The following is a 102,713-nucleotide window of genomic DNA, read 5'->3' on the forward strand; positions in this document are numbered from 1 at the left end:
GTGGAGGGACAGAGGTTGGTGGGTGGTGAGAGCGGGGCCTGCCTGTTCTCCTCCTGGATACCAGGAGCTGTGAGGTTCTCATAGCTGCTTTGGGGAAATCAGGAGCAGTTTGTGTAAGATTTAGTCATCGGGGGTGGTAGTCTGTCTCCTGGGACCATTACTGTACCTAGAATGACTCCTCCAGCTTTGTCACCAGCAGGAGTGGGTTCCCCATTTCCAGGCTCTGTGCTACCTCCCATCCTCAACAATCCCGTGTTCTTCAGAAATCTGTCCCAGAGTAATTCCAGGTCCCATACCAGAGCTGAAGGCACCCAAGAGCTGGTGCTAGATACCCATCCCACTGCAACCCTGCTAGCACTGCCTTCAGCATGACCAAATTTTGACCATTAAACCTCTCCAAGCACTTCTGAGGCAGTCCTGCTGTCATAGGCTGGGCTGACTGGTGCTGTGTAGTGTTAAAATTGCCCAGAAATTCCTACTTAGAAACTTTATTTGCAACTGCTTGCTTCTTTACACTGTCTGAGCTGTAGGGCTGGCAGCATATGGGACAAGTCAGCACCAGAGGCAGTTGTTGCTGAAGTCATTTTAGATGTGGCCAAATCCATCATTACCTCTGCATAATCAGAAAGGAAATATAAAATCTAAAAGAAAATATAAGATGTTATGGCATTACAGGCACTGGAACCCTGTGGAACAAGTCTGGCCTGACCTGGGGCATCCTCCCACTTGCCCAAGGCCTCATCCCACTGGTCCCCAGGGTTCACGCAGGAAGCTGAAGCAAAGGGAATATGCAGCCATAGGGAAGCTGTCTTCCCTGCCTCCATAGCTGTGGTTTCACTGGAGCATTTTGGAGGAGAACATGGCAGCTCCATGAGCTTTCCCAATGGGAAAATCCTCCCAGTGCTGTTGGTCTCATGTTTGTGGTGGCTCCCTCTGCTAAATGCCTGATTACGGAGTGAGTTAGTATTTTTGATATTTTTAGATGCCACTCAGCCCAGCGTTGAGACTTTGTAATTAAAGGAACTGTTTTGGCAGTTGGATGTTGCCAAGCTGGAGCTCTTGGTTTGAAACCGCCTTCCCTCAGAATTGTGCGCAATGCCAGCATCCCATCCCAGTGAGGGCATGGCCATGCTGGACAGGATCCCTGTGGGTACCTGCCCACCATGTCAGGAGGGATAGAGGGGTCAGGGGGCACAGAAAAGGTGGGTTCTGGTTTTTTAAGACCTGAGTTTCTGGAGCCAAGGGCTCCCTGTGCTGCTGCTCCCTCAATGAAGGTGGCAGGCAGGGTGGCACGATGGGGACCAGTTTGTCTCTTCTATTGCATCCTCTGTGCCCTCAATGCATTTTGAAGTGTGTCCCTCCTCCAACCCCACCATGGGAGTCACTCATCCCAGAGCCTGGTCGTGCCTTGACAGGTTGGGCAGTGACTGTCTGAGCCAGCAAAGCCTATTTCCCTTCACGGGCTGAGAGATAAACCTAAAAATAGCCTAGTTATCTTCCACTTGATCCAAATCAACCTCAGCCCCTGCTACAAATAGCCATAGGTATGTGTAGGTGGGTTGCAGGGGATGGGGCATGGTGTGGTCACTGTCCCCTGCAGGTCTGGCCCTGCTGCAAGGGGATTTCTACAGCAGGCTGTAAAGCTGCTGCTTTGCCCCCACCATAAGGCCAAGGTGCTTGTTGTGCTGGGAGCGGCTGTGCCCCAAAGATAACTGCATGCCAGTGGGTGAGCAGACACTGTCCTGTTCCAAAAATAGTCTGGGATGAGTGCTGGAGAAACACCACCCCATGCACCCTTTCTGACATGGGACCTTGCCCAAGATGTTACCCAAAAATCCCCCAGCACTGATATGGCTGCAGGACCCTGCCCTGAGGGGCCACTGCAGGGATCTTACCCAGCCTCATGCTGCCCATGGTGTCACCCACATGGACATGCTGTGCTGTGCCACCCAGGACTTGCTGCACTCCTGTGGTGCCCCACAATGACCAAGGGCAGGCTTCCAGCACCCTCTAATTTAATGCCTACACCCCAGATTTGGCTGCTCCACTGTGCCAATCTTCCCAGTCCCTAATGGAGTTGTGCCTCCCCTCAGCTGCAAATGCAGAGGAGCTTTGGGATGGAGACAGTGAAAGAAACTATTTGTCTGATGGGAGAGGGGTCAGGCTGGGTGGGTCAGTGAGGAGGGTGAACAACTGGCAGGGAATTGCACTGGATAATCTCTTGGCTCAGCCACTTGGAACTGCCAAACTGGGACAAATCCCTGCTTTTGCAACTTCATGTACCTGCTGGGAATGGGCTGCTGTCCCCTCCCAGCATGACCACCTGTCCTCATCCCCATTACTGGGCAGTGATGTCAAGATGGCACATTTCACACCAGCTCCAAGTGTGGGTTCCTCTGGCCTGGCTGGATGATGCCCAGTGGCACTGCCAGCCACATGTCCACCCACCTGTCTCTCTCTCTCCAGCTGTTCCAGACTGGGAAACCCCTGCAGTGGCATGCTGGGTGAGGGAAATGATGGAGTCATCTGCAGCATGCCAGTGGGGAGCCTGGCACTTGTCCTGGCACCAGCAGGCACATGCAGCAACAGGGCAGGAGGGACAGAGCACTCTGGCACCACACTAGCTGCCATGCAGGTTTGGAAACCGGAGTTCCAGGTGCTGCTGTTGGGGTGAGTCTACAGACTGGGGCTGTTCTGGGGCTTGGGGTCACAAGTGGTCCTTTGCAGCAGGGCTGGGGCTTTGCTGGCTTTGCAGCAGTGACAGGGCAGGGAGCCCATGGTGTCCCCGGTGCCTTGTGCTGGGCCCCAGCCAGTGCCCTTGTGCTTGCTTCTCTGAGCACTGAAATTAGCTACCAATATCAAAGAGGAGTGAGGTAAAAAAAAAGGGAGGTGAGGTTTTGTTTACTTGAATCAAAAATAATTTGTGGCAACGCATCTTCTTCCAAGGCAAACAGTGCAGGGGCCCTGTCCATGCTAATTTGGGAAGCTGAAAGGGAGTTAAATAAAAACATGAACCTCTGACAGGGAAACAACCAGTCTCGTGTGCTAAAATAGAGCCGGGGACGCCGGTCAGCTGGAGCTGGAGGAGCTGGGAAGGGCCAGCAGGGAGGGGTGAAGTCCAGGGCGGCAGGAGGGAGGTAACCCACTGCACTCCAGCATTGTGCAATAAAGGATAACCTCACTCCGTGCTGAGCCCTGCGCCAGCAGCCGGAGCCAGCAGGCATCTTGGGTGGGCAGGACTGGGGTGCTTGCATGGAGGGAATCTGTTTGTGTTCTATACACAGGTTTATATGTGTGCCTGCCCAGTGTGGGACTGAAGCTGAGGATCCAAGTGAGTCATGGGGGGAGGCATACAAATCCCCAGGAACTGATGTGTGGCCAGGATTGGAGGAGGGGAAATGTCCCCTCCCACCATTCTCTCATGATATCCTAAATGGCTGTTCTGGTCCCCATCATGGATGCACTGGTAATGTGTCACCATCCTTGGTAGTGGTAACTCGGGGATCAGCACACCCTGGGAACCCCCTTGCAAAGACTTCAGGAAGGTGTGGGGTGGTTGCACCCCTGGCCTGGCAGTGGACATGCTGTGGGGAGGGGTCCAGGTGCTGCTGCTGCAGGGTATCGCCTTCAGTTGTGTTTCTGCTGCAGCTCCTCTGCATGTCCCCTGAGCTGGGAGGTGCCGCTGCTTGCGGAGCAGGCGGCCGAGCTGCTGTGGAGGTGCCTCCAGCTCCCTGTGCCGTCAGGTGAGGTGGCAGAAAGTGCAACCTCCCATTGATGCTGAGCTACTGAAAGGCCTCAGGTGCGTCACCACCGCCGAGCTGCCTGCGGAGGTGTGACCGCAGGGAGCTTGATGTGAAAACCAGCTGCTTTACTGAGCGTGGCAACGCGTTTGTTTGGGCAGAGGGGAGGAGTGTGTGAGACATCTGTACCTGCTGAGGGAACAGCACGGGCTGTCCTGGGCTGCAACCTGTTCCAGTGGGTTTCCATATGTTCCAACGGGCATCTGGGAAACACCCCCAGTGTCAACCACACCAGGAGCTGAGGGACTCGCCAGTGCTGCAAAACAGGAAGCCCCGCTCAGTGTGTTGAAGAGGATGGGACCCCATCTTGTCTGCTGGGGCAGGGCAGGAATGGGGGACCAACCAGCAGGTTTTCTGGGGCTGCTTCTCTGTAGCTGCTGGAACATTCTCCACTGGGGATGGCACTCAGTCTCGCTCAGCTTCAGCCCCACTGCAGCTTTCCTGTGGCTAAAGGCAACTAAAAAGTTGCCTGTAGGAACATCACTTAATGACAGGACTATTGGCAGGATGAAATAACCTTCTGTGGTGGGACACCAGGGTAACAGTGCCAAGGACCACAGAAACCTCGTGTCACCAGCACTAGAAATTGTTTTCCTCCCACATTTGGTGAGGTAAGGGTAGAACTGAGCCTTGGCTGGGCAAGGACAGGGATCCAGCTGGTGGAAGGGTTTTGAGCTGCTGAAGACATGTTTCTGGGAAGCAATGAACTTCAGCTCTGTGTTTACCAGCAGAAAATTGCTGCCTCAACAGTCACCTCACTTGCTTGGGATTTTGTATGTTGGCATGGCTTGGCCTCACCTCCTCACCTGCTCTTTGCAGAGGGGGGAATGTCCCACCTTGCAGAAATGGATTAATTGCTTGTCAGTATTTTTAGCCAGCATAGTCTGAAATTATCTGTAACTGGAGCAAAGGGGAATATGGCACCAGAGAGGTCAGAATCTCAGGGGTAGCTGTTTGAGCTGTGCCTTGGTCAGTGCCCAGCTGGAGCTGCAGGAGCAGATACCATGGAATACAGAAGCATGTGCAAAACCCAAAGCAAACAGAGCCACCCACAGTCCCCAGATCTGCAGCGCTGCTAATTACAGGTCTGGCTGGCTCCTGGGGTGGCCAGCACAAGTCAGTACTCCAAAGAAAGTCCATGTACATCTGTCCATGCCAACTTCTAAAAATAACCAGATAGCAAGTCTGTTTAGTGCAAGGAGAGTAAAACAAAGGCAGCTTGAAGGGGAGGGCTCTACTAGAGCTGTGCAGGCATCCCAGTCAAGCTGCAGCATCACCTTACCCATCTCACCATAGACTGACATTTTACAAGGTTGAGCCACATACACTGCTCCAAAGCTGCCCATACCCATGTCGGCCCAGCTTACTCCTCTGGGGTGAACATAGGCTGGTATCATTGTTAATGACATGACACATGGGGATCTTCCCCCTAAGGGTATTTCTTAAAAAATTGGACTGAGGGGAGACCTTCCACCAAGTACAGTTAATTGCTAACAAAAAGAGGGAGTTGAGGGGTGCCAGTCCTGATGTATGGAGGGAGGGAGAGAGGGAGAAAGCCAAGGTAATTCAGTGTTCCTTTCCTATCTAGGTAAATTCACAACACTTTTCAAAAATAAGTTGCTCAGCCCTGCCTGGCTGCCCAGGACAGAGAACCCTGGAGCAAGTGAGTTCCTTGGAGAAGCTTTGGCTGACTCCAGCATCAGATGGCTGTGGATGGGGGAGCATCAGTGCAAGACTTTTTCCTGGAAAATCATTAAGTGTTTGACTCAAGTCATCTCAAGAGAAGCAAGTACAGCCTGATCCCCGCAGAGCTGCACCACAGGGAGGTGATGGCACATCCGTCAGGGTCACGCCCCTGTGTGGGACACTGCTGCCTCCCACTGCATCAGCACAGTGGGACTTCTCATAAACCACAATTAAATGGTCCCTGAAACCTACTTAGCTTGGGGTGTGCAGGACCCCATGCCAGGAGGAGTCGTGAGCGTGCTGGGACAGAGGTTTTGGGTTTTGCTCTGTGCGTCACCAGCCTGGGGGGTGACTTCTCTGTGGCTTCTCCCCAGAACATTGGCAAGTGACAGCCAATTTTGTCTGTCCCCCTCCTTGCTCTGCCCCAGGTGCTGTGAGGGTGGTGGTGTCTACCCTGGGAGCCCACAGAGTGGGCCTTGCTCCTCTAGGGATTTCTGCCTGTGTAGTTTCTGCAGAAGGCTGAAGGTTTTGAACTAGCACACGAGTCCAGAACTTGCTCCTGCCCAGTTATATGCACAGGAGAATACTGGGGGAAGGGGAGGTGGGTAGAGGCCACGGGCAGTTGCCACCTCCCCTCTACAAGAGCCCTTGCCACTGGGCTGGAAAAGGTTTATTTCCTCAGGCATATTATAACCCATTAATTAGGTAATGGACACTGTGGGTTGAGGTTTGGGTTTCATCCACAGTGGTGTCAAACAGAGGTCAGGCTCTTGGCTTGTCCCCTGCCCTCATTTAAGGGCTATGCTCCCCACAGCCATCGTAGGGGCAGCAAGAGCATCTCTGCTGCCTACCCTGCACTTGGCACAAGGCAAGTGTTGGGGCTCGGCAGGGGCATGTGTGGTATGGCTCTTTGTGGTGCAGTAACTGCTCCCTGGAGTCTGGTGAATGGTGAAGGAGCACCTCCAGGACATGCCCCAGCATTCCAGTTCAAAGCTGTTCCCATTTTTTGCCAGGTGAGGGAGGTGGCACATGCTGTCAGCTGGCAGGGCAGCAGGATGGCAGTGCTGGCCACAACCCATCTCTGATTCCACCATGCCCTCAGCTACTTTTACAGCCCAGAAACATTGACATGGGATAGCAAAGATGTTGGCATTAAGTAGAGCAGCTTCCTCATGACCTGGGAAGGTGCAAGGAGCCAAGGGGTGGTGCTCATTAGTTGTTGAGGACCCAGAGTAGGGGTGGTGTGCAGCCAGACTTTCCCTGGGATGCAGCTGGGTGAAATCCAGGCATGGCCACCACAGCCTGGATGGAGGAGATCCATCTGCCCTGTAAGGGCTTGCTGCTTTGCTGGAGTGTGTCTGCTTGCCCTGCAGCTGTCCTCTCTGATTTTAATTTTCTTTTCTCATTTGCTGCATTGTTATTTTGGTCTGAAAGAGCTTTAGGAGGTTGCTTTGCATCCATCCCGCTGGGAAGAAGCAGAGCCACCCCTCTGCTCTCCCTGCTCCCTGGCATAAGGAGGCCTTTATTTTCCCCCTTTATTTTAGCACTTTGATGTCCTCATAATTTATTTTTGCAGCAGGGTTGTTTTCATGATAAAATGGAAATGTTTCCCATGGGTGGCTTTAAAATGAAAGGCTGAGTGAGGAGGCTAAAAATAGCATTGTGTGAGCTGCTAGCTGCATGAACGACTGGGCTGGGCAGGCACTGCATGCTGAGCTGGGGAGGGGACCTGGTGTTCCTTAGGACTGAGGGGGCCCTTGCTTCTGGTTAATCCTTGATGCTTAATGTGGCTGGTTCATGGGCCAAGCTTAGGGTTGCTTTTCTCAGGAACTGAGGTTGGTTATGTCCCAGTTGGGGCAGAAGTCCCCTCTCCTGGTGTGAGCTCTTGATGGCTGGACTGGACACAGAGAATCCCCACACATGCAAATGGGATGGGTCCACAGGGCAGCCAAGTCTGTGACAGTGAGGGGGTATTGAAGCCCCCAGCTTCTCCCCACCTCCAGGAAGCAAGAAGCCAGGTGCTGCCGAGCAGGATGAAGGCCATTAACTCAGTAGCTGGGCCTGCCCAGCCCCTGCCTCTTTCCTCAGGGGTGCACTGAGGTCTGCCACTGCCGGAGCTGGATGTGTCCTGAGTCGGATGTAGCTGTCAGCCTTTATCCACTGGAAGTGATGCTGCTGGTGAGAGCTCTCCTGGTAATGTCTCTCATTCCATTGAACTGGCTGCCCCTCTAGCAGGAAAGTTCAGCCCTGTTTACCCTGTTGACTCATATTCCCTTTCATCTTCTCTCTCTGATGTAGCTTGTTATATGGTGCTATAAATAGGGTTTGCTTCTGATTACTTGTGCCCAGCTCTTACCGTTTCTTGCCCAGGCGTGACGTGAGCAGAGAGCCTTCCGGCACGGTTGTGTAACATTTTGTTATGGCCGTGGGAATGGGAGTGGGTAGGCTTGTCTGGGATTGTCTCCTCCTTTTATTTTTGATGGCAGTAGCTCTGAGGGTGCCTCTGACCAAATCTCATTGCAGCATCCCTTTCTGCTGCTCATCCACATCTCTTCTGTCCTCCAAGTGCTGATCCCAAAATCCTGCTGCCATGTGCCAGGGCCCCACTGCCCAACTCCCACTGTGCTGGGACTGTGGAGCTGAACCGTCCAGGCTATGACCTTGCTCCACAGCAGCTGTGAGCAGCTGGGCAGCATAGCAGATCCCTGTCCCTGGAAACAAGAACAGTGCAGCCACTTGGCATCCCATACTTCAGTTGCATGTCAGCAGAGTCCAACATAATTCCTGAATGTGGCTTCAGAGACCTGTAAGTGTTCCAGAGATGGCAGGAATACCATTATAGGAGCTTTTCTTTGCTGCGTAGGTGCATAGAGTTACCCTGCAGCCATCTCTGACGAGAAGGTGCCAGGCAGACTGGCCTGGCACAGCAACACTCATGAAAGGCGTCAGCACATTGCTCAAAGGCGTTCGATATAAACAGATGGGTGGCTCAACCCAAAAGCTGTAATCATGTACGTGCCAGCATGAGACGGAAATGGGTAAACACAGGTGGCTGCTGTGTCTGCTGAATGCAGCTCAATGACACCACTGGCATCTCACAAGTGTGGCCCAGTGACATAAATATCCCAGCATGGCTGTGAGGTGGGGAGCAGGATGGAGGCCCTGACAGAGCTGGCAGCTCTGATAGGATGGCAGTCAGAATCAGCAGATCTGATAGAGCCTTCAGCCTCATTGTCCTTGATACAAATCCACACCTGGGAATTTAAGGACATTGAAAATGGTGGCAGGGATTGATCCAACCCTGACAATGAGCACTGTGGTGCCAGGGATTTTGGCTGAAGTAATGTTCTCTGTGGAGCTTGGAGGCTGGTGGTGCAGTTCCCACCTTGAGGCACAGTGAAGTCAGCTGTTTACTGGGAAATTACTCTCAGCTGCAGGCAGGCAAGGTTAAATTGCAGATGAAAGTCAAATATTTACAGCACTCAAATTAGTGCTGTGATCTTCCGGGTTGGGAAACCTTGTGCACTAATTCCTTTGTTGCATAGAAATGTTGTTGCTGGTGGCGGCTTTGCCCAGCTTTGGTCCTGCCACGAAGAACGTGGACCCAGCTGGCCTTGCTTCCAGTTTTGCTCTGGAGGGATACCAGTTCCCTGTGGGGTTTTGGTGCCAGTCACAGTGGGTGAAGGTTCTGGGATGTGCTGCCAGGTTTTTAAGGCCAGGAAGAACAATGATCTCCATTTAAGTGGGTCTGCTCCATAATAGGGACTATTGTGACTCTTGCATTCCTCAGTCACCATTTGGGTGGTTAATTACCCTTGTTCTTAAGTAAACAGATAATTGTGCCTTATTGAAGGGTGGATGTTGAAGACTCAAAAGATGGGGTATGGGCTCTGCTTCCCTCAGCTGCAGCAGCTACTCATGGCCCTGCCATGCAGGATGAGGATGGATGGCCAATACCAAGCGTGGGGCTGCATCTCCAGGCCGTGGGTCACTGCTGCAGCTGTGCCTTGAACCTCTTCCAACACATTGAGGAACCTATCTCCATTGATCCAGGGTGAGTTTTAATGAATTTGCATGACTCAGTGAATAGGGAATTGATCACTTGCCAGCAGAGCTGGCGTCACTAGCCAGCGTGAGAGAAATGTGATGGGAGCAACCAGTATTTATTAAGGAGCTGGCACTGGAAGGGAAGAACCCTGGTGAGAGCCCTGTGGAAGCGGCTGGGACTGGAAAGCCTGGGTTTCCCAGCAGATTTAGGCAGCGTGGTCTGGGCAGACTCAAGCTGGTAGAAGCAGAAAACCTTATTGCCCTGATGACTGCTGTGCAATGGTTTCTAGTTTTGCTTTGCACTGATGGCCAGAGACTTACTGGTTTTAACATCAAGGCTGAGATGCTGAAAACTGCTCCAGTGATGTCAGGGCAGGGATGTGCAAGCTCATGCTGTGATGTCACCACTTTGCCATTTCCAAAGCCCTCAGTGATGGGAAAAATGAAAGAACCACAAACCCACACTTTGAAGAACTTCTTTGTTCACCTAAAATAAAGGGGGGAAAGAACCTGAGCATGTTTCTCATCTTCTCCCAGGCAGGCCACAGCAGTGAGGCGGCCTTGAAGTTGCCCAAGTAGAGGTGCAGAATTTGGGACTCTTCAGGTGGGTAAGGAAAACTCTCCTCATTGGGTACCTACACATCACATGGGTGCTCTGCCTGCAGTGTTGATCTGATGTGGCTTTCCTGGGTGACACTGACCATGGCAGGGTGGCACAAGCTCTGCCCTGCAAGCTTGGGGTGAGGCAAGTAGCTCCTACCTTGGAGCTGCTCCGAGGGGTCTGCAGCCCTTGCTGAGCCACACAGAGTGTGTCCCTGTGGGGTGACGGCGGTAACAGATGACAACAATCCCTGCCAGTTGTCAGCAGAGATGTGCCACAGGCTTCATAAGCAAGGATGAAGCGAACCTCTTGTCAAGTTTGCGAGGACAGGAAACCCAGGGCCAGCCCCAGTCGGCTCCCTGTGTCTCCCGGCACGTGCACACACCACGGGCCCTGTGCCTCCCCACCAGCACAATGCCAGACTGCTTGCAATGAGGGAATCAAAACCCAGCAGCACAGAGGATTTTGCAGGCTCTTTCAATAACCTTGGCCCAGATACAGTTTGGTTTAATAATCCCTACATAGATTGCCCACATCAGAGCAGCATTTGCCCCATCTCTGAGGTGACAGAGAGAAAAATATCAGGAATATGTTTTTACGGAAAACTTCATCAGCTCTGTGATCCAGCTGGCAGATTGGCCTAAGAAGGGGGCAGCAGCCCTGTTCCGTGCCAGACAGAGCTCACGTTCCTCTCATCTCCGGCACAGCTGCTGTGCTCACTCAGCTGCCCTACTTTGGATCAGCCCACAACATCTTTGATTTTGAGGTCAGTGACAGCTGCTGGCAAGCCTGCACGCCCTTACGCCGTGTTTGCTTTTTAAGCAGCTCAATGTAAATACAAAACTAACAGCTTCCTTGGGCTGCTTTAACTATTTCAGTATTCCTGCTGTGGAATTGTGGACAAATTAGGATGGGGCTTACAGCCTTCATGTGGTTGTGGCTGTTTGCACCAGATGAGGCTTCAGTTCTGCTTAATCCTGGCTTTGATTATTGAGCCCTCACTAAGAACTGAAGAGGAGGCTGATGGGGTACTTCATCATGGTCTGAAGCTTCCTTACCAGGGGAAGCAGAAGGACAGGCACCAATCTCTTCTTTGTGGTGACTAGTGACAGCACTCAAGGGAACAGCACGGAACTGTATCAGAGGAGGTTTAGGTTGGATATTAGGAAAAGGTTCTTCACCCAGAGGGTGCTTCGGCACTGGAACAGGCTCCCCAAGGAAGCAGTCGTGGCACCAAGGTCGCCAGAGTTCACAGAGTGGACAATGCTCTCAGGCACATGGTGTGATTTTTCTGGAGGGGTCCTGTGTAGTGCCAGGAGTTGATCTCAGTGATCGTTGTGGGTCCATTCCAACTCAGAATATTCTGTAAGTTTATAAATCTATGATAACTGCTTCATGCTGGGCTCAATATAATCTACAATGTAACTCTTACTGCTTTTCACTTGGGGGATGGTGAGGATCTTTGCAGTTCTCTGATGACCTTCCATATCCTCTCTCCTTTGGGGGATGCAGGGCTTTTCTGGTGAGATGTTCATCCCATGCCACTGCCAGCCCTGCCAGCCCTTCCTTGGGCAGAGGCACCCAAATACACCCCCCAGTCCTTCTCCACCAGCGAAACCCTCCTGGTTGCCTCACTGGGAGAGCCTTGGCCCCATGGTGACAGGCAGCTGGAGAACAGCAGGAGGCCAGGAAGACGTCATCTCTGTGCTAGGAGAACATGCTGTTCCCTTCTGCAAATGACTTGGGAGGAAGGAATTTAACTCAGAATTTCCTCCTTAAGAGCTCCAGCCCTTGTTATAGTCAGATTCTTCTGGGAGAGGGATTTTGGCCAGCTGGGATGCAGGGGAAGGGCAGAGTGTGGCTGTGGGGACTGGGATGCCTCTGGGTAAAGATGTTCAGCCAACTTGGAGCCCCTGATTTCCTCATTCATGCTAATGGCTCTGGCACAGGTTTCTGTAGCCCCAGCTACCAGACAGGCTCAGAGATGGAGAGGTGAAGAGGAGAGAGGTTAAAACTCGTGGTGGCTCAGGCAGCCCCTGCAGTGCCCCAGAGGTGCTGACAGTGTCAGCATGCCCAGGGAGGCATGCCAAGTATTTGCAGCCTCTCCAGCATGCAGAGGGCTTGCTGGAGATCCCCTACCCCTCCTTGCTGCCCCAGGGTTTCGCTTACTCTGGGCTAGCTGCCCACAGATGTCCACCCAGGGGCTACAAGGACCCCTGTGCCCTCCTTGCAAAGAGGTGCCAGGTGAAGCTTCCTCTTTGCCACGTGGCTGCTTGTGCCACCTCACAACTTGAGCCATTCTCCCATGTGGCTAGTCAGCATGTGAATCGCTCTTGCCCAGAAGCATGAGCCACTTACCAGGCTGGAAATCACGAACTTCCCTGCAGCAGGAGCTCTCTCTGTTACTTGCTCCAGAGCCATGATGTTCATGTTTTGGCTCAGCAGTGGTCTGGGTTTTGGGAACAGCCAGCATAATTAGCACTTTTGGTGCCACTTGCTCATCATGGACATTGAAACCCTTTGCAAATTTCTCTGTAAGAAGTAGGTCAGCATAAACTCTCTCTCTGGGAAGAGGAGAAGCACAGAGGATTAATTAACTTGCTTGCTGTTGCACAGCCAGGCAATGGCAGTGCTGCTGGAAAGCATCTCCCAGTCCTGGGGAAAATGGGGGCTCTTGCAGCCGTGTGCTCCTCCTCCCTGTTGGGCACCACTGAGATGCCCTTTGTTGCTCTCCCAAACCAGGCTCCATCCGGCAGCTGGCGAATCCAGCCTGGTTGTCTGCTGGCTGAGTGATAAAGCTCCCATCCTTACAGCCCTGCAGCCTTGATGCCTGGATGTTCTCAGCTGGTGCCTGTTTCAAAGCAGCAGAAGCTGGCAGTGATGTAATCAGGTACTAAAAATAGCCCAAGGAAGAGTTTCTGAAGCAGCATAAGAGACTGCAGGGAAGGGATAGATGGGAAGACTGAATTCACAAGAGATGACATTCTCAATCAATGCTGGTTCAGGCCATCCACTTGCCATTACCTGGAGCTCTGCTGCTGCAGGGGCAATGGGTCAGGAGTGCTTGCTGCTGCCAGCTCCCTCAGGCCTGGAGACCTGATGGAGCATGTTCATCCCAGCTGGGAGACAGCACTGATCATCCCCATCCTTCCTGATTCTCATGTGGGTCTTCTGGTTTGCATTTTTATCCATGGAGAGCTCGTGGACAAAACTATAGCTGGGTGGTAGGCCAGGATGGAGAGCCTGCAGCAAGGGGCAGGAGGGTGCAAGTCACAGCCATGGACATGCATGTTACAACACTTTTTTGGGACAGATCTGCTAGTAAGTGGAACAATATGCTTGGTAAGCCCCCATGAACTAACTATGAATCTGCAGCAGCTCAGCCTGTTCCTCCATGGTGCCCATCACATGAGGCTGAGCTTCCCTGCGTGGCCATGGTGCTGAGTGGGCTCATAGCCCTGGAGCTCACAGCCACTGCCAGCCTGCCCTGCAGTACTGTGGGCTCTGCCGTGAGCACCATCAGCTCCTGGGTGGGAACAAATCCATCAAAGGGAGGGATTTTGCTCTTCCATGACTAAAGAGGATTTATTCTGAGACAAGCTGGACCTCTTTGTTTAGGCGAATCTGGCAGAATTTTTCCCTTCAAGGGGGGATGAAAATGCTTATGTGCAAAGCTGAAAGGTACGTGGGAATATGTTGTGATTTCTACAGTGCCCTCTCCTCCCTGCTGGCTGCAGTCAGGGCAGAAGGGTAGGTGGCTTCTCAGAGGAAAGCCAACAGGAAGAGCAAGCAAGGGGAAGGAATAGGAGGAGGAAACCCACATTCAAGCTACTCCACAGGAGGTAACATGATGGACCAATGAGGGGTTGCCCCCAAGGGCACACTGAGGGGTGAAAGAGGAAAGGAGGGAGGCTTTGGTTCCTACAGTGGGGCATCAGTGCCGGAGCATCTGCAGCCCAAGCCTGTGGTTAGTCGGTTGATGCAGGCTTGGTGGGCGGGGAACAGAGCTGCTGGTGGCTCTGTGCCATCACAGGCCAGAACCACACTTGATTTCTGTGAGGAGCAGGTATCACAGACAGCGCCTGGCCCATCTGCGGTGAGATGGATGATGGTGAGTGAGGCGTCACAAGCCCTTTCCTTCCTGCACAAAAGGTGCCCTGTGATGTGTGAAATACCGACAGTCCCCGCTCAATTGCTATTTTTGCCAGCATTTATTTATCTTGTTTGACTTAGTGGTGCAAAATCTTGCAAGCATTAAGTTTGTTGAATGGGGACATGAAGTTTTCTGTAACCAGTGCTCTGCCTGAGGGACTCAGTAAGGGGTGTCTGCAGCTGCCAAGCCAAAGCTTCTGACCTTCTCTTGCCTGCAGACACCTCCCAAAGGGTCTGCTGGGACTGGCCCTGATCCCACAGAATTGCAGTGGGAGCAGGATTTGTGGTCTATCTCTGGGCAAAACCAGGCTGTGCAAAGTAGCCACAGAAGCAAAAAAAGGTATTCAAAGGCTGGGGGTGGCAAGTTTAAAGCAGCTGAAGGACAAGCTAACTTATTTTGATTGGTATTCCTATCTGAACTGGCTTTTGCCTGCCCTAAATAGTCTGCACTGCTATGCTGCGCTGAGCAGTGCCCATGACATTTCAGTAGTGCCAGGTGGGTAGGTGTGGTGGGGTGTGCGACTGTGGGATACCAGCCAAAGCCCAGTATCATCCAGCTTGGAAAGTTCCTAAAATGTTCACTGGAGGAGTTTCAGCTCTGAGTCATGCTGCTGTCTATGCTGGGAAGTTGGTAGTTTTGCTGAAGGGAAAGCCATGAAATTGTGACTGCATAGAGGGCAGAGAGCAGTGCTGCAGGGTTAGGTCTGGGTGCCCCAACAAGACTGAGGGTCTCTGGGCAAAGCCTGGAGCGGAGACCACCATCCTGGACACAGGAGTCTGGCCCTAAACACCACCATGATAAACATAATTATTCCACAAATAATAACGCAAGTGGCGATAATTGTTCAGCCTGCTGGAATGGCCCTTGTGCTGTTGCCTGGCCCTGCAGGGTGGGGAAAGGAGCAGGGGGATTTATTCACCAAGGGGTGTCCAAGGGAGGCTCAGAATAAGCAGCATGAGCCGGTGAAGCTGCAGGAGGTGAGGCACTGGGGGATGGGACTGCTTCAGCTGACAAACACGAGGAAACTGAAACTGCCGGCTCTTTCTGGCTTCAGCTGCGGCTGAGATGGTCGCCCACGAAGCACAGCAGAAGCAAGGGACTGACCCAAACCTGTGGGTTTAGGTTTTGACTCTGACTGCAAAGTCTGCTGCCCCAAACACACTCCCCACCAGCCTGAGAGATTCCCAGCACACTTTCCCAGAAGTGCTGGAAGACCATGTGTGAGTGATGTCACTGTGCCAGGGAGGCCAGGCTGTACGTCCAGTGTCACTAGCACATAGCAGGAGCTGGACTCCTGCCTGTGCATTTAAAGGCTCTGCCTTGCCCACCAGAAAAACTTTGAAAAGATTGTCTGGAAAAAACCTCTAGGCTCTCCTAACCTTTGGGCACTTTCTATCTGTGTATTGTTCTTGTGTGTTTTCCGGCAAGTTGTTTTATGCTACAATAAATAGCACATGAATTCTGCTGTGGCAGCAGATCACTAGTCAAGAGAGTCCTGCTGGAGAGTTACAGCCTCGGCAGACAGCACTGGTGAAGGGAGGGCAGTCAGAGGGTGCAGCTGTGACTGGCATTTTGTTGTCAGGAGCCCAAGCCGGATGTCCATTAGCAGCCCATGGACACTGTTTCCAGGGCTCCAAATGACTGAGTGAGCAAGGCAGGCCTTGCCTTTTGGGGCTGGGGGACTCATCCGCGGACCCCCAAGAGTGGATCTGGCAATAATCCTTCATTTCTGAAAAGGCTGAAGATCTCTCAGGATGGGCCAGGGAGTGTTTTGCATGTGTCACTGGCTCAGAGGCAGCTCTTTGTCCCTGCAGTCTTTTCTGAGTGCTCTCCATCCTCCTCCCGGGGCAGCACAGCAGGCTGCAGCAGGACACAGGCACACGCAGCTAGCCCAGGGCTTCTGCAGAAACCCATCGAGCAGGCGGCTGGGCCGTGTCTCTCAGCCCCTTCCCAGCAGGAGAGCAACCTGCCCTCTGGGCACTGCTGCTGGCCCTGTTGTCAGCACACTGTGGCTCACATGTGTGCTCCCCACTCGCCTGAAGCATAGCCAACAAATCAAACCTTCAACCATAAGTTACAAATGTTTTTCTTGTGGTTCCTGGGTCTGGTCAGATGAGCTAAAAGGGGTGGAGAAAACCCTTGCCATTAATGACAGCCTTTTGCAGGAAAGCACAGATCCTTCACCTGCAATCCCTCACACCTTGGCTGGTGGAGCAGCGCTGTCAGCTCTCCATCTCTGCAGCTCTTGAGAAATCACAGAGCTGAACTTCCATTCCAGTAATCCAAGTTCGGTTTTGTTTTTCTTCTGTGACTCATCCATCAATATGTAATTGCTTAGGAGTAACAGAAAATGCCTCGTAAAGGACAGGGCTGCCCTGTGGGCAACAGAACTGCTGGGGCTGTGCTGCTGCCCTGCACAAAAGAAACCCATTCCTATCCTCCTTCTTTCAGCTCCATTCTCATAATTATTATTTTTGACCTTGGGAGGACTGAGGATAAAGCATGGAATCTATTTCCGTGCAAGACACCTTTAAAGCATGACGTTTCCCTGCTGCTTCATTAAATTAAGTGCTGTCCTCCTTTAGTGGCCTGACTTTTTGAGTCCTGAATCAGACACATCCTCTGATGAAATGTTTTGTAACTAAATAATAACTAAAACCATGTGCATTAATTTGAACTACCACAGGCACGTAAAAATGGCATAGACCACACCACACAGACCGAGCAGGGGATTAAGATTGTGGGTGAGGAATATGCAGTTAGAACATTGGATTGAGTTGGAACTGGGTTGGTAAGAAGTGCTTTAATTTTGGAGAGGGTTACATTATTTTGATTCAGGATCTCACTTTTCATATAATTGAAATTTTGCAACCCCCACATGGTAAGAATAATACTGAATTAGGGAACTTCATAACAGTTCTCTGTTCCCTGTAAAAGGTTCAATTCTTAGGTCCTTAGCAGGGGAGATGAAAAAATGAATATGCATGAACTTTATGGTCAAGGGTGTTTCCTCTGGATTGTGGAGTTGACAGTGCAAGCAGGAGAAATTTGCTCTGCTGCTTCCTATATTGTACCAGTTTTGTAAATAGCAGGCCGTGCGTGTTCTTTTATACTGTCAGTCTGGCATGTTTCACCAGCCTTTAAAAATTGTACATATGTGTAAATGTATACACAGTGTAAACAAGGCAGAGGAAGGTGTTTGTGGAATCAGGATGTTTGTTTTGTGAATGATTTTGGCAGTGGGAGAAACTGCCTGCTTGAGCAGATCCTCACTGGCCTTAAATGCTTCATCTCCTTTGTCTTGGTGAGGAGGAGGAGGGTTGAGTCGCGCTGCAGTTGCAGTGGCCCCTGCAACCAAAGTGCCTTTTGCTGACCTCACGCTGTGGCACAGAGTGAAGTGCTCTCAAGAAGTGCTGTGGGTTCACCTGGTCTGCCATGCAGCCAAAGGATTGGCCTTCCTTGCGTGTCTGGAAGCAGAGCTAGCTGGAGGTTCATCCCAGAGCCAATGGGATGGAGGGCTGGAAGTTTAGGCAGAGACTAGAAGCCGTGTGCAGGCAAGAGCAGTGCAGGAATGAAAGGCTTACCAAGCTGAGCTCAAGGCTGACATCTTATTACAGGCATGAACTGTACTAGGGAAGCTGATCGTGGAGGAGGTAGGAGATGCCGAGTGACTTGCATAGCCTGGAATTACTCCCCCACTAATTAAGAGGAACGGAAAGAAGTGCAGTAAGGGGTGAGGCTTGAGGAAACCTAATGATGCTGTGAGCATGGGGGAATATTCCCAGCCTCTGGAGTGATCATGCAGCCACCCGCTGTGGAAGGATCTCTTTGGGTCTCACCTTAGCTCCCCTCTCCCTGTGGCTTGGGAACATAAATCAGACGTGAGCCCTGGGCCAGCTCCGGGTTTCCAAATGAAGATTAAAACTAGTAGGATGTGTCAATGATCTCCAGTTGTAACTGCCAGTCAATTTTCTTCAGTAAATTACAGAACTGCTGTCTCATGACCAGCTTCAGCCTGAGGCATGGATTCGAAACAAAACTTTTACATATCCAAAGGAACTCATCAGTTTTAAATGGTGAAAGACACATGCAAACACAGACTTTTATATTAAAATAATCATGATGGCACCAGCCAGAATTGAGAAGACTCTCAACAAGCAGCCGTGCTTGGCTTAGACTGTCAGCCTGATGAACAAGAGGCATATTTTGAGCAGTGAGAACTGAGAGGTATAGTTGTTTCTTACACAAATGGCTATGCATGCTTTTACTTTGGAAGAAGGAGAAATCAGAGATCTCTCGACCTCTGAACGTGTTTGGTGAAGCAATGCTCACCTGGGCAAACCAAGGATCCATTCCAGAGCCAGAGGAACCGTGGGCCCACGCACAGGCAGTCGGGGAGTGGAGGTGGGAGGTTGAGCAAGATGCCCTGTGCAGCCCTGCCTTGGCAGCTCATGGCCAGAAAGGCTGGATCCTCCCTGGAAACAAAGGATGCCTTTTGCTGGGTGTGTTGTACAGCACAAGTGTGGTGTCTTGTGTGGCTTTTAGCTCTTTGACCTTTATTTAAATGAAATGCAGAGTAATTTGTATCTAAGTGGAGTTGTTCTGTCTCATTAGCATGATTAAATAGATGGCAGAGCGTTACTAAGTTCATTGTCAGAGAGACTGTTGCTTAGTAATTTAAACTGCAATAATCTCATTATTTTTTGTTCCAATGATGGTGGCTCTGCTGTTACCCACAATTTGTGGCCTTGCAGGCAAACCTTCCTAACTGCGATTGCATTTCAAACATCAGGCTCTGGCTGGAGAAGTCATCCGGGGTAAAGCTGAGCTGGGGGAGCTTCCCGGACCTTCAGCTGCCTTTGCCTAAGTGAGATTTTTGGTGGTGTCGAAAGAGCAGCACAGGATGAACAGTGAGCTCAGCCATACAGCCCTACGAGCCTTCAAGGGATGCTCAGATGTTCTTCCTCTGCCTCCTCACTGGATGGGTGATTGAAGTGCTCATGTCATGTCCAGACATGTCACACACCAACAGAGAAACGGTTTTCAAGCAGGCACCGAGGGGGAGTCATTGACAGCTTTGTCCATGGCTGCTGCGGCCTGAGGAGGTGGAACCCACAGGTCAGGGAGATGGAACCCAGGGGGTCGGGGAGGTGGAACTCACGGGTCAGGGAGATGGAACCCAAGGGTCGGGGAGAGGGAACCCACAGGTCAGGGACGTGTACGGTGCTGGCTGCAGCCTGCGGGTGCCTGGGTGGAAGCTCCAAGCTTGGGGACAAGGCAGGGTGCCCAGAGGGGTCGAGACGGAAGAGCCGCTTTTTCCCGTGCTCCCGGTTCGCGGCCGGTCGGTGTTGCGGTTTCCGTGGAAGTGCCGCGATGCGGGTCCGGCCGATGCTCCCGGCTCGGCTCGGCCCTGCCCCGCTCCCTGCCCCGCTCCCTGCCCCGCTCCCTGCCCCGCTCCCTGCCCCGCTCCCTGCCCCGCTCCCTGCCCCGCTCCCTGCCCCGCTCCCTGCCCCGCTCCCTGCCCCGCTCCCTGCCCCGCTCCCCTGGCAACAGCGGCGCTGGCGTTCGCCCAATCAGCGCGCGGTGCTGCGGGTTGAGCCAATGGGAGGGCGCGCGGAGGGCGGGGCCGGCCGGAGCGGGGAGGGCCGGCCACGCGCCGCGCCGCCATTTTGACGTCTGAGGAACAAAAGCGCTGAGGTCGCCGCCGGCGCCGGCCCCGCTCCAGGTAACGGGCGCCCCCCGCGCCTCGCCCCTGCCCCCCGGGCCGGCTGCGGGGCTGCCTGGGCAGGACGCGGCCGCGCCCGCTCGCGGGTCCGTGTCCGGCCCCGCGGGGATGGTCGGCGGCGGCCTCGGGGCATTGCCGGGCTCTGTGGGGAGGGATGGGCGGGAGGGCTCTGTCCTGGCGTCACCCCGGGGATGCGGGACCGTGCGGGGTGGGGGGATGGCGGTGGCAGCGCTGGCGGAGCATCCTCGGCCGCAGGCGCTTCCTGCGCCCCCCCGCGGGGCCGGGCCGGGCCGGGCTCTGCCGGGGAGGCCGCGCTGGTCCCTCCCGGCGCTGCGCTGGTGTCCCCTCCCGGCGCTGCGCTGGTGTCCCCTCCCGGCGCTGCGCTGGTGTCCCCTCCCGGCGCTGCGCTGGTGTCCCCTCTCGGCGCTGCGCTGGTCCCCTCTCGTCCCTCCCAGTTCTGGTGCCCCCCCGTTCTGCCCACCCCGGGCTGGGAGCCCCCCGTGCGGTTATTCAGCACTTTCCGAATCCCGGCATGTTGTCTCTCCGCTCTGCCCCGGTGATGGGTGTGCTGCCGCTGCTCTTGTGCCTCGGTGATAGTTGAGAATGGAAAAGGGGTGCTGCGGGATGTGTTGCATAATAAGGGGACGTGCTGCTCACGGTTACCCTTTTCCTGTGTAAAATGGAAGTACAAGGTGATGCCTTGTTAGGAACTGGTTTGAGCATCACTGTTTTACAATGCCTTGTTAACGTGTCTTGGGTCCTGCAGGCGTTTAAACAAAACCAGTTATGGCTGAGGCTTTGAAAATAGGCATCCAGCTTATGAAAATAAATGTTATCGTTGTTGATAGAATAACAACCTCTTGGTAGTTACACCCTGATATGTCCTTGACCTTAATTCCACTGAAAAGTACGTATGTTTAACACTGATATCTTTCCTGATATCTGTTGGAATTTAATCGTCCTCCACTTCTAGGCTGTCTCTTTTCTTTTTCTCTTTTGACACAGTGCATTAGGTGTCTCATATTCTCAGGTATTTCAGAAATTCACCCAGTGCTCATGTGCTTTTTTAGACTCACAGCAACACCTAAAGGGACAGCTCTGTGTCAAATACGATTATCAGAATTTTGTTTGAATGTTTCTGGAATATTAATGGTTGCTTTAACTTTTCAGTCAGGTGATGTATTATTGGTCATTACTCAACATGTAATGCTGAAGTGAGAGTAGAACAGTTCAAATTTGACACTTGAGAATAACAAAGTCAGGGTTATTTTGGCCAAGAATTGGTATCTTTGCTCATAATTTTGCTTAGAAAATCATAGAAGCATATATAAGATAAAAACTAATTTTAAAATTGTCTTTAAGTTGAAATTAATTTACATTTTTCCAGGATTTAACAATAACATTAAAAATGAAAACTAGGTTTATGTACTCGTGCATCCACACATAAATGTGTATGTTTTAAAAGGGGATTGATTGATTTGTTTACATTTGGCTGCTTTGCCATCTTTCCAGATTGTTAGAATTTATTTCTTATGTTAAAGTATATTACTGAATGAAGAAGTAATATATTAAATTATGTTAAAGTGTATTACTGAATGAGGAAGAACTGAAGGATTTCATCTTGAGGAAAGGTAGACCAGAGCTGTCCTAACCATGTGGTGCAGTAATTTGGGAAGCAGCTGGAAAACTGGATGGTGGTCAGTCATGTGAGTGCTGGGCTTTGTGCTCTCAAAAATTCTTTCCCTACCAGTTGCTTGCAAGGAAGACTTTGGATTTGTTAGGCATGTGAAAAACCAGGATGAGAAAAGATGTTAAAGAAAGATCCTCTTTGGTGCCTCTCAGTGGATGGGCTTCCATCCAGGTCACTGGTATGGTGGTACTTTAGTTGTTCTCCAGTCAGCTGGGGAGTGTGAGGCTATTTTGGGGTTGTTTTGAAGGGTAGGGGGGTGAGGGTGCAAACCTGGAGGCACTGAGAGGGTGTCAGTCTGTCAGCAGTGGTGACACAGAAATGTCTGCCCGCTGGTTTAGGTGATGGAGGCAGGAAAGTGTGTGCTGTCAGGTCGGTGGTGGAAGACCTACTTATCTATAACATTCAAGCTCCTCATGGAATTTATCAGAAGGGCTAAATTAAATAGAAGTACTTCTTTAAAAGCTCTAATTCTTTACTGTCTGAATATGTTCAGCGAGTTGAATTAGGTAAGGTCTGGGGAATTCTGGAGTAACTGGTATTAAATGTCAGTTCTTCTCAACAATTCTTCCCTGATGGTGTGGAAATTGGGAGACAACTGTTTGCTTGAGAGGTCAGGAGTGCAGGCCCGTCAGTGCCTGCCAGAGGCTGGGAGCAGGTCCTGGTCCAGAACAGACGGAGCTGGGAGCAGGTCCTGGTCCAGAACAGACGGAGCTGGGAGCAGGTCCTGGTCCAGAACAGGCCAATCAGGTGTCTCCTCTGTATCCCATCTGGTGCTGGCCTGGCTGGGGGGCTGCGCTGCAGGTGGGAAGGGCTGGGGACAAAGGCTGGGTTTTGAAGTGAAAGATTTGATGTGGTTTTTAATGCTAAAGCCAAGCTGTGGCTTCTTCTTTTTTGAAGTAGTTCCCTGGTTTCTTTACTATTTGTGCACCAGTGCTTAGACTCAGAACTTATTTAATGGGTAGAAGATATTCCAAAAGTTTAGATGCTGCATCCAAAGGTGGAAAGGGCAGAAATTGAGGTGCAACTACAAATTTTAACTTTAATGTGCTCTTTACCCCTCCAGCAGTACCCAAAGTGTGGGGGTAAGAGCAAAGCACAGTGGAGTTCGAAGCTTTATTAAGCTGACATTTTACACTCATAATAGTTCTTGTTTTTCTAGAGAGCATGGGCTAGAACCATTATCTGAAAGCTGTCAGGTTTGTACACTGATGTGTGGAAAAGACTTGCCGCCCCTCATTCAGCTCTTCCACTGCTCAGCTGTTGAGTTTGCCGATGCTCAGCCCGTCCCTGTTGGCAGGAACTGCCGTTCGTCTCCAGGCAACGCAGGTCCGGCTCAGCATCCCTGCCTTGCTTGAAGAGGTGAAAATTTTCCATTGCGGGGAGAGGATTTTTCCTCTCGCTAATTCTTTTATCTGCCTTCCTGTCTTGCCCAAGGTTACTGCATCTTTGAAATAATACAGGGATAGTTTGCAGATATTAAGAGGTTGCATTTTAAGAGTTTAAGGTACTACTGCAGATACACATTTCTATAACTTTTGTTAGAAATGTCTTATTAGAATTTTAATTTTAGTCATAACTATTTAATTTCAAAATAATTCTTCCCCCCTTTAGCAAAAAGCTGTATGACATTATATCGTGCTGTAAGGAGACAGAAATTTCTCCTTCTTCAGAGTCTGCATAATGGAAGCAAAATTGTTGGTTCAAATGAAGGTCTGACATGGCTTGTGTTTAATTGGGTGTCTGGGAGCTTGAAATCTGAAATCTTCTGCAAATTCTTGGCTTGTGTAGCACAAAGTCTTTGAAGTCCTGACTGTTCTCTGAAAGACAGGCTGTGTTTAGAATCAGGGAATGATAATCTTCATAACAGGTACAGAATGTGCCCCTCTACTGTTATCAGGTACTTACCCTGCAGCCTTTGCTCTCTGTCTGGATTGGTCGTGCATGTGGGGGATCGGCTGTTGGAGGTGGCTGGAACTTCTGAGCACCCAGGTTTGCACTGTTGGTGAGGAGAAGGAAGCCTTGCTCACTGAGAGGTTTGCTTTATGGAGGCAAACGTGGTGTGTGTGCCATGATGGATGGTGGGGTAGGAGGTGGCACAGGGGTGGGTGGTTTGGGGCTGTGCACGAGCTCATCAGCCAGTTAATACCCAAACAGAACTGGGAAGTCCTGAATTCACACATCAGCCATTCAGGTGTGCTGCCTGCCTTGGTCCCTTCCTGCCTCCCTTCTGTCCTGCTCTGTTGGCATCCAAATGGTTGGAAGGAACTGAAAAGCAAAATAAAAGTGACTTGGATGACTTGCTGCAGCTGGTTAATAGTGCCCCAGGTTGCTGAGACTTAAACAGGCTCAAGGACAGAAGATAAAGTGATTGAGGCAATTGCTCATCAGAAAATCACAGTTAGAAAAAGCAAGGCTTTGAGGAGTTCATGCCAAAGCCTGTATTAACATGAGCCCAGCAAAAATGAATTTATTTTCTTGGAGCACAGAGGGCTTTAAGCATACCCAGATAGCTGTGCAGTGCTGTGATGCAGAAATTTTGTACAGTGCCTGAAACCTTACCAGGAATTTTGGGTGCTGCTTAATTTCATGCCTGTTGCAGATGACCTCTTTTCTTTTAACATTTGCTCTTTTCCTTTTTTGTATCTTCTTCCAGAAGAACAGTAATTTACTTGTCTTATGTTTTGGATATATGGGGACAGTGTGATGACAAATTGGTATTTTTTTGTTATTATTATGACATCAAATAGATTAATGAAGTTGCTTATTAAAAAAATTATAAATGAAACTGCTGACATGGTAGACATCTTGATCTCTCTGAGGTATTGGGATTTTCAGGAGGTTGATTCAATTTAACAGGAGGTAGGAAGTTAAATTGATTAATGGGTATGTTCATACTGATTAACCATCATTGTGACTGGGAATCTGTTCAAGCTTTCTTAGGAAAATTGATTCTGGCTTAATAGAACTAGTCAGTTTCTGAAGAGAGATCTGCAAGTATAAAAGTTGAGGTCATAGTTCTAGATAGGGAGGGAACAGAATGGTTGAGAGAATCATTTTGGAATGTGTGGACATAAGTAGTCTCTGAAGGATGAAGGTAGAGCAGTAAATGCTGATGGAGCTGCAGTGAGTTGTGTGGTGAGAGCAGGACTCTTCTTCCAGTTGTGCTGTTTAAACACAGCCTGTCACGTATTTAAACCCGAGTGCTGAATGGTGATTGTTCTAAAGTGCAAATAATGATTTAACATCACTGTGCACAAAGTCTGCTTTCAAAAAAATAAAATGATTTTTTCATAAGCTTGACTGGTAATACTTTTCCTCCTCACAATGTGCTGATTTTTAAAATGCAGAGCTGGAACAGGGCATGCTGTGAATGGTGGTGCCATGTTGCAGATTTTTGCAGAGAAAATAGGTTTTTGGCAATCATCCTGCCTGGGTCTTCCTCCCTTTTTGGTGAGTGATGGTTTCTTTTTGAGGACAGTTGTCCAGTGCACACTTTCTGGCTGCTGTAAAAGGTACCTGTAAAGCAACAGATATTTTTAAGGGAATAAGACATCCCATAGCTGGGTTTTATTGCTGGGCTGATAAAACTCTTGTGCATCACTAAATGTATTTCAGCCTCCAGCAGGGAGGGAAGAAAGCAGTGCAGTCAGGCTCCTGCTGAAGCTTCCTCTTCCAGGTTACTGAAAGTGATAAGACTTTTTTTTCCAAGTGGTTTTGCACTGCTGTTTGAATATGTGAACTGTATGAGATTAAAATGGATTAATTCTTTGGCAATGGTTATTGTGGTGAGCCTGTAATTAGCGCCAGATGGTGTACTATGAGATCACTAAATGATGAAACATGGAACATGCAAATAATTTTTTTAAGCAATTTTTAAGTTCTGTCCAAGTGTGTTTGTACAAAAGGTCCTTCTCCCTTTTACTGGGAAGAAACTGTTCTTAAAATGAGTTATATTTAATAGGGGAAACAGCCACAATTTTTTTGCTTGGTTTTGTTGTGCCACCTGACAGTCTCTCCTGTAAAACTCCTGTCATGTCCTTGCTTGCTCTTGTCCAATCTGCTGCAGTTCAGCAAGAAGCACAAAATTGCTCTGTTGTATCTTTTGCACTCGGATTCTGTGATTGCTCTGTCAGCCCTGCAAGGCGCTGTGTCCAAGGTCTCAGGGCCCAGTCACATTCAGCTCTTTAGGGAAAGAGCTTGTAGGGGTCACTGGATCATATAAACACTTCCCTTTAAGATACATACCTGGATTGTGTGTTCCTGATGTGAGAGGTGTTTTCAGTAGTTTGAGATGTTTTGAAACATAAATACAACTTTCAAATATACATGAAACGCATGTCACTGACTTGAGCTGTGGAGCAAAAATTCCCTTTATCGTGATCATCAGAAGTCGTCTTGGAACTGAGACTTAAAGAATTACAGCTAAAAAGGTGGATGGGCATTTAAAATTTGATGACTGTCTCCTGGGCTACTTTTCAACTATTTTTCTTCATAAAGGGACTAAACCTGAGATCAGCTCAGTTGGTTAAAACTCGGTTGTAATAATGCCAAGGTCATGGGTACAATCCCCTGTGTGGGCCATTGACTTGAGTTGGACTCGATGATCCTTGTGGGTCCCTTCCAGCTCAGAATAGTCTGTGATTAATCTGAGTTACATTGATGATACAGATGAATATACACATAAATGTGATGAATGAAACATGTAACTGCATATTGGGTACAATTCCTTCTGTAGTGGTTTATTTGTGGATGATGCTTGCTTTACATTCATTCCTGTGGAAGTTTTTGTTCAAGGAGATAGTTTGGACTGTGGGATTTAAGCATCAAAGCTTAAATTTAACAATCTTGTCCTGTGGGCCCCTAGTTCTTACGGTATAAAAAGTATTAGGGCTTGGGATTTGTGAAGGAAATAGGGAAAAAATCTTTGTGTAGTTAAGGGAGTGTGAACTTTGAAAGGGACCTGACATTTGTTTTCTTGAGCAACTTACCATGTGTGGCAAATGGGCCAGGACTGAAGGGCTAGTCCTAAGGATTCCATGTTCTTTCATTGAGTAGCTGGAAATACAGTTCCCAGACTGCTAAATTCATGGTAAGGAGAAAGGCATAGCTTTGATTTATTTTAATCTCAGTGCCGGAATTTCAGAGGGTGTGTGGTGTTGTGAATAACAGTTTGATGTGTGTAATCCACACAGTTTAGCTCTTGCTGTCATATTTTCAGAAGATTAAAGGCTGGATGCTATTTTGGTTTCTCCACGACAAAGGGTGGAATTGTCTTTTTGTAGCAACTGGTGGTTTTAGCCACTGATGCCAGAATACTCTTTTAAGATGGATCAGTTTCTAAATAGGAAGTTTAAGCAGCTTAGTTTTGGTGGCTCAGGTTTCTTAGTTTGCATAGTATTTTTACTTGGAAAAGAGGCTAGTTCTTAAATTACACAATCCCTGAAAACTGCATGGGTCAGAATTGCATGCTGTTTTCTGGCTGAATATGCTTAGTAACTTATAACTTGGCTTTATTTTAGTTCTAGGCAGATAAAATAGCTTTGCTTGAGAGGTAAAACTGGCATTTCTCCAGAACTTGGTGTATGTAGGTGTTAGGATTACAGATGGTGTAGGGAAGGATGAAAGCTGTTGCTTTTTTGGATGTTGAGATACGATTGTAGTGAGCATTTAATTTCCTGGCTGAGGTTTAATAAATGGTGTCTGAGGGGCTGCTGTGCCTGCTGGTGTTGGGAGTTCTTGGAGATGGCCTTGGTGGCTTTCCTGGCTGTCCTAGAGAAAGGGATTGGGAACTGGATTTCTCCTCATAATGTAGAGCAGCTTTAAGGAAGATTGGGATAGTGATTGTGTGAGGAGTAATGATGATGACAGGACATTGTGCAACTTCAGATTGTTTTGTTTATAGTTTGCTCCCTTAATATGTTGTGCTTAATGTTTCATAATTAGTTCTGTCCATTAAGGTTACATTCAATACATTGGTACAGGGGTGGCTCTACAGCTGAGGTGTTAAATGCACGTTTAACCTGTGTCAGTGTTTATCAGTGTTTGTCACAGTAGCTGATGCTGTGTTTGGGTTATATGTGCAGGAAGGCAAAACTGGAATTCCATGTTTAGGGACTAAAAAGATGTAATGTAAACATGTTGCCAGTTTAAAGAAATGTTTCTTGTTGAAGGGATGCATCTTTCTGTACTTTCTTCAGCATATCAGTGTGTGGTTTTTCATTTCTGTATTCCAGACAAAGTTCTTAGTGGATAGGAAAGACCTGATGCTCTTGTTGCAAAGGAAGGATCTCTGAGAGTGCTGGGTTACACTCCTGAGGAACTCAGAAAAGAAAAGAACCTCAAATGTAGCACTGAGTCCTCTGCCACTGTGGGCAGTGTGGGGACTGTCCCTCTCCTTGGGCCGTGAGGGGAGGAGGAATCTGGTACTCTTAAGTGTGACATGCCTGACATCCTCAAAGAACCTTGGGCATTTCATTATATTTTATGCAGTTTGAAAGCAGCAAAATGGAGTCTTTCTTGGTGGGAATCCTTTGTTCACAGACTAATGTTAAAAATAGGTTTAGCTTTCTACCTTGATGGGCCAGGACTGCTATTGAGTTTGCTCAGATACGTTCCAAAAGGGGTTTGCAAGCGTGTTTTGTAGAAACCTTGTTCATGAGTTCATGTATAATTCTGGTTTCTGGGTTCAGTCTGGTTTGTGTGATTAAGTAATGAATTCAAAGAATCTTCATCCTTCTTTATTTGGAGATACTACTTAATTTTTCTGTACCACAGCAATGTGGTACTGCAATTACCAGCCATTTAGTAAAGATAAATTAAAAAAAGAAAAATTACATTATATCAGCATTTTTAACAAGCAGGTGGCTTCTTTTATTGGTCTAGCCCAAGCACCCTACATTCAGCATGAGGAATATGCTCGTTCGTGGCTGTTTGTGTCTGCAGGTGGTTGTGACAGATGTGCCACCACAACACCTGACTCTGGGCACCCCAGGATTTACCACCAAGGGCTACAGCAAAGGTATTCCCACTTGGAAGAGGAATGCACAGGTAGTCTCAGTATGTAGGTGTGAAGGAGCTGGTATCTTACTCGTGGGTTTGCAAGGGCTCTGCTGAGTAGGTTTACCAAAGGTGGTGCTTACTCATCTCTGAGTACAAGTCATGTCAGGGTAACTTAATGATCATGACATCGATTGATTTGCTGCAGAAGAGCTTAAATAACCTGGACTTGCGTAGAGAGTTACAGCTCAGCATCCTTTTGGCATCACAACCACTTGGTTTAAAGTTATACTGAGTGACAAATTTTTTTTTCCTTCTAGTCTTAATTTTAAAGAAAGGCTTCAGACTTTTCTCCCCCTTGATGCTGTGACTCTGCTCCTCTTCCCCCCATGAGGCTCTAAATGCTGTATTAGGTTGGAATTACTGGCTGTTTAGGGCACAGTTTTTGTTGAATAAGGGACCATGTCAGTGCATTCTTCAACTGAAGATAACCTTTTCCCTCAAAATTAATTACCAGAATAAGTGTTTGCTTTCTGTAATCAAGCAGAATTTACGTTTCTCTTAAGACTTTTTACAAAACTATAAGATTCATATGAGCACACATGAGCTCTGCATGTCTGTTTAATGAGTTAAAATGTTAGAAACTACAGTTTTTATTGCTTAATTATTACAGTTGTAGATACAGAAGGCTTCAAAAAGCATCCTGGTGTGGGACTTGCATTTTGTTTCAAGGTATATAATGCATCCTCAAAATTAGGAACCAATTAAAACAGTTGTGATGAATTAATGCAGAGATCTTTTTTCTATTAAGAATTAAAACCATTTATTGTACAGGGTTTGCTCTGTGATCTTATGCAGGTCATCTTTAAAATGTAGTTTTGTATTTCTGATACTGTTTAAGGCTCTGGACACTGGAGGAGAACAGGAGTATCTCCATTCTAATCTTAAGAACTTCTGGGACAGAAGATACCAGAGTAACTTCAGTTCCTGAGCCAAATGAATGTCAGAAGCAACTCCTTGACACTGTTAGACTGGGAAAATTTGCTAATAAAATAGTATTTTGTGTAGAGGAATGGCATTGATTTTCATCAAAATGAATCACAAGCTGTGCAAGAACTTTGGAGCCCGAGCACATTTAATATATCTCATAGTTTTAGCATTCTGGTGTTGCGTCCCCTGTTTTGATTCAATGGATGTACCTTGCCGTTTGTAAAGTAATACATCATTAGTAGTGGGACATGTAGTTCTGTCATATGAGGACTTGTAAACTTCCTGTAACCGTTCCTGTTTGATTGGTGTATTGAAGGTTGTTTATCCTTCATCAGACCTGAAGGGTCATTATCTTTGGGCATGGTGATGACTTGCTAACTGAGGTACCTTTTCAGTTTTGTGCGTGAAACAGGTGGTGGGTGGGCTCTTAAAAACACGCTCTGTGTTTTCCACCTGGATATTTGCATCTTCTTGGGTACTTTCTCAGCTGATACTGTTTCGTCCTGAATGTTCTTTGGGTTGAAGCAGTTTTCTCTTTGGCTGCTCTAATGGATCACTGACACTGTCTCTGTTCTGGGCTGGGTGTGCTGTTCCCCTGTTTCCTTGGAGCCTCGGGGGGGGCTGTTGCTGTGTTGGTTCCGCGGGGTTGTGGCACCCACAGCAGCTCCGCTCTGCTCATCTCTGCCCTGTCAGCTCCTCACTGCACTGCCCAGTGAACCGAGAGAAAGGGCAGGCAGAAAGCTTTGCTGCCCTGCTATTTCTGTCCCTGTAAAGCTGATTTGTGGCTGTTTGGAGTTGCAGATCCTGACCACCCAAAATAAAAAGTCTGCACTGGAGAGAACTCAGTTTCAACAACTTAGTCAGAAGGGCAGCTCTGCATCAGTAGTTCTGCTATTACAAAGTTTTGGGAAGAGGTGTTGATTTTGAGAGTGTTATGAAGGAAGAAGCTGCTGCTTAATTGAGAGCTGTGCTCTCCAGAGAACATGTTCATTAATGCAATTACCTGCGGGACTAAGTCGAGAATCTGTAATGACACAAAATACCTTCCAAAGAATGTCGTCACCTGGGATTAATATTAAAAGTCTGAAAACATGAGTTCATTGCAGTGTTCTTTCAATGGTCATTGTCACGTGTGATGAGAATGTCTATCCATGTCACTTTTGGTTTGCAGGTTTGGGTTTTAAACATCTTTTGCTGCTTACTGTAAGGATGACATTACTCCAACTAATGTTACTGTGTCTAGACACATTTTTGTTTTCTTCTTCCTTCAAGTTATGTCAGAATTTTCTCTTAAAATGCCTGACACGTGAAGGATTAGTAAATGTGCTTTTTTTGGCTGATGTGTCCTTTGAACAAAAGCTCTTAGCCAAAGGCACCTAAAGGCACGTAGGAGGAGGTGGGTGGAGGAAGGGCAGGGTGCTCTGAGTCTGCATTTGGGATCTGGGAGGATTGCCTAAAAACAGCTGTTTGGGCTCTTTCTTCCCCAAAGGGTGTTGGGAACAAACTGGGTGTAGAATGAGAGGAAAGGCACTGAAACATTTCATTGTGCTTGTGCTGGTCAACATCGGTGCTGCTCGAAGCTGTTGGCTGAGGGCAAAGCTTTTGTTTCTAAGGAAGTGCAAACAATTCAGCGTACTGAGAGGCTATTTATGGAATTAAGGTATTTATAATTGAAACACTGCAGAGAGTTTCTGATGGGCATTACAGTTGTGCTCCAGGTCCTGTTGTTAATCTGAATGGCAAGGTTCCAAATATTCAGGAGAGCCAAAATGACAAACAAATCCTGATTATTTGTAGTGGTGATGTTATGCCACGCAGCAGAATAAAACTTAACAGCTTGCTCAAAATATTTTTGCAAATGAGAGGAATTTCATTAGGTAAAACCAAACCACTTATTAGGTAAAACAGTGCTTATCTTGAAAGGCTAAAATACATTAATTGTTCAAAGGGAAAGCTAAAGCCTCACTGAACTCTAAATTGTGGAAAAGACTGTATGGGCTTGCTGCTGTCTTGTTGAGCACTGTTGCTCTGTTCAAATCGTGTACTTGTGTTTGGTTTATAACAGGGCAGTGAAGGGCTTTACAGCAAGAACTCCTTGCTGACCCAGCTCAGCAGTCCCCTCGCACAGTCTGTACTGCAGAGCTGTATTAGTAGAGCTTCTCCAGCAGGGATTCATACTGCAAAAATCTTGTTGTGGAAACTCATACGATACAGGCACAGCCAACTCACCTTTACTTGTGTGAGCTTCCCCCTTTATGTCTGGTGGGTTCACATTTGTGGCATGGTAGTGCAGGCTGCGTGCAGAGTGACCATCTACAGATGTTTCTGACATTTCTGTCTCAAAGAAAAGGCCCAAACAAACACCCAAACCAATACTATCTTCTAAATATTCCATAACTTAGATTTTTATAATAGCAGAGCAATAAAAAAAAACTTGCTTTGTTATTCCTCGAATGGGAAGTCACACTGTGTGATACGCTTCCAAACCTTAACTTTTCCAGGAAAAGGTGGAGTAGCTTCAGTAGTCCTGTCCCATTCTGCGCTTGGCAATTCCACTTGGAAGTGTTGTCCAGACCACTTGGGCATAATGAAAGCAAACAAGTTGAGCTGCTACTAATGAGCTCCCTGAAGATGTGTTGGGTAAACAAGCTGTTGTGCATTGTCGGTGTTGCAGGTAGTTTTTGCTAGAGAGTAGTTTCTATAGTGTGGTCACCTTCAAGACTTCACTCCCGATGCAAATCTGATGCAGAAGGAATGGGACAAATGAGATATTGGAAGTTAAGGGATGTTAAGACGCTTTCTCAGTTTGAATCACTGCAGCAGGAAATCGGTGTCTACATCGGGGTAATTAGGAAGATGGCACAGAATGGTAATGCTGTCTTGGAAATAGTGGCCTTTACTGCTGATGTTCTGTGAGGCTGCTAAAAGTGGCTGTGCCAGTGTGAAACCTCCGGCACTGCAAAATCCTGTGCCTGTGTGCCTGTGTCTCCAGTGAATCCTGGAGCACTTCTGGCTTTTCCTGCGAAATTCCAGAAGACTGAAGGCATTGTTGCCTCTGGAAAATCCTAATGAAAAAGAGTTATAAAATTACTGAAGCTTTATACAAACACAAACTGCTGCTTAAATTTTTTGTAATAGAAAGTGGAAGCAACTCAGACCTTACTGAGGAGCTGATGCGGCTCGTTGTGTGTGTGGTGGAAGCTCCAGGTGTGTCACACGTGCGGGTCACTCAGCTGGCAGTGGAGCCTGCAGGAGGGGCTGGCACTGTGAGGAGCCAGCGAGCAAACCTGTGTCTCCAGAGCGCTGACAGTGTCGCCTTCCAACTGCAGCAGCTGAGAAAAGATGTTGTTGCACTGCTGGGTATCGGGGGACAGGCCAAGGCACGGGGGGTTTCACACTGTTGGGGACTTTCAGGGTTGCTCAGCCTCATGCAGTTAAATAAAAAGGCTTTGGGAAGCGGCTTCCCAAGGTGGAACGGAGAGGATTTTTTACCCCTGCGTGTCTCTGAGTTGTCAGGTTTGGGGTGTTTGTATCCTCTGGGGATACAGTAGCTGCATTATAAAAAATTACTTGGAAATTAAAAGTATTACAAAGAGATTGAAAGTTTAGTGATCTTGCTCTAAAAATAGAGTAATAGTGTTTTCTGGGAAACACTGTTCCAGTTCAAATTTTACTTTCGTTCTCTGACCCGGGTTTGTTTTTTGTATTAAAAAAGGCTTGTTTGTTTATTTTGAAAAGAAACTGATAATGTTTTACAAGTAAGGTGCTTGGAAGGCGGGGGGGGGGGGGGGGGGGGGGGGGGGGGGGGGGGGGGGGGGGAAGCCTAACCTAGTGTGTGCAGTGAGTAAAAAAAACAAACTCAACAAAAACACACTCAACTCTTATTGACCTGTTATCCTTAGGTGCAGGTAAACATTCCGGGAGCTGGAGTTCATTCACTTGATCGATCTGTTTTTTCTTTAAGCAGTTTAGTTGTTTAATTAAATTAATGCTCTTATGTCCAGGACATGCAGTAGGCGTCTGTAGTTCTGGTACTGCCTCCGCTTTAAGCCTGAAGGTCTCTGCTTTTCCAGTTAATGTAAAGCTGTTAAATAAGGAGGACAAATAAAAATAGACCTGTGACCTAGAACACTTTGTAGTCTCTTTGAATTAAGTGCATTATTGTTCGTGTAATGATCTTCAGGCCAAGTAAGTATGAGGTGGTTTTTAGCCGCAAAAAGTTAATCATTAAAGCCTTGGTCTAAAATTAGAGTAACTCGACTTAAAAATTTACTGGAAGGCAGAGACCAAGACAGTCATGTTTTGTTTTTCAGCTTTGCTCCTTTAATTGCATATTGAAGTGCAGGTTGCCTGACCCCAGGGCTGAGCAGTGCGCGGGCACAGGGTACGGAACACGTCCCTTGGAAGCAGCTGGCACAGAGCTCTGCCTGCTGCTGGAGGCACGCAAAAATAAATGCTTGGAAAATGGCCTGTTAGCACGATGGCGTTTCTCCGAGGAGTTTGCGTCTGTGTAACATTGTCGGTTGTTACTGATGGTGTTGTGAATAAACAGGTGCAATGTACGCGGCTGGTTCCCGTCCCTGCCTGGAAGCGGGAGTTGTGCGCTCGGTGTTAATGCCCGGCTGGGCGCGGGGAGGGGGCGGGTGGTTGGGATCGCAGTTGCGCCCGTCCCCGCATGCGGAGCGCTGGATGAGGCCACAGGCCGTGCAGGCTCTGGCTGATGGACGGGCCGTGCGGGATGCTGGGCGGGGGCACAGGCCGTGCGGGGCGCTGGCTGATGGACAGGCCGTGCGGGGCGCTGGGTGGGGGCACAGGCCCTGCGGGCTCTGGCTGATGGGACAGGCCCTGCGGGGCGCTGGGTAGGGGCACAGGCCCTGCGGGGCGCTGGGTGGGGGCACAGGCCGTGCGGGCGCCGGGGCCCGCCGGGAGTTCCCTTGGGTGCGGTTCCTTTAAGGCCCCTGTGCAGCCTCCCATTGGCCGCGGCGCGCGAGGGGCGTGTCCGCGCGAGCCTGGCCGGCGGCGCCCCCCGCCCGCCCCGCATTCGGCCGCGCCCGCCCCGCGAGCGGCTGCGCCGGAACCGGCACCGGCTCTGACGGGCCCCGCTCTCCTGTGTTTGCTTCTGCAGACCCTTCGGTCGCTACAAACACCCGCGGGTCTCCCAGGCTTCAGGCGCTGAACTGCCTTCACTGCCGTCGCCGCCTTCTGTCTAATGTGCTACAAGGATGAGCCCAGCATTTGGAGCTATGGAAGTGGAGCACTATTCCAAGGGAGTCCTGCTCGAGCCTTTTGTCCACCAGGTTGGAGGACACTCTTGTGTCCTCCGGTTTAATGATAAGACCATCTGTAAACCCCTTATTCAGAGGGAACACCAGTTCTATGAGACTCTTCCAACAGAAATGCGTAAATTCACTCCACAATATGAGGGTAAGTTACCAAACCTTTGAATGGGGTTGGACTTTCTGTTTCTGTGAATGCAAGCGTGCTGTGCACTCTGTTCTCTCTGAAATCTCTTCTGTATGGAGGAGATTTTAGGGATTTCTTTTCATGTATTTTGATGTTATCTGAGGCAGGCTGTGGAGATGCAGGGTGGAAATGCTTGCCAAGTTGGTGTTTGTGCTGACTAACAGCATTAGAGTAGAGCAATTCTGCTGGTGATAGCCCATATATCTCCCTTAGGCACAGGTAAGTAGCTAACAGCTTGGGAATGTTTTCAGTAATTATCTCCTGCTTTTTTGTGTGGACTTCTAAATTACATTTTTTGGGGCACTTGTTTAATGTTTGTTTACAAGGGATTTGTTAAGATTGGACGATAGAGTTTTGTATAAGCTTAGTTGTGGTCTCTTTTTTTTGTTTTTGGATTTCTTCTCTGACTTTCATTTTGTTTGCAATAAATAGATGTCAGTAAGGTGCCTTGTTGAATACTTGCAGTGTTATTTCTGCCACTAAGGAAATGAAAAATCTTGGCATTTAGGTAGGCAAGGATCAAGTAGCCGTGATGAGGCTGAGTCAGAAGTTATGTAGGAGTGGAAATTCCAGTTCTCCTAAGAATTGCACTAGTTAACAGGAACATTTCTCTTTCCAACTCCATCAACTGCTGCCTGGTGATTAATAAATAATACATTTGAAGCACTTTTTAAAATAGAGTTGCTATTTAAAGTAAATTGATTTCAACAACCATAATGGTGATGAAGTTTTGCATATTGTTTGTGAAAATGGTGGAAGACTTCAGAGATGTCTCAACGTTAATACTCCCTGCTCACTTACAGAGATGTTTTGGCATTGTCTAATTACAAGCTCTCTTGTACTGTAAGAAAATCTGGTCTTTGAATGATAACTCTCAAAATGTAATAGAACAATTGTACTGGTGTATGTGGCTCTCTGGGAAATGTGGGGAGGGATTTAGGGGGCAAAGGGCCTCACCTGGTCCATTTCTGTTATTTTTTTTCCAAGGTAAAGCAAAGCCATTTACCAGCCGGTTCCCCTCCTCTCCCCCTGCTTTTTTCCCCATTGTCCTTTCCTTTGTGACAGCAGGACTGTCAGAGCCTCTGCATGCCCTGCCCCAGCCACTGTCGGGCTGGGAGCTGCTGCCCAGCCTGGAAGTTCAATCTCTCACCGAGGCCTCTCCAGTAGCTAGTGATGAGCTGCAAGAACTATGCAGACTGATTGATCTGAGAATAAAGAGAGAACTGAAAAACAAAATAAAAACCAATTCAGACAATTGTTACAGCTTCTCCATTAACCCCTGAGACTTGCTGGTGCAGCACTCGGTGCATCTGTCAGAGTGCTCCACTGAGACTCCTAAAGCACCACGCAGTGCTCTAGAGACTCCCGAGGGGAGCGCGAGGAAAAAAATGCTTTCAAGGTTCACCGTGTTTCTGTACTACAAACACATTTGTTTTGTATTGCATTTTTGTTAATTATTTCACAAGATTGCTGCATAACCAGTATCAATAAAATATATTCAGAAAAAAGAAAATGTTTAATTAAACATGGTGATTCAAAGTGGAAGCTTTTGGGCTAGTTCCTGTTGTAATGTGACATTTTCCTTGGTTTGCTCTGCTTGCACATATTTCCTTTCCCCTGGGGACCTGTTAACCAAGTATGGTTTGGATAAGTGCTTTTTGCTTTGCTGTCATGCAAAACTTCAAAGGGTTTGGTGTGAGGTTTTTGTGCAGGTCACTTTTCACTGCAAGATGTTAACAAATGTTTTACATCTCGCTTAGAATCAGACCAGTCAGTTTTTTAAATTAATAAAAAATTTTATTAATTGAAATTGTGTCCTGTTATTATTTGGTTCTTACTTGACTGCCTCAGAGAAAGAAAATGACCTTTTGTATCATTGTTTTGTCAATATGATAAATTGTCTTTTGTGAGGTGTCATTTTTGTTTAGCTCTTTTGATATTTGTTAGGTTGGCAGATGAGGTTTGGCCTGTGGCAAGATAGAAACTAAGGACCAGGGTAAGAGACAAAGTTGCTGTATTCTTAGTGTAAATTAACGTGTTCCAGAAGGTTTGCTTGTCCCTCGAGCAGTGCATAACTGTGCAGGTCCTTTCTCTCCTCAGGTGTGGTGTCGGTGAGCTTTGAAGAGGATGAAGATGGAAACTTATGTCTAATAGCATATCCACTAAATGGGGACCACGATAATTTAGAAAACTTAGATAATTCTGACTGTGAACCCAAAAGTAAGCTGTTGAGATGGACTAACAAAAAGACCATGTTGTTAGAAAATGAGAAGATATCCAAGGAATGGGTCCGGCAGCACAGGAAAGAGGAAAAAATGAAAAGGTAAGTTTGATAGGTGGGACTGGAACACAGAGCCTTGAAGCAAAATGTTTTTTGCTGTCCAGTTCTAGTCTCCAGAATTCCAGAGAATTCTTCAGAACTCTTTCACTTTCATTTCTTATTTTCTCATTTGTTTTTCCTGACCACTCCAGTGCAGACAGGGTCAGTAGTGAAACTGGTATCTCCTCAGTCCTGTAGCATGTTGAATCTTTTCATGTTTTTCTGCAGTGTTCGGTTGAAACAGATTGCCAAATATTAGTTTTGAAGCTTTAGAATGAAGGAGGAAAACAAAAAAAAACAAACCCCACAAACTAAAAACTTCTACCCACCTGCAAAGGCGTAAGAGCTGGAAAAAAATCCCCCAGTCAACCCCAAGCATATTTTGGTGTTACTGTATAGGGCACACCTTTGTGGGAATCCTGCTTTGTCCCTTTCCTGATGTTTCCCCCTCACTCATGTCTGTTAATTGTGCCCACCATAACTGAGAGCTGCGGTTGTTGTGCTAAGAACAGTGACCTCAGCAAAACATAAGCCTTAAAGCTTATCACTACCTCTTGCATTAATTAATAGAAGTAATTCACACAGGTAAAGGATTTATAAGTAGAATTACTACGTGTTCTGTAACATTTGGCTACATGCTAATTTATGTTAGTATGGAAGTAGCTTTGTAAAGGTTGAGGTATTAGTCAGCTTTTACAAGATGGACATCTTGTCCACTTTTACAGAGAGCAAAATCCCTTGCTAGAACAGCTCGTGAAGTTAAATCCACTGACAGCCCCTTTCAGGAGTTTATTTTTCCACTTGACTTCTAATTTGCTGCTTTGTTCTGTTTTTCTAGTCACAAATTGGAGGAAGAGTTTGAGTGGCTGAAGAAATCTGAAGTCTTGTATTATACTGTAGAGAAAAAAGGAAATGTCAGTTCTCAATTTAAACACCATAATCCTTGGAGCATGAAATGCCACCAGCAACAGTTACAGCGGATGAAGGAAAACGCAAAACACCGAAATCAATATAGTATCCTTTCCTGAAAATACCTCATAACCAATGAAGGAGCAGGGCTCTGCCTTGTATTTCTTGAACATGCCAGATAAAAGTACAGAGCAGGCTTAGCTGCAGTCCTGAGAGACTCTGAAGCTGTGATTTGTTTGGCTTTGAAGGGATTGCCAGTGCTTACTAGAAATGGGCTTTTCCAGCAAGGACTAAAGTAGCCAGGCTGGGGAACTTAGGTAACTGAATTAAAATCTACAAATTGTGGGTTAAGATAGTGGACAGGTTTTACAGCATACTGTGTTTGAGGTTTTCCACAAAAATAGTTTTCTAACAAGAGCTTTAAAAGAAGATTTTGGTCACTTTTTATTCCTGTTTACATGATCTTAAAAACTAGTGTCCTCTTTGCCTTTTTAGCACTTCTTAACTGCAGAGGATACTCCAGTGCCTGGAGTTTTCTGCTACTAGAACCCTCTTTTTAGTGAGCCTTTTTGGTAAAAAAATGCTGAGTATAAACTGTCATGTGTAATTGGAGCATGAGAAACACAAAAACAGTGACCCAGTCCAGGAAGGCTGAAGCACACTGGGTTTGTGCTGTGGAACTGGAGGCAAAATCTCCATCCTGAGCACTCCGTGGAAAAAAGATCTTGCTGCGTGCAGGTTCGGATGCAACTGACACATCCTGCAAAAGTAGTGTCTGTATACTTAGGTAAACAAATTGCTCATGTGTGAGGAGTTTCGGTGAATGGATTACTAAAACAACTATGACTAATAAACTGTTCAACAGAAAGCATTTTCTGGCTGGTGCCCTCACCATTTCACTGTAGACAATTACTCAGTTGCCTGAGAAGTGTGTGATGTCTTTGGAACAGTGTCAGGACAGATGTTCTGAAGTGTTTTTGACCTCTGTATTCTAGAGGTGGTGTGAAAGTGCTTCACTAGTTTTGAACAGTAACAGGAGCACACAAAAGCTCCGTTTCCCACAAAAAATAAATGTATGTTGCTGGACTGTCTCTGGCAGTCTGCTGCCAGATTATGTTTCTGTATATCCCTGATTATTTTTGTTTTTCACTTAATGTAGAAATTCACTGGTCTTCTCTAGAGACCAGCAGAGCTGGAACTGGCACAAAGCAGAGTGGTCATCTAAGTTTGTGGCTCATTTTTGATGGGCTACTCTATACTGGGCATGTTGTGGCTACGCTTAAAGTTAAGGCTGGGGCACTGTAAAATCTGCAATAATATTTTTAAAACCTGTATCCCTCATGGTGAGGATTGTGCCTTAACTGGTCAGAATTCATTTTGCTGGAAAACCTGACGTCCCGGTACGAAGTGCCGTGCGTGCTGGACCTCAAGATGGGCACGAGGCAGCACGGGGACGACGCGTCGGAAGAGAAGAAGGCAAATCAGATCCGCAAGTGTCAGCAGAGCACGTCGGCTGTGATCGGGGTGCGAGTCTGTGGCATGCAGGTGAGAGGAAAGGTGGCCGTGTGTGGGGCAACAGGCTTGCACACATCTCTGTTAGTGGGGGTTTTGGCTTCTGTGCTCATCCCATGAGTTGCTGTCCTTGAGTTGCTGTCCTTCCTTTCCTTCACGGAGGGGAGTGAGGCTTTTGAGTATCACTGAGTTGGAGGCGACAGCCCTGCAGGAGCAACCTGCAGCCTGTGCCCTGCATCAGTGAGTGCAGGCTGAGCACAGTCTCCTGCACAATAGCAACAACTTAAAGCCATTGTAAAATTACTGCGTCTATTCATGTTTTGGGGTAACATAGGGAACAGTTTAAAGGAGGTCTGCCAGTGTAACGAATTCTGAATGAAGCATATGGAAGTTTGTTAGAATAGTATGAGGCAACTGGTTCTGTCTTGTAGATTTTGAAAAGCACAGATCTTTCACAGCTTGAAGTAGATTTGTTACAAAGTGCAGGTGAGAAGTGTTTGGTAAATGTGGTAACACTTGTGGCCAGATGAAGGGACAGTTATGTGAACTTTCACCTGAATTGTTTTGTTTACTTGTTTCTGTATTCCTAGAGTGATATGTGAATGGAAAATAGGGAAAAAACATGTTTGTGTTTGAGGCTTTTCTGAAGCCTCTCTCCTCCCATCCAGTAGATTCCAGGAATGCTAGCAGTGTTTGCTGGGACTTGTTCCACAGCACGACTGTTGGCATGTGTGGTGTTCAGCTCACTGTTTAACTTCGGAGAAAAACATGAGGCAGGAATGAAAGTGTGGGAGCTGCATTTCTAGCCACAGTGTGCTGGGATTTGAGTGGAGCCTGCTCATTTTCACTTTCCAGTATTGACCTGTGCTGGAAAACAAAGAGGAGCTTCGGAATCACCTGCAATACTCGAACCACATGTTTGGGGCATTACTGAGCAATGGGGTATATAGACCCCTCTCTTGTAAGAAGGCATCTTCCTGCAGGAGCACCTCTGACTTACTTGAATACAGATGATTATGGGCACAGCTTAATTTTGTATAGAAGTGTTTGCTGTCACTCAGATCTCAGCATACTGGCAATCAACTGGTATGTCCTAGAGTAGAGGCAGGAAATGAGCTGAATGAGCGGCTGTGGTACAGGCTGTAGCTTGACTTTGGAGATCTTGACCACAGCTTTCCTAATCTCATTTAACGTGCTGCTTCTTACGTGCCTGGTGGAAAAGCTCAAATCTAAACTGAAGGAATTTTCCACTTCCTCCAAGTTCCACAGTTGTTCAAGTTCCAAATTCCGTTGATGGCAGTTTCAGTAATTGTGGAAGAGCTGTTTTATTGAGTTGTATGTCATCTTGGAAAAGTTTTCTGCAGCGCCTTTTTTAATATTTTTTTATGTCCCCTCAAGGCTTTGAGTCAGTATCACCAGCAAATTTAACTATTTCTTTTCTCTTGTGTTTGTGTATGCAGGTCTACCAGGCAGGTACTGGCCAGCTGATGTTCATGAATAAATACCATGGAAGAAAACTATCAGTCCAAGGATTTAAAGAAGCACTTTACCAGTTCTTCCATAATGGCAAATACCTGCGCAGGGAACTCTTTGAGTCTGTTATTAAAAAGCTGACTGAACTCAAGTCCGTCCTGGAGAAACAGGAGTCTTACCGCTTCTATTCCAGCTCCTTGCTGATCATTTATGATGGAAAGGAGAGGCAGGAAGTTGCTGTTGACTCGGACCCAGAGGACCTAGAGGACCTTTCAGAGGAATCTTCAGATGAGTCAGCAGGAGCATATGCCTACAAACCGACTGCCAGCACTGTCGATGTCCGTATGATAGACTTTGCCCACACAACCTGCAAGTACTATGGAGAAGATAGTGTGGTGCATGAGGGCCAAGACACGGGCTACGTTTTTGGACTTCAGAATTTAATAGATATTATTAAAGAAATAAGAGACGAAAGCAGTGAGTAAACAGTGTGAATGCACATCAGCAGAAAGCACTATTGTGACTCTTTGTATTCCAAAATTATTGGCCACTTTCTGGTGGTAGGAATCTTTACAGGCTCTACAGGAATGGTCCTGTCAGAGTCAGACTTGTTCAGAGGGCATTTACTTATATTGGTGCTGGACCTAGCACTGGCAGAACTTGGTATCCTTATTTATTTTAACTTTCTTAAACATTCCATATTTGATTACTCAGATACCTCTGTTATCCCTGTGTGTATATGTTCCAATAAAATTCTTTTTGGTCATTGTAAGTGATGGTTCTGTTGTTTCTGGTGACTGCGGAGGAGGAGATGAAGCTCCATTCTCTGGTGTGAGGCAAAAGCAGCGCATGAACAGCTGGGCTTACCTGCCTCGTGAGATGTGTGGGACAGCACATCTGTCCTGAGCCTCCTGTCAAGAGCAATGAGAAGGTCCGGCAGAGGGCTGTTTTTGGAGCACCTGCCCTTGGAGGAGAGGCAGAAACAACAGGGCCTGTTTCGATGAGGTAAGGGCTCCTCAGAAGGACCAAAACAGCCGAAGGTTGTAAGAGGCCTCCAGAGGTCCTTTCGAGCCAGAACGATGGCTGGTAAGCGAGAACTTGCACTTAAGATCTCCAACAACGTATTTCTTGTTTCAGGGTCTTGTAACTAGATCTAATGCTGTGTAACCTCTTTCCAGAGAGCTGTAGACGTTTTTTAACCATGCTGAGGCAAAATGTGTAAAATTTGTACAGGATTATCTGCAATAGCAAGAACTGGCACAGAGCTGCAGAGCCTGAAAGGTACCCTAAGCAGCTTAAAATCTTACTTGGGACAGACAGGAAGGAAGTATCAGAAAGTGAGAGGCAGTAAGTGAAATAACAGAGTAACTGTAAACCACTGTCTCTTTTAAGAGGAACATTTATTTAAACTATTTTCAATAAATGAAGCTTCTATGTTGTCATAGTAGTGCAGGAGAAAAGTGGATGTGGAAGTGCTGAGGTAAGTGTGGGATGTTCTTGTTATAGATCCCCAGGATAAACAAGTCTATTTGAGGAGAGTCAGGTGAATCATCTCCCTGGCCCATACTTTGCCTGCAGGTGTGCTTTGGAGGCAGAGGTGGGATGTGACAGGAAGGTGCAGATCTGCTGGTGGAAGGTCACTCTCTAATTGGCTGTAGCCCTGCAGCTTCAGTTTCATATTCTGCAGCAGCTGCTATCAAGTTCTGATCAATGTCTCTGATGGTTCTCCTGTGCTCTTTTGTACTTTTTGAAAAGGTTTTTTACCTTTGCTTATACAACATGAGTTTGCGCTGGGGGTTATTTGGGGGGGGGAGGGAGGAGATTGTACCACAATGTTCAGGCACAAACTGATGTCGTTAAACAGGTAGTTTTACATCTTGCAGTCACCTTGCTGTTTTGTGCCAGCACATGGGCTGTTTTTCGTGGAGATGGGCTTGTCCAGTCTGAACAGGCCATTTGTTGCTGCTGGGTGAGTGTCCAGTGCTGGGTGTGGCCAGGCAGGACCCTGTGAGCACCATCGGAGCTTCTCCTTGGGGAGGCGGAGAATGAGGCTATTTATTCTTAGCACTCTCAACTGCAAAATGCTTGGGCATTGATCAGCAGCGCTCCTGCCTATGGTTCCCAAGATGTGCCCGGCATAGGGAGAGGAGTCGTGGCTGCAAGGTGACGTTTCCTTTTCGGTTCTCGTTTAGGATGCGATGCCCTCTGCTAATGAGCTAATGACGAGCCTCTTGGCAGACGTGGCAGTCGCCTGTCACTGCTGCTGCTTATGAATAAGCCTGCCTGTGCAGATTCATCTGATACACACGGTTTGACTTTGTGGTCTGAAATTAGCAGGGATAAAGTCCCCTAATGTACTTGTGTTACGTAGGAACTCTGGAGGGAATTCATAAAATCCGATGAGAACAATCGCATTTGCTCTGATGCAAGCTGCCTCCAGAACAAGTCCTCTTTGTTTTGCTGCCTCCAGACAGGGCCCAGGGTACAGGCAGAGAGCTGCCCTTGCAGAAACATTGCCAGCAGGGTAAGCTTGGTTTAGACGTGGTCTCAGAGCAGTGCAGTGTCAGCAGTCAGACCTGGAGCTCTTGTAGGTCCGTATATAGTAGTAACAAAACCTCAGATGGAACTGATGCTGCTGGAGGAAGGTGGGGGCACCTGCCCTTGTGGGCTCTGGCCTGTGCTTCTAAAATCCTTCTGCCAATATTGTCTGAGGATTAACAGAGGCTGTGCCAGTGCTGCAAAGCAGGAAAATGGTTGGAAGCTTCCTGAACTGCAGCAGTGGGAGCGGTGACAGAGTAGGCTTTTTTTGTTAGTTGCTTTAAAGGATATAAGAAAAAAATGTCAGGAGGAAAAATCCCTTGCTTGCACCACGTCCTTGAAGGTTAAAGAGAAGGCGACCCAGATACAAGTCCCTCTGAAAAACATACTATCTTGCAAAGTTCAAGAGCAGGTTTGTTTTCCTTCCATGCTGTTCTGCACAAATCCTTCTGAGCAATTCCTTGTGTTTGTGCAAAGGCAATTGTGTAACTGCCAGCCTGGGACATGCTCGGGTGGGAATGGGGCTCCCATGGTCCCTGCAAACAGTCATGCTACCCCTCAGCCCTGTGCCTGGGCTTTTCAGAGGACAGGACTGGGATGAGCAGGGTGTGGGGCTGCAGAGAGGGTGTGTGGTCACTCTCCTATAGGGCCATGGCAAGGGCAGAGTGAGGGAATAATGGCAGAGCAGCACCTGAGCTGGGGAAGTGACTCAAGGGCTTTTTTTCTTCTGTTGCTGTGCCAGCAGGCTGACTTTGGAGGCAGAAGCTCTGGAGGTGTCCCTCTGGGCCAGGACTGGCAGCAGGGTGGTGACATGGCAGCCTGGTCTACATGCCCTTGTAAGAGAAAACCTCCAGCAGAATGGGGCATCTATGCCATGGGAACTGGTGCTTCTGCCTCTGCAGCAAAGTATTTACCCTTCAGGGACGAATCCTACCCTGGCTGTGTGTGCTCTGAAAGTGTCTCCCCACAGCTCTGGTCCTCAATGAGTAATCAGCTTCCCACTGGTGCTGGCTGTGCCAGCAGGGACACTGGGAAGGGGCAGCTGGGCTGGCTCCCTGAGCAGTCCTGTGGAACCTTGAGCCAGAGGCACCTCCCCAGAGCATCCCTGCAGCTGGGTGGGGGGACAGGAGCTGGGACAGCCTGTGCCATGGGAGGGACATGCTGCTCTGCGGGTGCTCAGCCTCTGCTCCTTGGAGGACAATGCTGAGCGCACGTCCCTGTTCCTCAAGGCTCCCATGTGTCTGGTCTCCTCCCTGTCCACTTCCTGATGCTTGGAGAGGACCCGCCTTTTCCTGTCAGCCCAGCCCTAGTAAGACCATCATCCAGGGTGGCTGCAACGTGCTAGGCTTGATCCCACACTGCTGGCTTTGCAGGGGCTGGGTGAGAGACAGCGAATGGTCCAGCCTGGCTGGGTCCTGATCCCAGGCTCCCACTCCTGCTTCTTCCCCAGGGCTGCCCCTGTGGGATGCTACACCAGCCCCAGGCTTGTGAAGAGCTTGCCTTATATAAATAGGTCACTTTCTAGCCCAAATCTGGGGTGTCTGCCGGGAATTATTGCCACGTGTCAGCTGGCCAGAGATTAAATACATTCCTGCAGTTGGCACCGGCTTCTCCAATGAAATGGGCTCTGCTTTGATGGCAAAGCACTGGGGACTGAGGTGGGGGCTGAGTGGGGGTCTGTGGACTTGCCAGGATGTTTTGGTAGGTGGCCTTCCTGGCACTGGGGCTGGGCAGGGCAGAAACAAGAGGCAAGGGAGAGACCCTGAACCTGCTGGAGGAGAGGGCATCTTTGTCCTTACACTGTCCCCATCCTATGCTGTTGCATCTTGCATAGCTGTTGGACTTCTTCCCCCCGGCTGGGTTCCTGCCAGTGGGGAGGGACATACAAATGTCTTTTATGAAGCAAGAACAAAATATTTCCTTGTGGCCGGGCAGTAACATCCCCAAAGGGCAGCAGCCTGATGTCATCATGCTCCCTGCACAAGGGAGAGTGGTTCACCCCATGGCCCTGGGGCTGCAAAGTGCTCAGGGCCCAGCAAGGCACAGGCCATGTCCTGCTGCTCTGAGCCTTGCTGGGGACACAGTGGCTCACAGTGTGCAGGGGTGGAGGGACCCTGTGCCCTGATGCCTCTGTGGCACCCACTGCCCCAGGGGCAGTCGGTGCTGTGTGCACCCCAGCAGCTGTGCCCTCCCTGTGTGTGACGGTGGTGAGCCCAAGTTTGTGTAACAAGACACAAGATGAACTGGTTTTAAGCTGCTTCTATGGTCATGCCATGGAGGGACTGGGGGCTGCTCTCTGTCCATCCCATGGATTAATCTGTCCTTGGCATGGGTCCTGTGAAGTCTTTTCAATTTCCCCTTGAAAAGGAAGCAGAGATGCTCCTCCAGCCCACAAGGCCAGGTTTTGCTGCTGCACCTCAGGCAACCACTCACTTTCCCTGGCTGACACGTGGAACAGGGTAAGGACATGAGAAGGGTGGTTGGGCAAGGCCAAATTGGCTTGGTTGGAGAAGTGAACCCAAGAGTGTTTCTCCTTTGTCCTGGCAGTCCTGTGGCTGGAAGGGCAGTGTGGAGAGCCTGGGCACAATGCTGCTCATTATGGTGCATTCTGTGCTCTCACTGCCAAGCACCTCACTCCTGGTTCCCCTTTTCCTTCATCCTGCTAACGCCTTCTGCCCCCACCCAAGTTTTTCACCACAGCCAGGGTGTGGCAGGGAACCTGGCTGCTGGGCTGATGGCAGAAAAAGCAGCATTCCCTTGACCAGGCTGTTACTGCAGCATGGCATTGGAGCCTGGAGAGCTGGGAAGGGGCTGTTCCAGCAGGCAGAGTGCATGAGCTGGCAAGGGGCTCATCAGGTCGGAACACGAGCAGAGCTTAACAAAGAACAGGGCACTGCTGTGTGAAAGCAAAGAGCTTGTTTTCCCAAAGCAGGGCAGGCTGGGCTGTGGGCAGCTCACTTTGCAATCTGCAGTGCCTCAATCCTTCTCACAGCATCCCTCAGTCCCCCCTCCGCTATCCCTCAACTCTCCCGACCTTCTGTCTTCTTCATTTCCAGGAAGCACAGCTGTTGGCAGGCACTGGCTGCTCCTTCCTCCGGCTGCAGGAGAGGTCTGGGCCCCAGCCAGCCCCAGCTTTGCGGAGAACAGGTTGCGCAAGGAGCCCTGCGGACATCCCGGCCATGCAGGCAGACAGAGCAGAGCGCGACCCAGAGCCACCCACCACCCCGACAGTTTCGGCTCCTCCACATGTTACACTCCACGGGGAAGTGGCTGCAAAAGACCAGCCCCTTGCTGGTGTTTTAGGCTTAGCGTGGAACATTGTGTGCCTGCAAGAGGCAGCAGCAGGGTTTGCTCCGGCCTGGCAGAGCACCTGTCCCTGCTGGGAACAGGCAGCACTGGTTTGGGGGCTTCTCCCATAAGGTAGCAGATCAAGCTGGAGGAATGAGATCTTCTGTAAGTGATGCTGGTGTGTGCAGTTGGGGGGGGTCCTATCTACAGCCTTTTAATAAGGTTTTCTAGGAAGGGAGTGTTGTCAGGACACTGGGAAATAGGGACATGCCCAAGAGATATCCCAATGCCTGGCCATCCTGCTTATGGACACCCCGAGTCCCTGTGGGACAAGATGACAGTGTTGTGCCAGGAGCTGTGGGCCCGGGGTCCTCACAGCACCTCACATGCCCTTTAACTTTTCACCCAGAGGGCTGGTGGGAGTACAATAATATTTGTATACCTAAAAGTAGAGCAATTGATCCTGCTGCTGTTTTGCAACGTGTTGACGAGAAGGCAGTACAGAATTATATAAGTGTACATGGAGCTGGCAAGTTTGTGTTCCAATCATATGAGAGCTGTTGTGCAACTCTTCCCTTCCGCAGCCCTGGAGGAAAGCAAGAGTGTGGGGGCTGCTGTGCACGCGCCGAGCCCTTCACGCTTATGGTGATCCTGGTCCCCACGGCTCTGAGGGCAAGGGATGCAAGTGGTATTATCTGAGGTCTCAAGTTCATTGTTAAAAGTCACCTGCAAATGACACAGTGGGATCCTTGCTCGTTGCCCCTCCCTGTGCAATATAAATCACCTGGCACTTGCAATTCAAAGCCGATTCCTGAGCAGCAGGAATCTACCTTGGACTCTGAATACTACCCAGATGCAGAAGGTTTTGCAGGAGTGCTTGCAGAGGAAATCCAGGCTCCTTCCTGGCTGCTATCTGGCAGAGCTGGGATGCTGTGCTGAGCAGACGGAGAGGCCAGGGTGCTGCTGCTGTGTGCGTGGGAGGTGGGTGCCTGCATCCCCCTCAGCTGCCTTTGCCTGCCAGCACAGTCTGTGCTGCAGACTTCGTGGAAACACGGTGCCGTTATTCCAGCACAAACAGCAGCTGGGCATGTGCCAGGAAGTGGCCAGGGCTCACCTGGAGTGGAGACACAGCTATGAGTGGACTCTGAGGCAGGATAAACACTGGAGCCAAACTGGGCAGGAAGTGGGCAGGCAGGGAATCCTGGCCTTGTGGGATACGGGTGATACCAAGAGTTTTCCCTCCCACAGTGCTGCTCTGTGGCTGCCCACCCCTTGCCCACCATCATTCCATGCCACACCAGGCATCTGGAAGGGACCCTGACCACACAGGAAACCCAGACCCTGAAAGGCCCTTGAAGGATTCAGCCCCAGATGCATCTCACAGTTCCCAATCAAAGCAGCTTGTTGTCGCCTTTCCAGCCCAAATGTACCCAGCTCAGCTCCCTGCAGTGATTCCTGGCACCACCACCACAGTGGGAGAGCCTGGGCAACCGCTCCCTTCTACTCCATCCTCCATCACTGTAACCAGGCTCAGCCAGAATTACCTCACCAGCAGAGCTGGGAAATGTGGGAGGCTGGGAGGGGAGCAGGCAGGGGGCTGTAGCCACTGCGAGCCTGGCTTTTATTGTATAAGCACTGGTTGCATTTGGTGGATTGTTTCTGGATGAAACTCCCCCTGTCACTGTGAGCAGGGGTCTATGGACCATTCCATCTCTGCATCCCTCTATCTCTGCATCCCACCAGGATGGCAGGGGGGAGCAGGATGGGTGAGAGGTGTCTCTGAGGTGGGCTCGGCTGCAGAAGCGTATGTACCAGCCCTGCTGGGATGCTGTAACGAGCCCCTTACCTGCCTTGGTGCTGATAGCTCTATGCTGGGCTCTCCCTGCTGGGTTTACCAGGTGGAAAATTCCTTTTATTCCTAGGACAGTATGGAGAAAGCCCTGGCTGGGGAATAAATGGGGGACAAGGTCGACGAGCTTCAGGGCTGCCACTCACTTCCCGAGGGCAGCAGAAAAAGCTCAGAGCCCTGGCAGGGACAGTGGGGCCCAAGGGAAGCTCCTGATGTCTGGGGAGCAAGGCTCACAGGGTTCTTGGGCTGCCCCGGCTAGCAGCCCAAATGGGTATTCTGGAATGGGGCGTCAAGGCAAAGAGGTGGACCGAGCTGGGGGCAGCTGTGTGTTCTTGGAGAGCTCCTGGTCTGACGGCCCCGTGCCACGGCCCAGTGCCAGGTCACCGTGACCTCTGCAGGCTCAGCACGAGGCCAGCGCCTGCCCGGTGTTCCTGTTCTGGGGGGAGCGGCGGGGAAAGTGACTGGCCCGGGGAGCTCTCCAGGTGAGGCCCCCGTGGCGCCCAGGGTGGGACTTTGGGAATTCAGTGGTGCTAGTTGGTGCGGGACTCCCAGAGGAGGGGCTGAGGGGGCACCGCTGGGACACGGAGCGGAGCGGGTGGTTTGGAGGCGAAGTGATGCGCCTGTGGCCGGCCGGGGCACGGCAGGAGCAAAGGGGCCGGGGGCGGGTGGGCGATGGGCGGGAGGCGAGAGCAGCGACCCCGGGAGCCGGCAGCGACCCGGGCAACGGCGTGATGGAGGAGGGACAGAGGACACAAACGGGCTGGCCCCGGGGAAGTGGCAGTGCCTGATGGATGCTGCCGACGGCCTGACCCGGGGGCAGGTGCCGTGGGTCGGTCCCTCAGTCGGTCCCCAGGTAACTCCGAGGATCATTCCCGTGGGTCATTCCCCTGGGTCACTCCCGAGGTCACTCTCTGGGTCAACCCCGTGGGTCACTCCCAGGGTCACTCTTGGGGGTCACTCTTGGGGGTCACTCCCGTGGATCATTCCCAGGGTCACTCCCTGGCCGGTCCCTCCGCTGTTCTGGCCGCGCTGCGCGGGCCGTTGGCGCCCCCTGCCGGCGCTCGGGGCGGGCGGGGCCGGGCGGAGCAGCAACGGCGCCGCCAGGGGGCGCGCTACGGGAGGAGGGGCGGTACCGGGAGGGGGGCGGTACCGGGAGGGGGGGCGGTACCGGGAGGGGGGGGGCGGTACCGGGAGGGGGGCGGTACCGGAAGGGGGGGCGGTACCGCGAGAGGGAGGCGGTACCGGGAGAAGGGGGCGGTACCAGACCGGGCCGGGCGGAGGGACCGGCAGGGCCGGTGCCGGTGCTGGGGCAGCCGCCGCCATGTACCGGGCCCTGTACAGCTTCCGCTCGGCGGAGCCCAACTCGCTGCCCTTCGCCGCCGGGGAGACCTTCCTGCTGCTGGAGCGCAGCAACCAGCACTGGTGGCTCGTCACCCGCGCCGGCTCCGGCGAGACGGGCTACGCGCCGGCCTCCTACCTCCAGCGGCTGCAGGTGGGCCGGGCGCGGGCGGCCGTGCCGGGGATGCCGGGGGTCCCTGCCGGTGCCGGCCCGGGGCTGTGCCGGGGGTCCTTGCCGGTGCCGGCCCGGGGCTGTGCCGGGGTGGTGCTCCGGGACGCCGCAGCGCTGCCGCTCACGGGCCCTCCTGTGTCCCCTCCGGGAGCCGCGAGCCCTCCCGGCAGGCGGGTGTGCGGTTCTTGTGGCCGTGGCTGCCCCTGCGGCGGCTTCGGCAGGCGGGGACTGTCCGGAACACCGTGTGGGGCGGGGGTCGGGAGGTTGCCGGGGGGCAGGAGACGTCTCCTGTGCCTGTCGGGTTTGGGGAGCACCACCCCCCCGGGTCCGGGATAAAGTGAGACCTTAGAGGGATCACCTGAAGGAGAAAGGCTGGATATGGGACCCTTGGGTGCCCACGGGTGAAGGTCTGCTGGGCTGTTCACTCCTGCAGAACTGGGAGAGAAAGACAGGGAAATGCCCAAGTGATGCCTGAGGAGATGATGAGGGGGATCCTCCCACCCGGAGTATACATGACTGCAGATACCCCGGCATCTCCTGTCCAGCAGCCCTGTTGGTCTAAGTCAGAAGTGGCCATCTCTGTGCTGTCTGTTCAGCCCCAGGGGCTCCATGTGTGTGGCCACTCCCACGCGGATGGGGTAGTGAAGGGGTGACCATCCTTCCACCAGCACACCACGACACCCATAGCATGCCCATGCCATCCTGGGGGCTGGGAGAGACCACGGCAGCTGCTTGTGATGGCAGCACTTACAGCCAAGTCGGTGATGCCAGGAATTACAGAAGGTCCAAGCACCTGCTGCAGCCCCAGCTGGGGTCAGAGGAGGGAGAGCACCTTTCAGCTCCTGAGGCATCAGCCCTTTGCCCAAGCAGATGTCATGGGGGAAAGAGGTTGTTTACAGCATGTACAGTGCAGGGGGGGTGTTTGGTGGAGACTTCTGAAAGACAACATGGCTTCTGAAGTTAGAATAGGCCTTTCATGTAAAGCTAATTCATGGGGGTTTTATACTCTCAGGGGATAGCTGTGGGAACTGGATGCTGAAGACTCTTTACATCAGTGAGTGGGTAACTGCACAGAAATGCACGTGAATGTTACAGATGGGCCTTTTGGAGTCTGTCTGGATATGGTGACAAAACCTTTTATTTCAGTGCGCTGCTGCTGCTGCTCCTTCAGATGCCATTGAATTTCTGATTAGCAGTAACTCAGGCTGTAAGTACGTGTGGGTGTGGGCTTTGCAGAACACTCCAGTGAGCATTATCTGGGGAGCGTGTGTTTGTCAGGGCAATGCCAGGTCTCTCTGATGGCCTCTTGATCTGTCCATCCTGTGAGGCTGTGGCTCTTCTGCAGCCTGGTAGGATGGCCTGACAGGAGGGACATCTTGTGTATCAATAAGCCCTTAAGCTATTTACAGGAGCTATTTAGTTACAGAGCAAAGACCTTATGAACTGCTAGATTTTAAAACCCCAGTCTGCTCATGAGTTTTCTCTCTGCAGTTTCCTGCTTCATTTACTTGTGGCATGACGTCTTCTCACTGCTGTGGGTGCAGGAGCCTTCTCTTGGGCTGCTTGCTTGCACCAGTTTTTCTTGCAGGTACCTCACCAGTAAATGTTTCAGAATCTTACAGGAAAAGCATTTCTTCACTGACTTTACATTTGTCTCTCATGTATTTTGCTATAGCCTTAGCACAGCTTGCAGCCTGCCAGGCTGGCTCCTGACAGGCTCTTAGCAATGCACTGAAAGTAAAGCAGCATTGCTGGTGGCTTCATGAGCATTCTCCTCTAGTTCAGGTGTAACTTTCCCAAATGCTCTTAGACCTTGTAGCAGGAAACCAAAGTTTCCTTGCATCTTCTCATCTATGTTTTGGCCATTAAATTTCCAGCACCTGAACTTGCCTAATGATGTGTAAGGCAACAAGATCTAATTTGCTGCTCTGCAGTTGCGCTCTGTGTCTGTAGCTGACTTTCTGCTGTTGCATTCTGCCAGCTCTGAAGAGCTGATGTGAAGTCAAAACCTGGTTTTATTCACAGCAGAAGACATCTGCTCACCAGAAGTGCATGAAACTGCTCAATGGCAAGGATGAGTGCATACAGTATGTCACCCAGTTTTGGTTTAGTAAAGGCACTGAGACTAATTAGTGAAAGCGTTTTGGGAAGCAATTAACACTGCCCCAATCACAACAGGGATAAAACAACGGCTAATGATTAGTGTTAGTGTGCTTAGCAGGGAGAGAGAGTGGCCAACAGGAGTCACCATTGTAAAGGTAAGCTTGGGCTTCCTTAATAGTGCAGTCAGGTGAGCAGCAGATTGCAGAACAGCCACAGCTCCTCGCAGCAGCCCGCTGATGGGATGCTCACAGGGGGGCTTGGACTGCTCTTGCTGTGTGCTATTAGGAGCATTAACTTTCTTCTCAGCTCCCCTTGAGTTTCAGGGGTTTCTTGCTCAGCTTTCGTAGATACGGGAAAGTCATGCCTTGTCTTCTCTAGAGGAAAAACAGCTCCTAGTAATTTTTTTAAGATTTTTCTTGGCTAATGTCTTTTTGCAGAATTTTTTACTGAAATCTTTGTGGTTCAGTGTTGCTGTTAAAAGAGGGTTAGTTGTATGGTGGGGAAAAAAACCCCATCAACAAATCCTTCTTAGAAATGCCCCTAAAAAACAAGTTAGGGCTTAGCCAGAGCACCAGAAGGTGCAGATGATGTGAAGTTAATTTGAGTCAATTAGAAACATCCAACTTCAACTGATACTCCTGCTGATTTTACTCTTCTGTAGTTCCGTTTTTGGCTCTGTTGTGGGTTATTAAGAGTCGTTTCAAACCGGAGTGCCTTTCTGGGTGGGGGAGATGCTTAGGTCATCAAGCAGCAACAGGGAAGGATTGGGCTGTGCTGCTGAACAGGGGCAGCTTGTGAACCACAAGCAGAGTGAGCTGCTTGTCCAAACACTGGCCTCATGTGTGGCTGAGCCCCAGCTCTGCACACCCATGGCAGAGATGTTGGATGGTGGCACAGGCATGACAGTGCCCAGCAAAGCCATGAACTTGGGAGCTGGTGGTGCTGGTGCTTAGACAGGTGAAAATATGTACCCAGCACTGTGCTAACTGGTGACAGCACGTAGGGTAATTGCCTCCAGCCACTGACAGAGCAGGAGACGTGCTAATACCTAATGCCAGGTGAATACTGCTGCAGCAGAGCTGTCAGCACCAGTGCCAGGGCTTCCCATTGAATGGAAAGGTGCCTGTCAGCACAAGGTTGGTCTTTTGTCTCCAGCTGTGTGCTGATGCTGAAGTGATGTATGAGTGGCAGGAAAATGTAAGGTCAGAATGGAGCTTAGGGTGTCCTCTGGAGGAGTCACACAGTCACTCCAGAAGAGAGGCCTTTCAAAGCTTTATGTGAAGCTGTAAAAGATTCAATTTGAAAAGCTTCCTTAGGAGCAGAAGGTTCACTCAGTGTCAGGAAGGGACAAATGCTGAGCCTAGTAAATAATAAGGGTCCTTCTTTTGGGTTAAATATTGCTCATATGTTGCTGTCATGACATGACATGAGGTTTTGTAACAGGAGTGTGGAATTATTCAAGCTTTGGATGTAGCACAGCAGCACAAGGAGCACAAAGTGAGCGGCTCTCCTGGGAGGATGCTGAACTATGAGTGACACTTGGCCTGCCAGGACAGCTGATCTGCTCTGCTCCTGGTGGGACAGGGGCATGGTGATTTGCTCCTGCTGTGCCACCCACGTGTGGGAACAGCAATCTGCCTTGGCCCTCGGCCTCACCAGGCACCACAACTGCTCTCGCCGTGTGCCGTGTCTGCACTGACCCAGGCTGAATTCCCTGTCAATGGAAGTGTTAACATTGTGTGCCAAGGAGGGGAGTGGCAGCTGTAAAATGCTGTATTGGTAAATGTCAGGGGTGCAAAAATAAGTGCTAAGTTGCAGGGGGATGTTTCCTGCTGAAGTGGGAATGGTTTAGCATGGTGGCTGCTCCATGGCTTTATAAAGCCATTAGGAAATAGCTTTGAAATGACTATTAATAACCTTTTCAAAATTACTTGAACTTTATTTGGAGTACCTGAAAAACTGTTTGCAATGTGAGTTTTGATTCTCTGCTCATGCTTTCACATTGTACTCTGGAGGAGCAAGAAAAGGTCTGTCTGGGTGGAAATATGTGTGGTGATGGCCAGGAAGGTTTGGTCTGCCTGGTGAGAAAATGGAGTCAAGCAGAGTATAACAAGCATTTTGAAGATTCCTCGGATTGCTGTTTGCTGTATCTTTTTTTGCAAGAATAAACAGGCATGTGATAAAAATAAGAGACTGCTTTGTGCAGCCTAGCAACAACTTCAGATTCTCCTGCAGCATGAGGGAGTGCTCAGTGGCAGAGTACAGGTAGTCCTGGCCAGGCAGGCGCAGGAGTGGTGTGTCACCTCCCAAGCTGCAAAGAGAAGAGAGATTTCTGCAAAGGAGTGAAATCTGAGCATTCTGTTTTCCCCAAATCTTTCTGTCCTTGTTTGTGTTTATCCAGGTTCAGGACTGGAATTGTGTGGTGCAGAGTGAGGTCATGTAGGAGCTGCCTTTGCTTGCAGACCAGGGCATGCAAGGGCTCAAAAGAATGTCTGGCAGCTCCTGCCCAGTCCTCCAAGCCTGATCCCACCCAGTCCTGTGGTCCAGCCATAGCCCAAGCTGTCTCTGCTCTTATCAGCCCCACTCTCAGTTAATTCAGTTCATTGGCTTGCTGGAAAATTCTGTTTCTGATGGGGTTGCTTCTCTGCCAGCACAGCACGTGCATTGGTTTGGTGATGGAGCAGCACGTGCCAAGGCTGGTGCCGTGTAGGAGCACTGTGGCAGTGGTGAGCTGTGGCAGCTCAGGTGCTGTCAAACCTTCCACACTGGCATGGAGACAGGGATGGTTGTGGAGCATGGAGTTAGAACCACAGAACAGTTTGGGTTGGGAGGGACTTTAAAGATCATCTAGTTGTAATCCCCGAGTTGGTTGTACGGTGTCAATCATAGTCACAGAATTGTTAGGGTTGGAAGGGAGCTCTGGGGATCATCCAGTCTAACCCTCCTGCAGGGTCACCCAAAGCAGGTGACACGGAATGCGTCCAGATGTGTCTTGAATGTCGTCAGAGAGGGAGACTCTACAACCTTCCTGGGCAGGTTGTTCCAGTGCTATCAAATCAAATCATGAGACGTTCTGAATGATGGCAAATCTCCAGTCACTGTAAACTGAGCTTTGGCAATTGTGCTTTGCTGCCAGAGTTTTTTGCTCCATCTACATAAAATCAGGCTTTAAACCTGGTGCTCCTGACCCCTGGCTCTTGCTGAGCCTGGACAGAAGTGATGATTGTACAGACTGTTGTGTGGACCATCCCCTGTGCTGGAGCCTGCAGCGTTATTTGTCATCTGCTGCAGATTTGATGGAGCTTTCAATGGGCGTGAGGGCTTAATCGCAGTACTCACACAGATCCTGAGTAAGTGCTTAGGCTAAAAATAAAGTTTTATTTTGGAGAATAAGCAGCTGGTAGCGCTTTACAGCTGAGGCTGCATTTCTTGAGACATGCAAGAAAGTGAAAGAATGAAGCGTTTTTCTCTGGGCTCTCACCATAGCAGAGATGCTATCATGTCAGAGCTGCTAATGCTTTGAGATGAAGTTTTATTCTTGAGACTAAATTACACAGTCAGGGGAATTATAACCATTTCTAATTACTGTAGCTAAAGACTTGATATTTTAGCCAGAAGTTCTACAATCTTTCATGGTCCAGAATGATTAAAGTAGGATCTATGGTGATGATCTTTAGCCTTGGCTGTGAAGACATGTTCTCACATTTACTCCAATTAAAAATAATTAGGCTTTTTGATATCAGATAAAATTTACCTCTGTGACCTGGACGCCCATGTGTGAGCAGCATTGGTGGTGTGGGCAGCTGTGCCATGGGTGGAGTGACTGGTGGATGCATGGATGGTTTCAGTGGGTTTGCTGGGGGCTGGAAACATTAAACCTGTTTCAGGATGGAAATCTGTGAAGGCTGCCTTGGTCAGACATGAACAGGCAGTAGGAAGATGTGTGAAAGTCCACACAGGCTCTTGAGTGATGTGGCTGTGGCTCTGTTTGCCTTGGAGGAAGGGCAAGGTGAGGGGGCAGAGTGGAAAGAAGAAATGGGCCATTTTCTCTTTGGCCTTTGGAGAGGCGCTTGCCCAGAGCACACGGATGCACTCTGGTTCCTGGCTTCCCCTGGGATTTCTGTGTTTGTTGGGTCATTTGCACCCTTGCTTTCTAGTGCCACGTTTGCCATGAGCCTTTTGCCATGTTGCACAGGTGATCACCTGGTGTTATCTTGCAATTTTACTGATCAAATCTGTGATGATGAGGGTTTTTTTGGCTGCCTGCTGTATGGTTTTTGAATGCTTTCCGTCAGAAGACAGCTAGACTTTCTTCCCTGGTTTACATCTGGATGATGATCAGCTTCTAGTTAAAAGGGGAAGAACTGCCAGTTTTGAATTAGGAACATCCTGCTGTGTTTGTACTTGTACACCTCTTCTCACAATCCCACTCTTGTGTTTCCTGTTAGGATTTCCAGCATCCTGTCAGGTGAACTCTTATTAGGGAAAAAATAACCCAAAACAAACAAACAACCCCCCAAACCAACCAACCGAAAACAAAACAGAGAAGAGATTTGTATTGAAACCAATAAACCAGAAAGTTTATGGAAATTAATTTTCTTGTGATTGTGGATCTGTGTGAAGTACAGAGAGAGCAAGACTGAAGAGCAGGCAGGAATTCACGTTGCTTGTCCTTGGAAAAAAATGTGCTGTGTTAGTGATGATGGGAGAACAATGTGAAGAGTCCTCGTCCTTGCAAGAGAAGAGTAATCTCCGTGCTTGGAACAGCCTGTACATTGGAAAGGCTTTGACAAAAGCAGACTGTATTATGATCACTGGCTGGCCTAAGATCCCTTGCAAGGCCTGAGGCATATTAATGCCCATGAGGAAGGTCAAATCCCATGGTGTAAAGTAGGTATTTACATTTGTCAGTGGGTGAAACTTGGAAAACAGCTGAAGCTTTCTGCTGACGTTGTTAGGAGAGCTTTGGTTCTAGAACAGCAGCAGTCTCCTTTTTCTTCCTTTCCTTGTGTAGTTTAGATATATATATAAACAAACAGAATTTATAAGAGCGTCCCAGATTTACTCCCTTGTGAAGGATTTAAACCTTGTCATTCCCAGACAGGATTATGTATTCAGCATATGAGCTGTCAGTCTGGGCCCTGGAAGAAGGACAAATTCCAGAAGGGGTTTATAAGGAGGGAAGTGCAAGCAGCTTTAGTATGGAACTAAACCTTAGATAGTCTGCAAGAAGATTGGACTCACAGATACTAAAGTCCCATGTGGCCAATGCTATAACCAAAATTTTATAAGCCGCAGGTTCTAATAGAGCCCTGTGTGCAGAAAATTTTAAATTAAAATGCATGTGCATTGTATTTCTTCCAGGGACACCACCTTAAATTGAGGCTTTCATCTTGGCCATGGCAGTAACAGCTGGCTCAGTGTATTTCACTGAAGAGGGGTATTTATGTATTACTTGCAAGGGCTGTGAGGGCTGGCAGTGTTTGCTGTTGTATTGGGGGTTGAGCTGGTCCTGCTGGGCTGGTGGTCGCTGCCTCCTGTAGCTGCTTTTGCTGCATGAACTTCTCGTGGGAAGGAGGTCCCATTTCCAGGACTGGCACTCTCTGCAGAGAGACACGAGTGCTGGCACTGCTGGAGGACCCCAGTTTGTGCTTTTTCTGTGTGTTGGCATCTGGAGCTGCAAAATGCTCGTTGCATTTGAAGGAAAAATTCTTGTTTGAAATGGCAGTCCACTGGAAATTCTTTCTGTGGACTCTGACTGCCCTCATTGCCTCAGGTCTGAGTCACAGCAGGAATTGTGTCCTGGTCCTGCTTCTAGAGGAGCATCGCTTTGCTTCCTCAGCCAGTGGCTCACAAATGAAGTTTTGACCTTTACAGGAGGGTCTTGTCAAATCTAATTTGTCTTGGCTTTTATCACATGGCAAACCGTTTGATTTTTAAAAAAAGAGTTTTGAAGCTTGTCATGTGAGAAGTGGAACAGAGAACACAATTCATGACTGCATCTGTTTGTCTCTGCTCCCTTTAGCCCCCCATCCCATTCTTGCCACAGGGATATCGAGTACTATCCTGAGGAAAGCTCTGTCCATACTGGGAGGGAAATAGTTGTACCAAAGACAAGACCCACCCTCTTGCAGCAGGAGAGAGGGGTCAGCTTCATGTGAGCTATTCTGTGCTCATGCCCTGCGATGCAAAACTTGTGTGGCAGAGCTGTTCCTTTCCTTTCCCTTCCAAGGGAGCAAAGAGCTGATCTTGTGCCCTTCTAGCAGGAGGCTCAGGCGAGAAGGGGAAGTGAAATTTCGTTGATGTGTGCTTTTCAGGGTGAGGTGGGAAGTTCATGCGTTTGTTTTTCCTGGTTATTTGCTCGCCTGTTGAAGTTTTGTGTAGAAGAAGTTGCCACTCCCTCCTTGGAAGCTGCTTGCTTCTTGATTAGTGAGTTGCCAAGCCTGTCCTTCCTTGTGTCCATCTGGAGCATGGAAGGGACAGTGTCACCCAGCTGCGAGTGTAGTGAGCCCATTCCTCTGACTCAGGCTGCTGTTCGTGCCAGTGGGATGTGCTTGTGGATAGGGATCTGTTTGCTGTTGTGCTGGTGGGGTCCCATCTCTGCTGTTTGGTCCCTTTTCCATGCTCAGTCTGGGGTGGTGTGCGTGAAGGGAGTCTGCGAGGTGTTGATTTTTGTGTCACATGTTCCTGTGATCTGGAAATGCCACCATAGGCTGATATTTTAGCTTGTTCAGCTGCTCAAGAGTTATAATTAAAAATAAAAAAAGTAAATCAAGCTGTTGGACTAGGCATGCTAGATAATTCTAGGCTGTGGGTCGTTTCTTGCTAAATCGCCGGTTCCAAGTTCAGATTAGATCACTTCTCAGTAATAGCTATTAATTATTTCTTGGGTTTTTTACTAGTACAAGTGGGGACAGTGCCTGGTGATATGGAAACCTGAGGGCAGGCCCCTGCTCCAAACCTTCTTTTATATTGAATAAAAACAAAGGGTTGAGGGAGAAGATGAGGCAAGAGCTGCAAAAATAGACACTTGCCCACAAGGAGGCGGGAGTTGTCTGGAAGATGGGATGATGTCTTGATGAAAAGGTCTTGAGTGCCTGCCCATGTGGTCTGTGCCTGGAGCCACATGTCTACAGCCGCTGGGGTGGCCGGGGTGATGTTTCACACTGTTCCTGCTTCTGCTCCACTGTCCTTGGGCCCTCTGGCCAAGCTCAGCCTCTGAGTTTCATCCTCTTTCTCTGGAGGTGGGAATAAAGCCTTGCTGGACCACAGAGATGCCTTTCACCCCTCATGTGGGGGATGGAAGTGGTGGTGGGTGGGTTTTCAGGGTGGAGGACCCTCTGCCAGTCGAGTTCAGTGCGTGTGCTGGGATGGTTGCGCGGAGAACCAGGGCAGCTCCTGTGAAAACCAGATGGCTGCCTGAAGAGATCAGGCTGAAGCTCTTCACTGAGCAGTCAAATGCAAACCTCCATGGCCTCTCAATCTGATGTGATTACAATTCCTTTTTGTGTAAACTCAGTGAATTCTGTGCTTTTCCAGGCTGCATGAAGATCCCCTTTTTCCTTCTCCTGAGGAAAGGATGTGTGTTTGTAGGCAGATGGAGTGGGACACCATCGTTTTAACATTGAGTTGCTCTCAAAAGACCTGCCAGAAGGCAGGTCTGTGGTCCCTTTCCCTTCAGGCTTAGTCTTAGTCTTAGCTGTCACTGGGGAATGTTTGGGGAGAAGGTAAAGTATCAGGGAAACCCAGATTTCAGCATGCTGAAAGAATAATATCATGGAAACTCAGCACCTCAAGTAAGAATGGTAACCATAAAAATTCATTACCTTCTTATCGCAGGAGCTTAGGGATTTTCCTGAGCCTGGCCGAGTCAGTGTTTGTAGCTGAAGACTTTTTCCATTTAACATCAAAAAACCAACATCCCTTGGAGTGCTGAGTTCTATGTAATGAAGTTTTTGTCCCAGAATCACTTTTGTTGACCTAAACTGTAAAATGTATCCCCTTTAGTTTTTTTTCTTGAATTGATTTCATGTGTCTGTCTTCCATTAGGTTGATAATAAGAGATAGCAGCAGCATTGAAATAATTGTGCAGTCATTATCAAGGGACTTGCACAATATAATTCTTTATACCAGGGATGGAAAGAAACCCCTCCAGCATCTAGTTCTGTGAAGCATCATCTTGTCTGTGGTCTTGGGCTGCCTTAGAAGCATTGCCTGGTGATGTGGGGCAGCATCTGAGCCTTCATATGCATGAACACATGGTAACTGTCTTTATTCCCAAGCTCTTATTCAGAAGCTTGAGATCTCAAAATTGGATCAAGCTTTGGTCACTATTAGTGGCTGAACAAAATAATTCTTCTGACAAAACCACTGTGGGCAATGTTTGGTCTTGTGTAACTCTTTAGATGTGAAGGACCACCCAAACCCCTCACAGCTGGGCTGGGGGGAGTTAGAAGTGGTGAGGAGTGATCAGCTCTGACCTGTAAGAGTTTAGAGGGATGGAGGAGAGACAGCTTGCACATGGGTTGTGCAAACCACGCAGCTTGAGGGTTTCTGTCACCCCTTCCTTGCTGTCAGGCAGCTTCCACCACCTTCTCTGCCTTGTGCACTGGAAGGGCCTGTGGAGGGGCCACCAGATGGGTCACGGGGAGGTGAACTGAGACCTGGCCATCTCCTTCCCTGCAGTATTTGTCCCACTTGATATAGGCTGGGAATATTTCCTGAAATTCAGTCATTTGCTCTCGCTGGTGCCCCTGAGTGAGGTGGATGCTGACACAGGTGAATGTGGCACGTGAAGAAGTGGATGGAAGAAATCGATCCTCTAATGAGCAGTGGGAGCTGGGAGTAAGTTTTGCACATGGGAAATGAACAGTCCAACAAATGCAGGTTTTTTGTTCACTGCCTTGGGAAGTGTGGAAAACAGGATTATGGCTGCCTGCAGCACAATGTCCTAAGAGGACATTCCCTTCCTGTCCCCATTTCTTCATGGTTTCTGGGGAGCCTGTGACACGCTAAGCTATGAAAGGAGATGGGATTGTAAGTTGCAGCTAAAGCAGAGGTTGTTTTCCCCCTGCAGTCAGTGTGGGACGCTAAAGAATTGCTTTACTTCTATAACACCTCTTACCTTCTTACAGGTTAAATGTCAGCACATCCAGCTGAACCCTTTAACCTTTTTTTAGGATAAAAAAGCCCACTAAACAAACCCCAGAATTTGTTTGTTAACTGAATCTGGAGATAGCAGCAAGTTAGCCTCATTCCTCTGATAAACAGAGCTAAACTTGTAATTCTCAAGGTACTTTTGTAGGTCAATGGAAACTGTCAGTCTGTCGAAGTTTTGCACCACAGAAAAATCATGTTCCCGTGTCTGTGAGTCAAAAAGCAGCTGTAGGGTCTTTAGTTCATAAGTTTCTGGGGTTTATTTTGGCTTATGCTCTGTCTTTATGATCACACATGTAATACTGCTAAGGCACTGCTGTAGATTGCAGTGGTATCTTCATTTAATTTGGAGTATGAATTAGCATGAGGTTTATCATTGTCCCAGTAAAGCTCGATTGCACTGACTCCCTGGATTTGGTGAGTGTCAGGGTGCTGATTGCTTCAGCAGAAACATCCACTTTACCAGGAATAAATGTGCTTTCAGGAGCAGCTCTCAGCTAACAAGGACATTGGTATACTTGGGTATTTTGTCAATGGCCAGTTAGCGTGATCTCCTTCTTGACAGCACAGCCTGTCTGGAGTATTCCAGCCCCCCTGACACCCCTTCCCTTGCTGCCCAGCACCTGCACCATCAATGGTCTTTAAATGGCTTACTATAATTAGCTGGCACACCTAACTTTGTGTAAACCTTGTGTATACCTCTGATAAGCCAAAAGCATGAATAACATCTCCTGTTTGATAACGCTACTCTAAAGGTGTCAAAATATATTGCTACCAAAATCCATGGCAGGGGAGTGAGGGAGACATCTGTTTTCTTTCAGGTGTTCCTTCTTGCCTTGGCTTTACTGTGGCCCGCCTGAAAGCAAATAAGCACTTGAGGGTTATCTTCTACTGGTGGCCTGGCTGTCACACTTCTTGTTTAAATCCCTTAGTGAGTGTTTTGTACCCAACTTTAAGTCATAAAGGCAACCAGAGTCTGGACATGCTGTTCTGCTTGAATGGAAGACTTGTTTGGGATTCCCATGTTGGGAAATACCTGCCTTGCACAGGGAAGCTGTGTTTCCTCCACACTGGTGGGCACTGGTCTGTACATCCTGAAAATGTTGGGAAGAGGGTGGTTGGGTATCCTGGGGTTTCCTAATACTGATACTTCTAATCATAGAATCATAGAATCGATTGGGTTGGAAAATACCTCCAAGATCATTAAGTCCAACCCTTGGTCCAACCCCAGCCCGTTTACCAGATCATGGCACTCAGTGCCACATCAAATCTCAGCTTAAAACCTTCCAGGGATGGTGAATCCACCACCTCTCTGGGCAGGCCATTCCAATGCCTGAGCACTCTCTCTGTAAAGAATTTTTTTCTGATCTCCAACTCAAATTTGCCCTGTCAGAGCTTGAGCCCGTGCCCCCTTGTCCTATTGCTGAGTGCCTGGGAGAAGAGACCAACCCCCACCTGGCTAGAACTTCCCTTCAGGTAGTTATAGAACATGCCTGTGATCTAGAGAGGGCTCTGGACAGAAGAGATCCATACTGTGGAAACGTTATATGGAAATGAAGTTTTTGGGGGCATCTACTTTGGAGGCTGTAAGTGTGCTCTCTTGGGTCTTGGGTCTGAAACAACATTAGTGGGAGAAGTCCTTATGGTTCTTGGTTGACTTCATGTGCTTGGGAGTTGTGTGAAGGGATGATAGGAAAAGTACTGTCTGTGAGTCATCTCTCCACCTTGGAACAAGCTTTGCTCCAGGAGGATGTGGAGCTGCAGAGGGGCACCATAAATCCAGCCTTTCTGTATTTGTTTAGGGCAATTCTACTTCTGGCAAAAAATGCTCAGGTTTTTCTATATGGTAGTTGGGGGTAATTTTATTTTGGAGCAGGTTGCACACATGATCTGATCACATCACTGTGATAAGTCGAGTTCCAGGCAGGATGTACCAGTAACTTGGGGAAGAGAAATGCTCATTACAGAGGGAAGCACTGAGTTTTCTGTGTCAGTTAATATGTTTTCTGATCCTGCCCTGTTGGCTGTCTTTTTATCTGGGGGAATGCAGGGGAGCTGCATCCCTTCATGGCAGAAGAGGCAATGTTTACTCTGCATGCAGAGTCCAAAACACAGAAATACTGTTTTCTAGCCAGACTGTTAACTGATCATGCAGCAGCAAGCTCCCTTTCATCCTCCAGACTGGAATGATCTTTGGGGAGGATTTTTCAAGGCCTCTCTGAGGTTTGCTCATGGTAATGCAAGACAGGTTTTCATCTTTGCAGTGACAGTTTAGCAGGAAGGAGCCTGCTGTGCCAGGCCTGGCCGCTCTGATCCTGGTGCTGCTCAAAAGGTCCTGGGGATTCATGTCTGGTTTGCAGCTTACATCTGTCCTGGTCTGAAACGAGCGGATGACTTTCCTGGGGCTGCCTCTTGAGGATGGAAGCTCTTTTCCCACATTAGTGGCTTTAATAAGGTACATATGGCTGTTCATCCAGCAGATACCAGAGAGCAGCACTTGTTCTCTGTGTGGCTTATCCATGTGGCTTGTTCATGCCCAAGCCCACAGGTTCTGTATTTTCTTGGATGGTGACCTACACACCCTCCTTTCCCCTTTTCCTTCATGCCTGGCTGGTTTTCCTGGCTTCTATGTCTATGCCCACTGCCAGCTCTTCTCTCCCACATTCACTGGGACTGAGATGGCAGGTCCATTTAATTTTCCATTCTCCCATTTTCTGTGAAGTTAATAAGCATCACTTTATAATTTGCCCTTAGTTTCAGGTTTAGGCAGCACAATAATTATGCCCAAAGCACATCATAACTGTGCTGTGCTGCCTTCTGACACTTGCCAGAGCACTGGTCATGGAATGGGGAGGATTTTGGAAGGAAAGCTGATAAAATCATGAATTCCTTTGCAAGGTGAATCACAAGTTATTACCTCTTTCTCAAACATGTAACTGCAAGCTGTAAAATCAGTGCCAGTCTGTGGCATGCAGGAGGAAAGTCCCTGTCAGGTAACATGTACCTACATGCTCTTCTCCTGCATCTGTCTTTATGCATCAGCTGAGTTGCCAACTTAACTGCAATTTTTCCTGCTTGATCCTCATGTGCTGGAAATGTGCTCTAAGGCAGAGGTGAATGGAAAGGGAGAGAGTTCTCTTGAACATGGCAGAAATTTGAATTTCTTCATCCTATATCTCATATGATTGTCACTTTCTGGCATTGTGCTGCAATCTCTGCTATGGAAATAGATTTTGGAGGGAAACTGAACCTTCATCTCTGAATGCCAGAAGAGGAGCCAGGACTTGCACGGTTTCCCAGACTTGTTCCTTCCTCTAGGCTCTGACCTTGCCCCTTGTTCTGGCAGTGCTTGGCAAACCTGATTAACTGCAAAGAGCGTTTCTGCAACTGGATCTTCAGCCCACATCCACATTTTGCCAACTCCATCAAAATGAAGATGGGCTGAAATTAACACCTTGCACTTTTCCCAGCACTCTGGGGATGTAGAAATTAGTTGCATTTTTGATCATAATTAATGCAGGGACTTTCTTATAGACCTATGCTAGTTGTGTGCAAGTGATCTTGGAGCTCTGCTGAATCTCAGTAAGCAAAGAGCATCTGTAGCAGGTTTTTGGGCTGCTAAGCTGAAGACTGTGCAAAGACTGGCACGACCCCTTCTGTTTAGGCTTTTATGCAACTTTAAGTGCTAATATGTCAAAAATCCTGGAATAACTGCTAGCACTTCCCTCTAGTGACTTTCCTTCCACCTTGATATATCCTGGTTCATAATCCTGAGTGTTCATCAAAGCAGAGGCTGTCTACAGTTTTCTTTTTCAGTGTAGATGATAACTCTAATATACATATATGTGTATATATATGTATATCTCATTTTATCAGTATATGTCAGTAGAAATGTAAGTTTCCCCTGCACAGATGCCATGTTGGTTGTGTCAGATACTGACTTGGCTTGACAACTTTGTGCCAAAAGGATGCTGAAGAGGAAAATCTAAAGAGAGGGGCAGCTCTGTGGTCTGTTCACCTGGGACAGGCTGAGCCTGAGAAGTCCCCTGAAGCGTTGACAGCAGCAAGAATTAAGGCAGCAGAGAACAGCAAGATATGTTGAGTATGTGTTGATGGCTTTATTTTAAAAACTTCTGTCTCTGCTTTTATCCTTGTAGAGTGTTTTGACATGAGACGTGTTCTGGTTACTGGAGGGTGCAGAATTACAAGGGGAAGGAATCAGTAGTTGATTCTGGTCATGGTAGCCAGTAAACAGGGTCTGAGCATGGCAGAGTAGACCAGGATGAAGCATTTCCATCTCGGGAAGTCCAAGTGTGCAGTGGTGGACTGCATGTGTTCTGCTGACCCTCAGCCTGTCTCTGCCTCTTCTCCCTGACTCTGAAGCTGCCTGCTCTTGGGAGAGAAATCGGTTGAGCTTTGGTTGCTGTGCATCCCTCTGCCGCCTTCAGGGCTCTGTTTGTTCCAAATGCCTCGTGCCTGTGCTATCCCTAGTTAATGTATCTCTTTTGCCAGGAGCTGTGGCTTTTGCTTTAGTGTTATTTGCACAGCTTAAGCCCTTTCCCTGGCTATCCTTTCTCTTCATTTCCCATTTGTGCAGGCTGTCTGCTCGGGCGGCTGCTGTCAGCGCTCAGTGGAAAAACACCGATCCGTTAGAAACCCACTACACCACATCAGCAGGAATTCCTGTTCTGCTTCTGGGCTGCCTCTTTGTCAGAAGAGCTCAGCCATGTCTTTGTTTGCTCCCTAGCAAGTCAGAGATGCTGCAGGTTTATTTGGAGCTTTTCTCATGTTATTTGCTCAGTAACCAGGACAGTTGCCCATTGTTTCACTTGCGTTTTTATTGCGTGTTTTTAAGCGCCGCGAGGCGCAATATCTTCCTGCCGACAAGAATAAGTTAATGCATATCTCTTAGCCAACAGCCTGGGGACTCAAAATTTCTGATTGAGGATGCAAAAAGGGGAAGAGAAAGGAGCTGTATTTCACCCAGCAATGCAAAAAAACCCGAAACTCAGCCCATTTGTTTGAGTTGTGTGGTCCCGAAGGGGAAATGGGGATCTGGCACATCACTCTGCCACAGACAAAGGATAGTTGATTTTTGTAAATTGGTCCTATAATCATTTAAATCTGGAAGGAATGCAGTGTGCAGACAGTCTGGCAGTGACTGGGGCGAAGGGCATGTGACCTAAGAGGTGGTGTTCCTCTGATTTGAGTAACAAAGAACCAGCCTGTGCCTGTGTACGCCAGCGGGATAATTTCACCAGTGGTCCATGTCAGTGCAGCTGCGTGAAAACTGAGCTGTCACTGGAACCAAAACTTTGTCTGTCCTTTGTTGTCATGTTGTGAGAGCCAAAACAATGAGATGAGGGTGAAGATCAGCAGCCCTGCTTGGACACCCTTCTGGCTGCAAAGGCAGCCACAAACATGAGGGCACCAATTCCTGCACGTACAAAAGAGCAGATGCCCTTGATCATTAAAAACTGGGGAGGCGGGAGTTAAAAAAAGATGTGTTTTCTTGGATCAGCCCCCCACAGAGGCAAAGAAAAGCCTGCCATACGTTAGTGGGCCACTTTCATAAATGTGGGAGTGGCTCAGCCTGTCTGAGCTGATGCAGCTGTCAGCCTGTTTGTCTAGAAAATGCTTTTCTGAAAGGTATGATTATTCTAGACTGTTGAGCAAGTTCTTCTGTGTGAGTGCATTTAAACAACACCAGTGGTATGTGTGGAAGGACTGAAAATAAAGAGGGAGGGGGCAACATTTCGAACAGCCCTGGGAGGGCAGGAGAAGGTGTTGTACTGCCTGTGCAAGGACACCAGTAGTGTCCTCTGAAACTCTCAGTTCTGTCATCATCCTGTGCAGGTGTGCTCTCTTTGGGGAGACTGCTCCTGGGGCAGTGAGGCTGAGAGCAGTGTGAGCTGTGGGGGTAGATGCATTCCTGCCTGTGCTGGGCCATGCCCTGTGTTGGCCATGCTTAGATACCCACAAGACATCATGGAATGATGCTTCTCAAAAGCCTGGCTTTGGGCCTGGGAAAGGCATCCTTCCCCACCTGCCTTGGGGTGTGCAGAGCACCCCAGGGCAGTGCTGAGGTCTGGCTCTGTCCTTTTCAGGTGATAAGGAAATTGGCAGCAGGCTCTGGGGAGGCCCTTTGTTTGCTTCTGTTATTAGCAAGGAGCGAGGAAGTAATGATTTATTGATGCTTCTGTGATTCTCCTACACCGGGCTATGAAGGAAGAAATTCAGTTTCCTGGCTGATATTCATGGCTCTAATTGAGCAGTAAGTTGTTCCTGCAGGGCAGCTTGCCTGTGGGGGTACTGATGGTGCCCCTGGCTCTCTGATACAGTGCCCATAGCCAGACTGGTCTATGATCATAAAGGTCACCACTCTGCTCTTGCCCTGCCTCTTCCTGCAGCCAGGCTGGTTGTGACAGGCTGCCTATAGAGCCCAGCGTTTCTCTGCTGCAACATTTCATTTGATTAAACCAGAAATATATGATAGAGGGGGTGGCAGCCACTCCTTTCTGGAGTGAGATGCCAGTGGGAATGTGGATTCATACTACATCCAATACCCCTCGAAGTTCATGGTATGTTGGGCAGAGGGTGGTGTCCTGTTGATGCCTCTTGGCTGCAGCCTGGGGGCTGTCACCCCACGCTGATGAAGGAGACCCCTGTGCTCACCCCGTAAGGGCTGGTGCCTTCCACTGTCCCTGTCCCTGCTGCCTTTGCCACCTTTCCAGAGCCACTGGCGTGGCTGTGCCTGCTGAGCCCGTAGCTGGTGAAGGATACAGTTAACAGCTCGCGTGCTGCGGTGGTTGCTTGGAGCTCTGCCAACCCCTGCCCATGCAGCCTCAGTAAATCCAGCTGAATTCCTGGGCTTTGCTTGGTATGTCTCCTCTGACAGCACACCATACAGCAATGCCCTTTTCATGCATTCCCTCGCTTCCATGTGAGCCTCAGCTTAGTCTGCCATGAGCAAGGTTTCAGCTCTGTATCCCACAGCATGGGATGGGGCAGGATTGCAGCACAGGGCTCTGCAGGCCTTCTGAGAACTCAGTTCCTGCTGGGTCCCAGGGAGGAGGAAATCACAGGTGAGACCTTGGCAAACCTGACTTTGGCCCCTGTGCAACCCGTGCTTCCTTCAGCTGCAACATGCTTATTCATCCATCCTTCTCAAACAAAGCAGTGTTCTTTTGGTTAACCCAGGGAGTGTGTGGATTCCTTTGAACCACTTGATCTATCCAAGATACTGTTTTCTGCTTTTTAAGTTTATGACTATAGTGCAGGGGATCCCCAGTGCTGGGTGTCCTACAAACCCAGAATGCAAGGCAGCCCCTGTGCTGACAACCCTGCTGCCCCTCCCTCCCCAACTCAGCCAAGAAAGGGAGGAGATGATTTATGAGCAGCATCAACAATGTCATAAAGTGCAAGTGGCAAGTTAATGCTGCTTTTTTATTCCAGTCCTTTTACAGGGCCCTGTTAATAGAGGGTTGGGGAGCAGAAACAAAAGAAAGAGCACAGCAGCTAAAAGCCAGTTGTCACAGCACTGCTGCATTAGTGTGAAAATGCTGTGTTTTATCAGAAAGGAAGTACCTTCTCCATAACAAATGGCATTGCACAGCAAGAAGTAGCTCTATAGAAACACCTCTTCTATGAAGACAGGCAGAGAGAGTGGGGAGAGAATGCCTTGGGGAGACCTCATTGCCTCCAGTACTTAAAAGGAGCTGATGAAAAGGTGGAGAATGACTTTTTACACAAGCAGGTAGTGATAGGACAAGGGGGGAACAGTTTTAAATGAGAAAAGGGTAGATTTAGATTAGATGTGAGGGGGAAATTCTCTGCTTGGAGGGCTATGAGGCACTGAAACAGGTTGCCCAGAGAAACTGTAGATGCCATATCCCTGGAAGTGTTCAAGGCCAGGTGCAACTGGGGCCCTGGGCAACCTGGTCTAGTGGGTGACATTGCTCCTCGTGATAGGGGTGGTGGTATTAGGTGATTTTCAAGGTCCCTTCCAACCCAAACCATTCTGCAATTCCAGCCTGGGTTCCTGGGGGCTGTGGATGGTGCTGATGTGCCCTCCAGAGGAGGTCAGAGACATGAGCTGTTCAGTAGGAGTCAGTGGTCTCTGCTGCAGTCTTCCCTGGGATGATCAAACTGAGAAAGGGTTGAAACCCACGTGGGTGAAAGCCTGGAAGTATGAATGGTGTGAAAGAAGGCAACACCGTGGGCTGCAGCTTGTGGAGGGGCTGGTTTTGGAGGGGGTAATGGTGAAAGTGGAGGGGACTACAAGTAGGGGAACAGGGAGTGCACTAGGGCTAGTGTTTGGAGGCTGTAGCAGGAGTTGTATTGAATTTTGGGTTGGCAGCTCATGTGGAACTGCAGGAGGATGGGTAGGCTATGCAGAGGGGAGGGGTCTGCAGTGCTCAGAGCAGCAATGGCATTCCCCTGGGGACAGCAGCCCTGGAACTTCTGCACTGCTCCCCTTTCCCAGAGAGAACATGCACTTTGCTGTAATTTTCTCTTATCTTCTCAGAGAATAAGGTGAATTCTCTGAAATAACTTGCAATTCCTTCCAACCCTCCTTGGAATATGTTCAAATGTGCTTTGCTCCGTTTCCTTACTTAGTTCTGTAGTTGTGGTGAAATGCTGCCTAGGCCATATGGGGCTGCTTGGAGGCTTCATCCTAAAGTTGGGTTCTGAGTGTTGGTTTTGTCCTTGACCCGATATTTTAACAGATTTGGTTTTATTTTTTTAAGTTTTCCCCAGTTGCTTTCTTCCCTATCTCTTTTCCTTGGGAAAAGAAGCCAACAAAAAAACCCTCCTAAATTTTTCAAAGTGGAGTATTGCAGAGGAGGCTTCTCATCTACACCTTGGGGTTTTTTTTCCCCTCACAGTCTGTGATCGCTGTTAATTCACATTTGGTTAAGCAATTAATCAGGATATAAATAATACATATCATGTTATCAGAAAACTGCATGCCAGTGCTATGGAGGCAGGCACTTTCAGCCCTGGCAGGGAGGGTTTGCCTTCTGTGCTCTGCAGCCCCCTAAGGCCAATTAAGGTGCATCCTTGATGAGATTCCAGCCGTTCCTTGGCTGGATAAATAGTTCCTCTGATGAAGGGAGGGATGCCAAAGCATTCAGAGATAAAGGGGGGTTTAGTGTTCAAACAGCTGCACTGGCGCCCAAACGTTCCTCTCCTCCCCTTGTGTGTGGGCTAAGGCTGGATCAGCCGGACCTGGGGGATGGTGCAGGCACTGGTGGCAGCTTATGGGGGACCTGTGGGTCTGCTGCATCCAGAGCAAAGACTCCATAGCGTGTCCTCTGCCTTCTGCCTTACTCTGTGAAGGCTTTTTCTTCTGAAAGCATGTCAGCTGTTGATAAACGGAGCCTTGAAGAGTGTCACGAGTGTAGAAACCTGCTTTATCTTCCTTTTCCCCTTTACTACACCTCTCCCAGCCTCCTGAGTGAGCCCAGGGAATGGCGCCTCTGGTATTTCTTGTTTCAAGGTTGCTGTTTCTTTAAGCTGCAGTAAGAAATACTAAAGTGGCTGGCAGGAGAAATGAATGTTGCTGACAGTTTGGGTGGAGGTTTGGAAAAGGCACTTCAAATTACAAAACAAGTGAAAAAGCCATCAAGAAAAAAGTGAGCAAGAAAACCAAACCCAGAGTCAACAGACTCTGGAGGCCACCAGGTTTCAATTCTCTCTCTCTCATTCACAGCTGTGTGTTCGCTCCATAGCAGGGCAGTAAGGGCAGCAATAATTCAGTTTGGGATAAGGCAGGAATAATTCAGTTTGGGATAAGCTGGGCTTTGCAATGGGATCTCAAAAGCTCCCTGCACCACACTGAATATCCAAGGCTGCTACAGGGTCCTGAAGCTCTGTCCCTGGTGTTCCTGTAAGGATCGTTGGACTTTGGTGCTTGTAACAGTGACATTCTTTTCTGAATGTAAACTCTGGGAGTTTCTCTTATGTGGTCTCTCCTGCTGTAAGCTCTGGTGCAATAGAACCAGAGCTGAAGCAGCACAGTAACATGTGGAATGTTGTTTCTCAGGTGCTGGAGCAAGATGTGGTTCTCCAATCTATTGACCGTGCCATTGAGGCTGTGCACAATGCAGCCATGAAGAATGGGGGAAAATACAACCTGGAGCAGAGAGATGTTCTCCAGTAAGTTTGATGGGCACCTGGGAGAGCTGGCAGATGCAGGGTGGTCACCATGTGATGCTTGTGTCATTCTGTCATTGGGGGTCAAGCTGGATATTGTTGATTTGAGCCCCTGTGCTGCAAACAGCTGCTGCACTCTGATTGCTTCCCAGTATTTGAGCTGGCAGCTGCTGCTGCTCCTCTTGACAACCATGTCCAGCAGAGCAGAGCTTTGGCCTTGCCCCTCTATCCCTATGAATGCCAAGAAGACGAAACTCTCAACTGCATTGTAGGCTTGGGGGAGAAATGCGAAACCATTCTGGCTGCATTTTCTCTGCTCTGCCTGCCAGGAATTGTAGGGGTTGTTGGCATGTGGCAGAAGGTCCTTAATATGTTCTCTAATAATTGCTTGTGAGGAGGATTTTTGTTTTTCTCTGACACCTCACATTCCGAGCTGAGGCATGCTGGTTTAGTCTCAGTTGAACAGCAATTCTAAAGTGCAGGCAATTTCTGAAGCTTGCAATGCAATATGTGACTCTCCCCCGAGGAAGAGGCATTTTTCTCCAGTGAACTGATGAATAAATTATGGGCTCTTGCAAAGCCTCTTCCTTCCTCCCCCAGAAGTGCTTCCTCAGTTGTTAATGAAACTGGAGTTGGTGTCCAGAGTAATGTAGCCCATTCTGGTATATATAGCCCAAATGCAATAAATCACTTAAAAATACAATTTAAATATTGCAGCATGGTCGCTCCCTTGAGCTTTGCTCTTCCTGATGTCATCATTCTATTTCAGAAAACTGATCCATCACCGGAAGGAGACTGTGTCCCGCAAGAGCCACTCTCCCACCCCGCAGGGGACGGTTATGACACAGTCGTCCAGCGACCACCACCTGGATGTGGCACGGCAGCCCAACGGGGTGTGCCGGACCGGGTACGAGCGGCATCACAGTCTGCCAAACACCGAGTTTGAGGAGGACGACGAAGGTCTCTATCAGGTAACAGTGGCTGGACACTTTCCAGATTCCTCCTTTGGTGGTGTCACATTGCTTGTCCTGTTGAATAAAATGCCTTTGCAGCTGAAGTCAAAAATCAAGCATTTGTGCTGCTTACCTGGGATTACTGCAGAGTGAAGTGATGGTGTCTCTATAAGAAATCTGGAACTGTACCTCTGCCGTTTACACTTGTGATGCTTTTTGGAATCCTTTAGGGTCCTTGGTTTTATGGTCACATGTTGAGAATCACTCTGTATTGTGTGACTGTCTCTTGGCAACTTTTTAAAAGGATTGCAGGCTCCCTGGAGAATACTTTGAAAAGCAGTTTTGACGTGAGCAGTAGAACTCCCTCCAAGTGTTGAGCTCTGCTTCGTTTCCCTCTTGTTGCATCTGCACAACAAGATAATTGGACCTTCAGCATTTTCTCTGCTGTGCCTGCCTGTTTATACTACTTGAAACAACAAGAAACCCCACCAGAGATCCTGCTTTTTCTGAGCATTGCTTGTCATGATGAATTAAAGGTAAATTGCAGGAAATATGATTTAGAGCAGGTTTTTTTATCTTGGTGACACACAGTTCCAAGGTTGCTGTGTGGCGCCAGCAAGGCTTCAAAGTAGCAGCCCAGGATGGATGTAGTCCTTGCTGGGGATGAATGATGTGGCTGATTTCATGGTGTAGGTGTACCTGGATGTTAGGGGAAAGGCACCAAGCAAGGATGAGCATGGAGGTATTTTTTCTCTCCTACTGATGAGCATGTGCACTGTAGTTTTTCTTCATCTCTCTGGGCTGTTTGTAGGCAGCATGTTTATAAGGTACTGATATGCTGTCACTCCTAGCAGATGAGGCTTATTTTACACTTGAAGAACTGTGAGTCTGTGGAGATGAGAGGTAGCTCTGGCTCATGCAAACACATCAATCCCTACAAACTTCATTTTTCTCCTTGGTATTCATTTTGTTTCTGGACAGCCAAACCAGCTCTGTTCTCAAACCTGTACATTACAGGCTGCCCGAATGGGATGCCTTGCATCCCTTTTTCCATGCTAATTCCCTGTCTTTATTGGTCTGAGGTATGGTTGCTTGTCAGAAAAGGAGGAAGACAAATGCCTTGGCTGACAAAGAACTGTTTCTGCTTAGGTGGCACAGAGGATGCAGTCTGAGGACTTCCAGCTTAGCCCTATGCTGAAATGGCTCCTTGAGATTTTAACAGCTCAGTTGACAGATCTCCTGTGTGCTCTGAAAATATAAAGTGGAGGAAGCAACATTGCTTTCGTCCACTGGTTATGCAGCAACCTAAGAGAAAACCTACTGAAATCCAAACTTTGTAACTAACTCTGGAAAAGCAGAGATCTGGCATGTGTTTTTCACTGCTTGGGATTTTCAGGTGCCTTCAATGTTTACATTGAATTAAGCAAAATTTGAGGTGCAAATTTCCTCTCAGTGACTTTGCTCCCAGAGCTGAACTGGCTGAAGTACTTGGTGATGGCACTGATGCTGAGCCTTTCTTCAGCTCCCCCACAGTTAGCATAAGGTGGGAGGCTGGGGCAGTTTCATACCAGCTGTCAAGGGAGGAGGTTGGGCTCTCAGAGTATTTTAGTCAGTCTGCTGCGTTTGTGCATGCTCAGTGGGTTTGTGATGCTCATCTCAGAAACCTTTGCTGCAGACCAGTGTGTCTGGCTTGGCAGAGTTTGCCTGGAGGTGGTGGTGGGTGGGAGTTTGTTCATTTGGTTTATTGTCCTGTTATTTTGTTTAAAGGTTCCTACTGTAACAGCATTGTTCCCAGGAGCTGAAGGAGTGAGTGGTGTTCTCTGCCTGCCTGGCTGGGAAGGGAATGGGTTGAGTCAGCTCTTGTCTTGAACAGTGTAGGGAACAGAGCCTCTGTCAGCAGTCACTGCAAAGTGGAAAACGGGAGGAAGCAGATGTGCAAAATCTGCAGATTTGAGGAAGTTCATGGCCCCTTTGTAGAGGCCTGGGGAGAGGAAGTACCCAACACAAGTATAGTTGCTTTTCTCTGGGTCCTTGGTAAGGTCCCTCATCTATCATCTCCACTCTGGACGGCTGAGATCTGAACTACAAGGACACCTGCACGGTCACTTTCCACACAGCAGCTGCACAGAAGATGTTTTCTCCCCTTCCCTTGGTGGGGTTTGCTACTGTACATCCTCCTCTTGGCCTCAAGCCCTGGCTGGGATGTGGGGTGAAGGCAAGGGATGGCCATCAGTTACACCCCATGACTCCTGACTGTGTGGCACCTCCCAGCCTGGACAGGCACTGGTGTGGGGACATTCATGTGATGCTTCACGTTCTCATCACAGCCACTTGGACTGTGGTGCATGGCTGTCTAAATGAGGCTGGCAGGGCTGAGCCAGCCTTAACTGTGCATCTATTAATTTAAGCACTAGCCTGTAATAACTGTGTTAAACTTGCGTGGTAAATTTGGAAGAGCTAGTGAAGCCATGGAAGTACTCCAGCATGACCCAACCCTAGCTATCTCCAAATAATGTCATGTGTCTGCTATCTCCAAATAATGTCATGTGTCTGCTATCTCCAAATAATGTCATGTGTCTGCTCTAAGCTTCAAGCCTGCTTGTCTGTTAAATCCCATGCCATGTGAAGCAGCTCTGACTCGTGCTGTCAGCTCCATCCCTCTGGAGAGAGGGCCCTGCTTTTAAAAGCACAGCTGAGCTTTCTGGATTTGGGACCAGCCTGCCAATCATGCAATGCAGAGACCCCTCCTGACCTGCTTGGCCTCTCTCAGCTGTGCAGTCTCTTTTTGGAGTGACAGGGATCATTTTTGAAGCTGTATGCAAGTATCATGTAGCATTCAACCCAGAGAACAATGTGGGGTGGATTTACAAGAGCAGAGGGCTCAGGCAGGGAGTCTGCAGCCGTGTCTCGTGCTAATCCACCAGCTGAAGGTGCTTGTAGAGAAGCAACTTCAGTGACATAGTAAAAGATTGAATGTGTTTGGTGTTAGATAGAAGAAAGAAACTGAGAGCTATGTAAGATGGACACCCTTCAGGAACCTGTCTCAGATTTTCACCGAGAGGTGGCAGAGCTCTGTGTCCTGTGTGGTGTTATAGTAACGACAGGAGCCAGAAAAACTTCTCTTCCAGAGCTAAACAAACTTCGAAAATTCACACTTCTGTTGGACTAAATTTCACTACAGATTCCAACTGGCTTTACGCAAGACATTGAGGCCATCACCTCCTTTCCCTTCCTACCTTGGATGGTTTTGCCACAGACAGTGATTGCAATATCCCATAAAAACAGAGGCATGTTTCAGGCAGCAGGCTCTGAGTCACAGAAGTCCCAGGAGGTTCCAGTCTGAATCTCCTGGCACTGAGCTCTTGGACTGTGGGGACTGGAATATTGATGCAATGTGCTCCCACCTATCTTGGCTGCTGTGTTCAGTGATGTCCTGCTGATCAGAGTTTAATCCTGAGCTTGCACCTCACCAGAGTAATTCTGGGTGAAGGTGGTATCGGTGATTGTGGTGTTTAGATCTGACAGGAAAAGGTGGGTGTAGGAATCTGGACCTGGCATTTGTACACTGCAGGCTTGACATTCCTAGAAGAAGAGACTTACAGGAGAAACCCCAAATGCAGAGAGTTAGTGCAACTCCCTGGCAAAAGGTTTTCCCAGCAGGTCTTGCTATAGGTAGTGTAGTCTTGCACAGGGGGTCTAGTCCTATTTTCTCCCTGCATGAGCAGAAGTAGCTCTGAAAGCAAGGAAAAGGCATTTACATGTCTCCAGCCCTTGGCTTTGTCTTTCTACAAGGGTATTTGTAGCTGAGGTAACGGATCTCTCCAGAAGAGTGTGTAAATATGCACTCTGTTTGCAGCCTCTGTAGAGCTATTGAGAGTAATGTGGAGACACAGTGAGTGTGTGGGATTGCATTTGGAATAAAGGAGGAGTAAATGCTTGACAGGTCTACACGATGTATGTGCCGTGTGCCGCTGAACACAGCAATTAAACAAGGGCTGCTTTGCCTGTCACATGGAGGGGGTGAAGCCGGCTTGAGTCCTGCTTTGTTCTTCTAGAAAGCTGCCTATTAATATTTGTCCTCCTGAGAAAACTTCCCCGAATGATGAGAGAGATGTAAGGACAAATGTACACACGCACGCGAGAAAGGAGGTTTCATAACAGAATGCCTTTATTGTCAACCTCCTTTGATTGCTCTGAAATCTTTCCTTATAGATCCAACCACAGACCCGGCGTACTGCTCCTGTCACGCCCCCACCTCCAGAGAAGCGCAAGAATGCACAGATCGCTGCTCCCGTTAAAAGTAAGGACAAACAGCTTTCCAGGTCTTGGGCACAAAGTGAACACCGGACACAAAATGAACAATGGGCAATGTAACAGCTGTGATGTCTGGATGCTTTTGCTTTGTGCTTAGAAGAGCATCCTAATCGAATCCTATAGGGTTTATATCCTTATATCTGTATCTATAACATATATATAGCTTAGGTTCCTGTAAGTTTTAATGTAATGGCACTGAGCTGGTGGTCAGTGGTCCTTGAAGCCCTCTTTGGTCAGGGACAGTCTGGGCCTGATGATTGTGAATAGGTGCCAGGTACAGCATCCTCCTGCTCCTTTAGTGCCCTGGGAATGCTGGTGCTCTCTAGGGAGCAAACTCTGCCTGCTCATGTTGCTAGTCTGGCCAGTGCACAACCTCAATGGTTCAAGATCCTTTTTCTCCCAGAGACTCCATAGCCATCTCTCAAGAAGGCAGAGGGAGTGTTCCCTCACAGTGTAGAGTGTGATATTTCACCAGTGGAGCTCACTGGCTGTTAACGCAGTTTCAAGTTCTGCTTTTGACTCCCAGTCTGTCAGACACTTTCTTTATCCAGTGGCTGGTGCCTCTAAGGAGCAGTAACAATACCAGGGGCAGAGCTGCCTATGTGCTGCCAAGGGACCGAGGAGCACCTAGTGAGGAGCACTTCAGAGCAGGACCATGGGGCCAGGGCAGGAGTTTCCCCATCTTTAGCATGGTTGGGCTGGCAGAGGCAGTGGTCATCCTGCCAAGTTTCTGCCAGCTTGGCCAAGTGCTCTCCTGTGCTGTGATTGTGATACCATCGGTGACACACAGCCCATCTCAAGCCCACTCGTATCCCCTTGTGTGGAGCAGGGCAGAACTAATGACTTGTAGGTAGTTAATTGAGACCTGGGACTGGCACCAGCTTCCTTAATGGTACTTAATGGTTTTGAACCATTTTTCACTGTGGTAGTGGGAGTTCACGAAGGTCAGATTCCTTCAACTCATTATCTTGATTTAATGAAGCATGGTAGGAGCTATGATTCATGAATGGTCCTCTCTGAGGAGGAAAAAGAGGAGTGCTGAACCCCTGTGGGAGTGAAGGGCCCAGTTTTCTGCATGGCCTGTGCTTGCCTTAGGGTGGAACCATGAGTGGAATAGTGGATGGTTCCCAGAACTGATGGAGCAGGAAGGTCTGGAGGTACCTGCAGAGGTGCAGCAAAGGCATTTCATATCTGTCCCACTGCTCCTTCCTTTGGTGTTGGGGGGAGTAATTGCCCTCCCAAGAACAGGGCTCCCCATGGGGTGCAGCTCCTTCTCTTCCAGCACTAACATCAGCTGCTCCTGTGAAGCTCTAGGTAGCCCCCTGTTTGCCCAAGTAACTGTTTTCATGCTCAAGGAAGGACTCAGATATGTTTCTGCCCACTAGAAACTAAAGGATAAGACTAACCAAAATTATACATTAGACCAGGTTAAAGGAAAGAAAAACCCTAATATTTCCTTGCTTGTAGTGGATTTTTTCCCTTGGAAAGTGGGACTCCCGCAGTTAATGAGCTACTCAAAACTGGAGGTGGGGGGACAAATACAGTAGAGCAGATAATGTGAAGGTTTGTGAAAGTAGTGGGTGCTAACAGGGCTGTAGGACTCATGATTAAATGTTGGAGAGTGCTGAAAAGGAGGCCTAGAGGTGTTGTTAGTCAAGTGTTTCCTTCATCATCAGTGCTAACCATGAGGTGTGTGCAAGAGGGAGGTGCAGGCTGGTGTGTGAAGCCATTGATGTCTTGCAATTCTGAGGCACCATCATTCAGAAGTGAGGGCTTAGCTCCTGCATGCTGGAAAAGACCCTTGCTAAGCCAGGAGGAAAAGACTTTTCCCTTAGTCCTGTCTCTCCCTCCCTCTCTGCCTCCCTGCCTCCCTTTCTCTGTGTAAAACACTAAACTCTTTGAAGGGTATTCATCTCAATAGAGTAGCTTTCCCCTTTCTAAAGAGGTGATTGTATGGGAATGCTCCAGAGAGAACTGGTACAATTTTGCTTGGAGATAAGTGAGGCAGGAAGAGGAGTTAAACTGCTGTGGTCGCATGCACAATGAGCCTTTTAATGGACTCCACTGTAGCAATTTGTTTTTTTCTCTTTTCCTTTGATGCTGTTGCTAAGGCGTGTTTAATTGTTCCCTTTCAGATTCTGTTGAAATTATGCCTGGGTCAGCTTCTAGTGCCTCTTCTATAAGCACGACATCCCTGGATACCTTGTACACTGCTTCTTCTGTGTCAGAGACCATTCTCCCAACAGCCACCTCCAGTCCTGCCAACACTCCACCCCCTGTCCCGAGCCGGAGTGTCCACACCACGATCACGCGCAATTTGGACAGCGGCTCTGTGACCCATTCCCGTTATGGAACTTCCCCAAAGGATGGGTCCAGCAAATCTCCCCAGTCCAAGCGCACTGCCCCAGCACCACCGGCTGAAGGGGGGACCCAGAGGTCCCACACTGCGGATGGGGAGAAGACTTCTCAGGTGAAGAAAGCTGCTCCGGCACCCCCTGCAAGCCTGGATGCCTTCAGCAACCTCTGCCTGGAGGATAAGAAGGCGGCTGGTGTGGAGCCGGTGCCACCAGAGCCCAGTGGCCTGGTGGCCTCCGTGCCCAAGACAATAGGTGCCGAACTGATCGAGCTGGTGCGCAGGAACACCAACCTCAGCTACGAGCTGTCCCGCGTGGCCATTGGCATCGTCATCGGCCACATCCAGACCTCTGTCCCCGCAACCAGCAGCATCATGGAGCAGATTCTCATCTCTGTAGTGGAGAGTAAGGTAACGCCTGCAGGGCTGGGCTGGGGACTGCTGCAAACCACCTCCTGGCTTCCAGGTTAAGGTGTTATGGGCTCTTGATGACTGGGATGAGAAATGTAGTGAGATTCCAAAGGAAAGGTACTAGATGTGGGTAATTGTCTAGCCAAGGAAAACGGGGGCTCAAACCATGTCTGAGTACTGGTAGAGTGGAAGACAGGTGAGTTTATTCCCCAGATGAGCTGCAGATGTACAACATACCCTTGGTTTTGGAGCTGTGGGTGAGGTGGAACCAGCTGAGACGACCCCAGTGCTGGGAAGCATTGGTAGGCTGTGGTAGAAGGGTGAGTGTCATCTGAGATTGCAGTTTGGAGAGAGGATGATGAGATGAACAGCAGTGAATTGAACCATATGAGCACATCAGTGGGCGATGGCAACCTTCTGGGTCCCAGGGACAGCAGTGGTGGCAAAGCAGCAGTGGGAATGGATGCAGGAAGACTTAAGGCACACTGAAAAGCTCTGACAGGAGTTGTTGACCTTTCATTCTGAAAGATCACAGAAAACCGACGTGGCAGCATAAAATCGGAGAAAGAAACGAATAGTGACTTTTTAAATGAGGTATTTTCTGTTATAAACATGACAAATAAAATTGAGGAAGATGGAGCCTGCACCATAAATGCTTCTGTATAGAAACTTTTCATAAAATAATGAATTGTAGAAACTTCTTTTCTTCTACAGTGCTGCACATCCTCTGTGTAGATTCAGCATACCATACCTATGCATACTATAAATCTGCATGGATTCTCATCCCTTTGGATGGTGAAGCAGCCAAAATTTCCATATGTCTGGCCTGGTTCCTACAGATGTGAACCTCTCTATTCTGTAACACATGCCTCAGCCCTGCATTTTTTAAAGACTGTGGAGGAGTAGTTTTTCAGCCATTGAAGAGCACTATATTGAGCTTGTTCTTAATAAACCTTATGCCAAAATAATCCTTTATTCCTCCTTTTGCTGCAGCAGTCATTGAAATGACAAAGTGCACCTGGGCAGCCCCCTGTTTTAGTTGGAGGGATAATAAATTTCAGCTTCCATTTGCTAAATGTAACCCTGAGGAGAAAGCCTCATATAAACATCTGAGATTGGAATTCCATTGCTAATGGCAAGATTATAATGAACTGTTCAGAGGTATTTGAATATGGAAAACTAATGTCATTCAAATTTTAGATCAAATCATAACCTGGTTGACTGTCTACACTGAATAGAGGGTCCTATAAGCAATCATCAAGTCTCTGTGGCCATAACCCAATGGGTAATTGCTTCCTACTCCAGTAACAATGCCCTGTCAAATGTGTGATCTAGATTCAGCAAAAAAATTTAGCTATTTCAAGCAAATGTTCTGGCTCTGACTTGAACACTGAGAAGTTCAGTTTTCTGTTATTTGGACCCTGTCCAAGATTTGAATACTATTTTTATTGTTAATACCTGTACTCAGGATACAATAAGCTTAATTCCGTAGGAGTCATTTAGTGCCAGGTTTCTGCAGAGGGGATTTGAAAACCCCAATTTCATGGCCATTGCTGCAGACCAGTCTGATAAAGATGGAAAGAAATTCTGATGCTGGTGCAGGGATAAATATGGATCTACTCATATCTGGTACAATATCTGTCATTTAGGACATCTGTGGAACCGTAAAGTGAGTGGTAGTGTAGGGAGACACAGCAGAAGGTCTTATCTTGTCTCATAATACCTCGTCATACCTGTCTTGAGCAATACTGCTTTCAGAAGGAGAGCCTGGATGGGCTCGCACAGTGCTCAAATGTGAATGTTGTGGTTGTGCATTATTCCTCAGTGTTCCACACAAAAGATGAAATTCTGCTGATATGTGGGGGCCTGGTCCCAGGTGAGGTTGTTCACCTGGTGTAGACGACCAGCTTTAGCAGTTGGAAGGGCAGTTACACGTACTTGTGGGGTGGCTGTACTGCCATAGCTTCACTTGCATAGTTTAATGGTACAAATTATTTTCGTTGACTTTGTGTTGTTCATTAAACCAAATCATTCCACAGTCTCAGGGGTTTCTGTGTAGAATTGTTGCTGAGTCGTCAGTTCTAGGTCAAGGACTTTTTTTCTTTAATTTGTAACTTCTGAAATCCCTCTTCTCCCCAGTTCATGCAAATATGCGGGCAATTCTCCTCTTGCATATTTTTCAAGGTTTTTTCTTTCACTCCCTGAAACAGAGTGAGATATCAGCTTTGATTTAAAGCTTTGGTCTGCTCATAGTAGATACCATACCTGATTCAACCTTTTGTATCGTGTTCTTTAATTAGTTATATCCTTTCTATTTCTATTCCAGTCTTAATTTAAAGTCAGCTCACTGGTTTACTAAATCAATTCCAGAATCCATTACTTTGCTTCTATCCCCAGTGCCTTCTGAAGGTTGAATGGTGGTGGCACTTCCCTCTTATTTACTTTGCTGCTCCTCCAGCATGGAGCCTGCCCAAGCATGTGTGTTTTAGAGAATAAAAGACTCTGCTGCTGGAGCAGCATCCTGCTCCTGCCTTTAAAGAAGTGATTTAAGGCTAAGCTGGTGGGAACAGCAGAGATGAGGAGTGTGCTCAGGAGCTCACACCTTAGGAAAGATGCTTCAGAGGTGCCATGCTATTTGGGGAAGGCTGATCTGCAGGAGCAAACCTGCTGAGTTGGCTTCCTTGTGTCAGCATTTGCCATGGCCTTGGAAATGGCCCCTCTTTTTGTCCCTGAGCCAGCTCCTGATGAGCCGCCCAGTGATTGGGCATGATGTGCAAAGGGAAATGAAACCTCTTTTCAAAGGCGTTGCTGCAGTGGCTCTTTCAAGTCAACTTGTTGAAAATGTGGATGTAACTAAAGGTAATATAGGTGCTGCTTGGTTTTTATGCTTCTAGAGAATCACTTGGATTAGGATGTATTGGTGATACGTGATTGCCTTCAGCTCTGCTGGATTATCTCCCATCTCAGTGAAGGTAGCACTACAGATATCTTGTCTAGGGGGGTTGATTTTGAGGATTTATTAAACTCAGTGTGTAGCAACAAAAATTGCCCAATATACAAGCTGACTGCACCTTGAGTGGGAGCACTCAGAGATCACTTATCTGCTTTTTATTACATTCACATTGCTGCATTGTAGTTGTGACTCAGGCCCATCTCTGGTTGCCTTAAATTTAAGCTTGAAAACTGCTGACAGAGGTGTGTAATGCAGTGAAATCTTGTAAATCATCCCAGGCTGCTGAGTAGGGCCAAACTGTTCTTGGATGTGTCAGAGGTGGAGGAACAAGTCAGGAAGTTGGAGTTGGTGTGGGAGGTGTCATGTTTCTGAAGAGGGTCTCCCTTGTAGTGCTCGCCTGTGACCTGCTCCGAGCTGCCCATCACCAGCGCCGGTTGGCTGCCTGTTGTTCCCAACAAACTCTGACAAACTTCACAGCTAGTATGGCCGAGCCCCTCTCCTTCCCCTGAATTCATGTGGCTGCCTCCCGTTCATCCATTGATCTGGCTTTGCTTAAAGGAGACCTGCTTTTGACAAGGCACAAAGGCTGCTCTGGGGCTCAGCTTTTCCTGGTGGGAGCTTTGTCCACCTGCTCACCAGAGACAAGGAGAAGGTCAGCAGCATGAATGCTTGCAAGGCCCAGTCCTTTGGCTGGACTGTTAGGAGGGCTCCTCCTCAGTGAAATACTGTGACAAGGGGGAATCTGGAGGGTGGGAGGAACACAGTAATGCTTAGGCAAGTCTTTGCTATTTTCTGGAGGAGCCTTTATGAAGGTCCATGGGCAGAGTCTTCATGCTCAGCCGTCTCAGTCAGCTGTAGATGGGTCCCCTTGAAATGTGTTTGAAAACCTGCTGTTTGGTTTGGGAGCTCACATGGAGGGGAACTGCTGGTAGATGTGAGTATCCATGGCACTGATGATCCACTGTGCTTGCTGGTGGGGTTGTGGGGAGGGAATGAAGAAGAAATGGGCAGGAGAGCAGCTGGGTTTATATGGCAGGCGTGGTCACCTCTGAGCAGCGTGGGTATGATAAAGTTCCTAAAATGGTTTCGGCCTGCTCAGGAGAAACGAAGTACCTTCAGCATCTTGTTCTTCTGGACTGGGAGGAGGGAACTATTTGAAGCAGCAAACCTCCTTCTGCTTATGGGCTCTCCAGCAGATTCCTGGAGACAACCATGTGATGATGCTGCAGATTGTAGTAGCGGCCAAGATGTTTAATAAGCAGAGACCTGACCCCGGTGGTGGGAGGGCCGAGAATGGTGCTGAGAGTGCACTGAGACAGTGCGAAGTGTAGTTACGCTGGTTGAGTGGAAGAGCTTGTTAATGGATTGATCTCACCCAAGTCCATTAAGAGCTTGATGGTGGGTGGAGTCATCAAGGGCTGAAGATGACAGGTTGGAGAAAGCAGATTAATGATAAGAGGCTGAATAGAGTGATCATTAAAACAAGTGCTCGTTAAAAAAATCACCCAAAAAGATGTCACAGCACTGGACTGAGGTAGGACTGGCCCTGCACTGCTCTGGTGAGAAGGATGTGAGTCAGGTGCATGACTGGAGAAGCTTCCCAAGCAGCTGGGATGAATAAGGACAGGCTGGTGACACTGCAGTGCTCTGTCCTTCTAAGGAGAAATGGGGAGGATGGCAAGACAAAGTGGTTCTCTTAATGTATAAATTGCCATTTAGTGAGAGAATCTCTTGCATTTGTGTTCAGCTCCTGAAAGCTGTTGTCCTCTCATAGCTGGTTACCTACTTTTCTGCTGAACCACCTATGCCCCAAAATTTTAAGACTGTACAGAGGCTCGTGTTAAACCAGCACACTCCTTCCTTCATTACCTGCCTGACAAAAATTATGTAACAATGAGCAGCAACAAGAAAACTTTATTGTATAACTGAAGCATGGACTGCAAGTCCTAATTAATCCATACTGCAAATACCCCAAAGCAAATGACTAACAATTGTCTCTAAAAAAGCAGGCAAGACATTACTGTTAAACATGGAGTGGTTTTCCCAGAGAGGGCTGGAGGGTGATCAGGAAGGGTGCAGCTCCTGCACTTGGATGTCCCCATGTGGATGTGCAACTGTGCGAGAGTCACCACTGGCACAGGACATGGGCTTGTGTCTCTACAAAATCCTTCTACTCTGCTCCCAGTGGGAAGTCTCCTTAGGCTTGCTGCCCCTGCCCGCATAGCCAGCCTGTTGGAAGGAGCTGCACTAGGACAGGACTAAATCTTTGCTGGGTTTCCAGGACAAAACATTATAAGGGCCTTTTCTCACTGAGTGATCCTGACTTATTGCTGCATGTGGTAAGACAGCTTCATGCAAAAATTGTTAAGAATTTGGTCTTAGTGTGTTTGTTTTCTCCATTGTTTGAATTTCTCAGCTTAGTTCTCTTCCACCTTACTGATCTCCTGCTGCTTGTTGTCACTGCTGCCAGACCCTTGTGTATATAATCTAACTTCTTCTATAAATTAATCTTTGCCTCTCTTAATTAGTGCCTGGGCTTATCACATGTGATCAACTCAGTTCCATGTATGGAACACCCCTTCCTGCCCTGCTTTCAGGAAAGCAGGGAGTTCATATGATGTTGGGGCAGGTTAAATGGTGCCTGACTGCTCCCCGTCTTTCTTGAAGGAGAGGAAATGCAAAAGGAAAGACAACCAAAGAATGAGGCCTTCATGGCAGGAACTGTGTATGAGGGAGAAGTGGCGGGGATGCAGTTGACAGCAATTTGAGAAAAGAATACGTGCAGTAAGATTTGCTGAGTGGCTTCACACTTCAGAGCTGTGCTGAATGGTGGCTGAGTTCTGCTGTTTGGAAGAAAGCAAAACCAAAGCAGCCCATGATGAATTGATTCCTGTCCTTGCTGCAGAGGATCCAGACCTAGTATTGAGCAGCTGGTATGTGGAGCACTATACAAGTGCTTGCTCTTGAGCCAAGGATTAAAGGCTGGAGGGAGTGGGCAGTTGTGCCATGTGGTCATTTGGTGTCCAGGACATGTCTGTTTTACTGGCGGTGCTCTGCTGCTGCCCAGCAGTGGTCTTAGCCCAAGTCAGACAGGTTTGGCTTTTCCCATTCTCAGGATGATCTTTAGAATCTATAGAGAGTAGAGGCTCCAAAGGTATGAGATCCAAAATAACATGTGTCTTAAACTTGCTGGTTTTGTACTGCTAGTTCTTGACTGAATGAGGTCAGCTGCCAGTCCTGAGACAAGATTGGAGGAAACAGGCACCCAAACAACCATGAGCTGTCAGGGCCCCACTAACCAGTGGCTTTGCTATCGTGCAGAACCTGAGTGCGGGGCTGCCCTCAGGCCAGATCTGCCATGATGAGCAGCGGCTGGAGGTGATCTTTGCAGATCTGGCCAGGCACAAGGATGATGCTCAGCAGCGCAGCTGGGCACTCTATGAGGATGAGAATGTCATCTGCTGCTACCTGGAGGAGCTGCTTCGCATCCTGGTGAGTAAATTTCTCTCTTTATAGGCAGAGCAGACAGCCCTGGTGACTTTCTTTTTTCTAACCTTCACCCCTATGTTGCTATCAGATCTGCTCTTTCAAGGGGCATAGGTTTCTTTACTGTCAAAGTGAAGCCTTGCCCTTCTCTGTGGGATCTTCCGTGCTCTTGAGCTGCCTTCTACTCTCCACTCCACCTTACAAAGCTGTTCTGAAAAGTGTTACTGAGCTGTTCTTCATGGTAGCTGTGGTATTTACCTATCACAGGAGAATATAAACCCTCACTTCCAAAAAAACCCAACCTCCCACAGATCTGGTAGTCTGCTGTGAGGGTTATTGCACTCCTAGACCCATTTAAAACATGTTCTGTTTAAAATATGCTCTGTTGCTGGGAAGTACCTGTGAGGTGAGGCTCATTAAATGTGAAGAAAATTCCTTGTCTGCATTCAAATCGAGCTTTAAAGCTGTTTTTATGAAAAAGTACAAAGCATCTCACCCCATCCATGCATACAGGAGAGGTACATCCCCATAGTGAGCAGCAATGGGAACACAAACACAGGCCCAGTTGTGTCCAGGGAACATGATGATATGGGAGCTGCCCTCAGTGCAGTGACATGATCTGTGTAAGGGGTTTGCTCTGGCACTGTTTTGTATTCCTCTCCAGTTCTGACATAAGAAGAACAGGTAAATTTTCTATAATAAATGCCAGGGTCTTTGTCACTCAACATACAACATGTGTCGCCTCGCTGTGGGCCTGCAGGAGAAGGCAGAGTGGAGTTTTGTGCAACCATTTCCTCATAATTTATGGGTGAGAGGAAAGGTACTTCTTGGGGTGGGAACAGTGCTGGGGCTGCTGTATGGTGCACACAATAAGGTGCTGCTCAGGTCATGTTTTAGATGTTTTCAGCCTGAGATGTGCTGCATGACAGAGGAGTTTCTCAAGAATTCTCTTTGATGCAGAATCTGAAGGGTGGTGGTTCTTTACCTCTGCCTTCAGTTTCTTTGTAAGATGGTTGGGCTGGGGCTACTAAGATCTGAAAGCAACTGGACTCTCTTGAGGTCCCTGCAGCAGTCACCTTGTGCTTTGATATGTCACTGGGCTGACCTGTCCATTCCTTCTTCCAGACAGATGCAGACCCAGAAGTTTGCAAGAAAATGTGCAAGAAGAATGAGTTTGAATCTGTCCTATCCCTTGTGGCATATTATCAGATGGTAAGATAGCAGAATGCACCAACTCTCTTTTTGAGATTTTCCTGAAGATTCAAAAGAGCAGTGTTGGTATGATGAATGTATATGAGATGTTTCCCTTGGATAAGGCAGTTCTGTGGTCTAGCTGGAGTTGCAGCATGTTCCTTTTGAGTGTTGGCTAATGTCAATGCTCTGCATGAAAGTTATGTGAAAGAGCAGGGGATGCTATAGACTTTGAAGCAGTAGCCAGCACTGCAAAGGGTAAAGCTTGCTGCTTTTTACCAGCCCATTGAGGGACAGCATTGGCATCGCTGGTATCTAGAGGAAGGATTTCTGTAGATGCCTTGGGAAAGCTGACAGGCTGTGACTGCTCCTCTTTTAATTGATGCACTCCTGTGCATTAGCAAATAATTTTGCTTAGGAAATGAGTAGAAGCCTTGGGAATGAGGAATGAAATCAGTATTCAGATGAAGAAATGGAAGTTTTGCCTTCAACGCCTATGCAGCATTGCTTTGCCTCTCTTCTTCCTGGAACGTGCTGTTGTAGGACCCCATGAGAGTTGGAAACTTGTTCCCATCTTGTCCCATAGTCCTTAGCTGCAGCACATCAAGTGTTGTGGCATTTCACTTTCATCTGGCACTTGTGTCTGAACCCAGAGCTCAGCATCAGGGGAGGCTGTAGCACATCTGAGAGCAGTGGGAAGGCAGGCAAGGAATAACAGAGCCTGCTTGCTTTCATTGCCTGCTCTTCTCTGACCAGGATTTCAAGGAAGCCTGACCAGGTTGGGAGCAGTTGGGTCTCCTGTCCTGGCTGCTGTCATGCCCAGTCCCAGGGCTTGGCTGACTTCTGTTCTCTGAACCCTAGAGTTGTTAGCTGAGGCTGGAGCATGAAGGTTACCCCAGCATGGGAGCTGCAGGTTGAGTATTGTTTTTGCTGAGATTCCTCACATGTCCCGAAACTTTCTGGTTATACCCTCTGCTTCCAGCACCAACCCAACAGCATCACAGTGGAGGAGCTATTCCTGTCCTGCTCATTGACCATCACATGCTGAAGAGGGTTTGCAAATATTGCATAGTCAGGAAACCTCTATCAGAGCAGCATTCACAAAACCTTAGTGTGCTCAGAGAATCCTGGCTACCCAGCATATGCAACCTATTCGCTGGGAACAGGTGTAGGTCGTTGGTTGTTACCACGTTTAGTGGATTGAGTGGGGCATCTCAGACATCTCAGATCTGAGCTCTGGCTGCGACATGCCCTCTGACTGCACATGCCAAACACCCATAGCCAGCCCAGTTGTGAACATTATCATGTGAAGTTCCCTGCTATTGCTAAAAGCTTGTAGAGCTTCTGGGTTCACTGTCCCTCTGGGAGTATCTGTGGCTTCCAAACTTCTGGGAGTTATGTCTCTGCCTCAGAGCGAGCCCTCGTCTGGGACATGGTTTGTTTTAACGAATTGTTTTTGCAGGAGCACAGGGTGCCATTGAGGCTGCTGCTATTGAAGTGCTTTGGAGCCATGTGCAACTTGGATGCTGCCGTCATCTCAACGCTTGTAAACTCTGTGCTGCCGATGGAGCTGGCCCGGGACATGCAGACTCACACACAGGGTGAGCCAGAGCAGCTGCACCCAGGTCCCTGGGAACGTGTCTTTCTATGAGATGGTTTGCAGTAGTGCTGGTGGCCCCCCTTTGCCTGGCTGCTCTACATGTCCAGTGCTTGGGGGTAAATGGTATCTGGTTTTAAAGTTACTGAGGTTATTACAGCTGTAAGTTGAGGATGCACAGGAGGGGATGTTTCAGTCCAATGGTTTTAGTCTAGCTCTTGAACATGCCATTAATGATCTGCGTCACTTCTTGTAGATGTCTTAAAGCACATTTTGAGCTGTTCCAGTTTTGTTTCATGATGCTGACAACAGACCTGCAGATCTCAAGGAAGATCTCTTCAGTTTCTCAAAGTTTTTCTGTGTAGGGATGGACAGGTCTGCACAGACCAGGGACCATCACATCCATTTCATGTGAGCCAAGTAAAAATCCAACATGATCACCTTGGGTGTGCATAATAGATGTTCCTGTCCCCAGCTTCCCACCACAGCCTGTACCAACATGAATGTGGTGGACAGGACTAATGGGGCTGTGTCCTTATGTCTGGAAAGGACTATGTGAGGTGAAAATCAAGCCTGTGGCATGGCTTTGCACTAGTCTTTGCTTAGAAGCTTTGAAGTTTGAGCATTTCAAAGGTGAGGAGGGCCTGCAGAAGTGTTTCAGAGCAGGGCAAAGGACTTGTGGGGTGGGACTGTGATGATTACTCCAATATTGGCTGTGCTTTCTTTTTGTGCAACTGCTGCTTACCAATTCTGTGCCATGAACTTGTCACACTATTGGTGTTTGATCTGGTGAAGCATCTTCTCCAGGCTGAGGTTTTACTGCCCAAGAAGCAATTAACACTTAGTTATGGGACTGTGCTTCTGTGACAACATTTCTCCTGATTTTGTGCTGCTGAAAGTAAACTTTATTGTGCCTCCATCACTAATTCACAAAGATTGTCTGCAGGTGAGCATCCTGTGCACCATGACCAAACAGGCTTTTGTCTCCTGTCCTGTTCCTGAGCTGCCTTTGTGCAGGCAGGGCAGGCTGCTCACCCCTGTTAGCCCTTGTCTGGTTGCAGTGATGCTGTGTCTTGTCTGGGGCTGTCTCATCCCAGACAGCACAGGTAACTCAGCCTCTTGGTGTGATGGAGCATGGAGGTCTGACCTAGGTGAGTTCTGCGCACCTCTGCTGATCTCCATATAGCAGTTATGGCTGGAGCAGGCCTGTCTCCCAGTAACTGTTAGACCTGATTTGGGGACCTAAGAAGTGTTGCAGTGGAAGTGGGTGAAAAGTGGCTCTGCTGTGTCCTCCGAACTGCCAACCTGCAGCTCTGCAGCGTCTCCTCTTTCCCTGGCTTCATCTCAAGGTGAGGCTTTTTTCCAGTGCAGTTGAAGGGTCAAAAGCTGCTCTTCCTTTGCTGACAGACCACTGTGTGTCTACAGGAGGCTAACAAATCGGTGTCCTGATCCTGTGCTGCCTTCCTTGTGCTGAGCTTATGGTAGGCACTTGTGCAATGTCATCTATGTGGCGTCCAGTCCTCTTGGCCTTTGCAGCAGGGCTGCAGAGAAGTAACCGTCCTTGACCCAAACAGGTCTGTCCTTTGGAGGTGTTTTAGGTCATTAGTAGTTCCCTCATACCATTCTGATGCTAATGGCTCCATGTCCTGCCAGCAAATGGCAAGCAGTACCCTGAGTGAAAACATGACCTTGAATCCTTGAGCTTATTTTGGTACTAAAAACTGGGGAATAAGCAGCTGATCCCTTCTGTGGATGGCTGGAGCCAGAGCAATCAGTGACAGCACTGGGGGAGCAACTGAGGAGTGTGGAACTGGCTGCAGCAGCTCTGTGGGATCCCTCCTGCCTTCTTACTGAAGAGCAGCTGAGGCAGAAGCTCTGTGTATGGATGCTGGGTGCCTTTGGTGAGAACTTTACCTTGGGACTAATGCAGGCATCTTGGCTGCTGGCCAGTTCTTCTGCCAGATGCTTGGGTCTTATTGCTTCTGAACAGCCCCTTCCCTCTGTTACAGCTGGCCTGCACATGTATCAGTGTTAGAAGACCTTATAATAAGCCACAGCAAGGCAGAATTAGCCAGAACAATCCTGAGGAAAACAGACGGGGATAATCCAGTCTGTAATCATGACTTTCTCCCCTCATTGCATCTCAGTGTACAAGTCAGCTGTCAGGCTCCTCTCCCTTCACTTGTGGACAATTGTGTCTGCTCCAGTGCCTGAAGTTTGCACTGCTATATTTAGAGGGTGGAAGCAAGGTCTTCAAAGGTCTCTGAGAAATACTTTTTATACCTTTCATACTAATATGAGTTTCTTACCAGTATCTCAGTAGGCTTTGAAAATGCAGGGTAGTGAGCAAACAGCTGCATCTCTCCTGCCCTTCATGGCTACTTCAGTGATATTTATCAGTCTGTCATCAGCAGTCCCTCTGCTTCAAGAGAGCTGTGTTGATGTTATTTACTTTCTTGCAGCCACTGGTGCTGCTCTGTAAGGTAAAAAAGCTGTGTTTTGACTGACAGTTACTCTGTTCTTCAACATAGTGAGTCTTGGCTGAGTCTTGCTGCAGCTGGGACATCCTGAAAATATAGAGTCTGTGCAGAGCGAGTGTCCCAGGTTAATCTGGATTTGCCCAGAGTCCAGCTTTCTGAGTGGTTTCAGCATCCTTGGATTTGCCATCCTTAGGGAAATACAAGATTTCCCTCCTAGTCATGAAGTCTGCTGTCAACGAAGATGAATGGACATCAGTTAATAGCAGATGGGCCAAGGACATGTAAAACTGCCCTTCTCCCTCCCATCTCTAATTAGTCTCTTCCTCCATATTTGCTACAACCATGTTTATCACTGGCTTCTGGTTCTCAGTTCATTACTTTATTGCTCCTGATGTGATGAAAGCCTTTCTAGGAACATGGGAACAGCAGGTTCCTGTGTCTGCCTACTGCAGTATCCTGCCTCCAATACCCAACGCCGTGGAGGAAAGAATGAAGAAATTGTGTGGTGAACAGTTTGTCAGATCCCTTTTTTGCTACAGTGAGCTTTGGTCTCACTGTCACCTTATAGCTGAGAGCTTCTTATGTAAGTGTGAATTATATTTAAGTCATTAAATACCCTCCCTCTCTGTTTATCAAGAGTAAACAGCAGTTTTCAGCTTTCCTTTGCTGCCACATGGTCTAGAGTGCTCTCCTACAGTCTTAATCTTGTTAATGCTGTAGTATCTCTGGTTAAGCCCTGAATGATCTATTTTTACTCAAAGTGTTTGCTATTTGAAAACTCAGGCATCTGGTGGAGCTCTGATCAAGTCTGTGTATGCTTAGTTTATAGAGGCTTTGCTCACAGAATTGACTTTCCAGGGGCACAGGGCTGGAATGACTCACTAGCATTTTGTCCCCCATGCTAACAGTGAATCTGAGAGCTGCCAAGTGTTGCAAACCCTTTGGCCAAGTCCAGGAGTGTGCAGTGACAGTGAAGGCATCTGGCTGTGCAGTCAAAGCCAAACTACAGGGTGCAGGTGCTTAGAGGTGGGTCGATTTGTGCATGAAGAGGGGAAATATCTTAAAGGGTTTGGAGAGGGTGCTGGAAGCAGCATGTGTCATGGCAAGGCAGCAGTACAGCTGAGACAGGCATCATATATTGAGGGAACTTTTTTCTCCTCTAATAAAAAGTAGTTTGGGTCAGTTTTTTATAAATACACCCTCAGTTTCCTTGGAACAAATGCCCCTGGGCTCTTCCTGGCAGATGTAGCTGAACAGTATTTAGCCAGTATGTGTGGTAACCTATACATAGTAATACTCATTTTCCTATTGTCTTCAGACTTGCTGAACTGGATGGAGGCTACACTTGATGACACAGATCCTATTCCATACCTTTTTTTTTTCCTTCTGCAAATATCTATTGAGATGTATCCATTAAATAAATTCAGGAAAGGCACTGGCAGGGGTTTTGTGGAGCATTCACATACAGCTGCTGCCAATGACAATTGTGTTGGACTAGCAGGGTGTGGGATATATCATTGCTGGAGAAGTGTGTGGCCTGGGAGGTGGGCAGATGCACAGCCTGAGTCCTGAGCAGTGATCTGGTCTCCCCAGGGACCTTTTATACCTCCAGGCAGAGCTGAGGTAGCGAAAGTGGAGCAGTGCAGAGATGGTAACAAGCAGCATGGCTGTCTGGGGGTGGTGTTGGTTTGAACAGGCAGTATTTGGAGGTGGACAGATGGAGGCTTTTTCTGGGTTCAGTAATTGCATAACTATGGGATGTGTCCTAGAACTGTGCAGGGGAGGTTTTTAATTATTCAGATCAAGTTTGCCTAGATCCTCTGAAGTGGAGAGGAGAAAAAAATCAAGGATTCTTGTTGTGATTATTTTTAAATTGCTTTGGAAACACATGGCACAGAAGGCGTGTGGTGTGCTAACACAGGGGGAAAAACACCCTTACAGCTCAGTCAATACAGGAATGAGGAACAGGCTAATCAGTGTTAAATGCCTGTACTAAATGTGGACTTCCCAGCTGCAGCTGGGGAACAGAACAAGTGAAGAGCTAATGTCAGGACCTTTGTCTTGCAGATCATCAAAAGATGTGCTACTCTGCACTGGTGCTGGCCATGATGTTCTCCATGGGGGAGCCCCTGCCATATCACCACTATGGTAAGAGTGGATTATGCTCATGGCTTGGCAGGAGCTGATGGTGGGGCATCTGGTGTCAGCTGGCAGACACAGGGAAGGGACCTTTCCTGGTGGCCGAGGTGGGGTCAGCTCAGTGAAGGCCTAGCAAGAGGAGGGTCTGTTCTTTATCAACAGAGCCTGGCAGCTGAAGCACTAGGCTGAGATGCCAGATTTCCAAGTAGCAGCACAAATCTGGGTTAGAGCAGTGGAGGGCTAAATGCCATGTTATAGGAGAGGTGGATTTGCCCATCACTGTAACTAAGTGGCATTTTGCTTTACCTCTGGCTTGTGAAAGAACACACTTCTTACTTGCTTTGGAGACTGCTGATGAGGCAGAGATCCCAGATCCCTTCATGAATGCCCACTAAGGCTGTCAGCTGCATAATGTGGCCTCTTTCTGGTCTCTCTTCTAACAGGATAGTACAGCCTTCTGTAGTTCAAGCTCTTAATGAAAGTGAAGATGATTAAGGGTATTGCAATCAATAATGAAGTGCAAATGTTCTGCCTGTTTTCTCCTCTGTCCTTTCATTTAAGCCTTCAACCAGAAAGCCCTGCCTACTTCTTCCCAAGGCTAGGTTGTGTTCCCTGTATTTGGGAAACTGTGCATAGTTTTCCTAGTTTTTTGTAAGTATCTCCTCAGCAGCCTTACCTTAACACACAGTAAACATATACAAGATTTAAACTGGTGCAGTAGAGACTTGAATGAGCCTCCACAACTCCTGCCTTTCTCTCCTCATGTAACCCTGGCAGTTTTTTCCTGCAGGTGGACTTATTTGCACGAGCTCCTGAGCTTTCCTCATAGCTAAATTGAAAAAATGGGTTATTATTAATGATCTAGATTATTAGGGATTTTTAAACAGATTAATTAAACCAGTGGTCGAGAATACAAATATCTTGTACTTTGAAGCCTTCACTGGCAGCAGTGGTGCTGCAAGAGCTACAGCAGGATTTGGTGTTTTATTTACTCAAAATAATTGCCAGTGGGGGACTTAATTTCAGCATTCCCTTGCACTGTGGATAGTTCTCTGAGCCACTTGGTCTCTTACAGAAAGACACTTCAGTGGTCTGTCTAGTCCTCTTGCAGGGCTGTTCATTCCCTGGAGGCTGACATTAGCTCTCCACTAATGTTTTTTAAGGATAAAAGCTCAGAGAAGTGGCTTGCATGGTCCCCTGTTGGCTGATTTATTTTCACTGTGCTGTAAATGCCCCTTTCTCCTTGTGCAGAACATCTCAACTCTCAGTTTGTGCAGTTCCTGCTGGATGTGATTGAGGATGGGCTGCCCTCAGACACCACTGACCAGCTGCCTGACTTATTTGTCAACGTCCTTCTGGCCTTCAATCTCCACATTCCAGGTTGAATTGGCAGGATTTCAGTGGTCTGGACTGAGGGTGTGAAAAATGGGGAGGGAGAATCTCACTGGGTCTTGATGGTACTATAACCACCCCTCCAGCTCACCAAGTTTCTGGCACTACAGTATTTCAATATGGTGCAAAACCCTAGAAGAAAATATGGCCATGAGAACAGACCACACATCAGGTCCCTAGAGAAGGGCATTTGCCCTCTCACTGCCTGTGTGTTTTGAAACCTGTTGCAGTGTAGTTCCAGGTCCTACTAAAAACGGCCGCTCCATAACCCGGAGTCTCCTGTTGCTCCAATTGTCTTTAGTTAATTACTTGCTCTTATTCTGCTTTCTGACTTTATCCTTGACTTTGTGGAGAACAGGTATGGATAAAGCAGCAGTGACATGTCCAGTAATTTACCTGTTATTTTGAGTTGTGCTTCATTAAAATTCATGTGAAAGTTTCTAATTTTATGTGAAACTTGATTGTACAGAGACTGATTGAGTATATCTCTGGTGCTTTCATTCATTACCCTTTCCCACACTTACCCACACTCTTGCTGGCTGCAGTAATTAGGCAGTAATGCATGGCAGGCACTGTGTTTCTGGGGTTTACTGCCCACCTGGGGCATAGCCAAGAGCAGTGACGTGTTCTCTGATGCTAAGAACACGTTAAATGATATTCTGGTTGCTTATTAGTGGATTGAATTTTTTATTCCTCTGTCTTCAAGAGTCATCTGTCATGCAGTTCAGTGGTGCAGCATTAGTGCAAAAACTCTTCTAAAAGCATATTATATTGATGCCCTTCAATATAAAGGATCCTGAAGCACTTTGCAGCCTGTGAAATATTGCAGGCCACAGAAATAATCAGTGCTGTGCTGTTTGTGTGATTCTGAGTGTGCACACACACGTGTTAAGGTCTGCTAGGGTAAATGTACTTTAGTTACAACAAATCACCCCCAAAGCAGGCTAGGAGACAGTTCCTAGAAGAAATCTTCAGCCCACACTCTTGCATACCCTGATGTTAAATACTGGGAAGAGCTTTTCCCTTCTGGGATGCTCTTAAGACCTGTTGAGAGGACTTTCAAGACTGTAAGTTCCAGCTGGGCACTGCTGATACCAAGTAAGGAGATAAAAGAGAGTCGAGCCCTTGGCTGCAGAGGGTTGTGAGCAGAGTTCATTTTTGGCAACATAAAGCCTTTGCAAGATATTTCCCAGTGTTCAGCTGGCAGAGTGTGAGTCCACATGTGAATCAGATGTACAGGGAAAGCACCAAGGCCCAAGTGTTTCATTTGCTGTTTCCAGATTTACTTCACCTTTCCTCTCTCAACCCACCTGCTCTGTGGGGATGAAACTTTTCATAGCCCTGATAGACTGTTGTTGCCCAGAGCACTGATGTGAAATAGGAGCTCCCCATTATTTTACTTTATATTGTTTATTTTATTACCATGGTCTTCAGGAAACAGAGGGATGTGCTGAAGGGGTTTCTTTCTTAGTTCCAGAACACAGTGTGATCATGACTACAATAAGCAAGCACTCGAATGTCAAGACTTTCACAGAGAAGCTGCTGCTGCTGCTGAACAGAGGAGGTGAGCATGTGTGGCCCTCTTACATGCCTGGCAGGAGGTACAGCTCCATGTTGGCTCAGGGAGACAAGCCCAGTGCTCGTTACAGGATGGGATGTCAGGGATGAAGGTAGTTGGGGAGCTGTTGGCTCAGACAGGATGTGCTGCTTCCTGGTGAGTTTGTGAGGGTGGCAGTCTGCATCGTTGAGGAGGGAGCTGCACAAGGAATGAGGTGATGCTGATGGCATCTAGGAAGAGAGGAACGACCTCTGAACTGCCATTTACATGTACTCCTGGGTCAGATCAGCCCCATCTCACAGCATGGCCAGCTCCCACCTGGACGAGCTCTTGTCTGGGAGGAAAGCTGGTCCTGCATCACTTCTGTCCTTGGGCAGGACTTGGTGAGTGCTGGCACACAAACCTCAGCCTGTGCTGGCAATCATCTACCTTGGGGGAGAGAGCCAGAGGGAGCTCTTGCCTTCCAAAATGCTACCTTGATTGCAACTTCCCATTTCCGAATCGACAGCAGAGGGTTAGCATTGTGTCCTCTCCAGGCGTGGAGTGAAACCCATTGCACGTAGAGCTGTGGAAGAGCAGATTGCTGGAAAGCTGGAGATCTCTGTGGGAAGAGCAGTGCCAGGTCTTTCAGCCTGTGCTACATGATGCTATTGTGCTTTATAATACCTTCTGGAGCACAGGGGCTTTGCTGCCTGAGATTCATTTTGTTGATTTGCTGGAAATAACTCATCCCGTGATGCTTGCAGCTCATCCTACTCTGGCTTTAGTTCTCTTTGGGGGAACAGATCACTGTCTTCACCCTATATCAGCTTGAGGGCAGCCGGCACCTCAGTGCTCTTCTGTCTGGCCTCCTCCAGAGCCTTTGTTTAGCCCTTTCCCTGCCAGATTCCCTGCAGGGATCACCTCCAGTGAGGATCTGGGTGAAAAAAGAGTGGGGCCACAACCTAATGAAGATGCTTCTCTTTTGCCTGCCTTCCTGACAACTCCTGGCAGGGGCTGCAGTGGTCCAGAGCCCCTCTTGGGGTCTGCAGGGATGTGTTTTGGAAGAGAACAAGATGTGGTGACTCATTTAAACTTGGAAGTGTTTCTTTTCTTGCTTCTGGGACCATACTAGCTTGGTCTCTGGTAAAAGCTTATTTTTGGTACAAGCTCTGACATGCTTTTCAGGGGGGTCATTGGGCAGACTTAATAAACCAGGGAGAAAATGAGTGGTGGCTGTTGAGCAGCAAGGGGAGGCACTGAGAGGTGATGTGCTAATGAACTCTCACCTGGGATGGTAGGTGAGACATAAACAGCAATTAATGCTAATCATAATGAGTTTGGTCTCATCTTGGTAACCTACAGAGCTGCCATCCTGATTACACACCTTTGTGCAAGACACTGAGATCTGTGGGCACAAATCTACCCACAGGCAGGAAGGGGCTGGATGAGGGCGGGACAGCCTCCTCTCCAGAGCCTGTGGGTCTAATGAAGGGATGTGCACTGAAGATGGAGGAGGGGGGCAATGGGGACCATGTGTGGCTTAGCACAGTCTCTCTGCCTCCCACAGATGATCCAGTTTGCATCTTCAAGCATCAGCCTCAGCCACCACACTCAGTGCTGAAGTTTCTGCAGGACATCTTTGCCAGCAAGGATACAGCCAGCATCTTCTACCACACGGACATGATGGTCCTGATAGACATCCTGGTGCGGCAGATTGCTGATCTCTCCCCAGGAGACAAGGTGGGCACTGGGGAAGGGCACACAGTCTCAAAGCAGTGGTGTTTCTCCTGGCCCCCTGTGGGTCCCCCTGGTGCAAGGCAAGTGCAGTCCTGGGGCAGTACAACATTTCTGGGTGGTCAAATCAAATTTCTGGGGAGCTGAGGAAGAAAGGGGGGCGTTATGCTACCTGGCCCACGGGCATATTTGAAGAAACCTCTGTCAGGGTTCTAGTGTCTGCAGCCTTCTGACCAGGGACCTTTGGGAAGAGGCACCCTCTGTGAGTAGTAGAAGTAGGAGGAATTCCTCTGGATTGGTATTTCAAGAGGCAGGGACTCTGCATTTGTTTGAGGGTGAGTGAGGAGCAGCACTGGGTTGCTGTGGGAAAAGCAGTGTTTTCTGTAGTTACTAATGAGCCTTAAGGAGAAGCAGGTGCCTCTGGAGTCCTGCTCTGGCTGGTGGTGCAGCAGCAGCTGTTTCTGTGCTCATGCTATACTGGAGGCTGGCATGCTTGTTTATCTCACTTTAAATCTTTCACTGTGCTCTGTGGTTTGTCTCCCCTCCCACTTGGCAGCTGAGGATGGAGTATCTGTCTCTGATGCACGCCATCATCCGCTCCACGCCCTATCTGCAGCACCAGCACCGCCTCGCTGACCTGCAGGGCATCCTGCAGCGCATCCTGGGCGAGGAGGAGGAGGACCAGCAGTGCCAGATGGACAAACTGATCATCTTGGAGATTTACAAGGAGTTTCCAGAAATCTCTCCTGGTACCAGCTAATGCTCCTCAGCTTGGACTGGAGTTTGAACCACTTGGATCAATGACGTCTCTTGTTGACACTTTCTCCCCATTCCCTCCCAGTACAGTTCATACCTTATATCCCTCTGTGCGAGGCCTAAGGTTGGGACAGTGTTCACCAGCCCTTTAGAAATGCCAGTGGCAGAAAGGGCATGGGGTGCCCCCAGGGCCTGGTGCCCGGGGCAGTTGGAGTGGGTTGGGTGCTGGCGCGTGGTTTTCCTGCAAGACTTGGGCAGGAATTGTTTGGGCAACTGGTGTTAGTGGGAAGGGCAGAGGACTTGCAGGGGACTTAGCAGCTGGTGGGGGTGGGATGTTTAGCTGCACTGGTGTCCCAAGGTCCTGAAGAGAAAGGCCTTTGCCTTAGAGTATCACCACTTCTTTTCCATGTGCGTCTCTCTCCCTGCAGTGACCAAGTGGAGTCCGCTGGTGCTTGGAAGAAGCTTTTGTAACATCTGTTTTGTTTTCTGCTGCTAGTGCCAATGTGCTGCAGCCCTGCCAAGGGAAGGTAGCTGCTTGCTGTCTAACGCCTCGTCTAGTGAGCCTTTCACTTCCTCCTGGTCCTCAGCTTTGCCTTTAGGCAGCAGCCCACCTTGGGTCATGGAGGTCTTACTGCAACAGCTGCTTTTTTCAATCTGCTTTCTATAGTGATGTTTAAATTTCAACTTCTTGCACACTGGAAGCCTAGAAGTAACAGTTATGTGGGTGACGCTGCCTTTAGCAAGGCCTTGGCCTGGACACAGCTCAAAGGCATGTCCTGCCAAGTGAAAGCTGTCGCTTGCCACCCCTCTCACAGGGTTGCCTCTGAGCAGAGGGGCTGCCTGTGGGCAGGTGTGCTCTGTTCATGAAGCGTGTGGATTTCTTGCCTTGAGCTTCACAGTAGCTCTGCCTCACTGCCCTCCCTCTCCCTGTGGCAGCGCTCAGAGGCAGCGTGAGCCTGGTGTCCAGTAGCTGTTTGTGACTATGCTATGTGTGGGGAACCCTTATTTATATTTCCTCTAGGTTTCTAGCAAGTGGCATTAACCTATTTCCCTGTTACAGATAGTCACACACACTAACGTGGGTCTCTTAGATATTTGTGTGCACAGTCTGGTCACTCCCTGTCCCCAGGTCTTCCTTTGCAGTATCCAGTGTAGGAGCTGTTGCAAAGCAGAACTGGAAATACTGGGCACTGTATTTACTTTTTTCTTTGTTTTTTTATTAGCTTGAGGCAAGGGCATGAGCTCTGCTCTGCAGGCCTGGACTGGCCACTGGGGCAGTGATGCTTGGGAACAGAGGGGGTTGGCCTGGCAGCCAAGGGAAGCAAGAACCTCCTGAATTCAGCCTGGGAATGCCCAAGCTTAATAACCACCCTAGTAGAGAAACCTATTTTTTCCCTGTAAAAATGTATGAATGTCAAAAGGGATCCTGTATTTTCTTAAACACTAAGTGTAACCTGCAAAGGAATAAAAATGTCTTAAACTGGACTTCTGTGAGCATAGCCCTGCCTGCCCTGTCCTGTGATGGGGGAACCAGAGTTATGGGGGTGGTGCAGGTGCCTGCTGCCCACTGAGGCAAAGCAGTGGGTGCTGACCTCCAAATGGGAGTAACACAACACTTCTCCCACACTCAGCTTCTTGCTTTGTGTTTTTCTGCAATGCTGCTGGCTGACAAGGAGTGGTGGAGGGCAGCAGCCCTTGTGATGGGCACAACCATCATTCCTGGGGGCCTGCCCAGCATCCCTGCTCCAGATTAAGGGTTTGGCAGAGCTGGACTCAGCAGTTCACTCCCCGCAAGGCTCACGCAGCCTCAGCTGGCTCCCAGCGGAGCTGCCGAGGCAGCAAGCCCGGGCAGGAAGGGTTTAATGGTCTGTATCCAGTGCTAATGAATCGCTTTGGCTGTGGTTGTCTGCTCTCAAACTCCAGCCCTGCGTGTGCAGCTTTGGGGGTGCCTGGGATGGCAGGGAGGGTGTGTGGTGGGAGGGCAGTGGGCACTGGGTTAAGCACTGTATTGACAGCAGGGAAGCTGGTCTCTGCTCCTGGCTGTGTGCTGAGAGAGTCAGCCAGCCAGTGGGCTCAGCCCTGGCCAAGGGTAGGGGTATAAATGCCAGGTGCAAGCTGTGCCACTCCAAACGTGAGGATGGCATCAAGCACAGCTGCCTGCAGAAACAGGGCCAGGGCTGTGACCCAGCTCCTGACTCTTTGGCTTGTGATTCCCAAGTGCCCAGGCATGTGGCCTTGAAATGTGTCAAGTTGCACACCTGGTGGGAATCACAACACAAGGGCTGCCAGTGCTCTCCTGTGCCCCATTGCTCTGTGCAGTGTGTGGTTGCATGTCCCCATGAGCCAACCTTGGCTTGTTTCTGAGTGCTGCTGGGGCTTGTTGGCTTGTGCCCTGCTGCCGTGGTGGGATGTTCCTCTGGCACTTGCCCTCAGTGACACAGCCCAGACTTTGCTGTGCCAGGCAAACCCAGCAATGGCAGGACCTGAGACTGTGCTTCACAGGAGCCTGGACTGGCAGAGCTGGTGACTCCTGTCAGTATCCCTGAGCCATTGGTGTCCCTGGGGTCATGTCCCAGCTGCAGAGCTGCATAACATCTTCTGCACCACCACCCTCCTGCCACCACAGCCAGGGCTGGAAGAGCTGGGGGTCAGCTGGCTGTGGGGATCCCAGAGGAGAGCTGTACCCACTGCGCAGGAAAGGCCTTTGCACGTTGTGGGGAATCAAATGGCGGTGTGTCAACTCATCCTCAGGCCGCTTAGTGGTTCCAGCCCTCTGTGTAGGTGACATGCTTGAGATTGTTAGCTGTACTGGGGTGCTATAGAGCACTGTCTCCTTGCATTGGTGTGTTTTAATTGTGGTGCAACAGTGAGGGGTGTTGGGGGGCTGACGCAGGGGGAGCAATGCATTGCCTGTGACCTGCGCTTCTGCTTTATTGTCTGGAATGATTCAATTACAACTATTTTGTGGCAGTAATACCCTGATAATTTTCTCCTCCTCCTCCCCTGAGCTGTCAGCTGGGCAATTAGAACAAATAAACTTGAAAGCCTTCATTACTTTTAAAAAGTATTGCTTCTCTCCTGATTCAGTTTCTTGATGGCACATTCCCAGTTTGAGGGGGTGTGATGTATGAGCCAGCCAGCATGTTCCTGTTGCACACAGGTGATGTGCTGCACTCTGTTAGATGACATTTCTTATGTGAGCTGTGCCATCAGCCCAGTGGGCCAGGAGGGCTCAGGTGGGTGCTTCGGGGTCTGGAGCAGAGAACGTAAATCCCGCTGGAGCACCACATGCCCATGACTGGCATAGCCACAGCCCTGTCAGTGCTTGTGCTAGACCAGCCAAGCCACAGGTGGTTTTAGGTGTCTGAGGAGTTCATCACAGCAGATGACCAACTCTAGGAATTTATAAATTAACATGCCAGTGTCTCTGGAGGCTCAGAAATCAAC

At 48.6% G+C, this 102,713-nt stretch overlaps 2 protein-coding genes across 6 annotated transcripts; both read left to right on the top strand.

Moving 5' to 3' along the window:
* The first annotated feature begins 19,384 nt into the window (after positions 1 to 19,384).
* Positions 19,385 to 42,137, top strand: IP6K2 (inositol hexakisphosphate kinase 2). Of its 2 annotated transcripts, none has more exons than XM_071550850.1 (6): positions 19,385 to 19,405; positions 34,814 to 35,112; positions 37,252 to 37,474; positions 38,310 to 38,485; positions 39,750 to 39,925; positions 41,353 to 42,137. In XM_071550850.1, exons 2-6 carry the CDS (start codon positions 34,911 to 34,913, stop codon positions 41,848 to 41,850), a joined length of 1,275 nt encoding a protein of 424 aa, XP_071406951.1. In that variant the 5' UTR covers positions 19,385 to 19,405; positions 34,814 to 34,910; the 3' UTR covers positions 41,851 to 42,137. The 2 variants fall into 2 exon arrangements, with proteins under 2 accessions (XP_071406951.1, XP_071406950.1); XM_071550849.1 differs by lacking the exon at positions 19,385 to 19,405 and adding an exon at positions 19,924 to 20,012.
* Positions 42,138 to 49,499: 7,362 nt separating this feature from the next.
* Positions 49,500 to 100,751, top strand: NCKIPSD (NCK interacting protein with SH3 domain). 4 transcript variants are annotated; one of them, XM_071550854.1, is made up of 13 exons: positions 49,500 to 49,522; positions 71,858 to 71,970; positions 72,737 to 72,938; positions 77,133 to 77,220; positions 79,370 to 79,998; positions 86,273 to 86,443; positions 87,563 to 87,649; positions 89,091 to 89,229; positions 93,773 to 93,853; positions 95,096 to 95,224; positions 96,708 to 96,800; positions 98,344 to 98,516; positions 99,067 to 100,751. In XM_071550854.1, exons 2-13 carry the CDS (start codon positions 71,924 to 71,926, stop codon positions 99,268 to 99,270), a joined length of 2,043 nt encoding a protein of 680 aa, XP_071406955.1. In that variant the 5' UTR covers positions 49,500 to 49,522; positions 71,858 to 71,923; the 3' UTR covers positions 99,271 to 100,751. The 4 variants fall into 4 exon arrangements, with proteins under 4 accessions (XP_071406955.1, XP_071406953.1, XP_071406954.1 ...); XM_071550852.1 differs by lacking the exon at positions 49,500 to 49,522 and adding an exon at positions 50,280 to 50,532; XM_071550855.1 differs by lacking the exon at positions 49,500 to 49,522 and adding an exon at positions 51,735 to 51,757.
* Positions 100,752 to 102,713: the final 1,962 nt, after the last annotated feature.

Source organism: Pithys albifrons, chromosome 3, assembly GCF_047495875.1.
Source record: "Pithys albifrons albifrons isolate INPA30051 chromosome 3, PitAlb_v1, whole genome shotgun sequence".
Classification (NCBI taxonomy): Eukaryota; Metazoa; Chordata; class Aves; order Passeriformes; family Thamnophilidae; genus Pithys; species Pithys albifrons.

Excerpts from the sequence above, each read along its gene's own strand:
- IP6K2 (XM_071550850.1), top strand. The coding sequence starts at position 34,911 with ATGAGCCCAGCATTTGGAGCTATGGAAGTGGAGCACTATTCCAAGGGA. Across the intron at positions 37,475-38,309 it reads AAAGAGGAAAAAATGAAAAG|TCACAAATTGGAGGAAGAGT; the intron begins GTAAGTTTGATA and ends CTGTTTTTCTAG. Across the intron at positions 38,486-39,749 it reads AAAACACCGAAATCAATATA|AATTCATTTTGCTGGAAAAC; the intron begins GTATCCTTTCCT and ends TTAACTGGTCAG.
- NCKIPSD (XM_071550852.1), top strand. The coding sequence starts at position 50,362 with ATGTACCGGGCCCTGTACAGCTTCCGCTCGGCGGAGCCCAACTCGCTG. Across the intron at positions 87,650-89,090 it reads TTGTGGCATATTATCAGATG|GAGCACAGGGTGCCATTGAG; the intron begins GTAAGATAGCAG and ends TTGTTTTTGCAG. Across the intron at positions 95,225-96,707 it reads CTTCAATCTCCACATTCCAG|TTCCAGAACACAGTGTGATC; the intron begins GTTGAATTGGCA and ends TTTCTTTCTTAG.